The 144,179-nt window shown below is 36.8% G+C and overlaps 4 protein-coding genes and 1 long non-coding RNA gene across 8 annotated transcripts; 3 read left to right on the top strand and 2 right to left on the bottom strand.

Moving 5' to 3' along the window:
• Window positions 1-5,580: 5,580 nt before the first annotated feature.
• On the top strand, window positions 5,581-11,078 carry ARF2 (auxin response factor 2). Its single transcript, XM_039022744.2, has 14 exons — window positions 5,581-6,542; window positions 6,628-6,740; window positions 7,046-7,141; window positions 7,309-7,365; window positions 7,468-7,623; window positions 7,723-7,807; window positions 8,119-8,209; window positions 8,299-8,463; window positions 8,557-8,676; window positions 8,823-8,898; window positions 8,997-10,088; window positions 10,187-10,377; window positions 10,469-10,665; window positions 10,789-11,078. Exons 1-13 carry the CDS (start codon window positions 6,392-6,394, stop codon window positions 10,641-10,643), a joined length of 2,568 nt encoding a protein of 855 aa, XP_038878672.2. The 5' UTR covers window positions 5,581-6,391; the 3' UTR covers window positions 10,644-10,665; window positions 10,789-11,078.
• A 48,292-nt stretch (window positions 11,079-59,370) lies between these two features.
• CLPC1 (CLPC homolog 1) lies at window positions 59,371-69,776 on the top strand. Its single transcript, XM_039023681.2, has 10 exons — window positions 59,371-59,667; window positions 60,157-60,736; window positions 61,358-61,473; window positions 61,566-61,688; window positions 61,789-61,974; window positions 63,244-63,459; window positions 66,666-66,883; window positions 68,098-68,173; window positions 68,256-68,345; window positions 68,495-69,776. Exons 2-10 carry the CDS (start codon window positions 60,169-60,171, stop codon window positions 69,671-69,673), a joined length of 2,772 nt encoding a protein of 923 aa, XP_038879609.1. The 5' UTR covers window positions 59,371-59,667; window positions 60,157-60,168; the 3' UTR covers window positions 69,674-69,776.
• Window positions 69,777-70,743: 967 nt separating this feature from the next.
• PHS1 (dual specificity protein phosphatase family protein) lies at window positions 70,744-91,619 on the bottom strand. 2 transcript variants are annotated; one of them, XR_016527661.1, is made up of 12 exons: window positions 91,474-91,619; window positions 91,310-91,387; window positions 91,062-91,204; window positions 90,667-90,871; window positions 90,033-90,209; window positions 89,349-89,509; window positions 77,466-78,537; window positions 76,897-77,043; window positions 76,575-76,802; window positions 73,411-73,613; window positions 71,580-71,737; window positions 70,744-71,455 (listed from the first exon to the last, which is right to left on the bottom strand). XR_016527661.1 is itself a non-coding variant. In XM_039023169.2 (11 exons), exons 1-11 carry the CDS (start codon window positions 91,501-91,503, stop codon window positions 71,095-71,097), a joined length of 2,760 nt encoding a protein of 919 aa, XP_038879097.1. In that variant the 5' UTR covers window positions 91,504-91,619; the 3' UTR covers window positions 70,744-71,094. The 2 variants fall into 2 exon arrangements, 1 of the variants encoding a protein (XP_038879097.1); XM_039023169.2 differs by lacking the exon at window positions 73,411-73,613.
• A 438-nt stretch (window positions 91,620-92,057) lies between these two features.
• On the top strand, window positions 92,058-119,007 carry LOC120071111 (cytoplasmic dynein 2 light intermediate chain). Of its 2 annotated transcripts, none has more exons than XM_039023170.2 (5): window positions 92,058-92,196; window positions 112,059-112,231; window positions 112,629-113,054; window positions 115,697-115,885; window positions 118,511-119,007. In XM_039023170.2, the coding sequence occupies exons 3-5, from the start codon at window positions 112,803-112,805 to the stop codon at window positions 118,598-118,600; spliced, it is 531 nt and encodes a 176-aa protein (XP_038879098.1). In that variant the 5' UTR covers window positions 92,058-92,196; window positions 112,059-112,231; window positions 112,629-112,802; the 3' UTR covers window positions 118,601-119,007. The 2 variants fall into 2 exon arrangements, with proteins under 2 accessions (XP_038879098.1, XP_038879099.1); XM_039023171.2 differs by lacking the exon at window positions 92,058-92,196 and adding an exon at window positions 93,597-94,373.
• Window positions 119,008-120,850: 1,843 nt separating this feature from the next.
• On the bottom strand, window positions 120,851-124,705 carry LOC150037662 (uncharacterized). 2 transcript variants are annotated; one of them, XR_016527660.1, is made up of 3 exons: window positions 124,077-124,705; window positions 121,467-123,957; window positions 120,851-121,308 (listed from the first exon to the last, which is right to left on the bottom strand). It is a non-coding gene; the product is annotated as an uncharacterized LOC150037662 (long non-coding RNA). The 2 variants fall into 2 exon arrangements; XR_016527659.1 differs by having other exon boundaries at window positions 120,851-121,249; window positions 124,077-124,702.
• Window positions 124,706-144,179: the final 19,474 nt, after the last annotated feature.

Raw genomic sequence — 144,179 nt, 5'->3', positions numbered from 1 at the left:
ATCTGCCCCAATTTTACTGGTTTCGCTCCCGTGGTTCTCGCTCTCTCCAACTTTCTCGCTGGTTTTTCTCTTCACGCTCTCGCTAACGAAGTAACCTCTAACGCATCGCACGACTCCATTGTTCGGTCTCAACGCTCTCGTTCATAGTGGTCTCACTGATCTTGCTCTCGCTCTCAGTCGATCTCGCTGAATTCACCCTCCACGCTCTCGCTCTCAGTGCTCTCGCTAATCTCGCCCTCACCCACTTTCTCGCTCAAAATCTCGCTCTCTCCACTCTCGCTCTCTCCCACTTTCTCGCTCAAAATGTTTGCTCTCTCCGATCTCACTCTCTCCTATTCTCTCGCTCAAACTGCTCTCTCCAATCACGCTCTCTCCCATTTTCTCGCTCAAATTGCTCTCTCTAATCTCGCTCTCTCCCATTCTCTCGCTCAACTGCTCTCTCCAATCTCGCTCTCTCATTTATCTTGGTTTTTCCGCATCTAAATTCTTCATAATTTAATTATATTTCTTGTTTTTAATATCTTATTTCCTCATACCTTCCAAATTAGAGGTTAGGTATTACAGTTTTGCCCTAGTAAGTAGGAATTTTAGCTAAGTGTTGAAGACAAGGATAGCCTTGCGATGAAGCTTGTAAAGCATGGGCGCATGGAGCTTGTAGTGTGCGGCAAGGAAAGGGTTTGTAAGCATTGGGTTGTCGAGGTGTCGAGTGCATGACATGGGCAAGGCAGCCTAAGTGTTGAGGCTGGGCGTATGCGCTAACCAGTGTGCAGTAGGGAGTTTATGCATTGGGCACAGGCCTATGCAAGGAAAGAAGTTGTGCTGGAGGTCGCGTTGTGTGTTGAGTGGCAAGCGGGTGCAGCATGAAGGCCCTATGCATTGAAAGAGCGAGCATGTGCTTGAGTTATGCACCAAGGCAAGAATGTGTGCATTGGCTGGTGGTGATGCGCAGCAATAGGAGCATGCGATGGCCAATGTGCATGCCTAGTTGGTGATATGATAGGAACAAGCTATACGTTGGCTAAGGCTAGATGATGTATTATCTGAATGGGGCATGCAGCTAAGGGGTAGCAAATGTTGGCTTATAGCATGGAGTATAAGCCTCCCATTGATGGCCAAGGAAAGGTGATCAGCTTAACCACTGTTTAAATGGCCAGCTGTCATAATCAGATCACTTAATTTTAATTAGTGGGATAAGGTGTCAGCTTGAAAATAAAGGGAAAACATGCAGTCTGTGGTATAAAAGAGGATTGCCAGCTTCAAAAGGCTGGTTTGAATGATTCACTGGTGCTATCAGAGAGATTGTAGAGCCATTTGAAAGCTTAATGAGTCTAGTTGATGATCTAAGCCTGCCGGAAGGAAACTTCATAAGAGTCAAGCTAGAATTCAAAAAGTTTTCAAGGAGGTCGAGCTTTCAAGTGACTTTGGGCCAATTTGGAAGATTTGAAGATTCTGGCCAAACCACGAGGATTCATAAGATGAAAATTTAGGGTAATTAAGACAATTTTGAAAAAGCTTGTAGAAGAAAAATTTCTAAGAAAAGGCTTGGAAAATGAGTTATTTAAATTATAAATTGATTTTGGGAATCTTGAACAAGCAAGCAGCTGCTTGGGTTGAACAAATAGGTAGCTCAAGGGGCGCTAGCACACACGCGAGTGACCAAGCTAAGCGATGAGTTGTACGGGGAGTGCACGATGCGTTGAATAGGCATGCGTTGAAAGCTTGGACATGTTGAAGACAGTGCATGTGCAAGGACTAATTGACGCAAAGGTCAACAATTGAACTCTTCTTGCCATAGATATATTTCTATGTCCATTGGATATAACCAATCATTAGTACGATGACCCTTCACATATTCTCGTAATTACAGCAGGTCAATTTACTGTTTTGTCCTTGTAATTACATCTTCCTCTTTAAGTACCACTGATCCCTCTAATGAACAATACAATGTATGAACTAGGGGTGTACATAGTCTGGGTTGGAAGATTTTTGTGGACCAACCCAAAAATTCAGGTTGGCTAATAATGAACCCTATTAGTTCTTTTTTTTTTTTTTAATTTGACTATCTTTTATATATATATATAGACCCGACCCGACCCTGAAATGGGGTAACTCAAGACCCAACCCGAATTTAATATTTTTTAACATTTTTAACCCAACCCAACCCAAAATAAAATCTAACCCAACCCAACCCAACCCTGCAGTTTGGGTTGGGTAGTCTAGGTTGGTGGAGTTACCGAATTTTTTGAACACCCCTAGTGTGAACACCTCTTGGGCCATGAGACGGTGCATGGCGCCACATCGTTCAACCCCCGGGATCAGCCCTTAAGAGAGTAATCTATCTACTTACCCCTACTTTGGGGAAGGAGTGAAATTCATCTTGTGAAGATGAGTTCCCAGCTTCTAAATCAGACGAATCCCCAAAATGGTAGGTTTGAGTCAACGCTCTGGCCACTCACATCCATACAAATCAAAGGACTGCCCTCAATGACAGGAGTTCCTAACTCACTCAGGATTAAGGCCATGTTACCTATGGTCATCCTAGTGAAGTGAAGTCTCAGTCATGAACGAAGTTATATGACAAGACATTAACACGCTGAGGTCAGGTCTTATACAAATTCTTTGTACAGGACACCCTCGCTCGCATGTCCACTACACGAATGATTAAGATCTGACCATCTGTGACAAGTCATAACATTTGTAACAATTCCACAAAGCGGGCCACGTCCGTCTATTTTGATTGTCACTTAAGCCTGATCCACTTCTATGTCACTACATACATGCTTAAGTTACATAAAGACAACTAGGGATATTAAATTTATTGGTTTGTGATAAAATAAAAAACATCTAAATGTGCAAAGTCAAGAAGTGAAGTAAATATCATATATATTATACATCACAAGTATTTTTATAAAGTTGTTTACAAACTACAGGACACGAGACTTTAAGGCACAAACCCCAACAATAGGGACTAGGCTAGTATGTCGGGACTCACCGATTTTGTGTTGTATATATGTTATGTTCGTTTTAAGATGTATGAAACCATGTTACTGTTACTGAATGGAAAGTGCTAGTTGAACTATTTTGTATATACTATTATACGTTTGTTTGCTAGGGTTTCCAGGCAAGTAAAGTAAAATCGGTTAGACAATAAGTGCTGCTATTTGGGTGGTAATTGCTGCAGTTACTTTCCCTTACAGGTTCAAAGGATAGTCTGAGAGGGAGTGTGACATGTACAAAGATTGTTTAATTGGAAAAAAAAATTAACTTAATTTATTATTAGTTAATTAATTAATATTTTTTAAATACTAATTAATAACTTTAATATATAATTTATGATGTTAATATATATTACCACTAAAAAGGAATTTAAGCAAATATAATTATGGTTATTCATTTTTTTTTAAAAAAAAAGATTATGATTTTTCATATTAATTCATAATAATAGAATAAATTATTATATTAGCATTATTATTAATAAAATTAATTAAATATGTCAATTATAAACTTAATTTAAACATATTCATAAAAATTAAATAAATTATCCAATACCAACAAAGAAGAAAAACAAATAAGATGAAAAGATAAAAAGTAAGAGAGAGAGAAAAACCATTGAAAATGGAGAAAACTCATCTATTTGGGTGATTATAAAAAACCTCAATGGATTTTATAAAATGTCTTGGAATAAGATATTCTCATTCCCAATGTTAAAAACTTGTACCAAACATGATGATAAAACATGGTTTCCCATTCCCACCTTTTATTCTCATGAACGAAATGGGCCATTAGGATTATTTAATCCATATTTCATTTAGTTTAGTTTCAAAGTTTTATGGATTTTTTCTTTTAGTTAAAGATAGAGATTTGAGGTGGGGAAGGGATTCACGATTCATTTGGTCTTGGTTGGAGTACGTAATTGTAGAGTATCAACCAAAGTCGTAGTGTGTTCTCTACCCCTATATAAACAAATGGGCAATAGAGAAAAAGAAGGGCAATGAAATCCATACTCTTTTTTAACACACAAACAAAAAACAATTAAAAAATATTTTTTTTTTGAAAAAAAGGCAAAAACTATTAAATAATTTTTTTGAAAATAGGATAAAAATTATGGTAATTTTTTGTTTGATAGCTTTGTAGATTACATGGTCAGAGAGCACCTACGTATTTATTATTATTTTTTTAAAAAAAGAATGTAATAGTGAATTAAAAAGTTCCGCAGTTGAGTAGGCTCCAAAAGATAAATAGGATGGGGTGAGTGGGTAAACGTGTTGGTGGTCTATTGGCTGGTGTTTAAAGAATCCTTTTTGGAATAAAGTTGATAAACTGAATTGAATTTTGGTTTGAAGTCCGCAAATTTCGCCACACCAATCAACCGCATTCCAGTAGGCCCCATTGAAGCCTTATCGTCTGCAATGTCTGAAATATAATATCTAATATAAAATAGAAGAAAGCAAAGCAAGAGAGGCGAGTAGAGGGTTGTGGAATTGCGACTTGTGAGTGGTTTGGGAGTCAAAAGAGAACTGTTAAGGAGAGAGGAGGCAGAGGCCCACCTAATTGCGTTATATTCGTTGTCATTGGGAGTCTCACAGCTCACACTAATTGGATTTTTACAACTCCGATAACTAACTAAGGTTGTTAAGAATATGCGTAAGTGTTTTTCTACTACCTACGACCGTTTCTTTTGCATGAGTCATGGCGTTGGTGTTGGTGTTGGTGTTGGGATTTTTTACTACAAAATTTAAAAGGTTATAATTAGAATGAAGTGAAATGTACGCATATTAATTAAGCTTAGGTTTGGGAATGTGATGTGTGTGTAAAATATTAACACTGATGGCCATGGGTGAGGTGGACCCCACCCAAGGTATGATGACGATGATGGTCATCCTCAATTGAGCAGCAGTCCGTACGCTTGCTTTGTTGTGTTCAGCTCGTGACCCCTTCCCTTCTCTTCCCTTCCTCAATTCCAAGGCCAAGGGCCCCCCCCCCCCCCCCCCCCCCTCCTATGCTTCTACCTTTACGTGCACATCCACAGACTCGCAGCCCCCCTCACTTTCTTTAATCCCCAACATCCTCTATCCTCCATTCCATTCAATTTAAACTAAATTACATCTACCTTTTTTCTTGTGTATTACAAATTTAATTAACCTTGTTTTTATGAATTACCATTACACAGAAACAGATGGTTGGCGTAAAAGAGGATATAAATTATTATTATTACTACTACTATTATTATTTATTAAAATAAATAAAGAAAGAATAAGTGAAGGGGGAACAAAGATTCCAACTCTATATCGTTGCTTCAGGCCATAATCACAGCACACCGGCTCTTACATTACCCAACACACCTGGGTCCCACTCTCCAGATTAACACGTGACCCTCAAGCATTTCACTATCTTCTCTATCTCTGCTACAAGTGCGGGCCGGGGGGGGAGTTTTACTTTTACCCTTCCAATTATTGTTTATTTGCGAGTTTAATGATGAATTAGTCATCACATCACATCAGATTGCTCCTTAACCCATTTTTATCTTTACTAAAGAAAACCTTCTTTTTATCTTTTTGATAATACCAGATTATATTCATTATATGATATCCACACGCGCGCTCTCTCTCTGTAAATATATAAATACAGATTTATTTTTTAGTTCCAAAATGATGTTTTAAAGAGAGAGGCAGCCCCCATTCGTATTCCTTGACTAATTAATGCCTTTGTCCCCAAAAAAGAAAAAAGAAAAAAAAGAAGAGAGAAGAGAGAGAGAGAGAGAGAAATGGGGGTTTTAGTTAAGTAAGGTGAGCGTGAAAAGGGGCGGGGGTGGTTGAGAAGTGAGGGAGTGACACATGTTAAGCATCCAATCCAACGCTGCCCGTAGATACCACGACAACCCCACTCCCACGTTTCTATTCTATCGTAATTACTATTCTCTCTTACAACGCCGTTACCCAATCACACGCCGACACCTCCTAACGCCGTCTCTCCTTCCTTCAGTCTATTGTCTTCCCTTCTCTCTCCTCTCTTCCTTCACCCATTTCCGATTCACCCCACTCTTCTCCTCTCAATTCACCCTCTTCCCAGGAAAAAAAAAAAAAAATATATTCCATCCCACTACTGTTTCAGACAAAAAAATATATTCCATCCCACTACTGTTTCAGACAGTTGTAGAAAGAAAACCAAAACAAACCAAATCCTAAGTTCAGGCTCCTCTTCAACGTTACACAGATGCAGATGGCCGTATCCCCACCCGCAACCTAGAGTTTCATTCCATCCGATTACCCTTAAAACTATCTCAAGTCTCAATTCCCTTTCCCCTCCTCCATCTCCATGGGGATTTTCTCCTCCTCTTTCCTTGTTACTACCTAGGGTTTTCCAACTTCCTTCTCTTCTTTCCCGCTTTTGTATGACACTTACCAATTCCCTACCTACCTCCGAGATCTGTCATCGAATGGCCTCCTCCGAGGTTTCCATCAACCCCAATTCCGCCTCCTTTAACGACCATGCGGATTCTACCAAAGACACCTCCGATCCACCCAAACCTCTCTCTTCCAGGGGTATTCCTATCTCCTTCCTACCTTATTTCTTCTCCTCATTCTTTCTTTCTCTTACTCATTTCTCTTCTGTTTCCCCCCCCTACAGATGCTGATATCGCCCTCTACACCGAGCTCTGGAATGCTTGTGCTGGTCCTCTCGTTTCTGTTCCTCGCGAAAACGAGCGCGTTTTCTACTTCCCTCAGGGCCACATCGAACAGGTTTTGCCTTCCCTTCTAATCTAATTTTATCAGAATAATACAAACCCTCTTTCCTAATTCTCTTTCTCTCTTGCTAATATCTAACACTCTGTCATGTGCTTGCGTTCCATTATTTTTTTTTCTCCTCTTTCCCTAACTTGGAAGTTTCTTTTATGATAAGCCTCAGCTCTTTTTTCACCTCAGATTGCTGTGGTTCATGGGATCCCTCTTTTTGTTTTTGTTAAACCGTCCAGCTTCCTGGTTTCTAATATTGTTTTCTATTCAATTTTACTGATAATTAACATCTGTTTGGTTCCTGGATCAAGGTGGAAGCATCAACTAGTCAAGTGGCGGACCAACAGATGCCTGTTTATAACCTCCCATCCAAGATCCTCTGCCGCGTTATTAATGTGCACTTAAAGGTACCGCTGCTCTAATTCTTGGACGTTACTACCAAACTGAGGCTTTCCGTTTCTATATATTCTTCACTTTCAACTAAAACATCTGTGAAGGTCCCAGGCTGGGAGATTTCTACCAGGTAGTTTTCCTTTGTTATTGATGTGTGAAATCCCATGTCTGTCAATTGCAGGCCGAGCCGGACACCGATGAGGTATTTGCGCAAATAACTTTGCTTCCAGAGGCTAATGTAAGTTCCCTTCTTCATCTTGCAGTTTACAATGTTATATTGTGTTGAAAGCTTCTCATATGTTTAATGATCTGGACGACCTGATGTGTTTGTTAATTACAGCAAGATGAGCATGCTGTGGACAAGGAACCCCCACCTCCTCCCCCGCGGAGATTTCATGTGCATTCTTTTTGCAAGACTCTGACTGCCTCTGACACCAGTACTCATGGGGGGTTTTCAGTCTTGAGACGCCATGCTGATGAATGTCTTCCACCACTGGTTGGTACTTTTGTATTTTTTGGTTCTTATTAGATCATATAAGTTTATGAGATATTTCTTAACTACCAAAACTGAATGTCATAGAGTTGATTTTGCTAGGACATGTCACGACAGCCTCCTACCCAGGAGTTGGTTGCAAAGGATTTGCATGGAAATGAATGGCGTTTTCGTCATATATTTCGAGGTAACGACTTGTTTAATTTGAATTACTCTTTGTGGTTCCCAGATCTCAACTGGGGGGTTGTGGTTACAATACAGTTCATTTTATTAATAAAACAGGCTCACGTACACAGCCTCTTGCTCCAATATATAATACACAAGTCTAGCTTCTTGTGCTACCAACCTGGGAACAGTATTCCAAATCTAAAGCTTTCATGCCAAATGCCCTGATTAGATGACAGAGATTATACTTTTGGCAGTCACCATGTTCGGTTGATTTTCTTGATTTGATTCAGTCTTCTTTTTGCTAACATTTAAGCTTTTTTGGAATATCAGGGCAACCACGAAGGCATTTGCTTCAGAGTGGTTGGAGTGTTTTTGTGAGCTCAAAAAGACTGGTTGCAGGAGATGCTTTTATATTTTTGAGGTCATCATTAAAGACTTTTTCTTCGTGTCAATTATTTTATTTGATTATCTTTTGGTCTAATTGGAACCAACATATTTGCTGTCAAATAGGGGTGAGAATGGAGAACTGCGCGTTGGTGTTAGGCGTGCCATGAGACAACATGGCAATGTTCCATCGTCGGTCATATCTAGCCATAGCATGCATCTTGGTGTGCTTGCAACTGCTTGGCATGCTATTTCCACAGGCACGATGTTCACTGTCTACTATAAGCCTAGGTAATGCTTATGAAGCATTTCTGTGTAATGTATGTTTAGTTTGGTAATTACAACTTTTAAAACAAAGCCTAATTGTTCCAAATGTGTGTTCAGGACTAGCCCTTCTGAATTCATTGTTCCATATGACCAATATATGGAGTCTATTAAGAAGAGCTACACCATAGGAATGCGGTTTAAAATGAGATTTGAAGGTGAAGAGGCTCCTGAGCAGAGGTATGTGACTATATAATTGGTATTGACAGGAGTATACCTTCTAAATATCTACTAGTCTGTACTTTCTTTTTTTTTCCTGGTTCTCTCTTTCTTGATTAGTGTCTCTATGGAAACTTATTTGGATGATCCTAACTGTGATGCTCTAGATTCACCGGTACTATCATTGGATGTGAAGATGCTGATCCCAAAAGGTGGAAAGATTCCAAGTGGAGATGCCTGAAGGTAGTATGACGTTTTGTAAGACATGTATAACCCTTTTTTTTTTTTTAATAAATAATTTTTGGGGGAATTTTAAAGCAGCCATTTTTACTTTTCTCTAGGTGAGATGGGATGAAACTTCTACTATTTCTCGTCCGGAGAAGGTCTCACCATGGAAAATTGAGCCTGCCCTTGCTCCTCCTGCACTGAATCCCCTTCCTATGACTAGACCTAAACGGCCTCGATCAAACATGGTATCTACATCCCCCGATTCCTCTGTTCTTACACGAGAAGGCTCATCAAGAGTGACTGTAGACCCTTCACCAGCCAGTGCATTTACAAGGGTCTTGCAAGGTCAAGAATTCTCGACCTTGAGAGGCAATTTTATTGATGGCAATGATCTGGATGCTGCCGAAAAATCTGTTATGTGGCCTCCTTCACTAGATGATGAGAAAATTGATGTGGTTTCTACGTCTAAGAAACATGGAGCAGATAGCTGGATACCTCCAGGAAGGAGTGAGCCAACCTATGCAGATCTTCTGTCAGGTTTTGGAACTAATATTGATTCATCTCATGGTGTTCGAGCTGGCATGGGAGATCCAGCGGTAGTCACTGCTAATTCAATCAGAAAGCATGCCATGGATCAAGATGGAAAGTTTAACTTCCTTGGTGGTAGCTCATGGTCTGTCTTGCCTTCTGGTCTCTCGCTCAACCTGGTCGACTCTTGTCAGAAGGGTCATATTCAGGCTGGTGACTTATCTTATCAAGTGAGAGGAAATGCTACCTTCAATGGTTTTGGTGATCATTCCATGGCCCATTGTCATAGAACAGAACAGCCTCACGGAAACTGGTTGATGCCTCCACCTTCATCTCATTTTGACTATTCAGTTCATTCAACTGAACTGATGTCAAAACCTATGTTATTTCAGAATCAAGATATACTGAAACCCAAAGATGGGAATTGTAAGCTTTTTGGCATTTCTCTCATTAAAAATCCCGCTATTCCAGACCCTGTAGGATTGAATAGAAATACGATGAACGAGGCAGATGTTATGCATCCTAATGTACATCAAATCCATCCAAACGAGTCTGGCCTGAAGTCTGAACTATCTGGGGGTTCAAAGTTTGCTGATAAATCTCTTGCCATCAATGAGGCCGATAAGTTGCAGCAAACATGCAAATCACAGTGTACTTCAGCGAGGAGTTGTACAAAGGTTGCTAGCTTTTATAAACAAAAAAACACACTCCTTTAACTTGTTTATTAGTTTGAGGATGAATCTGAATTGGCATAATAATGTTCTGTTGATTCCAGGTTCACAAGCAGGGGATTGCACTAGGAAGGTCAGTTGATCTTAGCAGGTTCAACAAATACGATGAATTGGTTGCTGAATTGGACCAACTGTTTGAATTTGGTGGTGAGCTGCTGGCTCCCAAAAAGAACTGGCTTATTGTATATACGGATGATGAAGGTGATATGATGCTTGTTGGAGACGATCCCTGGCAGTAAGGACTAATCATACATGATCATATGTTATCTCTTATTTGTCTCTGTGGAATCAAAATTTTGAATAACTCGTGGGTTGGCTCTAATCAGGGAGTTTTGTGGTATGGTTCGGAAGATTTTTATCTATACAAGAGAAGAAGTCCAGAAGATGAATCCAGGATCCCTAAATTTAAAAGGCGATGAGAATCCATCCGTTGAAGGGGAAGAAGCTAAAGAGATCAAAAGCCAGGCGGTACCTTCGATGTCAGCACCCGAGAGTTCTTAGGTTTTTGCTTTGTGGGGTATAGGTGAGATTCGAAATATTGATGTGCAAATTAGTAGAACTTTGTAATATTAGTTCTCATCCTTTGCCTATACTATTACTATGTCTGCATGGCCGGAATTGAAAGAACAATCTTGTTTTGTGCCAGGTTTTTGGTGCGGTACGGAAGGAGTTGAGCAGAGTAATGCAGCGAGGCCGGAAGGTTGCGGCCTTATGTAAAAGGTAGATGGTAGAAATGATGTATTGGAATTTTGAACATGTGCAAGTTAGTATTGTGGAGTGTAGTCCACTGTTATACGTAAAAATATGTATATGCCCGCGTGTCTACGGATGATGGCTGGGCTGGCTTGAGTTTCCAAACCATAATTCCACCTTGTATATAGGCTCTTGTTGTAACTCAAGAAATGTAGTGAATCTAAATTCAGTTGGGTGCGTTTACTAGTTGGGTTGGTCAGGCGGACTCTGCAATAAAACGCCGCCACGAGATGAATGATCGATTTACATCTAGAAATGTTTGCTGCCTTTTATGTGATGCCCAAGGGCAAGGCAGAAGAAGAGAACACGCTCACACCAGTGGAAATGTGTTTCAAAGAGGGCTGAGACCAAAATGGGATTGCAATTAAAACTTGAGGTCGTGTAGTGGCCACGACAGCAATGAACATGAAGCTACTACTGCTTCTGGATTCCGCTTCAATAATCCAAACCAAACTATTTCCCTACTTGAAAGCGAAGAGATCAATTGCATGCAAATGTCACAAATAACTTGCTTTTAAAATCAAAGTATATCCGGTGTGTTTGCGTGGAAGTCTATGACGATATATTTTTCACTTGTCCTTTTTTTCCCTCACCCCTCAAAATTCAAATAATTAGACGCTTATTGCTATGATGAGGGTGGTCCAGGAGGCCAGGATTCCTTTGTGTAGAAGGCCACGTTTTTCGACTTTTATTAAAAGGAAACGGAAGAAAATTTGTGTCGTTCACGTTTTATGCTTTGTTGTTTGCTTACGACCGGGTAGACGAGAATGATGTTTCCAATGTTCTTATCATATTTATTCTTCTTCTAAATTACTACGGAGTCACAACTCACAAGTATTTCAGAATATAAGCAATTATAACTCACAAGTATAAACTAAAATAACTTTTGGGGTGAGACTTTAAATTGCAAACCTCTTAGTTGTTAATGCATATTTATACCTATTGAGACCTACTGAGGTAATCCTATTTAGAAAATATATATATATTTTTAGAGAGTAGTTGCCAATATGACCATTTAACTCGAAATAACAAATCTAATTAAAGTTAAATATTTGCAAATCAAGTCAAATCTTAAGATAAAAGTGTGAAAAAAAAAAAAGTTTACATCAAAATGTTTCAATATCTGTGGATGATAAATTTCTATCAATATCTGGGATCTATGACTATGATTGATAATCTTATAATTGAATTTGATTTACTAGTATTAGATCAATCATTAATCGATACCTATTAATAATAAGTGTATTATGAATTGTTTGCATAATTGTCTATTATGAATTGTTTGCATACTCATTTGTTTTATGTTTATTACTCTTACACCATAACAACATAATATAAAGGATTATTTGAGTGATATTTGACTTCCTATGCGTTGAGGTTTGAGATTTTTCTATTCATTAAATTTCAATTTTTAAGTTTTTTAAATTTATTGTTATATTTAATTTTTGGTTTGATGTCTATATTAGATCAGAGATTTAAGTTGTTTGTTACTTTTAAACTTTAATGTTTTATGAGTTTCTCTTTTTAATATTATTTTAAATTTCAAGTTAGTGGTATTAATTAGGTTCGTATCCTTGTCCTATATAAGGGCGAGCTACCATGTATTGAGAGTATCACAATTTTGTGTACTACATTTTGTGTATCATAATTTTGTGTACCACATTTTAAGTATTACAATTTTGTTTACTACATTTTGAGTATCACATTTTGTATATCACTATTCTATGTATCACAATTTTATGTACCACATTTTAAGTATCATATTTTGTGTATCACAATTTTGGTATCACATTTGTTGTATCGTATTTCTTACACCTCATTTCGTGTATCATCGATTTTTTTCTTACTTAAATCAAAAGTTTGAATTTTGCTCTCATTTTATTTTTTCTTCTATTTATTTAATAAATATTAAAAAATTGATTTGCTTTCGCTACATTTATTTTTTTTCATTAACTTTATTTTCTCAACAATAGTATCAAAGCTACTTTTGATTTTTCAACGATATATATAAGTGTGATTGTTTGCACATTCATTTTCTTTCGGTTTATTATTGATAATACTATCAATAAAATAAAATAGTATTATATAACCGATGTTCACTTTTGTCGTCTATTCATTCTTATTTGAATTCTCATATGCTATGAAATATATTACTATTTATCCTATCAATAGATTAAAAAAGGTAGATATTTTGTAATTGATTTCCGTTTTCTATCCGCCAGTGTTTGGACTGGACACTCATTAATTATTAGGTCTACTACGACATATTCTGGCAATTAAAAAAAAAAAAGTGATTTTATTTTAAATGAAAAAACTGCATAAACTATTTTCAGTTGTAGCAAAATGTCTTAAAAAATATGTATATCTTATTTAATAGTTTAAGGTATGTTGTTAATATTTCATTTGGTTTTCTACAAATAGTTCTTTATTCGCTTATTTGCTATTATATCTATTATTCATGCACCTCGGCAATAAATAAAAAAATGTATAATTTTAAAGAAATAAAACAATAGTTTAAGTTTCAATTTAGAAAAACACAATTCTGGCCATAAATATATTTTTTTTAAAAATAACCATTTCAAACAACACCTATAGTTTTTTTATTTAATAAGATGATATTATTAAGTGACAATTGCAAATATAGATATTAGACCCAAAATATCAACAGATATAACATAATGTAAAAAAAAAATTGCAAATATGACTAAATTTAAATAGTTAGTGATAAACCATATTATTAGTAGGAGTTTATCAGTGATAGACTATATCACTAGTAAGAGTCTATCAACTAGAGAAGTCAGATTTGTCTATATTTATAATTTTTTAAAATGATGTTATACAGTTGGTTATTATTCCTAAAAATGTTACCAATTGTAATTTTTCCATTATTAATTTATTTGTAACAAACGGATACAAATATCACATTTGGGCAGAAAAAAAGTTATTCACGCAAATGTGTACAAAAAAAAAAAGCCAAAAATCAAACATAAAACCAAAGCTGCTGACTCCATTATCGTTCTTGTAAAGATGGCCTAAGGGATAAAAAAAAGGTTAACTTTTTACTTATGAATATCAATATTGATATCGATATAGATTATTGATATGAATATGAGTATAAATCAAGAAAAGTAAAAAAATGCTAACTTTTTAATAATGATATCATATAGATCATTGATGTAGATTTCCAATACTAATATTAATACTGATTAATAATATGAGTATGGGTATGAATCTAGAGAGAAAAGGTAAAGGATAGAAAGTTAAAAAAATTATGTCAGATCCTAAAAAAATAATCAACAAAAATCTAAATAAAGACCTGTTTCAATTTCAACAACCAACCTACTAAATAATTTTTTAAAAAAATTAAAGTTTTATTCACAAAAATATTATTTTATCCAAAAATAATTGACAAAAAATTATTTTTCACATTCCAACACTAAAAATTCCTCTACCAAATTTAATTTGTTTACAACCCCACAAAAAGTTATCTACACCAAATTATTTCTAGAAAGATATTTTATATAAAAAAAAATGAAAAAACAATTAGACGATCGTATAGCAATGTGAAGAAAAGTTAACGAATATTCACCAAAGCTGAGCGATTATTGGGACTGGGTATGGGGAGGGCACCCGGTAAGGAGGGGGCGTGCAAAGAGGGGCAGGTATTGGGACTAAACGATCGCACCATCGCCTAGTACTAATCACTTAGCTATGATCAATGGGAACTAAACGATACGTTGGATTTTCTAAACGATGGCACTACACAATCGCGTTAAGCGATGCGATGAAGTGCTACGTGATAGAACTGAGTGATCGTTTAGATGTAAACCTAAGCGATCGTGGCGTGGGAACTAAACAATACGTTGGATTTTCTAAACGATGACACTACATGATCGCTTAGCTACGATGCGTGCTAAGCGATGCGATGAAGTGCTACGTGTAGAACTGAGCGATTGTTTAGGCGTAGACTTAAGCGATCGTAGGGTGGAAACTAAACGATACGTTGGATTTTCTAAACGATGGAGCTAAACAACTGGTTTTCTCAAGGTGCAATCCGATTCAGCCCCTTATTAAATGCCCACTTCCAATTTCAACCACCCACCTACCAAATTAATTCATATTCCACCTAAAATTAATTTATCCAAAATCTATTTCTAGACTTGTATCTCTTCATCAAATTGTTTCTCTTAATCAAATTATTACTCTTCATCAAATTCTCCACTAGAAGTTCTCTTCATCAAAAGTCCAAAACTTGAATCTCACGAAGCTGTAATTTTGTACACTCCATCATAAGAAGGTATATATTTCATTTTTATATGTATTCTCAATAGTTCACTAATTATTAGGAAAATTGACAATGCCCTTCATTTGATATTTATTTATAAATTTTTTGAGGTTGATTTTTGGAGTTTGAGTTATGGTTGCTTTGTTAATTGTATGTTTTTTTTTTGTTAATAATGTCTTGCATTTGATATTTATTTTAAAAAAAATCAATTTATAAAAAAAAATAAAAAATATATTATTTTTTGATACCCGGTCGGACTTCACCGGGTAAGAAGCAAAAGTTAGATTCCTGGCTGTGCTTCCTTGGGTTACCCGACCGGGCGCACACAAAGTCCATGCTTCTGTTTTTTGGCCCGATGGTGGACCTGGTCGGTGGACCACCGGGCTAAAAAACAAAATCCTGTTTTTTTTTATTGCATTATATTAATACATTTTCTATATAAAATGTAGGAGAATGCTTCGTGTTTGGATTTGTTTCGGTGGCATTTGGAATGAAAGGGAAAAGAATTACGATGGAGGAGAGTTGCGGGGGTTTGACATTGAGTTGGGCACGACCTATAATGAATTCCTGACCGAAGTTTATAGGATAAGTGGTATAATGTCGGATGAGTATGATCTTGTTATAAGATGTATACTTCAATTGAGATCCAAAGCCCCTGCATTTATAATTCGTAATGATGAAGATCTACACACATTTCTTACATGGGAAGAGGTCTTAGTAATACCTCTTTACATATCCACGCTTCCAAAGTGTTCAACAAATCAAGGATTTCATCCAAATAATTCATATGTCCGACGAACTGAAGAAATCTCTTCAACATCTAGGCCAGTACTGTGGAAGATGGAGTCGGATAGTCAATTTTCTCCCACATATTTTAACCCATCACTTACTTCATCACCTAGTAATTTGACAACTCATAACTTAGGGGATGATGCAGACCAAGGTCAATATTTCAATGATTGGTCTTGGAGGGAGAATGACGATGAAGAGGAACCCAAGATTAACACCCACCAAACATATCATGCAAAAGAACGAACAATCGAAGACTACGGAGGCTCGTCACATTCAATGGGTCGTGACTTGTCACATCCTTCTAGTAGCACAATCACCATACCATGTCAGTCTTATTCTTCTGAAGATGTGCATGTTGGTGACATATTTATATCTAAGAAGGATTTAAAGATGCGGTTATTGGTGCGTTATTTTATGCGGTGAATTTATGAAAGGAATTGCGGTGATGGAAATGCGTTGTGCAACAAGTTTTCTCAGCAGAATCCAAGTATAAACCCTACTCCTGGTAAGTCCAGGGTCGAACTCAGGGACTAATGAAAATAATATGCGGTAATAATTTTTAAGATCACTTTGCGGTAATAAATAAATTAATGATTGGTTGGTTTGTTGTTTGCGGTGTAAAAAGTATGTGGCGGATTTGAGAAAAGATTGATTATGCAACAAATACACTGAGTATGCGGAGGAACGGGTTGAGAAGGTCTTTAGCTAGCATTTCCCGAGAATGCGTTTAAACTATGTGATCATGCTACACTCATGCGATAACAAATCATTTTCCAATGCAAATGCGGTAACTCCTAATTCTATGACACATGCGATGAATGTGATAATGTCCATAGAGCTTATTTCTAAGTCTCTACTTCTTGCCTATGCGATGATGCAAGATGCATACAAAGACAAGGTGACCGCATACAATCATAACCTATCTCTTGGATACATGCGATGCATTAATAGCAAACAATGTTTATTCCTAAACTCCTATCTCTTGATTATGCGTTTCTAATCTGACTCTCCCGAGCCTAGATTCTAACCTTATTTCCAAGCCTAGATTATATCCTTAGACTACTCTCCCGAGTATCTCTAATGGATGAATGATGGATACATAATACAAGATAATCACATATAATGAAGTTTCCTAGTTATGCTAGCTAAGTACTTCTCAACCCATTCGACAAATTTAGCTACTCATGTGCAATAAACAGAGAGTGAACAGATATAAAGAAGTAAATTCCATGTCTATAGATAACTTCAAAGTACAAAATGACAATGGAAGATAAGGATAGAGAGCCTAGTAGTAATCCCTTGCTTCCCAAGGCTTTTACACTGTTAACTCTATTATGTTCAAAAGATGTTCCTACTTCCGCAGAAGTTGGCCCTCCCTCTGATCTCGACGCTTCCGACACTCTTTCAAGTTTACCGGAACGATCTCTCGGTACAATCTCACTTCCCTCACTTCCGCCTTCTAAATAAAAGAAAAACTAAGAACAAGAATACTTCTAACTATGGAGAAAATTATCTAATTGTCGAACTCAACGAACCCCCTCACTGAAGGTTATCTTCGGTATTTATAGAGCTTCAAGGTGAAAGGGTTCTTCTCTCTTATGATTGCACTGATAGGATGGCATTAATTCTCTGTCTGATACGTCGAATATTTGTCACCGAAAAGTTGAGTGTACTTGCTACAGTAGTTCATTAGCGGTTTGTCAACTTAATTCGGAATCGATCATCATTAACTTTCTGTCCCATCGTGATTTATGACGCTTTTCACCCGGATGTGCCTACCAAGTTGCGTCGGCTCTATGCTGCAACCTTTTTGAGAAGATATTTGCGAGCGCAAATCACCACATAGCCTTGCGGTAACGCAATCTTTTGCTGCGCTCAGCCGTTGATTTCTTTGGATCGCATTTTCCGCCTTGCGTCAACACATATTCTACACAAAAATACACAAGTTAACTGTTTTAATGCGATGGACGCATGCGACCGCAATGTTGTGAACTTAATGCTTTTTTTATGCAATTTTATATATTTTATCAACGCAACCCTGCATTGTTTAATAACTTAGCAATGTAATAACGTGCATTTCTGCCCATTATCAGTTATCTATGTTAGCAATTAAAGGTAACTTTTCGTTTAAGGTGAAGAAGTCGACCACAACATTATACAAAGTTATATGTTTAGTTGAAGAATGCAAATGGAGACTTTGAGCCGTTAAATTGAAAAATTGTGAAATTATTTAAGATCTTTATGTAGAAATGAAATATTGACTAACGATCATAGACAAGCTTCTAGTTGGGTTCTCGGACATCTAATTTTGTCGAAGTTTGAAGACGTTAGACGTTCATATAGACCGAAAGACATTGTCAAGGATATAAAACAAGAGTATGGTGTGAGTTTAAGTTATGACAAGGCATAGAGGGCAAGGGAAAAAGCGCTAGTGCTTGTTTGGGGGTCACCGGAAGAATCGTACAAAAAGTTACCTAAATTTGGTGAAGCCTTACAAATTGAAAATCCTAGTTCAGCCTTTAAATATGATCTGCAAGAAGATAAATATATCAAGCACGTCTTTATGGCTCTTGATGCTTCCATAAGGGGGTTTCTGAACTGCATTCGCCTTGTTTTAATTGAAGATGGAACACATTTAAGGGGTAAATACAATGGTAAACTCCTGCTTGCGACTGGGGTCGATGAAAATAATCAAATATACCCAGTCACATTCGGTATATCTGGTGGAGAAACTAATGAATCTTGTGTGTGGTTCCTTCAGCAATTAAGATGTCAATTGGGCAAGTTCATGATTTTGTTATAGTATCAGATAGACACCCTAGCATAAAAAAGGCAATTATCACGGTCTTCCCAGAAGCATTTCATGGTGTCTGCATCTATCATTTGAAAGCTAATTTATTAGTGAATTTTAAGAATAAAGATATTTTCGATATTTTCGATAAAGCAGCAAAGGCAAGTTGTGAGTCTGTGTTCAAGTACCATTGGAGTCAATTTGCAGGGTATCCATGTGCATGCAAATACTTAGAGGATATCGGTCTTGAGCGATGGGCTAGGGTGTACCAATGTAATAGAAGATACAATCAGATGACAACAAATCTCGTCGAGTACATAAATGGAGTGTTAAAAGATGCACAACAGTTACCAATCACTTCATTTCGTTGGTTACAGGATTTGTATTACAGACGTCGAACGGAAGCATCAAATAGTACATCAAGACTATCGGACTATGCGATGACAATAATTCGTGATGCAGCGGACAAAGCGAGCAAATATGAAGTTCGGTTAATTGACCAACATGAATTCGAGGTGATAGATGGAGGATTGGGAGGCCGTGTCAATATTCACGCAAGAACATGCACTTGTCGCAAGTTTGATTATTATGAAATCCCTTGTTCACACGCCATTGCTGTATGCAGAGTTTGGAATATTGATCCTACCTCTCTCTGTTCACGGGTATACTCTATTGATGCAGTATTGGCTGCATATGCTGAACCTGTAAGACCACTTGGACACTTTTCGGAGTGGAAACAATCGTCAGCTTTCGTTGATGTTGAAACATTGCCTCTAAAAAGAGTTCCAAGAGTAGGTCGCCCACGAACAACAAGATTTCCTTCTATAGGTGAATTTCATCAAGTCCACGGGTGTTCTAGATGTGGTCAACGGGGTCACAATAAAACGACATGCAATCAACCTCTTAATACTACCGAGTGAAGTATGGATTTTTTTTTGTGAACTTGGATGGTATTTTTGTGAATTTAGATGATATTCTTGTGAACTTAAATGATATTTTTGTGAATTTGGATGAGATTCTTGTGAACTTGAATGATATTTTTGTGAATTTGGCTGAGATTATTGTTTTTTTTTTCTTGCATGCACCTGGCCGGGAATTGGCGCCAACTTCCATGCACCCGACTGGGAATTTGTAAAAAAATTTCATTTTTACATGCGTCCGGCCGGAAATTGGCGCCAATTTACATGCGCCTGGCTGGGAATTTGTAAATTTTTTTCATTTTTTCATTATTACTAGCAAACCACTCCCAACTATAAACTTTAAGTATAAATTTTCATTCATCACTTCAACTATTAATTACAAAAAAAGTTTACAAAGTTCTAAAACAACGCTCTATTTGCCCATATCTGAATGGCATATTGTTTACGAAAATATTGAATTCTATCTTGTGTTAAGGTGTCCATTTTAGACCTTGTTACATCATATTCAAAAAATTTACATGTGAACATACCACAGTCACCACTCTCATGTTGTTGAGGCACGAAAAGTTCTCGATGTAGAGTCCGACGATTAATAAAAAGATTATGAGACTCCATTATCGCACCAGCAATAAGTAGACCAGAAAAATTTTCGCACACTGATCTCATTTCACGTTCCAAGTCTATGTTCGAATGTAATGCGATCAATGAATCAAACACGATTAATTCTCTGACTTGGAAGTTCGCACAAAGAAGCACCCAGTGCATCCCATAGAGGTTGAAAGGCATGTAAACAACATCGACGTTGCTCCAAGCTACATCGTAGTCAGTGTGTTTACCATGAACGTACTTTAAGACATTTGTCGCCTTACTCCAATCGATAGTATGGCGATCGCGTCTTAGGAAGTTCTAAAGGAACGATAAAATCAGACAATGTCAGAAAATTGCCTAATATATAGCATAACTACAATGTCAGATAACATACCGTAACTACAATGTCAGCTATAGCAAATTTTCGACGACACAAGCTTGGTTGGGCTTGCATTTTCGTTTTTATGAATATAAAAAAATATGTCTATTACCTACACGATAAGGGTGTTCAAGTAAATAGGGACACATATACACACGCGAGAATCTAAATTAAGGTTATATACCTCGTCATTCATCCATTGGGATGGTATTAACAGACTATTAAACCAATTTTTATCCATTTGAGCATATGCATTCCTCCGGATCATCACAACAGGGTCTACATTGTCCATCCACTTTTGAAATTTAATGTTAAGATCCTCAGGTATGTCAACGAGGGGATCATACTTCTGAAGCATTTTTTGGCTCTTCCCATACTTACTTGTGTCCTTCCACGATGTAGTTAATTTCCAAGAAATTTTTCTCATTCGGCCACCACGACCTTCTATTACATTTACATTTTTCGTGCCTTGTGAACTTATATCGACAACCTACACAATAAAATTTGTAGTGAACTTATAAGAATAGTTCTGTTCGATCAACCTACACAATGATGGTTACACTTCTATATCAATTATAGGGTTACTCAATCAAATAAAAAAATAAAATAATTATTACAACAATAGGAGGTCATACTATGATCATGACGAAATATCCTAACTTCCAAATTTCATACTAAATAGGAAGACATAGACGATAAGAACAGACAATAAGGATCATGACAAAATATCCTAAATTCTGAATGACAATATTGCATCAACAGTTTTGGTCATTAACTTCTCAACGAGGTCATACCTCGTCCTTCTGTCCATCAGTGGGGGACCCTTCATCTACAACATCGTCACTTGGAACCACCACAGGTACAATATCACCAACTACAACACCTATAGCTCCAAGAGAATGACCATCCCTATCACCATTGTTGGCCACAGCATGATCACTCGTACCTCCATGGTCCCCACCTCTAGTGCAGTCAACGTCTTTTCCCTGCATGCATAGTTAGTAATGCTTTTTAGGTATCGCATAGTTAGTAATGCTTTTTAGATATATCCCTGTATGCTTAGATATAAAGATGACATACAAGAAGCATCATAATGGTATATCCTTACTTTTGATAATCGTTGCAAGTACTTTTTAATGCTTTTTAGGACACGTTCCACACTTTCCACGCGACGATCAAGACTTTCCACGTGACAATCAAGACGTTTGACTAGCTTACCCAATTTGCGGTACTTCTTCCGTTTCTTATGTGACTTCTCATCATGTCTTTGTTGATTGTCACTGTCATCGACCTCCTTAGTGTTTGAAGGTCTAGCAACATCACCATCATTTGTGGGTTTTCGTTGTACAAGTGGTGCAATTGGTGCAAGTGGAGGGATGGGTGGCCCCATAACACGATTCATAAACTAGATCTCTTCCTCAGAAGGAACGAGTTCCAATGTAATTCTCAACTACAAAAAATTGTAATCATGAATAAATAAACTAAGAAACTATAAGTATCAAGATAATTTTAACCCAAAAAATTAAGAAGAAACATATTGCATCTGACCCAAAGACTTCGTCTCTAATCACTCTATATGGAGGGAAATGTGAGCACGACCATCTCAAAATACGTGGTATCGCATTGTCATTCAATCTATTTGCAATGCTTCTGGATAATGATGAAACCGTTTCATATGCCCATACCTATATGAAACGTAAATGTATATCAGTTGTGTACTTTTATGAATATTCAAACAAATGTAAGTGTAATTCAAACAAATTAAGTTACCTGAAAAGCATGGGGAAATCCGTAAAGATTGTACGTTTGTTGTTTTCCATTTTCATTGCCTTTATAAGCCTGTACTTTATCTTTCAATCCTTGTTTGATCATTTAATTGTATTGGCAAAAATTTTCTTACTCCAATCCTCATTACAAAATCTATTCCAATCGTCTATGATCGCTAAATTTTCAAAATTCATTTCCTTTTTTCTCTCTCTACCCATCATTGCAAACTAAATAAAATAAAACAATGCAATTTTCATTGCATCAAAATCATTTTCAAACTCAAGAGTTGGAAAAATAGAGTTCAACTCGTATGCCTTCATGCCCTCATTGTCGTTTCTAGTTTAATGTTTTAGTCTTGTGATAAGGTTAAACTCTGCTTGGCTGAAGGATACTTTATTCCCCATAAGATTAAAGCTAATCACATCTCTCCTAGGTTCCTCTACCTCCCGAAGAAAAATATAATGAATTAGTGGTCCATTGAATATGATGTTTGTGTCAAGGAGAGGACCAAAACATGTTTGTCTAAACATGACTAATTATGTTGGAAATAGTTTTTTCTTAATTTTAGGGATAGCCTTTCCTATGTGGGAACAATATGAAAGGGCCGCAAGAAAATGGTCATTAGGATGTACCTTCATATCTAGTTACATTATAACCTACATTTTTCATGAAATAGATAAATAGAAGACAATACATTATGATCATCAATGCATACTTAAAAAAAATAAAAAATAAAAATTATATATAAATATAAATAAAATGGCTCGGTCCATACCCGTCCAGGTACAAGGCCGGGCAAAAATACAGAATACCCTACCCGGTCCAATACCCGGCTGAGCCAGGTTGGGCCAAATTCCAGAAGCACCCCCCACGACCTGTCTCCCTTTACCCAGTCCAATACCCAGCTGAGCGATCGTGTAGTGTCATCGTTTAGAAAATTCAACGTATCATTTAGTTCGCACGCCACGATCGTTTAGGTCTACATCTAAACGATCGCTCAGTTCTATCGCATAGTACTTCATCGCATCGCTTAGGGCACGTCATAGCTAAGCGATCGTGTAGTGTCATCGTTTAGAAAATCCAATGTATCGTTTAGTTTTCACGCCACGATCGCTTAGATCTACATCTAAACGATCGCTCAGTTTTCTTGCGTAACACTTCATCGCATCGCTTAGCGCGATCGTGTAGTGCCATCATTTAGAAAATCTAACGTATCGTTTAGTTCCCATCGATCATAGCTAAGCGATCGTTTAATACTAGGCGATGGTACTAAGCGATCTTTTAGTCCCAATACCCGCCCCCTCTCTACCCGGTGCCCTCTCGTTCCCATCGATCATAACTGATCGTTTAATACTACTAAGCGATCATTTAGTCTTATACCCGCCCCCTCTTTGCACGCTCCCTCTCTACCCGGTGCCCTTCCGTTCCCATCGATCATAGCTAAGTGATCGTTTAGTACTATTAAGCGATCGTTTAGTCCCATACCCGCCCACTCTCTGTGCACCCCCTCTCTACTCGGTGCCCTCCCGTGCCTATCGATCATAGCTAAGCGATCATTTAGTCTCATACTCGCCCTCTCTCTGCGTGCCCCTTCTTTATCTGGTGCCCTTCCCCCACCCAGTCCAATACCCAGTCGGGCCAAGACCGGGCACCACCTACTCCTACCTGGTTTTGCCCCTTTTTCCCTCGTCCTTTCCTATCTTTCCCGCCCATACCAGGTCGAAATCACTTATGGCCCCCCCAGTCTATCACCGGGTACAATCCCTCTTCCCCAAATCTATCCTCAAACAACCTCAAACTTGCCCGCTCGGTCACATACCCAGTCACAATGTTATGAAGCCCGATCCGGTAAGACCGATTTTCGGAAACGCATTTTAAGCTCAAACTTATTCAGAAAATGCCGAACATGATGTTTTTAAGAAAAAAACATTCAACATAGATTTCAAATATTCACACAAGAACATCTAACATAAACTAACACATTGAGTGAAACAAAATGAAAATCCATACCTTAGTTGAAAAATCCCAATGATCTTTAATGAAAAGGAGAATGACAAGGAAATGTGGAATGGGAAGAGTGAAATGGAGTGAGATTGAGCTTTTGAAATGGAGAAGAGTGAAAATGGAAAAGAAAAGTGAGGGTTTGGAGGGTTTGAATGAGTTTTGAAATGTGAAGGGTATTAGGGTAATTTTCATTCATTTCCAAAATTGTGGAGGTCAAAAAACATATTTTTTAAAAATTATCCAAAAATCAAAATCAAACTTGAAAAAGGTCATTTTTGTCAATTGTCCTCATATTTTGTGTATCACAATTTTGGTATCACATTTGTTGTATCATATTTCTTATACCCATTTCGTGTATCATCGATTTTTTCTTACTTAAATCAAAAGTTTGAATTTTGCTCTCATTTGATTTTTTCTTCTATTTATTTAATAAACATTAAAAAATTGATTTGCTTTCGCAACATTTATTTTTTTCATTAACTTTATTTTCTCAACAATAGTATCAGAGATACTTTGATTTTTCAACGATATATATACTTTGATTTTTCAACGATATATATAAGTGTGATTGTTTACACATTCATTTTTTTAGGTTTATTATTGATAATATTATCGATAAAATAAAATAGTATTATATTAGCGATGTTCACTCTTGTCGTCTGTTCATTCTTATTTGAATTCTCATATACTATGAAATATATTACTATTTATCCTATCAATAGATTAAAAAAGGTAAATATTTTGTAATTGATTTCTGTTTTCTATCCACCAGTGTTTGGACTGGACACTCGTTCATTATTAGGTCCCATAAAAAAAAAAGTGATTTTATTTTAAATGAAAAAACTGCATAAACTATTTTCAGTTGTGGCAAAATCTCTTAAAAAAATATGTATATCTTATTTAATAATTTAAGGTCTGTTGTTAATATTTCATTTGGTTTTCTACAAATAGTTTTTTTATTCGTTTATTTGCTATTATATCTATTATTCATACACCTCGTCAATAAAAAAAATTGTATAATTTTAAAGAAATAAAACAATAGTTTAAATTTCAATTTAGAAAAACACAATTCTGGCTATAAATATATTTTTTTGAAAAATAACCATTTCAAACAAAACCTATAGTTTTTTTATTTAATAAGATGATATTATTAATTTATTTTTAAATTACATTTTTGTAACAAACTGATACAAATATCGCATATGGAAGGAAAAAAAAGTTATTCACGCAAATGTGTAAAAAAAAAATTAAATTAAATTAAAAAAAGGCCAAAAATCACACATAAAACCAAAGTTGCTGACTTCTAGAAAATATGGCCTAACAAAAGTAAGGGATAAAAAAAGGTTAACCTTTTACTTATGAATATCAATATTGATATCGATATAGATTATTGATATGAATATGAGTATAAATCTACAAATCGTGAGGATAAAAATAAAAAATGCTAACTTTTAATAATGATATCATATAGATCATTGATGTAGATTTCCAATACTAACACTAATATTGATTAATAATACGAGTATGGGTATGAATCTAGAGAGGAAAGGTAAATGATGGAAAGTTAGTTTAAAAAAATGGTGTTGATCCTAACAAAATAAACAACGGAAATCTAAATGAAGACCTATTTTTGGTAGAATAAGATTATTAGTGACATATCCATAAATTTTATATGAGGGTATAACTTCATATAAGGTTAAATTACAAATTTAGTCCATGACTTTTAGATTTATATTTATATGTTCTTGAATTTTTTTAAAAAATAATATTATTTTAATATTTATTGACAAAAATAGGGTTGGTTTGAAACTATTGACAAAAATAGGATTAATCGTGGACGGGATCCACTAGTTTTGAGTCAGAACATAAATCATGTACCCGTCTACGATTTAAAGCCAACCACGAATTAAGGCTAAATCTTTTTTTTCACATTTTCTTTCAACTTCTGTCATCTTCTTATATTTTTTTTTTTGCCTTTTTGCATATTCGGAGAATATTTTACTGTGAAGTTCAAATTTTTAAATGTACTTTAAAATAAAAATTGAATCAAATTTCTAGTCACGATTAAATCTATTTTTTTTTTACATTTCTCCCAACTTCTGTCTTCTTCCTTTATTTTTTTAGTGTTTTTTTTTTGTATTTTCGGAGAATGTGAAATTCAAATTTTTAAAGGTCTACAATAAAATAAAAATTGAATCGAATTTCTAGCCATGAATTAATTCTAAATCTATTTTTATTCACATTTTATTTTTTTTTTGTTTTTTGTTTTTTTTATTTTTGGAGAATCTTTTAATGTGAAATTCAAATTCTCTTAAAGGCCTACGGTAAAATAAAAATTGAATCAAATTTCTAACCACGAATTAAGGCTAAATCTATTTTTTCACATTTTCCCAACTTCTGTCTTCTTCTTTTATTTTTTTTAATTTTTTTTTTGTATTTTTGGAGAACTTTTTACTTTGAAATTCAAATTTTTAAAGGTCTATGATAAAATAAAAATGGAATCAAATTTCTAGCCACGAATAAAGGCTAAATCTATTTTTTTCACATAGATTTGTTTTAACGTTGATTTTTTTTCACATAAATTTGTTTTACCGTAAAATTCAAATAGATTTGTTCCTTTTGTATCCAATTAAATCAAAAAATAATAAAAATATGGAACTCGTGGATTCCGCCACGAGTTTGTTAGCTGACATAAAAAATAAAAATAATGTACCGGTACACAATTTTGTTATTGTCAATACTTTTTCCCTCCACCTTACTTTTGTAATTTCTTTCCTATATATCCTATACATTATTCTTGAACTTACCCCTATATTCCTTGAACTGTAAAATTGTTAAATAGATATATAATTTTTCAATTTTGCATCTAATAAATCAAATGTATGTCTATTGTAATCTTAAATTTTTTTTTCATTATGTATAAGACCTATTGAATACACATCTGAAGTACTTTTTTCTTTTTTTTTTTTTCCTTTTATTTTTGAAGAAAAATATGTAACTGAAAATTGATGATATATTAACATTGTTAAAGCCCAATAATTTTCTAGAGATAAAATTGTATATAAATTTATTATACACTTTTTAAAGTTTAGAGAACTCATTAAAAACAAAATTTAAACTTTAAGGAAACCTAAAATTTAACTTTTGTATTAATAAAATTTGTGTAGGATTGGCATGGCAACGAGTGGAGTGAATTTTTTTCTAATGTGAGCCCAATTAAACAAATTAACAAACTTTTTGTTAACAAATAATTTAAGCAATAAATTCATGCAAATAAATTGAAGTCAAAATAGTCAAGTAATTAAAACTAACACTTCATCCAATTTAATTTGATAACAAGATTGATAATGGATATAAAAATTCAAGAACAGACAATCAAAATAATCCAATACGAGCAATTAATTTCAAGAATAAAAATTGCAATAAATTTCAAACAATAAAATATAATAACAAATTAATTACAAAATTAAATAGGAGAGTATAGAGAAATTGACACCGAGAATTTCATAGTGATTCGACACAATCGACCTCCATCCATTTCCCAAGCTCCTCTTGGGTATGTCACTACGAACTTGATTCTTTCCACGGTTAGATGAATTGTTACAACGTTCTTGATTCTTTCTACGGTTGAGGATCAAACTGTTACAACAGCTTTTTTTCCGACATCAAGAGCAACCTTGATAATAGTTTGGAAAAAAAAAATAAAGAGCACACTTGAAAAACTCTCTATAATCGTGGATTTACAAATTTTAGCTCACAACTAATCCATTCTTACGACATAAAATAACTCTCTCAAGATGAAGATGAAAAGAAGAAAATTGAAGCTTGGAGAGAGAGCAACAATAATGGATTAATGAGTTATAGATGATTGAAAATAATAAAATTGTTGTCATGATTTGGAGAAGAATATAAATTCAATAGAGAGAAAAAAAAATTGTTGAGAATTGCCATTCTCTTGGACCATTGGATCTTAGAACAGCAAAATCAATGGTGAAGATTTTAAACTCAATTAGCAGTTAAACATAAACAAAAAAAAATAATATAATATATAATTTTTAAATCATTTCTTTTAAAATCCAACAAAAGGCAAATGTTCATCATGTGTCCAAATTTATTTGCTTTTTAAATTCATTGAAAAAAACAATCCAACTCAAAAGTCTACTATGTGTCAGAGTCACTCCTCCATTGCTCCAAGTGCACATTTCAATTTGTTCACTTTGATTATAAATGTTCTGCCACGTCATCAGTTCGGGATTTTTCGTTAAGCTTGTTTCGGTCGTATTCTTCGTTTGAGGTCTAATTTAGGTGATTCAAATTTACATTGAAACCGTTGTTCCGAGCTCTACGTAATGGATACTTCAAAAATTAATAAATAAAAATATGTTTGTTATCATCAAAATATTAATTAACTAAATAATTAAAATTAATTAATTTGGGATTAAGGGCCAACAAGCCAACAATCTTCCTTTTTTTATGATGACAAACAACTTAAAAAAAATAAAATCCAAAGTGGGGTGTGATATAAATATGTTCTTGAAGCATAATTAATACATATATAATTTCAATTCACTTGAACCAAGAAATATATTCAATATCAACATACTTTCATTTTTCTTATTACCTTTCCCCTTTTAGAATCAATAAAAAAATGAACAATTAAAAAAATTAAGATACATGAAAGGTTCTAAAATTATGAGCAAATACTATTTTGCATATTTCTTTTCCTATAATATGCCTTCAAAAAATAAGCAACAACATTGTAGATTTAAAAGACATCATAAAGATTCAACTAATTTAACAAATTTCTCCTCCTTTTGAAATCAATGGAAACACTCCCCTTAATAAAGGACAATAAGGCATTTAGCACATAATCAACTTGATGGTAGAAATAACAATAAAATTTTACTTTAAAGATAAATACTTTCCTAAAAGGATAAATAATATGTATAAGAAGGGTACATAACAATAAAAGAATATGAGAATCAATTTTATTTATATATAAAAACATAATTCCCCCTAAAAACAACCATCTCCTTCTAATAAGAAATTAAAAAAAAACATGGAGATAAAAGCTCAAGCAAAATTCAAACAATTGAAATATCAAAATGTCAAATATTATAAAATAAATACTAATTGTTGGAAAAATAAATATTGATACCAAATAATAGCAAATCAGTTTTAGCCAATCAATATAAGTATGGTGTCAACAAAAATGAACTTTTACCAATCTTGAACAAAATGCTATCGAAATTCAAGAAAGTATTAATTTTAAAAATATTGTCATATAGAAAAGAGTTTAACAACTCTTCAAAATAACATACTCATGGGACAAATAAGATGCTCCAAATAATTTTCATTCAATAAAGAAGTCAAAATAAAATACAACTCATGTTCAAAAAAAATATCTAATGAAAATCTACTCAATTTCCACCAAGGATAAACAACATATTTCAAACTCAATGTCCTTTGATCCAAACTTTCCAAGAAAACACACAAGCAAAAAACAAATATCTAATTGACCAAAAAGCTAAAATATAAACAATATAGATAAATTCCAAATAGATAGATATTCAATCATTTTTCATGGCCATTGAATTCTATATACAATATAATTCAAGAAAACAAAATTAAACTTTCCAAAACCCTTCAAGAGATATAATTTCCATAAAGATACCAAAAGCATAATTATCTCAAGAATAAAAAAATAAATGTTACCAAATATGCAATTTTCTTTGTTAAATTCAAGCAAGTTTTTTAATTGCTCCAATTTGAATTAATTCCCTAATTTTGAAGTCCAAACAACCATTTACTTCTTGAACTATACCTACAAAGAAAGTTCAACCAAAAGATTTTGCTATCCATTTTTTGAGTCCTTCATTGTTAGTGAGCAAAGATTTTGGAATCCATTTAAAATTAGTTTCAATCTTACTAGGATTGATTCTTTCTTGGCAAATAATAAGTATTAACTTGATAATCAACTTTGCCACAAGAGTAACAAGTCACATTAAGCAAAAGTTCATTTTTAGCCAATTGATTTTACACCTTTTGTTGATTTAAGAAATTTTTGTTGAGAGCATTTTTTAATTTAAAAACAGGTTGGTCTAATTTGACCTTTAACTTCACAAAAATGAGGCACAAATTTTGATCTCACATACACAAATTTAGTATTTATATGTTTAGGCACAAAATTAGCACTATGCGTACATTTTGATTTTTCATGGACACATACACAAACTATGATTTTTCATGCATATATTTACCTTTTTCAAACTTAGGCATACATAATCTTTACATTATGAGCACAAATTGATTTAGCATGAAATTATCTATGCACACATTTTGATTTTTCATGGATATATCTAACTTTTTTATGCTGTGGCACAAATTTAACTTTAACAAAATTAGGCATATTAGATAAAATATCATTAGACATATAAGGGGTTCCTTTAACAAAAGTAGTTTTAGAACTAGATGGTGAATTTTTATTCACACACTCTAATCTCCTTTTGTTATTAAAAGGTACACCTAAGTCAATAATTTTATCCAATTTTTGTTCACCTACACACAATTTTTTATAGGCTATTTTGCAACTTCAAGCTCTTTATTACCAAGCAATTATTTCTCTTTAAGCATATGCAGAAGATTATTTTTCTCATCAACATCAAATTTAAGAAATTTAATCTTATCCATAAAAGAAACTTTTTCTTTTTCTAATGTTATGTTGCTAGTTTCCAAATCGATAATTTTATTTTTCAAACTAATAATTTCATCTTTTAATTCTAAAGAATAAGATTCAATTTTTTCATTTTATCCCTCAAATCATTCATTTCACGTGATAAAAATTTGAGTTCATTATTCTCATTTTCAAGCAACTTAATTCTATCATTCAAAACATTTTTCTCATCACAACAATCAATTTTATTATGCAACATCACATTATTAATGTGAACCCCAAATCCTATTCTCCCTACTTTGATATGTTTATTAATGTGTTTGTTTGATAAATGGGTTAACTTATGAGTTAATGTCAAATTGTAGGGAAATGGGTGAGGAATAAGGAAGTAAAGAAGAAAAAGCTAGGTATTGAAGCATGACTCTCGGAATAAGTTTAAGTTAGCCTAGCAAGGAAAAATTTTGGCTAAGTCTTGCCATGGAGTTTCCTTATGCGTTAGCATTATGATGGGCGTGGAGGTGAGATCAAATGTGTTGGTCTTGCTCTTGGAGGTTAGGCGAGCTCTTGTGGAGGCCAAGTGTGGTCGAGTGTGTGGGAGCTAGGCGTTGGAGTTGTATACACCATGATGGTCATGATGGGCGCATGTGACCTATGCATTGACAAGGTGTGTGGCAGTCAAGGGTTTGCGAGGTTAGTGAGCATGCGACAAGAGTGTGCTAGGCGTTGGCAACGGAAGACGCAAGGCAAGGCGATTGTCTAGGCATTGACGTAACGCTAGGTGATGAACCTAGCGTATGTGTTCAAGGGTGAACGATAGTCGTGAGCTTGTGCGTTGAAGGCAGCGCGCGTTGACAAGAAGCCTTGGAGATTAGCATGCGTTATGGGCATGTAGCAAGGCAAAGCCTTGGGCGTTGGCATGATGAGGCACTAATTAGGTGTGGTGCAATGATCAAAGGCTTGACATGTGATGATGAGGGGTTGTGTTGGTTAGCCTTGCAAGGTTAAAAGCTAGATAATGCGATGGTGTTGAAGGCCAAGAAGCCAAGGCGTCAGCCTTAAGCAAAGGTGTTGAGTGAGGCATGAGATGACACATGCGTTAGTCCTAAGACATGCGTTGAGGATGGCATGTGGCATGTGTGTTAGGGTTGTTATGCGTTGAAGCTAGCTGAAGGCAAAACTTGCTTTGATAGCAAGGGAAGATGATCGGCATTAACCACCAATTAAAAGGCCAGCTGTGTTGATTTAGTAGAATAAGCCCACTTAGGGGTGAAGTGACAGTTTATTAAGGATGCATAACTGGCAGATTCAAGTATAAAAGGGAAGGTTGAGTTTAAAAACTTTTTTTGAGCAAATTACTCGAGCAATTGAGGAGATTCTATCTGAAAGCTGAAGGAGTCTAGTTGATGGTGTGGGGCTGCCAGAAGAAGAATCCAATGGGAACTAGCTGAGAATTTAAAGAAATTGCAAGAAGGTTGAGTTCTCGGGTTACCCAGGGCTAGTGCTAAAGTTTTGAAGTTTTCAACTAAACCACGAAGAATTCTAAGCTCAAACTTTAAGGTAAGCATCTTAAGACATTTTTTGAGCAAGTTTTTAGAAGGAAAGTTCTTAAGAAAATATCTGAAAAATGAGTTATTTAACGAGTAAGTTGGATTTGGAATTCTTTGAACAAGCAAGCAACTGCTTAAGTTGAACAAGTTAGTAGCTCAAGGCTGGACCCATGTGTGTGGGCTGAAGCAAGCCTTAGCGTGCATTGGGGCTATGCGTGGGGCTATGTTGCGACCAGAAGTTTCACGAAAGCCCAAGGGAAGTGGAACGCCTATGACAAGGCAAGGCCGAAGGGAGGCATGCGTTGACACCAGTGTTCCCGCCTAGCCAAGCTTGAAATCTAGAATTTTTCTAAGTGTTGAACATCTAAAAGGTACGCGTTTGGAGGTGAATTCTTTTAATAAGAAGATCATGAGTTTATTTATGGAAGTTAGTCTCAAAAGGGAGACCCTTTCTAGTAGCTAAAGTATAATGTTGTGTCCACAGGGTTGACACCAATAGAGGAAACTTATCATTCACTAAGAGTTGCCAAAAGTTGTGTGTGACTAAGTGTTTATGATGTTTTTAGAAATTCATGTTTCAAATGAAAGATTAATCTCATGCTAAGTTATTCTACAAAGAGTTTTCCAAGCAAATGTATGAACTTATTATTACAACACAAGCTAGTTAAAGAAGTCATGAAGTATGTGAAAGAAATCAGATATGAGGATTTTCGTGAGTAACAGAATGATCGTTCCAAATTTCATTTGTATATGAACATTAACAATTACAATCGAGAGACGGAAACATACAGGCTATGCACAAAACGAAATTACAACATGCTTTACTAAGATCAGGGGATAGAATTCACATACCTTTGAAGACTCATCTTTAACACCCTTAATCACGAATGCTCGAACAACCAGCAAGACGACAACACACGAACGCTCGTACACCACGACCGCTACAATGCACGATCACAGTGATCATGAACACAACGATCACCTAGATCACAAACACAGCAAATGGCCTCCACAAAAACCTCGGTTGTGTCGAGTTGAGTACAACACCACCACAATGACTACCTTGGTATTTTCGATGTGAGAATCCAAAAGTATGGGCTCTGTGTGGACTTGGTTAGAGGACGAGATCGGAGGAACAATCGTATAAACGATTGAGCAAGTGGGAGACGACAAGGTCTATCGTATAGACAATGTCCAATCGTTTAGAAGAAGCTCCGCAATCGTTTAGCAAAAGTTGCACGATCATTTAGCTAAAGGCCAGCTGAGTGAACTATCATATAGAATCACTCCACAATCGTCTAGTCTCTCTATCGTATTTACTTGACAGTCACCGTGAGAACTTTCGAGAATAAAAATCTCAAATCATCAACTACTAAATTTAAGTAAACATTTTTCCTTTTTATCTCACGGTTACTATGAAACCACCAATACAATTGGTTCTTAGAGAAAAAGAAATAATTATTCAATAATTAATATTATTATAAATATATATGATAACCAACTTACCATACTATATTTATAACCTATAGTTTTAATATTTCATCTCATGAAACACATAAACCATAGCTCTTTTTCTATTTCATGGTCCTTAATGTAAATTTCATTTACATCAATCCTCCACTCGATGTATTTCATACATCACACCGATCATACCATATATAATCGAATTACCTCTTGTCAATTTGAACATTTCAAATCAATACCAAGAACTGATCATCAACTTGAATCAATTGAGCTACTAAACAGACCTTATGGACCTGTAGCTCGAAGCTCTAACGATACGTGAATAACTGACTAAACTCATTAGTCACGGGATCCACCGACAACTGAATTCTCCTTATATAGATATATTATGTTTCCATATCAACCAATCAACAGTGTGATAACCCTTCACAGATCGCTCGTAAGTACAGCTGGGCTAGTAACTGTTATGCCCCTATAGTTACATCTAACTCCTTAAGTACCACTGATCCCTCTAATGAACATAAATCATAGTCCTACTATGATTGAGTCCTTTCTTCTAAAGAGAAGCTGTGGCCACTATGTTCAAGCCCTGGAATCAGCACTTAAGGGAGCAATCTATCTACTTATCTCTACTTTAAGGAAGGAGTGAATTCCATCTTGTGTAACTGAGTTCCCAGATCCCAAATCAGACAAGTCCCCTAAAAGGTAGGCATGTTGAGTTGGCAATCATGCCACTCTCACCTATACTAATCAAAGGATCGCCCTCAAAGGTAGAAGTTTCTAAAGCACTCAGGATTGAGGTCATGTCACCTATGGTCGTTTAGGTGAGATGTAAGTCTTTAGTGTCAACGGCGTTATATACAGAGACGAGTTATCTTATGGTCCGGTCTTATACAAACTCTTTATATAGAACACCTCTGTTCACATATCTCCACATGAATGGTCAGGATCTACCATCTGTAGTAGTTCACAACACTTGCAAACCTCTACAAAGTGGATCATATCCATAGTGCAACCAGGATTAGGAATCCCTCCTTAATCCTTATACTACAGATCTATTTAGGTTATCACTTAAGGCATGATCCGCTTGTATATCTCATATACATGCTTAAGTTTACATGCAATAACCATGGAGCTTTCTTTATTGAATATGAGTAAATGCTAGATAAAATAACTCTTATTTATTCATAACAATGTATTTATATTACAAACTACGAAATTCCAGAGAATTAAGACACCAATCCCAACAATATGATGTTTTCAAACGCATATCAACTCTTCAAAGTGAAGCTTTATAACATGTTTTGGTTAGAAACTATTTAAAAAACATGAGGCATGCATTGGTAGTTGTGTTTTGAGCTTGAATGTTGAACTTAGCTCATATTATTATGATTTGAGCTTACATGACTCAGTAAAAGAGATTTTGATACATCAAGCTCGATACTGAAGGACTTAGAGAAGGTATTTGAGCAGTAGTATTTAAGATATGATGGTACTTAGTTATAACCACGTGCACGTAGGTAGTTTGACATCGAGGGATCGAGCAAAAGGGTTCTCTCTCGACTAAGGCTAAATGTTAAGGGTTTGAGCAAAAGGGTTCACTCTTAACTAAGAATCAGTTTAAGCTATATGACTAAACATGTTATGATAAAAGTTTTTCATGTTTAGTTGCTTGGAAAGATTTTATATTTCAGTATGTTGTTTTCTAGTACAGTTAGAAGCATGAGAACTATGTTATATTAAGTCACTCACTGGGCTAGTAGCTCACCCCGTTCTACATGTTTCCTTTCCCCAGGTAGTAGCCAACTCCCCAAAAGATAACTTTATTGTTGTTCCGCCACTCAAGAACAAGGACTCTAGTTTCTGAATTGTTTAGGTGTTTGTCTGTAATTATTTGTACACATGTTTTGTGCATATAAGGACTAGGTTGTAAGTTAGGGCCCTTAAGATCTTGTATTATGATCACTTATTTTATGTTATTTATGTATGAGGCCTTGATGGTTATGACTGTTTGTCATTGAGTATTATATACATGTTTGTTGTTATCAGGTTTATCAACACGCTAAGCAGGTTAGTAGGCAGTAAGTGCCAAAGGTAACTGCTACAATCATATCTACTTCCAGGTCAAGAGGGTAGTCTGGGAGGGGTGTGACAAGTTGGTATCAAAGCCCAAGGTTTTGGGAGGAAGAGAGAGAATTCATGCATTAGTTTAGGTCCCTAAAGTGAGTCCCTAACATGTGTACTTATTAATTAGGTAAAATGCCGAGAAGAAATGGCAGGCTGAGCAAGCAGAGAGTAGAGGAGGATTCTGATCTTACCGCTAGAGATTCTGAAGTTAAAAGAGATCCAGACTCTAGTAGAAGAAGAGGTAAAGATCCAGTGATTCCATAAATGACCTCAGAGAATGAGTCGAGTACCCCGTAGGTGAGAGCAGATCCTCATCTAGAGGATAGGGTATTTGATAGGATCGCCTAGAGGTTGGTGGCGAGTGTGGGTTAGGTTCAAGCAGACCTAGAGAAGAAGTATGGCATCGAAAGGCTAAAAGCCTTTGGTGCAACGACGTTTGATGGTGCCACAGATCCAACGGATGTTGAGGTCTAGTTAGATCTGATTGAGAAATGTTTCAGTGTGATGAGATGCCCAGATGACCATAAGGTCAGGTTGGCAATGTTCTTATGACAGAAAGAAACAGAGAAATGATGGAAAGTAGTAGGGGCTAGGAGAAGTAGAGGCTATGTCTTGGCCAGAGTTCAAGAAAGTTTTGGAGGATAAGTATTATCTGAGTTCCTTCAGGGAAGCTACGAGGGACGAGTCCCTCAAGTTGGTTTAAGGATCGATGATGGTCGCTGAGTACGAGCAAAAATTCACTGAGTTATCATAGTATGCACTTTCGATCATAGCAAAAGAAAATAAGCGATGCAAAAGATTTGAGAATGGATTGAAGAAGGAGATCCATACTCCAGTTACTTCTACAGCTAATTGGGTGGATTTCACTCAGTTAGTTGAGACGGCTATCAAGGTCGAGAGAAGTTTAGTTGACATAGACCAGTTATAGAGAGACAAGGATGAGCAGCAAAGGTTCCAATAGAATCGAGAGGTAGAAGTTTTAGACCTCCATTCTCTAGAAAGTCAGCTCTGAGAGATCACGGTGGTGCAAGCCAGCAAGGTTCGAATAAGAAGAGATCGAGACTTGCAGCTGGGACAGCTAGTAGATCAGTGATGGGACGTACTGACGAGTTAGTGGCTAGTACAGGTAAGAAGTTGAAGGAGTCAGATAACATACAACGAAAGAATTCAGAATCAATAAGCACTCTAACTACTCAAAATTTAGGATTTAAACATGCTACTTATAACAAGTTTACAAGAGGGTTTGAGTTACACATTACCTTTGAAGAAACCTCCACGAATTCAGCAGGATATCTACTAATTGGAGCTTGAATCTTCTACGATCTTCTTTACTAATCTCAAGTGAGGATTATGTGGTGGAAACACTCAAATTGAGCTGGATTTAGATGTATTTGAGAGAGGGAAGAGGGTTTCACTTCAGCAAAACTTTGGTTCAAAATCACCGAATACATGCCCATTTCTCAGTCTTAAGCTTCAATTTATAGGGTGTTTGTATGGAGGCCAGCTTATGCTTCACCAATTTCATGAGATCAAAATGGATTTTGGTGATTAACCACTTAAATGAGATAGTGAATTTTTCCAAAAAATGGGAAAAGTCCACTAAATCTCATTTAATCATTTTTAACTAATGTTTAAAAAATGATTTTCTATTTAAATAAACTATTTTATTTAAATATTTAGTTTTATAAAATTAATTCAAATTAATTAATTTAAATAAAACTAATTTTAATTTTAATTAAATTATTAATTTAATATCTTAATATTAAATTAATAAAATACCAATTCACTACTGTGATTCAATTTCATATAATTAATATTTAAATCATAATTTAAATATTGATAGATTCTCCAATTTCGTTTAATTTTGATTAAATTAAACGTTTCAATTGTACCGTATACAATTAATTGAAACCCTAAAATGAATTTGAACATTTCAAATTCATAACCCTAATTTCCAACAAATAATACTCAATTTATTAATCCAATTTACAAGCTAGTAGAGGAACCTAATGAACCTACAGATCATGAGCTCCAACAATTTGTAATTAATTGGTTAAACTCTTAAAACCGAATTAATTACTATTTGTTAACTATCAAGATATACCACTATAGTTCGATAGTTGCACTCTCCTCACTGTAGATGTATTTCTGTCCATTTTAACCATAATCGGTAAGTCGATCATTCACAGGTCGTTCGTATTTACAACTGGGTCAAAAAATACTGTTTTATCCTTGTGAATACATCTTGCTCCTTAAGCTCCCACTGACCCTCTATTGAACAACTGATTCATAATACCACTTATGAATCATATCCCTCTCTACCAAGAAAAGGCGGGACCCTGTTGTTCAAGACCAGGAATCAGCGCATAAGAGAACAATCTATATGCTAACCCTAATATGTGTAGGAGTGAATTCCTTCTTGCAAAGTTATGTCCTCAGCTATCTATCTGGTCTTATCCCCAAAATGGAAGCCTTATTGAGCAATGTTGTTGGACTACCCTCACCTATGCAGATCAAAGGATAATCCCGAATAAAAAGGAATTCATAGTTAACTCAGGATTATGATCGAGTTATCCTAGGTTATTTTAGTTTGAAATAGTTAATTTTAACAGTAAATGATCGTTATAAAGCAAAGTGACTATTTTAAGGTTCAGTCTTATGCAAACGCATTACATAGGATGCCCCCTCATTCACATGTCTCTACATGAATGATTTGTGGATCACATCATTTGTATTAGTATACAAAATGGGCTGCATCCAATAGCGTTACTAGGATGAGATACCCAACTTCATCCACATACTTTATAGACTATTTAGGCTATATACTATAACTTGATCTTGTTTATGTCACCACATAAAGTTAAAGTATTCATACTATAGCCATGAATTTGTTTATTGGATTTTCATAATAGAATGAAATATCAACAACTTTATTGAATAAAATACTTAGTAATATTTTGTTGATAAATAGAATGTTTAATACAAAATTTACAAACTACGAGTTTTAGGACATTCCCAACAGAAGCCACTTTGCGCGAGTTGTGGTAAGCATCACTTTGAGACATGTTACAGCGGAAGAAACGTCTGTTTCCAATGTGGACAAATGGGGCATTTTAAGAGGAATTATCCACAGTTAAGCTGTGAGGCCCAGACAAAGTAGAGAGTAGTCTTCAAGACTGTAGATCAGCCTAGAGCAACAATAGGGTAGAGTTTATACAGTGACCCACCAGGAAGCTGAGAGTCTCTAGACGCCGTGACTGGTATAATAACTTTATGTAACTAGTCTTCTTATGTATTATTTGATCCTAGTGCTACACACTCATTCATATATAGCATGTTTGCATTGCATATGGATAGAGTGCTTGAGAGTATGCTTGAGGATTTGTTTATCTTGTTGGGGTTGATGCCCTAAATTCTCGTGTCCTGTAGTTTGTAAACAGTTTGTACGAACTCTTGTGGTGTATAATAAATAATATTTACTTCACTTCTTGTTTTTGCTCATTTGAATGTTTTAATTTGCTTTACCACAAACCGATAAAGTAAAATCCCTGGTTGTCTTTATGTAACTTAAGCATATATATGGTGATATACAAGTTGATCATGTCTTAAGAGATAACCAAAATGGTCTGTAGTGTATGGATATAGGAGGGAAACCTTATCCTGGTAATGCTACGGATGTGGCCCACTTTGTGGAATAGTTACAAGTGTTGTGACTTGTCACAGATGGTCTGATCCTGATCATTCGCGTAGGGGACATGCGAGCGAGGGCGTCCTATACAAAGAGTTTATATAAGACCTGACCACGAAGTGTTAACGTTTCGTTATATAACACTGTTCATGACAGAGACTTCACTTCACTAGGATGACCATAGGTAACATGACCTCAATCCTGAGTGAGTTGGGAACTCCTAGTAGGGCTAAGTAGATAGATAGCTCCTATAAGGGCTGATTCCAGGGCTTGAACGATGTGGCACCATACATCTTCTTGAAGGATTTCTTACCGAAGAGTTCCATGAGCGCGTTCAAATCGCTCCGATCTCACCGTGACCAAAATACACAATATACATTCAAACGTGCAGTTATGCAAACAAACAATAATTATCGGCATGCTATGAATAAGAAAATAACAAAGGAATGAGTTGTCATACCAGTTGAAGACAGTCTTCAAACTTTGAAACTCAACGCAGCGGAACCCTCCACCTGATCAACAACGCCCAGCAACAACGTTGACTACAACAGCACGAACAATCACACAAACACGAACGTTGTGAGAACGACACCCCCAGAAAAGAGCCCCAGGTATTCTTGGAGTGAGAACCCAAAGCGTGGTCTTTAATGAATTTGGTAGAGGAAGGAGGAAGCACGGATCGTGTAGGCGATAAGCAAGTGGGAGGGAAAAAGGCACTATCGCGTAGCACGATGTTTATCGTTTAGGAGACACTACACGATCGTGTAGGTTTTATTGAACGATCATTTAGAAAATGGTATACGATAGTTTAGCAAACTCGACACACATTACGATCGTTTAGGGAAGCTATCTGATCATGTAGGAACTAGTGTGCAATCATTTAGGCGCGAGGTGGACGATTGTTTAGGCAGAGAGTAACAATCGTATAGGCTCTCGATTTACTTAAGCGATCGTTTAGGATTCACCAGCACTTTCTCTCTCACTTTTTCGGATGACTAAACGACGAACTATTCAAAAATGAAACCAATTTCATTTTAATTCATCAGTTACAATAACCGACGTATTCCCACTAACCTACGTCCGAACGTATTCAATTGGCTTAATTATCATATAATTAACCAACTAAAATATTAATAAATATAATCATATTATATTTTTAACCTATAGTTTGATATCACATATTTACTATAGTATTTTCTCCTCTACTTGATATAAATCATATTTATATCTAATTTCCTCCAAAATAATATATCTCATACATTTAGCCAATTATATCATATATAATAAACTAGTCCAATTATATCATATATAATCGAACTTCCTCTTGTCAATTTGAACATTTCAAATTAACCCAACTCTGTTTCTCGACTTTATCCAAGCTACCCAAGGGATCGAATGGACCTATGGCTCAATGTAATGACCCGACCTACTAAGACTTAAGTTAGGCCGTTACTAAATACATGCATGCATGGAACTCAATACGACATTCGGTTATGGCGAAATAAATGCTAATTAAATAAGGTAAGTTCAAAAGACTTTCATTAAATTCAAATACTAAAACATTAGTAGGGTACCCATAAATCATAAAGGATAGTAAATGAGTCTGAAAAACGATTCTTAAAGTAAGTTTTAAACATCAAAATTAAAAGTTAAGAGAATCATGAAAACAACTCTAAATTTCATGATGCGGAAGCATAAAAACTAGTCTTAGTGGCTCGATCATGAATTCCACTTGTCCATCGTTAGTGCATCTCTACCCTTACCTAAAATAACAACATGATAAAGAATGAGTACAAAATACTCAGTAAGTAACCCCACTACTGGGGTCAGGCTAGGCATCTATGTCTCCTAGATACCCACCTCTGGTGAAATATATACATTGCTCTAGTTCTCATGGGACACATATACAAATGAAACAAGAAGGAGACTAAGTCCTATCCTACTATAGTTAAGTATGTCCACTACCACTAGTGAATCCCGAAGGAGACACAAACTGGTGAATCCCGAAGGAAACAAAAACTGATGAATTCCGAATGAAACACAAACTGGTTAATCCCGGAGGAAACATAAACTGGTGAATCCCAAAGGAAACACAAAATCTAATGGGCATCTAACTAATTAGTAAGGACATTTGCACAATTTCAACATCATAATCATCACTGTACGAATTTATGACATACATATAGACCTCAACATCATGGTTTTACAACATACATGTATACCTCAACATCATCAGATCAAATACAACCATACAGAAGCACATACCATCTCATACTAGCATTCAAGTGTCAATGTGCATAAATAAATAATTCAAATCTTGTACTAGATCATATTATACTATCAGTATATCATGCTAATATTATGCCATAACATACATTTATCATGCTAGCATACATCTAATGCATGACCTGTGGGCAGTTCCAATAGTAAGATTACTTACCTTGATATTAGGTTGAACCAAAAAGCAATTGAATCTTTGTGAAATTCTTGAATCCTTAATCAAGCCTAAACATAAACCAAGCTTTAAAATTAATAGTTAAGGCCAAATTCCAAACACCCAAATATTACAAAATATTTCCAGATAACCTTACCTAAGGTGTGGTCCAATTTGAATTCACCTTCCAAAACCTTCAATTTTAAGCCCAAATAATTAGCAAACCAAACTCTTCTTCATCTTGAATGAAATTCTTGCATCAACCCCTTAATCATAATTTGAAATTAGGCTTACATGATTAAAGTTTGAATCAAATACATACTTCACTACCAATGTCTCAAATAAATTATCCATATGTAGCTTCGTAAAAAAAAAATCACTTCCAAATGACTTTACCAAAATTTCTCAACAACCAAAATTAATCCACAACAGGGTAATCAAAGCATAAAACTTACCAAAACTTGCTAAAACAAACTCCAACTTCATTGAACAACACCTCAATACCTTCACAAACTTGAATCCAAAGTTGAAACATAATGGGTATCAACCAATTGATGCCAAAAGTAAATGAGTATTCAAGAATCAACCGAAAACAAACCCAAACAGCAGAATCTTATCCAAATCGATAGATCCAGTGACGACAAAAGCGAACAATGCTTGAGTGGTGGTGGACAGAGTTCATGAAGAAGAAACTGACATGGCAGCTTTAGGCGGCACTGGACGGGCTCACGAACGTGAGGAAGAAAAGGAGGTGAGGTTGACTTTTTATTTAAAAAAAAAAACATAATAATAATAATAAAACAAAAAAAAAAGAAATAAATATAATTACATTTAATTCCTTTCCATTTTATACTATTAAATTCCTTTTCGTTTCAAAAGAAAATTAATTCCTGCCATTAATTTCCAATTTGAATAATTTCACGCCAACAATTAAATTCCCGCACTTACACTTGAAGTCCAAAATTCCAAAAATGCCCTCCAACTAATACCAATTACTGAAATTACATTATTACTAAAAAAAATGTGTGTGGTGTTACATTCTTCCCTCCTCAAAGAACTTTCGTCCTTGAAAGTTCATTCTTGAAAAAAAAAAAAACTCCGGAAGTGTTACATTCTTCCCTCCTCAAAGAACTTTCGTCTTTGAAAGTTCGTTCCTGAAAAAACTCCGAGTACTGAGCCCTCATCTCATTCTCTCACTCCTAAGTGACCTTCTTGAACTGATGATTCTTCCACAGGACTTTCACAAGTGCAATCTCCCTGCAGCTCAATGTCTTTACCTCTCTGGAGAGAAATTCTACAAGCTTCTCCTCGTAGCTCAAGTTTTCATTCAACTGCAATGGCTCAAAGTCAACTACATGGGACGGATCTGTCACTTACCTTCCTCAAAATACAAATGTGGAAGACATTATGAACTGAAGACAGTGCTGGAGATAATGCCAATCAATAAGCTACAGGGCCAATTCACTCTAAGACCTCGAAAGGCCCAATGAACCTCAAACTCAGCTTCCCTTTCCTGCCAAACCTCATAATATGTACCACCCTTAAGAACACTTTATCACCAATATCAAATTCCAGGTCCTTATGTCTCACATCGACATAGCTTTTCTGTCTGCTCTGAGCTGGTTGCATACGAGCTCTGATCTTCTATATTGCCTCATTCGTGGTCTGCACTAGCTCAAGACCTAGTAACTTTCTCTCACCAACCTCACCCCGGTATACTGAAGACTTGCAACTTTTTCCATATAGGGCCTCAAATGGCAATGTGCTAGTGGCAGTCTGATAGCTATTATTATATGAGAATTCCATTAAATGCAGGTGAGAGTCCCAACTCCCTGAAAACTCTAGTGCACAAGCGCACAACATATCTTCCAGTATCTGGTTCAGACGTTCTATTTAACCATCGGTCTATGGGTGAAAAATTGTACCAAAATCCAATCGAGTACCCAATGCTAATTGGAGACTCTTCAAAAAAAAAAAAAAAAACTAGATGCAAAACGAGGGTCATCGTTTGACATAGTTAAAACTAGTGGCAAAAGAGGTGTAACAACCCTTTCCATAAATAACTATAAAACTTAAGATGTTGAAAATCAGCAACGCTTCTACATGTCCGAGTTGAGAACTGTGAAAATGGTCATGAAGTTAAGAAAGTCTTATATACTAAAAATAAATATATTTAAGCCTACCATGTCATAAGGAAAACTTCATATATGCAGTGAAGGAACTGGTCATACTATATAATGCGTCATCTGAAGATACGTACCATAACAAATCTAGTCAACTGAAAACTACTTCTACTCTAGAAGCGCCAACTGTGATGTCTTTCCCAGGGTCTGCCTGTCTGAGAATAACTCTGTCTAATTAAGTCTCACATTCATGAGAAACTCATCATGAGGCTCTATGCTGACATGAGCTATAAAACTTGCTTGAGCCATCCTCATATTATTCTTTAAGCTTGAAACAATCACATATCATTACTTAGACTCCGCTGTGAATGAGTCCAGAATTCCCCCCGAAAATGAGGTTTTGAAGTCCCTGGATGCTAAAGTATAAGTCAATTGATAACACATTTTCATAACCTCGTAATAACCGTAATTGATCCTTGAAGTCATTTTTTTTACGATAAAACCTTCTTGATTCATAAGTCCTAGCTTAGATTACTCGTACTCCCTAAATCTAGTTAACTCATTGCCCATGCAAGAGAATACATACTATCTTGTAATGCTCCAAACCCACTTTTAGTAACTTCTTACTATCAACTCAACTTTATTGTCGAGTCTATCTCTTATACCAATGGTTATATTGGAAGATCCAACTTACTTATTTTTGTGCATATACTATTATTGTCTACCTTGAGTTGAATTATTTTCTTTTCTCAATCCAATTGATGGTCTTGCTAGTTCATGTTTCCAACACTTGCACACAACGTCAAAATCCCTTAAATCTTACTAATGCCCTCAATGTTTTACGTCTTAACTAATGAAGCTTCAACATACCATATCAATAGTTCTCGAACATCTACTGTTACTAGTAACTCCATTTTAACTAATCCCTTCTCAACCTTCTATTTCGGTAATAGATTCTTGTGTTAAAACAAAGTTCCATACCAATCATCTACATAAGCTATCTTTCCATCTAACATATATTGTCTTGAAATTCCACATGATAATGAGGTATTCTTCTTTTACACCAAAACAAATACCTTGTAACCCCTCTTATCAAGCCTTCAAACCATACTTAACTAGGAATTTCGAACACATTAAATTTCTTTCTCTTTTCAAAAGAGTAAGTTTTCTTGGATACTTTTCTCTCATTCACACTTATCTCTGATAAAACCACTAAATTCAAGACACCTCCCTTTTTTTTCCCACTTTCCATATGGAACATAATCTCTTTACTAAATTATATTTTACTTAACTTCTCCATAAATCTTATCTCTCTCACTAAGAATTTCCATCTTGTAGAATTCCTCTTTGCCAATTTGCATACGTTTAAACTCCAAAAGACTTTTGTTTCTTCAAATCTGTCTAACTTGGATCTCCTTAACACAATAAGGCTCTGGGTATCCTTCAACCTAAACAAATAACACCTTGCTTTAACCCCTTTAAGTCCAAGGTCATGTCCAACTATTTTAGCTTCCTTTAATGACATCCACCTAGCTAGATATTCTAAAAGAATTCTTTATATCATTACACATATTTTACCTAGTTCATCAAGTTGTAGTATTACCCAAATGATTATGACTTATGAATCCTTTCTAAAATTCTTCTCGAAATGTTGGGTTCTTAATACCTCAAAACTTCAATAAATTTATAGACTCTTTTTCTTTTCCTTCTTATTCATAAAACAACTTTTAACCTTATACTTGAGTACTAGTATGTGTATTTATACTACCACCGATTGCACTATCCAACACAAAAACATAACACTAGTCCTTGATCAATTCTTGTCTCGATAATTTTATTCTTTGACTTATTTAAATACCTTCATTCCTAAATTATCATAACTCTACATAGTTTCATCAACCTTTAACATTGTTGAACTGAGGTATATATTTGTTTGTTTCTAACATAATTTCCATGAGACCTCATAATTTACTAGTGCCAAGTAACCTCATAATTTACTCTATTTAATTTTTCTCCTTTTGTAGTGTCGTACCTGATAATCCTCTTATAATAACTTCTAACGAGTCACTGACCTAGCATTAGAACGTAACTGGTGCATTTAAGCTAAACAAATATTTTAATGCACAACTATCATAAAACTTGTAATTTATAAGATGTACCTGGTGATGACGAGGAATCCGTTCATGAGCCACAGGGAAAATCTAGACTTACATAGTAAGTCAGTCTACAGAACCTAAAACATGGGCTCTGATACCAACTGTAACGACCCGAACCCATAGGACTTAAGTTCGGCCGTTACTAAATACATGCATACATGGAACTCAAAACGACACTCGGATATGGTGAAATAAATGCTAATTAAATAAGGTAAGTTCAAAAGACTTTCATTAAATTCAAATACTAAAACAATAGTAAGGTACCCATAAATCATAAAGGATAGTAAAAGTTAAGAGAAACATAAAAAGAACTCTAAATTTCATGATGTGGAAGCGTAAAAACTAGTTCCAGTGGCTCGATCACGAGTTCCGCTTATCCATCGCCAGTGTATCTCTACCCTTACCTGAAACAACAACATGAGAAAGAATGAGTATAAAATACTCAGTAAATAACTCCACTACTGGGGTCAGGCTAGGCATTTATGTCCTCTAGATACCCATTCTAGTGAAACATATATACTGCTCTAGTCCTCATGGGACACATATACACATGAAACAAGGAGACTGAGTCCTATCCAGCTATAGTTAAGTATGTACACTACCTCTGGTGAATCCTGAAGGAGACACAAATTGGTGAATCCCGAAGGAAATACAAACTGGTAAATCCCGAAGGAAACACAAACTGGTGAATCCCGAAGGAAACACAAACTGGTGAATCCCGAAGGAAACACAAAATCTAATGAGTGTCTAACTAATCAGTAAGGACATTTGCACAGTCTCAACATCATAATCATCACTGTACGAATTTATGACATACATATAAACCTCAACATAATGGTTTTACAACATACATGTATACCTCAACATCATCAGATCAAATACAACCATACGGAAGCACATACCATCTTATACTAGCATTCAAGTGTCAATGTGCGTAAATAAATAATTCAGATCTCGTACCAGAACATACTTTGATCATATTATACCATTAGTCTATCATGCTAACATTCTGCCATAACATATATTTATCATGCTAGCATACATCTAATGCCTGGCCCGTGGGCAGTTCCAGTAGTAAGATTACTTACCTTGATATTAAGTCGAACCAAAAAGCAATTGAATCTTTGTGAAATTCTTGAATCCTTAATCAAGCCTAAACATAAACCAAGCTTTAAAATTAATAGTTAAGGTCAAATTCCAAACACCAAAATATTACAACCAGATAATCTTACCTAAGGTGTGGTTCAATTCGAATTCACCTTCCAAACCTCCAATTTTAAGCCCAAATAATTAGCAAACCAAACTCTTCTTTATCTTGAATGAAATTCTTGCATCAACCCCTTAATCATAATTTGAAATTAGGCTTACATGATTAAAGCTTGAATCAAATACATACTTCACTACCAATGTCTCAAATAAATTATCCATATGTAGCTTCGTAAAAAAAAAAAATCATTTCCAAATGACTTTATCAACATTTCTCAACAACCAAAATTAATCCACAACAGGGTAATCAAAGCATAAAACTTACCAAAACTCGCTAAAACAAACTCCAACTTCACTGAACAACACCTCAATATCTTCATAAACTTGAATCCAAAGTTGAAACACAATGGGTATCAACCAATTGATGCCAAAAGTAAATGAATATTCAAGAATTAACCGAAAACAAACCCAAATGGCAGAAATCTTACCCAAATCGATATATCCAGTGATGGCAAAAGCGAACGACGCTTGAGTAGTGGTGGACGGAGGTCATGAAGAAGAAACTGACGCGGCGTCGGACGGGCTCACGAACGTGAGGAAGAAAAGGGGGGTGGGGTTTGACTTTTTATAAAAAAAAAAAAACAATAATAATAATAATAATAAAACAAAAAAGAAAATAAATATAATTACATTTAATTTCTTTCCATTTTATACTACTAAATTCCTTTCCGTTTCAAAAGAAAATTAATTCCTGCCATTAATTTCCAATTTAAATAATTTCATGCTAACAATTAAATTCCCGCACTTACACTTGAAGTCCAAAATTCAAAAAATGTCCTCCAACTAATACCAATGACTGAAATTCCAAATAATAAAGTTACTAAAATTACATTATTACTAAAAAAAATGTGCGGGGTGTTACATTCGAAGCTCCAATGGTCCGTAAATAGCTGACTAAACTCTTTAGCCACGAGATCAACCATCCGTTAACTGTCAGGCATTCCACTATAGACCAACAGCTGAACTCTTCTTACCACAGACATATTTCTGTGTCCATCGAATATAACCAATCATGAGTACGATGAACCTTCACAGATGCTCGTAAGTACAGTTGGGCCAAATTACCGTTTTGCCCATGTAGTTATATCTCACTCCTTAAGTACCATTGATTCCTCTAATGAACAATACAACATAGTTCAACTATGTGTGAACACCTCTCAGGCCAAGAGAAGATGTGTGGCACCACATCGTTCAAGCCTCGGAATCAGCCCTTAAGGGAGCTATCTATCTACTTACCTCTGCCTCGAGGAAGGAGTGAATTTCATCTTGTGTAGCTGAGTTCCCAGCTCCCAAATCAGACGAATTCCCAAAATGGTAGGTTTCAATCGGCAACCTGGCCACTCACACCCATACAAATCAAAGGACCGCCTTCAATGGCAGGAGTTTCCAACTCACTCAGGATTGAGGTCATGTTACCTATGGTCATCCTAGTGAAATGAAGTCTCTGTCATGAATGGTGTTATATAATAAGACGTTAACACTTTGTGGTCAGGTCTTATACAAACTCTTTATATAGGATGCCCCCGCTCGCATGTCTCCAACACGAATGATCAAAATCAGATCATCTGTGACAAGTCACAACACTTGTGAACATTCCACAAAGTAGGCCGCATCCGTAGCGTTACCAGGATAAGGTTTCCGTCCTATATCCATATACTACATACCATTTTGGTTATCACTCAAGACATGATCCACTTGTATGTCACCACATACATGCTTGAGTCACATACAGATAACCAGTGATTTTATGTTTATTGGTCTGTGGTAAAGCAAATAAAATAAGCAACTAAGCAAAATACAAGATGTGAAGTAAATATCATATATTACACAACACAAGTGTTCGTACAAACTGTTTATAAACTATAGAACACGATACTTTAGGGCATCAACCCCAACACTTCTCCTGGCTCGAGAGGTGTTCACACATAGTTGGACTATGTTGTATTGTTCATTAGAGGGGTCGGTGGTACTTAAGGAGTGAGATGTAACTACAGGGGCAAAATGGTAAATTGGTTCAATTGTACTTACGAGTATCTGTGAAGGGTTATCGTACTCATGATTGGTTATATCCGAAGGACACGGAAATAAATCTGTGGTAAGAAGAGTTCAACTGTCAATCTTTAGTTGAATGTCTGGCAATTAACGGATGGTGGATCTTGTGGCTAAAGAGTTTAGTTAGATATTCACGTACCGTTGGAGCTTCGAGCTATAGGTCCATAAGGTCCCCTTGGTAACTTGGATAAAAGTTGAGAATCAGTTTTTGGGTTAGTTTGAGATGTTCAAATTGACAAGAGGGAGTTTGATTATATATGATATAATTGAACTGATTAATTATATATGATATGATTGACTAAATGTATGAGATACATTATTTGGAGGAAATTGGATATAAATATGATTTATATTAAGTAGAGGAGAAAACACTATAGTTGATATATGATATCAAACTATAGGTTAAGAATATAATATGATTATATTAATTAATTAATTAATTAGGCGGTTATGAGATAATTGGCCGAGTTTTTCTCCGAATTCGTGTGAAAGTGGGAAGTTCGATTCAATTCTTGTAATTAAAGATTAAAATGAAAATAGTTTTCATTTTGTAAGAGATCCGAAAATTCGCTCACGGTGTGAAAGCCTTCGATCACTTAGTGTTAAGAGCTTATATGATAGCATCCGCCTTCCTAAATGATTGCACACCCGCATAACTAAACGATCGCCCGTGATTATCTAAACGATCGCTTAGCTATACCTACACGATCGTGTACCCCGATCTAAACAATCAAGCACACCCGACTATATGATAGTCTTCCTTTTTCTCCTACTTGCTTGTTTGTAGTACATGATCACTTTTCCTCCTCACCTCTACCAATTCCATCAAAGTCCACTATTTGGATTCTCAATCTGAGAATACTGAGGGCTTCGAGTGGTGGAGTTGTCCCTGGTTTCTTGTTGTTCGTGCGCTGCTGATCGTGTAGACGACCCTAAACAATAGCTTCCTGGACGAGTAGGAACGAGAGGAGTTCGCTCACGTTGGACTGAGTTCTTGTGAAAAAGTCTTCAACTGGTACATTCTCTCGGTCTTTTGCATTTATCTTTTAAAACATGCAAATAATTAGTGTTTACAATGCATATCTGTATGTTAGAATATATATATATATATGTGGTAATTTTGTCACAATGAAATCGGAAAGATCCGCTTCCGCTCATAGGCACTCTTGTTTAAGAGTTCCTTCAATTGGTATCAGAGCCAGGTTTCTGATATTCAAATTTCATTGATGCAAAGAATTGCATATACATTCTCGATGGGTGTTGCATATCTACTCTTTGTTTAATGGTTAATTCGTTTGTGGATGTGCAGATTAATGGAGTTTTCTAGGATGAAACCTCGGTTTGATTAATTCTTTTACATTTCCAGTTAATTGTAAAGGTCCCTGTGTTTTTGGTGTTATTGAGTCTGTAACTCGAAGTTAGTTTGAGTTTTGAGTTGTTCATGAAGGAATTAAAAGTTCACCTAGAGGAATTGGTAAATAAGGGGTATATGAGACCTAGTATGTCACCCTGGGGAGCGCCGGTCTTATTTGTTGAAAAAAAAGACGGTACTCTCAGACTATGTATAGATTATAGACAGTTGAACAAGGTGACGATCAGAAACAAGTACCCATTACCCCGTATAGATGATCTCTTTGACCAGCTGAAGGGAGCCACGGTGTTCTCTAAGATAAAATTGAGATTAGGCTACCATCAGTTGAAGGTAAAGGAAGCGGATGTTCCAAAAACAGCATTTAGGACCAGGTATGGGCATTACAAGTTTCTAACGATGCCATTTGGGTTAACGAATGCCCTAGCAGTGCGCATGGACCTTATGAATAGGGTATTTCATCCCTACCTAGATTGGTTTGTGATGGTCTTCATTGATGATATTCTAGTGTATTCCAATAGTAGAGAAGAATATGTGGAAAATCTGAGAGTAGTATTGCAGATGTTGTGAGAGAAGAAATTATATGTTAAGTTTGGCCAATGTGATTTCTAGTTAGATCAAGTGGTTTTTCTGGGGTACGTAGTCTCAGCAGCAAGAGTTAATATAGATCCCTAGAAAAAAGAAGCCATAGTTAACTGGGAGCGACCCACTACTGTATCAAAGATACGTAGTTTTCTTGGTTTGGCAAGTTCTTACTATAGGAGTATATTAATATGCAATGGAACCAACAAGGATCAATAACCATTCTAATTCATTAATTCTCGCTATAAATAAAGCATGCTTATAGAATAATAAGAGGGATTCAAGTCATACCTTTGTAAAACCTCTTGAATCTCGATTCTCAGCTGCAAATCTTCTCCAAATCTCGTTGTGAACCACCTCAAGATCTTCTCCACTATCCTTTGGAGCTTTAGATTGAGTTGTGGGAGTTAAGATAAGCTCAAATGAAGGGAACTTGGAGAAGAACTCACTGTACCAACCACTTTGAAGAACAACTTTTTCGACTCAAATTTTTTAGCAAAAACTCAATTGATGCATGCCTCAATTCCACCATCTTCTCTATTTATTACAGGACTTTCATGCAAAGAAGATGGTTGCATGAGATGCAGCTCATGCTTGGAAATTTGAAGCAAAACTTAAGTGGGATTAGTGTGAGCTAGTTGAAGGTGTTAATGGAAAAATCTATAATTCCATTTTATATTTTTCAAACTTTTCCAATTTTACAAAATAATTTAAAAAATCAATTTGATTTCAAAATTGAAAACATTATTAATTTTACAAAATTAATTTTTTAATAAATAATAATAATAATTAATTTAATATCACATATTAAAGTAATTTTACACAAATTCTACCTTCATGAATTTAATATTCAAATCAAATTTAAATATTAATAAATTCTCCAATTTCATTTAATTCCAAAATTAAACGCGTAATTATATCTCATATAATTACTAATTCCCTTATTTCTAATTTGAACATTTCAAATTAACTTATCACGCTACTCTAAAGCTAATCCATTTACGAGTTAGTACGGGGATCTCGTGGACCTACAGATCATGGGCTCCAACAATCTGAGATTAATTGGCTAAACTCTTTACACCAAATTAACATCTATTCGTTAATTAATGGGTCACTCCACTAAAGCTTATAGTTGCACTTCCCTCACTATAGATATTTTATGGCCACTTGATATAATCATGATTAGTAAGTTAACTCTTCACAGGTTGTTCGTAATAACGGCTGGGTCAAATGTCTATTTTACCCCTGAGATTACCTTTTGTTCCTTAAGTCCCACTGATCCTCTAACTCTTTACACAACTCTTATTTAACAGTGTTAGTTCAATAACTCTTTTATTGATATATGCAAGTTTTATGAAATAAACAATACAAGGTGATCTAGAAAAATATTGCAATTTTTGTTGAGAAACCAATTTAAGGCAATAAGAAAGTTTATCACTGGATTTCAAGTTCTATCAAATAGATCTAGAAATCGTTAAACTTGCATTGGTCTCATTAAAGCCATCAGCCATATGGGCCTTAATTTGTCTAAACTTTGTTGACTTGTGAAGGAGATTGTGTCTCTGTTTGAGGCCACCTGTGTTGAATCCTTCGTCTAGTGTCCATGCTCGACGAATAGGGTAGCCCAATGTCTTGCTCATGCAGCGGTATCATGTGGTAAGTTTGAGGTTTGTTTTGCAAATCCTTCTTCTTCCTTTTTTGAAAAAGTTTAATTCTTTTCCAATGCGTGGTTTGTTTTCCTCTGTTATTTGTGAGGAGGCTCATTGTTCGAATCTTGTTTAGTATTTAGTGAATCTTTCTTTCGGAAAAAAAAGGTTTAGCACTCACACTTTAATGGTAAGAAATAAGTCCTCAAACTTATATACGTTTTTTAAATTGAACCCTTGATAACGGGTAGAAATACAAGTTATTACAGCTTAAATAAGTAAAACAATGAGAGAATGCGATGGTAAAAATAAGCAATATCATGTCCAAAAGCGCTAAACTGAAGAAATTGTGATCGCATGTGCCCATCGCATAAAAGCAGTTAATTTACTTATTGTGTGCATGAAAAATGCGATGGTGCAAGTAAAATTGCGATCCAAAGGAATTATGCGTCAGCACACTTAAAGATTGCGATCGCAAGGCATACGATCATATGCGATCGTGAGAAGCTTCTTAAAAAGGTGGCTACATAAAGACTGCGCATCAAGTTGACAGCATAATAAATCATGATGGGACGTAGAGCTGATGATGGTCGAATCTAAATTTAGTTGACAAGTTGTTAAAGCCACACTGTAGCAAGTACACTCAACTTTTGGTGACCATTAATCGGCGCATCAGAGCATGGGATTTAATGATCGCCCATCATTGCAATCATTAGAAAGAAATGCTGCTTCACCTTGAGCTCTATAAATACCGAAGGCCACCATTGTAATAGACATCAATATATAGAAGAAGTTAAAGGGTTGTTAGTCTGTTCACGTAATATTCATACTTATACTTAGAGGATAGAGACGAACAAAGAGACGAGGAAGCCGAAAGATCATTCCCGGATAGATCGAGAGATTGCCAGAAAGCGCTATAAAGGAGAAAGGGCCAACACTTGTGAGAGCAAGAATATACATCTGGAATAGAGTTGGAGTCAAAAGAGAATAGTGTAAAAGGCCACGGGAAGTAAGACATTGCTTACCGGGCTTCTTATCTCTAAAGTCCATTTATTATTTTGTATTCAGTACTTATAGAAAATGGAAATCTCATTTCAATCTATGTTCAATCTCTCCACACTTCGCATGAATAGCTAAATTTTTGAATGGGTTGAGAAGTACTTAGCTAGCATGACTTAAGATTTACATTTTTATGCGATCATCTTGCCTTATGTATGTGTCATTCACCCTTTAGAGATACTTGAGAGAGTAGTCTAAAGATAGAATCTAGACTTGAGAGAGTTATATTAGAATCTAGGCTTGAGAGATTCAGATTAGAACCGCATAAGCAAGAAATAGAAACTTAGACGTAAGTTCTATTGCTATTTACACATCGCATGTACCCTAGAAATAGGATATGATAGTACATGGTCACCTTGTTTTATGTGTGCATCATTCATCATCGCATAGACAAGAATAGAGGCTTAGACATAAGTCCTATCGACTTTTTTGTATACATCGCATGCGTCTTAGAAATAGGAATTATGGCATTCTGCATTGAGAGATGACGTGTTGTTATTTGTGTGTAGCATGATTGCATAATCTGTACATAATCTTAGGAAGTGTTAGCTAAACTCCTTCGTCGCATACTCATTGTAACTCTCGATTTTACTCTTCATTCAAACTTCGTCGCATAGGAAATATTCTTAATCAAAACACCATCTAACTCATTTGTTTTCACCACCACAAGAAAATCAAAGTAAATGTCACATATTTACTCAGTAGTCTCTGTGTTCGACCTTGGACTTACTAGGAAACTTAGTGAGGCTTATACTTGGGTCTTATTAGGAAAACTTGCATGTTCACCGCATAACACACCACCACAAACTCACACCATAATCGCATCACAATTCACACGCATCAACCCTCAAACTTACATAGTTGTCAAAATTAAACCCTCAAACATTTAATGATAGAAGTTGAACCCTCGAACATATTCAATGGTGAAAATATGGGCCCTTAAACTTGCAAACATGTATAAATTTGACTCTTAAATATCTAATTTTAAAAATTAACCTTTTTATTAGGTATACATAATCTAGTTAAGACTTTTGTATCTACACTTTCTATTTCTTTTGTTGAACTAATGATATATTGTTAAGTTAAACTGGTCATTTGAGTTAGCATGCTAATAAAGTCTTAATACTGAGAAGGTTAATGTCACACCACCTCCCAAACTACTCTCTTAGCCTAGGAAAGGACATGATTGCAGTAGTTATCAACCCTTTTATGACACTTACTGCCTACTAACTCTAGCAGAAATAATCTGATACCAACATGCAATCTCAAACACAGTGGCTGCCTCTATGGCCAAAATAAAAATTAACTATTAAACACAAAACATTTACAGAGATTACATTACAAGTCTCATAAGTCTCGACACCTAGACTTAGTCCCTACATGGACAACTATAACATGTGTACAACTATTTACAGTAACCATCTAGCCAACGGGTTACAATAACTCGTCTTTTAGTGGCAGAGCAGATGCAGAGCTACCTTCGAAGGATTTGACTGCTACCTGGGGAAAAGAAAAACATTTGATAACGGGGTGAGCTTGCTAGCCCAGTGAGTGACTTGAGAAAGAAAATTGATTATCATTCATAAGTCTCAATAAAGAAATCATACTGTAATATAAATCTTTACAGTAACCTTGTACTGAAATATAAATATTTTCCAAGCATAAAACATGTAAAGTTGTTTTCATCATAAAACATTAAATCGTTCCTTAGTTGAGAATAACCCTACTGTGGTTAAATCCCAACGTCAACTGCCTAGTTAAGAGAAAACCTTTTTGCTCAACCTCTGACTTTAACTACCTATGTGCACGTGATTATAACTAAGTACCATCATACCTTAGGTACTACTGCTCAGATACCTTCTTAATGTCCCTCAGTATCGAGCTGCTCGGATACCTTCTCAATATCCCTCAGTATCGTGCTTAAAGTATACTAGTCATATTATGACTTCCTCTTTAAAGAATGTAAAGAAAAATGCATAGAAACATGTCTTTAAAGGATTTAACGCATACTTTGTGTATTTAAACACATAAATAGTTTTTCAGTAAACTTTCATACATGACATGTGTTTGAAAACATAACTCATAGTTTGTTTGGAAAACTAATTTGTAAAACTAGCTAGCATGAGAATAATCTTTCTTAAAAACATGGTTTCTTTAAAAACATTGTAAATATTTAGTCACTCACAACTTTTAGGACTACTCCTCAAAGGTTGATATGCTTCTAACACTGGTATCAATCTTGTGGACATAAAAGCATATATTTAGCTACTAGCATTGGTCACCCTTTTGAGACTAACTCTGAAATAAGCCTTGCGTTTAGCCTTCACCTAGAAAATCTTCACTCAAATGCATACCTTGCTGTAGGTCTAGTACTTAGAAATTTCCTTGAGACTTTGGCTCTTGCTATGCGTCCAACCACACCTCACAAACGCATCTCACTTGTGTAACCAACACTTGCTCTAAGTGTTCCTTCTGCTGCATATGGTCATCCACAAAGACTGCTATGCATCCAAGACTTCAAGGCAAGCCTTCCTCAACCCACAATGCAGGTCTAATGCATAGGAGTGCTCAACCCTTAGTTTGTCCGAGTGTCCACTTTGAGATGTCAACTTACTCAACCCAAGCAGCTGCCTGCTTGTTCATAAAATTTCATATTCTTCTTACTGTATTAATAACTCAAATTCTAGAGTTCATCTCAAGAAATTTCCTTCTACAAACTTGTTTAGAGTCGTATTAGAAAGCTTACCATAAAATTTCAGCTTCAAACTATTTGTGGTTCGTCCTGGAGCCTCAATTCTTCATCGACGGCCCGGATTCACCCGTGAATTGAACCTCTGGTCACTTTTTCCCTTCTTCGGCCTTATTCCGGTGATACCTTCTTCTGGTAGCATCACCTCTAAAACTAGACTCTCAAAGCTTTCCAACGGCACCAATATCTCTCAATTTGCACAGAGGAATTGTTAAAATTGAGCTTTGAAGTTCAACCTCCCTTTTATACTACTTCCCACCGTTTACCATTAAAGCCTAGCATGACACCTCCAACTTAAAGGAGTTAAATCTGGTGCTTAGGATAGCCGTTGCCCCTTAATCGGTGGTTAAGACTGATACTTCACTTACTAACAACACATGCTTATAACCAGGTTCAACGCACACCTTAGTTATTCACGCAAACCTTTTCCAACGCATGTGTTGTATGCCTTAGCCTCCTCTCGGCCTCAATAAATGCACATTCAACCCTTTTAGCTTTGTAAAGCCTGGCCCATGCAAGCTCTACTTATCGCATGATAAGCTTGACCAACGCACAGCCAGCCTTACTCCATCGCACAACTCTAACGCACACTGAGTAGCCAGCGCTCAATGTCCAGACTGGTCCGCTTACATGCAAGCCTCAATCGTTTAGCTCAGCGCCTATCGCATAGATCTCGCTGTCGCTCATCGTGTATCTCTCATTGTCGCTCATCATATAACGCTGACCCTATCGTCTAATGCATCATGCCCATTGTCTAGCGCCATCGTCTAGTGCATCACCTAGCGCTTATGCTTATCTTGTAGTGCTATCGCATATAATGTAGTGCCATCACCTATCATGTAGCGCTATCGTCTAGCGCATCCCTTAATGTCGCATGTAGCTACACGATCGTTTGCACGAACAACACTCCACCGCCCAGCGCCCATGCTCGCGCACACCTGATTTTACCGTATGCATGCTAACCTCTAAAACTTGATTGCTGCATGCCTTGTCCAACGCATGGCTTTTCTTCATTCGACCACACTTGACTTCCTTAAATGCCCAACTAACCTCTCAAATAGGTAAGACCAATGCCTAGCACAAGGCCAACACATGGGCAAACACTTAACTAATTTCTAGCTTTCAACGTATGGGTTACACTTAGCCAATTTTCTAGTTTCACCCAAGAGTTAAGCTTTCAAACTTAAACATTTCTTCTAACTTTTACCCTTTTCCCTACAACTAAACATTAATTCTCACATTAACCTTCTCAACATACTGGTCTTAGTAGGGAATATACACAAGTAGAGAAATTAGGGTTTAAGGTTTACATTTAAGATAGAAGTATGAAAATTTCTAGTTTCGTTTCAAAAAAAAAAAAAAAAAAGTGAAACTTATGTAAGAATATGAGACTAAAGCCTAGATATAGGTTGTCATGCGTCCTTGACATAAGATACACCAAATAAGCGATTGCATTAGCTATAGAGATATAAAACTAATTACTTAGTCTCTTAAAAGAACTTGTAAAACAAGATTACATAGGAGTTGATGATGCAATTGCGATACATCTGCATAGCCAAGACAGGTTACCTATGAGTTGAAACCCGACATTTAATCTTTGTTTTCATATACCGTTTAATTTTACTATTAGCAATCAAATGCCAAATTCACTTCTTCATTGGCTACCACTTGATTTGCATTGAAAGATTTGTTTTAAAAAGATTTGAGTTGTTTACAAGTTTGATGAGAAATAATATTTGGAATATTCCGAATTTTACTAGTTTCACTGGAAAATCATATTTAAAATACTCTTAGTTTACTACTTCATGATCGTGTATGCTTACACTAACATTGATGATAAAACCCATTAAAGGGCAAACATCAATATTTGAATACCACATCATCATAACTTGAGAGAGATAAATATAGCAACGAGCCAATACTAAATAGGTTCCCAAAAAAAAAAAAAAACCAAATCGGCGAGCGTGATATTTTTAAAATTTAATATTGAAATTAAAAAGAACGAAATTAATAGGTATAAAAATATAGAAGAGATATTTGTAATATTTGGAAAAATAGGAGTGGAGTGTTGAAAAATGACTCGTAATATTTGTGGTCACGAGACTGGCACACCACATCTTTGTATTTTATATATGTTAAGAGCGGAAGCCGACTTATCAAATAAACTCATCATCCATCATCAATATCATCATAATCATAACAATAGAAGAGGAGAGGCTCTTTCTCTCAGTCTCATCTTCTCCGCCTTTCCCTTCTCTTCCCTTCTCACCGAACGCCTTATCAGTATCAACTATCAAGTCTCAAGTTCAAGGTCTCTCTCTCTCTCTCTTTCTCTCTGCCTGTGCTCTATCTTTCATTTTACTTCTGATTCTTAACTTTTATCTTTTTCCCTCACCATCTTCCTTTATTTTAATTATGTTGTTCTTCGCTTCTTCCCGAATGAATTCACCTCTTCTTATCTGTTTTTGGCAACCGGATTTCCCCCTGCTTGCGTCCATCTTGGTAGATTCATAAGAGGATATGCCCGCTCCTATATCTTATTACAACAACCTTTGGAAGCCCTAATTCAGAAAACTCTACTCACTTTTATATAGTCTTTAAGATTCTGTCCGTGTCCACACATTATCTCCAATTTCTTTAATATTTTGGATTTTGCAGACTCCCTTTAATGTTAAAATCAGTTGTTTTTTTTTTTTTTTTTCCCAAAGAAATTTAATCTAATGGATTATCTTCAGGCTAGCAGCACTAGCAACACCTCCTTCGAGATCCTCCATTAACATTTTTTCTTTAAACGATGCAGTCGGTGGAAATCATGGCTAGAGTTCTGGTTCAGTCGACAAATATTCCTGGTTTGGTCGGTGGAAGAAAGAATGGCCTATCGTCAAGGGGGTCAGCAAATGTAAAACGGGTTGTTAAAATGATGGCCACCGTACATGCACCTGGTTTGACAATAAGAAGTTTCTCTGGACTCAGAGGATTTAATTCTTTGGATAACATGTTGAGAACTGGACGAGATTTTCATTCCAAGATGGCCATTACAATCTCTTCTAGGCGACGAAAGGCTAGCAGATGTGTTCCAAGAGCTATGTTTGAGCGGTTCACAGAAAAGGCAATTAAAGTCATCATGCTTGCCCAGGAGGAAGCAAGGCGGCTTGGTCACAATTTTGTTGGCACAGAGCAGATACTTTTAGGTCTTATTGGCGAAGGCACTGGCATCGCTGCTAAGGTTCTTAAGTCTATGGGAATTAATCTTAAAGACGCGCGCGTGGAGGTGGAGAAGATAATTGGTAGGGGCAGTGGCTTTGTTGCTGTAGAAATTCCATTCACTCCTCGTGCAAAGCGTGTTTTGGAACTTTCTCTCGAGGAAGCTCGCCAACTTGGTAACCTCTCTTTCCCATATCCTCCTGGGGAAAAGAAAAGAAAGAAAAAGAACAAAACTGGACAGAATGTTGATTTAATTTCTCTCTGAATAGTTGTCAATTTCAATTTAATTATTTAATTATTTATTTCATTTTATTATTATCATGCATGTCTGTATTTTGGTTCTTCATTTAACATGACTTCACCCCCCATGGGCAGCTTTGTGGTAAGTAAGGGCTTGAGGCTTTGATGGGAGTTTGACTCAAGATCTGGGTTCAAGTCGGAATGCTTAATAAGAGAGTTATTGTTGTCTCCTGGAGCTAATGTGGAGCGCACATAATCTCTCCGTGTAATAATAGTGTGTGTGTAAAACTTCATTTGAGCCATGCTATTGATATTGAACTTGGCTAGCATTTCATTGAAGTAGTTTTTCTTTCAACTTGAAAAGTTTAAACATTTTACTCTTCTATTTTTGTTTTGCACTGGAAGATCTTCTTTGGCTCATAGCCAATAGTTTAGGGATGTGTCTATAGATATGTAGGTCTATGTTTCATTAGTTGGATCCTGTCTTATATATGCTGACTTCTTATCATTGTATTGACTATTGAACTTGTGTGGAACTTATTTTTCTGCATTTCCAGGCCACAATTATATTGGGTCAGAGCACTTGCTTCTGGGACTACTCCGTGAAGGTGAGGGTGTTGCAGCTCGTGTTCTCGAAAACCTAGGTGCTGATCCTAGTAACATTCGCACCCAGGCAAGAATTTCATCCTGACACTATAATTTAGTTTATTTACTCTAGATAAACATTTATTTTTTTAACTTAATGTTCTTTAATTGAGTGAACAGGTTATTCGAATGGTTGGTGAGAGCACTGAGGCTGTTGGTGCTGGAGTTGGAGGAGGAAGCAGTGGGAACAAGATGCCAACCCTGGAAGAGTATGGCACAAATTTAACTAAGCTGGCTGAAGAGGTGCTCCGAAAATACATTTCACTGTGACTTATGATGTGGAATTGTTTGTCGAATGGAAACATGGGTTCTAAATCTTCATGTCAATTTTTTGCCTCTCCAGGGTAAACTAGATCCTGTTGTTGGAAGGCAGCAGCAAATAGAACGTGTAACCCAGATTTTGGGTCGGCGGACAAAAAATAATCCTTGCCTCATTGGCGAGCCTGGTGTTGGGAAAACTGCTATTGCAGAAGGTCTGGCACAAAGGATTGCTAATGGGGATGTCCCTGAAACAATAGAAGGAAAGAAGGTTAGAATTCTTTTTCCACCATAACAGGATCCTTTCTTAAGAATTCAAGAAAATACTTCCTTCTTGTGCATAAAACAGTTAAGTACTGGTATCCTCATTAATAAAGCAGTAAGTTTTTTTGGTTTCCAACCGTGTGTGCTTCTCTTGGAAGGAAATGAACTATAAAATTGATAGTAGGGTTAGAGAATGGGTGAGGTGTGTGATATGATTCATTCTGTGAGCTCTTCCATTGGCATATTACCCCTTCTCCCGTGGTTTTTTTCTCTCTTACTTTCTTCTTATGTGCTCAGTAGATTTAGAACCTATCTGGATCGTCTTTGAATGAGCTCCTTCAGCTTCCCTCCGTTTTGTACTTAACTCACCTTTTTAACTGAAAGTATCTTTTCATCTCCTAAAAAACACGGGAGATGAACTTGAATTTGTGTAATTTCACGCCATGTACTTTCTTGTTTGATTTTTTCATCGAACTATTTTAAGATTGTGGTTTTAACTTTTGTTTAGGGATGCTGAGATGGTATAATGTTATAATTGCCCGGGCTTATAAATAAAAGAAAAGAAAAGGGAAAATATATATACACCCAACACATATTTAGGAAACTAACTTGATTCCAACAAACAGTAGAGATCCTTTGGTGATCTGTAAACACTATATTTATTCTGGATTTGATAAACTGGAGAACTTGTTCTTGACCTCCATTTATTTGTATGATTGGAACATGGACATCTAGCCCCTCCTTTTGAAGCTTTTGTTCTGCTCTTGTACTCGTTTTGAGGCTTCTTGTAGAAGTCCTGATGTCATTGGAAAATGCTATATTTATTATATTACTATTCATATTCTACCTTTGCCGCCAAGATATAAAAGTTACATTTTTAATGGTAATTTTTTTTTGACAATATATTAACCTGTATTGTAATATTTCTGGAATGATTTTTTCCCCAGAATAATATATTTCTTTTATGCGTTCATTACTGGTAAATCATGATCTGGCTTACGCATTTTCAGTAGATTGCACTATCTTTCAACCTTTCAAGAAATTATGCTAGATTTATGTAATTATCGTGCAAATACCGTAATTGTAGTTAAGCATTACACTGCTTTTTGTTATGTTTGCTAGTACCAGAGGTTCTATAGGCCATCTTTGTGGCCTAACTTGAATTAAAAATTGTCTTTTGATCTGTAAGTTGGCAAGCTCTGATAAATGTTCTCTTGATACGATCAAGGGATTGCTTGACGGATTGTAGTATTTGTTAAAAATTTCTGTTGTGTAGGTTATAACCCTGGATATGGGCCTTCTTGTCGCTGGCACAAAATATCGTGGAGAGTTTGAGGAAAGATTAAAGAAACTGATGGAGGAAATTAAACAAAGTGATGAGATTATCCTTTTTATTGATGAGGTGCACACATTAATTGGAGCAGGGGCTGCAGAAGGAGCTATTGATGCAGCAAATATATTGAAACCTGCCCTCGCAAGAGGTGAACTGCAGGTAATTCTGGGCTTCTCGTTAAGATAATATAGTTTAATCTCTCTTCTCTTTAATTTTGTGATAAGAAATCTTATAATGGAGGCCTCGGTAGAGGAAGTTCCCACTAAAGAAAGCTTATTGCATGAACACTTTCCATTGTAGGTTAATATTTGTTGAAAAGATCAAAGTAGTTCTGATATCACTGTTGAACAAATTAAAGTAGTTTTGATACCATTGTTGAATGCATTTTCAATCATTTTGACCCTTGTAATCTTCTGCTCCTTGGGGGTCATAAATGACACAAACTTGATCTTTGAAAAACATATAAACTTTATTATGCAACAAATGAGCAATACTAAGCAAGTTTTGAGATAACTTTGGAACACATAAAACATTGGATAATTTATGTTCACCTTGCTTAGTATGCATGACAACAGTACCTTTGCCTTCAACTAGTACTATCTCGCCATGTCCGCGAACCACCTTAGACTGTATAGATCTATCAATCTAGCTAAAAGGATTTACATCTTTAGCGATATGCGAAGTGCATCCACTGTCAATAAGCCACGAGGTTGTTGCTTTGTCATCAAAATGAGATGCCATAAACAAAAACAATTTGCTTCTTTATTGTTATTTATGAAATTTGCTAGTTGTTGGGAATTTTGGATTTGGTTTTGTTTACTATAACAAAACTTCTCTATATGACCATCTTTGTTGCAATAATCACAATGGTAGACTTGCTTGTTTTTTAACCAACAATTTTTTTTAGCATAGTTAGTCTTTTCACAAAAACAACGAGGAGGAAATTTATCTTTTCCCGATGCTCCTTTTTCCATACTCACTTGATTTTTAATTGCATGTTTATCATCTTCTCCAACAAGTTTCTTGTCTTTAGACTTTGCACGAGATGCATCCTCAACTTGCTCCTCATCACACATTGTACCCTTTGTTCATGGGCTTGTAATTTGCTAATTAATTCAGCTATAGAGAGAGTTGTTAGATCAGAAGACTCTATGGCCAAGATTATTGACTCAAATTTATCAAAAACACTAACCATTTTTTTCCAGAACTCTTTGATCTGGAAAATTTTCACCAATTAGTCTTATTTGGTTTACAATGATCATCACTTTTGTTGTGTAGTCCCTCACAGAATCTGAATCCTTCATTTTTAGCATCTCAAACTCTCTCTTGAGAGTCTAACAATTTGATAGCTCTCCCACCCTTACACTTCCTTTAAATTCCTCGTGTAATTTATCCTAAGCTTCTTTTATCGTTTTACAATCAATAATCCTAGAGAATATAGGATTTGATAAAGTGGCATGAATCATAGATAGAGCTTTGGGCTTCTTTAATTTCTCCTCTTCATCTGATTCTACGTTGGATTTTCCCTTAATGGTTGAGGATCAACATCAGTTGAAACAGATTCCCAAAGGCCAAGTGTCTTGAGATATGATTGCATTTTAACAACCCAAAACTGGTAGCTTTCACCATTAAGATGTGGAGGAAAGGAAACACCAAAATTGGAAGACATTTTTTCAAATACAAAAATGAAAATAAATCACTTTAAAACAAAATAACAGGCTTTTAAATCGAAGGCTCTGATACCACTGTTGAAAAAAATCAAAGTAGTTTTGATATCACTGTTGAGAAAATGGAACCGATGAAAAATAAATAAATGCTGCGGAAACAAATCAATATCTCAATCTTTGTTAAACAAAGAGAAACAAAGAGAATAAAAAACGAAAATAAGAGTAATATTCAAACTTTTTATTGAAGTAGGAAAAAAATTGATAATACACAAAATGTTGTATGTGAAATGTGATACTAAAATTGTGATACAGAAAATGTGATACTCAAAATGTGGTACATAAAATTGTGATACATATTTCACATGAGACATCACCCTTTTATAAGAACAAGGAGTAAACTTAATATCTTACGAAGTAAAGCATATTAAAAGCATAAACTTAATAACTTCAAATTAAAAACTTGAAAACCAAAAACTGAAAAATAAATCAAACAATACAGTAAATAACTTAACATTAAATTTGAAGAAGAAAAAACTCATAATTCAACAATATTGTTTAATTATCAAACAGTTGCTTGTGAAGGACACCCCAAAATGAGGTATATGAACAATATCACAACAAATGTATATGGATTTCTCTTTATCGTAAAAAAGTTTCAGGTTTCATTACAACCATATGAACCACAAGAAAAGCTCCAGGCCACACTTCTAAGGATCTCTAGGGTTTTCTTTCAACCACCATGGGATAGGGTTTCAAATAACCCCAATCTTCAATGTGATCCGTGAAGCAGAAGTGGACATCAACGGAACTCAATATAACAAACCAACTGGTAGAGGTAAAACGACAGTGTATGAAATGATGATCAGGCTTTCTCCATCAGGAAAGGAAAAACAGTAACCCTGAGGGGAGGAGCCCAACTTCGAGGGAGTCTTTTTTTTTTTTTTTTTTTTTTGGAACAAGGGATAAAACTTTTCATTTAGACTAATTAATGCTCAAGAAAAACAAACTCTGCAAGGGAGTCTATCTATAGTGTTTAAACTTCTGTATGCATGGGACCACAGGAAAGACTCAACTTGGAGAATGAAAACTGTAACCTTAGGGGAGAAACGCCCAACTTCAATTTTCTTCCAGGTCTAGTATTTAAACTTTTCAGTGGAAGGGACCATTGAAAAAACTCTACCTCGAAAGGTAAATCAATAACCTGAAAGGAGAAGGCTAACTTCAACTTTTCTTTGGGAGTGTTAACTTGAGTATTTCAGCTTCTATATATAACAAGGGACCCCTGAAAAAACTCAACGTGTATAGCAAAAATAGTGGAGAAGAGCCTGACTTTGATTTTTCTTTGGAAGTTGGTTAATGGATATGAGATTTAAGCTTCTGTATGCAAGGGACCACTGAAAAACTCCACTTCCCGTATCTCAGTGAGACCAAACACTATTGACATTGTTCTTGTCTCTACTCTTATCCGCTCAATTTTATTTTGGGAAGATTCTAGGATTTTGTTTAATGGAGAGATATCCATTATGACATGAAGTACTATAGTTGCTAAATATAGGATTATAAATGCTTATGTATTTGAGTTTTCTAAGAATAGTTGGGTAGTTTTCAATCAATGCAAGTCCTAAAATGTTTCATTTGGAGTTGGACCTATTAATTCTTGTCTCCCGGTGCTGATTATCTGGTTCTCTATTTTGACAGTGCATTGGAGCCACGACATTGGATGAATACAGGAAACACATTGAGAAAGACCCAGCCTTAGAAAGGAGATTTCAGCCAGTCAAAGTGCCGGAACCATCTGTGGATGAAACCATACAGATTTTGAAAGGCCTTAGGGAGCGGTATGAAATCCACCATAAACTTCGTTACACAGATGAAGCATTAGTAGCTGCTGCGCAGCTGTCATACCAGTACATCAGGTATGTTATCATTGAGTGATTCGTCTTGAAGTATATCTGTTGCAAAAACTGATGAAGTATCAAAATGAAAATGTTCTAGATTGTCTGCCATACTTCTTATTTTCTTGACCAACAACTTCAGTAATGGGGTTCATTCTTTTTCATGTGAAAAGAAGAAACACCACACATCCTGTTTGAATATCTATTCTGGAATCAAGGATCAAACTTTTAATTTTAATTTTTTTTCCCAATTCCTTGAGTGGCTGTGCAGTTAATGTCTGAGGTTAGCTATTTATAGGGTTCTCATGGAGCTATGCCTTCCCATATTTGTTAGTTTGGGGGGCTTATATGGAAGCATCATGGGACCCTGGAACATGCGAGGTCAGTGTGACTGATGATATCAGCATGGTGCTGAGGCACCTGTTGTAATTTTTTAACCTCTCACTCTTCTTTCTTCTCTCTTGAACCCCATTTGGGGGACTTAGAACAAAAAGAGGGAAAACAGTTCGTCCGTGTATGCTAGTCTTGGTTCAAATTTAAATGTTTGTTAAGTTTCAGTTTTGGGATTATAAATTGAGTCTCCATTGAGGAAAATGAAAGAATAAGAAAGTCAGAAAAAAAATTCAACAAAAAGGGAGACCAAGAACTTACTACAGGACTTGTGGACTCCAATCCAACAAAATGGAACCAATATCACAATGTTGTCATTGAGTTCTAATTTCATCAGGGTAGCATATTTTGAATTATGAAGGTTTTCTATAATTGTGCACCTCACCTCGTTAATGTATTGAGTACTAATTTCATCAGGGTAGCATATTTTAAGTTATGAAGGTTTTCTATATTGTGCACATCACCTCGTTATGGCTCATTTCTTTGACCATCAGCTTTATAGAACTATTGTACCCAGTTCTTCTCGCCCTTTAAAAGAAAATGCCTTGAAAATCACGTTCTGATGTTTTAACGCTGACTTGTTCTACCTCCTAACTATTGACTAATGTTTTGGTAGGATAAAGATTTTATAATATTCAAGTTCACATATTTTAGTAGATTATAAAGTAAGATGAATGTGTGTGAAATTATTGCCTTCACATGTCCTTGCATTATGATAATATTGACTTTTTTAGTTGATGGGTTGCTTTTTCATATCTCTATTGTCTGATATTAGTTTAGATTCTAGTTGCTTTTCCTAATCGGTTTGTGGAAAGTTTGGTTTGATGGATAACTGTAAATTTCAGTGATCGATTCTTGCCTGATAAGGCAATCGACTTAGTTGATGAAGCAGGTTCTCGGGTTCGCCTTCGTCATGCTCAAGTATGTTTTCATCATCCTTGCAACTTCTCCAGTCCTCTTGTTCTTCTTCCTAATTATGCTACCCTTTTAATGTTATTTACAGCTGCCTGAGGAAGCCAGGGAGCTTGAGAAAGAGCTGAGGCAGATCACAAAGGAGAAGAATGAGGCTGTTCGAAGTCAAGACTTTGAGAAGGTAAATTTCTTCTCTTTCATTTTTCTGGTAACTTTCCACCATTTGGGTTAGTTTTCTGGAACTGCATGATAGTTAAATTTTTAGTCTTGCCATGCCATTTCTTTAGTTAATACAGTTCTAGCAAATGAAACTTAGTGAATTTAAAACAGGCTGGAGAATTGCGTGATAGAGAAATGGAACTCAAGACTAAGATCTCTGCTCTAGTAGATAAGGGCAAGGAGATGAGCAAGGCTGAAAGCGAGGCAGGAGATGTAGGCCCTGTTGTGACTGAGGTTGATATTCAGCATATTGTCTCCTCCTGGACTGGCATTCCTGTCGAGAAAGTCTCTACTGATGAATCTGATCGCCTCCTCAAAATGGAAGAGACCCTCCATAAGAGGGTCATTGGTCAAGATGAGGCAGTTAAAGCCATCAGCCGTGCCATACGACGAGCTCGTGTTGGTCTGAAGAATCCCAATCGTCCAATTGCAAGCTTTATATTTTCTGGTCCAACTGGTGTTGGTAAATCTGAGTTAGCGAAAGCATTGGCTGCATACTATTTTGGGTCTGAAGAAGCAATGATTCGCCTTGACATGAGTGAATTTATGGAAAGGCATACTGTTTCCAAGCTCATTGGTTCGCCCCCTGGTTATGTTGGTTACACAGAGGGTGGTCAATTAACCGAGGCTGTTCGTCGTCGTCCATACACAGTGGTGCTCTTTGATGAGATTGAGAAGGCTCATCCTGATGTGTTCAACATGATGCTTCAAATTTTAGAGGATGGAAGGTTGACAGATAGTAAGGGTAGGACTGTAGACTTCAAAAATACACTTTTGATAATGACATCAAATGTGGGAAGCAGTGTTATAGAGAAGGGAGGTCGCAGAATAGGGTTTGACCTTGATTATGACGAGAAGGATAGTAGTTATAACCGGATCAAGAGCTTGGTGACAGAGGAACTGAAACAATACTTCAGGCCTGAGTTTTTGAATAGGTTGGACGAGATGATTGTCTTCCGTCAGCTCACAAAACTGGAGGTGAAGGAGATTGCGGATATAATGCTGAAGGAGGTATTTGATAGGTTAAAAGCAAAAGAAATAGACCTTCAAGTGACAGAGAGATTTAGAGACAGGGTGGTGGAGGAAGGATATAACCCAAGCTACGGTGCGAGACCATTGAGAAGGGCAATAATGAGACTTTTGGAAGACAGCATGGCGGAGAAGATGCTGGCAAGGGAGATCAAGGAGGGTGACTCGGTAATAGTTGATGTCGATTCAGACGGAAATGTCACAGTGCTCAATGGCAGCAGCGGTGCTCCCGAGTCATTGCCGGATGCCATCCCCGTGTAAACTGCTCCATTTCATTAGAGACAATAACTTTACCAGCTCCTATAAAATGTATTTCCAAACTCTCATATTTAATTTAGTGGATTGTATACTCGGAGAAGAAAAATCCTCTTTTCTGTTTTTTTTTTCCTTTCTGGTCGTCGTTTGCTTCTAGATCGATGCTTACCCAATTGTGGATTCTGGATTTATTGCTTCTGTTCTCTCAAGTTGGAATATTCAAAAGAACACAGAAAAATCTCCAATGAAAAATTCATTTGAACTTCTTTTTAATTTTAGTATCTATACGTTTAAGACACAAGGGACTGTATGTCGGATTGTATGTATACACAAGGGACTGTATGTCGGATTGTATGTATGTCTTTTCATTTTCTTCCCTTGAGTGGATTTTTCAAAAATAGAAAAATAAAGAAAAATATTTACACATTTCTCTCATCTTCGATCTGATCTCCATCTCTCTCTCTTAACGTTCACTAGTCATTACACTCATACTTAATCAATGGTTCAATAGTCATTGCATTCATGCTTCTGTCGTTTGAGTCTACATCACAGATTTGGTTGGTTGATGTTGTAGTTGGTGAATCATTTTTTCTCTCTACCCAATTCACTCTCTCTTCCTTTAACTCTTAAATTCATATAGTCCAATCATCGAATTTTTTATCGTTAGGGGTAAAATTTTTGACGTTTTGGATTTAGTTTGGTTCTTGAACACATTAAATTTTGGTGTTAAAATTGATTTACTCATGAAAATGGATGCTAGATTTAAATTTTGTTGCTTTTAGATAATTGTGATAAACATTATTATCAATGTTTATCACGACTGTTTATCAATGTTTATCACGACACTAATGGATTCTATCAGTACTATCAGTGATAGAAACTGATACAAATTTGTCATTGATACTATCGTTGACAAAAACTGATACAAATCTATCATTAATAAATACTGATAGAAATCTATCAATGCCTATCCGTGATAAAAACTGATAGAAATCTATCACTGATAGAGGTTGATAAAAGTCCATTAGTACCTATCATTAATAGGGACGGATAAAAATCTATCATTGATATTATAGTGATAAAAACTGATACAAATCTATTACTGATAGATGTTGATAAAAGACCATCAGTATTTTTTTCCAATTCCTGTAAATGGTGGAAATAATTTGACATTTTTTTTATCGGTGAATAATGAATATTTCTCTAAAAAATTTCATACAATAAATTTAGTCATAACTTTGTATTAAAAGTTTCTACCGCGTAATCTTGCAATAGAGAGAGACTAAAATAGTCATCGCCTTTTAGTAGTATAGATTAAGGGAAACGGTAGGTGCTCAAGTGATGAGTCAAATCGTTCCTATACCTCTTTGGCGTGATCGCCTGGCAGGGGAATGAATCCAAAAGAGACTCCAAAGTTCCATATTTGCCTATTCATCCAAGATGAGAAGAGATTGTCTCTGGGTTGGGCTCACGCTTCCTCCGCGACTGATTCTCAGAGCTGTCAATGCTTTCTGTATTTCCATGGTCATTGCGCTGTCTACACTCCCAGATGATAGCTTCTTGTGTGATTTTTGCAAATGAAGTTTCAGTGAGCTACTGCTCAGTCCAGCATTTTTCCCACAAATTGGGCAAACTTTCATGGTTGGTTTTCGTGATTGCCACTCCATGGATACCTTTCCATGTATTTTTCGATCCAACTCTAATAATGTTTTAGCAAACCCATCATTAGGCTGAGCTCGACGGTGAACCCGTTTCAAGGCATTCCATGCTTTTAACAGTGTGTATCTCCTGCAACCGTGGCATCATAATATATATCGTCAGTACGAGTACCCAAGCCTTGGAAGTCGGTAATGGGGTGGGACGGTGGTGATAAACTAATGTAGCAATATACAAATCGCAATTGAACATTTACTTTCTGAGCATCAAGTAAGCAAGAACTAATGTGGCACTTCTGCTTTTCCCTTCAAAACAATGAACCAGGATCTTCCCACCCTTTCTTTCAACGTCATCAACAAAATCAGAAGCTTCTTCAAAGATGCTGCTGATGTTTGAGTCTTCATCATCACTTATCTGTTTAAGGCAACATAGCTTTATCAGACATCTGACAGATAAAATGATTTTCTCATAAATGGGGAAAAAAAAAACTTTATTCTTTTTTAGAACTTAACTCCTTTTCCTCCTCTGAAAAGGAAACTTGACAGTAGAATGTATGTATTGATGATATTAAATGTACATTGACAGTCACTTTATTGCAACCAACAAGCATATATGGACAATGACAACAATTTCTATTATTATGCATCTAAAATTTTACACGATGTGAGTTATGAAAATTGAAAGATATAAATAACATGGATCAGCACAAGGCTAACCCATGCTAAACAAATAGACAGATTGCTGATCTGTCTTCATTAGAATGAGAAATAAAGATGGTAGTGGTTCGAGACAAAGAAGGAATTAGTAACTTCTCTATGGCCGCCCCACTCTTTTTCAGGTCCATTGGACCCTCACTTTAGTCTTGCTGACAAATGGCAGATATTCCCAGAGTCCGTGGTCAATGCTTTGCACGTCCTTTCTGATGAGCAAAATGTCAAGTCACGATCTTGCAAACGACAAAGCTCATTTTGAAATTTCCCATCAAGAGACTGACCATCTTTCAGGAATTGAAGACGGGTTAGATGAATTTGAAAAGGCAGGCCAAAAATGCTCAGAGAGAAGAGGGAATGTGGTTGATTAAAAAAACTGGATCTTTCAATCAAATTGCTCGCCTAGACACTTTAGGGGAACAAGCTAAGAAGCAAGAATACGATACGTGACACAAATATGACACTGACACGGCGATGCGTCATTTTTTAAACATTTAGGACACGGACACGGCAAGGATACATTTTTTAAACTATATATCATTTTTAAACACGATGGAAATTCAAAGTTAATGAATTCTATTCATTTCTATGCTTCAAAATCAGTTTAATGTAGTTCGCTCTCAAAATTTATTATTTTTGTCATATATCTGTTGACTTAGTATATGCAAGAATTGTTTGATGCATGTCTATTAAATGTTAGTCTTATTTTCACTTTGTACAACTAGTGTCTAACATATCTATTGCACTAACAAGTGTCCGATACGTGTCAGAGTGTCTGTCATGTGCTGGACACGGACACGGACACGTTAACCAAACTAAAGTGTTCGTGCTTCTTAGAGAACAAGGCATTATTTCTCAGCGGCAGCTAGATGACAGAAGCAGGTCGAAGGATTCCTTTCCTTGCCTAAAGTTGCTATCAGTGAGCATCGAGTCATGAATAAGAAATGTAAAATCAAGTGGCTAAAAGAAGGCAATGAGAATAATTCCCTTTTTCATAGATGGGGCCTCATCCAAGAAGAATAAAAGCTTCATCTCCACCCTTGAGAATGACCATGGCACTTGCTTACTGTTGATCAAGGAATTGAAGATGAGATTGTGGTTTTCAAAATCTTCACACAACACGATGCACTTTCTACAGTAGATGGAGTTAGCTGGAATCCCCTTGATAGACAAAGTAGTTCTGAGTAGGAATACCCCTCCCATGAGGAGGAGATTTGTATGGCAAATCAGAACATGGGTAACCTTAATCTAAGGGGCTAGACGGAATGACAAGTGAGTTTTATAAAAACTATTGCAACATCTTTAAGCTTGATTAGGTGTTCCTAAGAGTTTTTTTTTCCAAAATGGTATTATTAATAATGCACTAATGAAACTTACATATGCTTGATTCCTGAGAAAAAAGATGCTCCTGAAGTCGGTGACTTCTGATCCATCAGGTTCGTTGTATAATATTATGGCAGAAGCCCTAGCAGAAAGTTTGAAAAAGGTACACCTTTTAGTGATTGCTAGGCAGCCTTTGTCCAAGGAAGCAGATTTTGGACGTCATTCTCCCGCCTTTTGAAGCGGTTGAAGATTGAAAACTGCCGAAACAAAGGAGCTATTTGTTAAATTAATGATTGACCCAAAAACTTAAGCTGATGGGTGAAAGTAAATTTAATATTATATCATCTAATATTATTTATTAAAGTTGATCATGAAAAGCTTACGATAAGGTGGATTTGAGGTTTCTTGACGTTATTATCGAGCTTAAAGGATTTAGTAGACTTTGGAGAAAGTGGATCACTGGTTGTATTAGAACAACCAACTTCTCGATTCTTATAAATGGAAGACCAAGAGAAAAATTTGAGGCCCAAAGAGGTCTGAGGCAGGAGATTCCCTCTCACCTTTCCTATTTACCATTATAGGGAAAGTGTTAAGTCGTATAGTGCATTTTTGTCTTCAAAAGAGGATTTTGAGGGGCCTCACTGTTGGGAAAGACTTGGTGGAGGTTTCACATCTTAAGTATGCTGATGACACCATTGTGTTCTGCCCCAAAATGTTGTGGCTCCAAAGAAGTGATGGGACATCAGACTTCATTGATTGGGATTAACGTGGATAAGGAGGAACTTGATAATTGGGCCCTTATTTAAGTATTAGGGGGAGATCACGGGAGGGAGCAGCTAATTGAGAAATTAAAAGCTAAATTGGATGTTTGGAGATCCATCCTTGATCCTTCTCTCTAAAGGTGGCAGGGTGACTCTAGCCCAATCCATCCTTAACAACTTTCCTCTATATTACTTCTCGCTTCTAAAGGCTTCAAAGAACATCATGGTTTCTATTAAAAAGTGTTCAAATATTGATATAATATTATATTTACCTTCACCCATAAGCTTAAGCTTTTGGGTCAATTGGTTATTTAACATGGTATCAAAGCTCATGAGGCCCAAATGGGGCATTCAGTCCAAAAACAAAAATTGGGATCCGATCCAAAAATGGTGAACCAAAGAGGTACCATGTTGAGGATCCCACATTGGAAAAATCAAGAAGCCTCCCACTCTTTATAACATATGGGCAACTCCTCTCATGGCCAATTGATTTTGAGATGGAACCTCGTTATAACTAATATGTAGATTTGTGTAGTCATTTATATATTTTAATTATTTTTTAGATGTCCTTTTTATACTGAATTCCTTAGATAGAATTTCTCACGTGTTATATTTACTCATTATTGGGTCTTTCCCAAAAATAAGAGAAAATACAGTATTCCTCCAAATATAACATGGTACCAAAGAAGTAAAACCCTACTTTTTGAAAAGAAAAACCCTAGCCGACGCCTGCCCATCTCTCGCAAAATCTTCAAGTAACCTCCAGTGCCGTCTCACTCCGGTAATCCTTTTCGTCATCATCTTTAGCGTCATCACATAGTAGTAGTAGTAGTTTTTTTTTCCTTTTTTTTGATTGGAAACAAAACTTTTCATTGATATAATGAAAAGAGAATAATGCTTGAGTTACAATGAGAAAAAGAAACCGTAGAGTTCTAAATGAAATAATAATAATGGCCAATAACCTATAGCCTAAGGGTCAAATCTCGTCATCATCTTCAGCGTCGTCGCATAGTAGTACATCCATGGGTTTCAAATCTTGCATCGTGGGTTGTTACTTTGCGTGGGTTTCGTCCCCATCTCTAATCGTTCTGCCATCGGTGAATAGGTCTTTCTCTCTCCCTCACCTCCTCACTCTCGGTTTTCATTTGCTGCCACTTCATCTCTGTCATCTTCTCCCACGAGAATCTAGCGAATATATATATATATATATATATATATATATATATAAATAAATAAATATATTCTCTCTCCTCCCGTGGTACAATAGCCTCTGCACTCCGTGGGTTTCTTGTCAGCCATCAGCCATGTTATCTATAATTTATTTGATTGTTGGGACAATGACAGCCAGGTTTGAGACCTTGGTCTTAGTAGAGGGATTTTTTTACCGTGAGCACAGCTGGTTGGCCCTGTGGAAAAGCTTAATGGAGCCTTAATGCTATTCGGATAGGTGTGGGCAAGGATCATATTCCTTGGTCCCTTGAAGCCCCTCTATCGTGTACTCTACCAAATCAACTTTTAAACACTTTGCCACTACCGTCGTTAATACAACTCTAAGTTTCTAACCAAAGTAAGATTTGGAGGTACAATTACCCAGAAAAAATTGAAGTTTTAGAAGTCTAAATATCGATGACGAACTTTAAAGAAAGTCTAGAAGGTGGTCCCTCTCGCCTCCGAACTGTATATTATGTTTGAACATGGAGGAACCACTTGATTGGCTCTTTCTACATTGTGACTTTGCCTCGAGATCGTGGATTTACTTGGCTGGAAACTTAGGCTTGTCTTTTTGTCTCCCTGAGAACGTGAGCGATTGGCTTATGGAGCGCATTCACATGGGGAATTTGAAAGGAAAAGCCAAGATTTTTGGAAGTTGCGCTTTTAGAGCTCTCTGGCACATTTGGAAAGAAAGAAATATCCACTCTTTAGAAGATAAGTCCTCTAGCTTTGGCTTTTTTTGATCTTGTACATAATACGACATCTTGGTGGATAAGAAGAAATTGAGACATTTATTTTCCTGTTTTCATTTTCCTTCCCTTCCCTAATGTAAGACTAGTCACTGGCATTCTCTATCAGAAAAAAAGAATATAAAAGAAACGGTGAAGGCATGATAATCAACAGGCTAGATATGTTCCCACAAAATTCATAATGCACACAGTGCTGTTCTTATAGTGTTTGACCCAAGAAAATCAAATGTTAAAATATGAGCCAACATTAGGACAAACGCAACCCTAATGAAAAGGTAGATAGACAGTTCCTATAATCTCTCCACTAAAATTAGAAATAAAGAGGAGCTTTTAGAATATAGTGACTCTCAAAGGAGAGAATATAAAGAAACTGAAACACTTATTTTTCTTTTTCCTATTTTTACCCTTACCTAATGTAAGACTAAATGGCCAGAGAGAGAGAGAGAGAGAGAGAAATTGGAAACGGAATTAGTTATGGCAGGAAAAAAGCACTTACTGAAAAATTTTTGTATTCAAATAGATCAGGAAACTGAGAATCTGACTGCCCAATTTCATTTGAGCAGAGACATAAAATATGAGTAACTCCCAGATGCTGAAGGGTGTAAACAGATCTTGCAGCCAAGGCACCGCCTATAAACAAGGCAGGTGTAACTGAAGAAGGCCTTTCTGTATTTGCAGCCTCGGATATCAGTGCAATCCTTTCAAGAATGTGCTCAAGTCTCACCTGAAATATATATCAATCAAAGGATGGAGGTATTTGGCCGATTGGCTTCCTGGATACAAATTAGATATTAAAATGAGTGGAGTGGATATTTTACCTTCAATTCATAAGCATCCACAACTCCATGACTATCGCTGCCCTCAAAAAACCCAGTATTAAATTTATTCTCCTGGCAGAGTTTAACAGCTTCATTCTTTAGCACTTCATTCCACATATCCAATTCTTTATTTGATTCAGCATCAACCTATGCAGAGAGAACGTGAGAAGTCACATTTATGATGGTGATGGTCACTGAATGGCCGCACATTTGCACATAATCAACAGAGTTCTCTAGTGATTTAATGACTCACCATGTTTGTAGTCATGTGCACTGAATACATTACAAAAAAACGATTAACCTCGGAATGAACCGACATGACTTTTAAATTCCTCACAACTCACAAGGTACAGTATAAAAGCTAGAGAAAGTAGAAACCATACATGCAAGTATAAGTACCATTCATTAGAAAAAACATAAGAGTCCCAGTTGATTGATTTTATATATTTTTCATGAAAGAAAACATTTCATGAAGCAATTGCTTTTCTAAGTTGATCATAGATAAATGACATGGGAAAGTTTTGACAATAATTAAGAGAGAGAACGATCAAAAGATTTAAAAAGTTTACCTTGGCAAATTTATGAAAGTCTCGGAGCTTTGCAGTTAAACGAAGGCTATGAATGGGCTCTGCACTTCCCTTGTATAACTTTCCTTGTGAGCTATCTCGTGACAAGGGAGAAGATAAGTCTGAGCTTTCTTTATTACCTGATGATGATGATCTTGGAGCTGACTCAGTAACATCCATATTACCATCACTAGAGGCTCGTTCCTTACCACGTGGAGATATACAATGAATATTTGTAGAACCCTGCAAATGGGACTCAGGAACCCCTGCATCCTCTTTGTCAGATTCCCCCATGGGAAACTTATTTATGATATTCATGAACGCTCGTAATGAGTTGTCTAACTTTTGGTGAAGGGTAAGCAAAAATATGTGAAATCCTTGCAAATCTCTAAGAGCAGCACGAAACCCATATCGAAATTCATGGACAATAGAACTCATATCCATAAGCTGAATGCCACAAGTTGAGTTGGCATCCGGTGATGAAGGGAACCCTAATTTCCCTCCTGTAATGTCATGTAACAGATTAGAGGAGAACTCAGAACTATTAAGTAGTAACTCAACTAATTTTGGGTAAATTGATTGGTCATTAGCACGTTTTCCAGCAGGAGGTCGACGAGGAACACCAGAGTCAATAGCCACAATATTAAAATCACATGCCATTGCTTCATCTGATATTTGACTTTTTATACTTAGGTTACTAGATTTTGGGGATTCAACAATATCACAAAGTTCAGAGACCTCTGAAACCAACCCTGAATTAGAACTTGATCTATTATCCACTGAAGTTGTCCTTCTTTCTTTCTGAAGCGTTGTAATGACTTTTGGTTTGTATCGCTTAATAGCAGAATCAAAGGCTTCCTCAAGTGCATTCATATTTGCAGATGTCATTCTATCAGCCAAGAGCAAATTTGCCGAATTTCCACGCCAACGAAGAAGACGACAAGGGAGCCTATCTTCATTTCTGATGACAAGGTCCAACAATAAGATCCTTCCAATAGCAGCAGCTAATTTTTCAGCCATTTCCCGTGATTCAAATGCACTTGAGCTTTCCAACAATGGAGATCCATGCACATAGCTGCACGAATAGAGAAACAGGCTTTTGTGAAGAAGGAAAATAGAATTTCTTATTGAAAAGCAACACATATCATTTAACATCATGCTTCCTGCAGAAATTTCTATCCATGAAACATAGAAGCATAGTTTTAGTGCTGATTATATATTTATATCCAATAAAATGTTGAAATACAGATATTAGACCCTACGTAAGAGTTATCCTTTTTTACACGAATATTTAGGAGTTATCCTAAATATTTGACCCTTAAATATTTGCGGCAAATAGAAAATATCCTTATCAAATAATTTCCAATATTGTTATTTTTTATATTAAAAGTAGGTACTCTCATTGAAATTATGAAAAATACATCCAAAGTCTATTATCTCACTTGAGGCCAGGGTTCATGAAAATGGCAACCCAAATTTTTTATACAATAGAAGAATAATTACAAAAAGTATTAGATAAGAAACACATAAGCATATTAGACGTGGAGCTCAGCTAAACCAGAGACCTTCTAACCTTGTCACTGCAAATTTGAGTATTCCTTTATAACCATAATTAAGCCAATGAAATTGCTCTGACTGCATTTTTTTTTTAAATTTGATACGACAAGATAAAACTTAGGATCAGCAGGTGCACTAGGACATCTCAACTAGGTTGACATCCCCTTAGCACCATCATCATCTCCCAGGATAAAATGAGGGCATAATTAGAATGTTTCAGTACAATACAATATAAAACAGCCCAGAAAAATGTGAACTTAATCTAAAGGCAAACCTGCCCAAAAAAATTAAGACTTGAGACAAGTTCATAGGTCACAACTATAATTATAATTATAAACTACAAAGCAATCAACCAAAGAAAAATAAACTACACAGCCTGCAACAGTAATATTATGGCTCCAGGGAGGAAGGCGCGCCAGTTCAAGCTAATTTCTTGGCTGGAATGATCCGCAAAAGCCTTAGAGAGAGAGCTCCACATGGATGCATTTAGCCGAGCAGCCTCAAATCTGGTAAACCAAGAAGTTTCCTTGTCAGGAAGACTCTTTGGTTTCTTTCAAACCACAAATCTGCCAGCACCACCTTAATTGCATTAGTCCACAGAATTTATTGATTTTTCTTGGTCCTACTAACATCTGCAGTACATTGTCCCTGAAAACTCCTCCGAAAATCCAGCTGATTGTTGAACAATTTGAGTAATGAAAACCAGCAGTTTTGAGCATAACTGCAATAAAAAAGGAGATGTTGTAGGTCTTCCCAATTTCCTTTACACAATGCACATCTATTTGGAGATAAATAATGGGAGGACAGCTTCTTTTGCAAAACATTAGAGCAGTTAAGAGTTCCAAATAACATTATGCATAAGACAATATTTACTCACCGGGGGCTTTTGGATCTCCATAACGTCTTTCCTAAAGTTTTGTCAATTGGGGAAGCCTTGCATAAATGAGTGACTAGTGATTTGACGGTGAAAAAAACCACTTGTTTCCAATGACCATGACTGTTTATCATTGCAATCCTTCACTTTTCAAGTTGCAACAATACTTAACAAGTCTTGAAATTCTAAGATCTCATCTTTCAAGAGTCTTCTAAAAGAGATGGACCAAGAGGAAGTAATATTGTCCCAATGGTCCAACACTGAACCAATGGTGTATCTTCTCCATTTGTCCAGTTTACCTTGTATTTTATCAATAACCGGCTGCCAAAATTTCACCTTCTTTGGGTACCCTCCCAAAGGTAGACCAAGGTACTTAAAAAGGGCGATGTTCAACTTTGCAATTGAGTCTTGCAGCCACTAAAATCAGCTTGTCATCTTTTTACATTTATGCTGCAAAGAACTGATTTATCCCAATCAATTTTTTGGCCTGAGCACCATTCAAAGAGATCAAGAGTATACCATATATTATCTAGCATTTCATCTTCATATTTACAAAATATTAAAGTGTCATCCGCAAATTGTAGGATGGAGACATGGATTTTATCTTTTCCAACCATAAAACCTTCATTTTCCCCTTTTCATGCAGTCGTGTGATTAAAACTTTAAGCACTTCACTTACTAAAAGGAATAAGAAGGGAGAAAGAGGATCCCCTTGCCTAATTCCTCTAGTAGCTTTAATTCTTCCTCTTGCTCTTCCATTTATGAAAATGGAGAACTTTGGATTAGAGATGCATCCCATTATCTAGGAGATCCATTTAATATCAAAGTTTTTTTCCATGAAGCACCTTCTCAAGGAAGTCCCAATCCACTCCATCAAATGCTTTTTCTACGTCCAGCTATCCATCCTTTTTTCTTTTTAGACCTATAGTCTTCTATGGTTTCATTGGCTATGAGTATGGGGTCAAGAATTTGCTCCCCTCACTTTGAGTTGGAGCTATAATGCTTGACATGATCCCTTTGAATCTTTTAACTAGCCCTTTTGCAATTATTTTATACATAAGAGTGGTAAGACTGATAGGCCTAAAGTCTTTTACCAAAACTGCATCTTCCTTCTTTTGAATGAGACATATGAAATTCTCTTTAACACAAGAGTTTAACTTTTCATTACTGTAAATTTCATCGAACAGCCTAGAGAAGTTATCCTTTAGTTGATTCCAAAATTTAAGAACAAATTCTGGTGTAAATCCATCCGGACCAGGGGCCTTGTTCCTTCCCAACTCTTTCACTGCCTTTCTGATTTCTGTAGGGGTGAATCTTGCCACAAGCTGCTCATTTTGGTTTCTTGTTACTCTTGGCCATTCAATGTTGTATGGTATTGATCAAATTCCTTCACATTTGAAATAAAGAGAGGAATAAAACCCCAAAATAAGATCTACAATTTCTCGGTAGGATCTAGTTGGGATTCCATGGTCATTGATCAATTCTGCTATCAAATGCTCTGACTACATTTAATCATAGAGGCATTTCCTTTCAAACTGAGACCACCTAGCATGTATCATATTGTCATTAGTCGATTTATCCCAGAACAAGAGATATTAAAGCTGCGGAAGAGAGAAAGCCAACAGTTAATACTATAGGAACACCAAAACAGCAAGTGTGATTTGGTTTCTCCTGCCTCTCAGCAAACAACACACAACCTAGGCGTGAATCTTAAGCATCAGCATTTCTTTGTGCCCTTTCTACTTTATATTTAGAGCTTCATTACACACTGTGTAACAAAATAATTTGATGTTATTGGCCCTTTACTTTATAAATCGACACTCCAGTGTTTCAGGTTTCTGTCAGCATAGACTTGATGTTGGCAGAGAGAAAAGAGACCATTCAAAAAATCTCTAAACAGTTTCAATATCTCAAAGCTTCTATATTTCCACTTGTTCGATAACTTGTCCAACAAAGACTTCCAACTCCCTCAGGCCATCCTACAAATGTTTGTCTCCTTGAATTCTCTCCAAGATTGAGTTCCTTCATCCCATAATTCTTTAATAAAAATATCTCATTGTCCTTTTTAGAACTAAGGGTACTATTGTTCAACAAATATAACAGATTTTGTTCAAGTGAGGTCGTAAAACATCTCATTGTCCCACAACAACAAAATTAGAGAATTTCTCTTTGGTAGTTGGTTATCTAGCCGTCCTTGCAAAACAAAGTTTATTCCTGTTTCCAACATTGAAATAAGAACATTCCTAAAAAAAGCTGCCTTGAAACTTCAACCCTATCTTTAAATCTCTCACTTGAAGACTGAAGTTCAAATTCTTTTACTCTTCCTGGAGCCACGATGATGCCACTAGAGGCCACTAATTTCTCCCAAAATAAAAAAGATCTCATGTCAGTATAGAGAATTTTTATCATCACAAAGTAAGATTGTGTAGTCTACAGATTGTAGGTAGAAAAGAACTTCAGTCAACCCAGCCTTAAAGCCCCTCTCTCCAAAAAACCACTTCGACACCGTGATCAAGCAATTTGCTTAATATATCTCCAGAGAGAAAAGACAATAAAGAGAAAAGGAGAAAGAGAGTTTTCTTGGTTAAAAATTTCAAATTTCTAGTAACTAAGATTCTACCTCTGGATTTTCCATAAAAGATAAAGGAAACCTTGTGCTGAAATATAACTTCTAATTATGTTCAACCAGCTCAAATCAGATCCCTTTCGCTAAAAATTTTACCACTATTTTTTAAGTATATGCCTTTCCTTTACAGCCTCATTTGCTAATAAGGATTAAACCATCTTTGTACAGAGAATAGAAGCCATTTGGTATAAACTTTAGAGAGACCATCAAACTGAAAGCTTTCTTCAACCTCGTGCTTAGAACCTTAGAGATCACATTATATACCGTTGACCAAGCTGATTAGTTTGTGCTCCTGGGCTCTTTCGTTTTCCCTCTCTTTTCTTTTCATATGAAAAATGGCTTTCTCTCTAAGACAAAAGTTGAAATGACCTTTAAAAGTAACAGGCCACCCTATAAAATTCCAAATTGACTTTTATCAGAAAGCAGAATAATTACAAAGGGAGAATACTAGCGAAAAGAAAGGGAAGGAAAACAAGGACAAAGAAACTTAATATACCAAACACTTCTTACCAATCCCTATCATTTTTTTCTAATAAGAAACAACAAACAAAAGATAAATTCCAAAAAATGGAAAGTTCTAAAAAAAAGCTCTCTCCTCTCTCCTCTCCCATCTCCCCCCTCCCCCCTCCCCCCTCCCATCCTCCTCCCTCTCTGATTTTGACCTTCCTCCCCAGCCGTATCTTCTCCAACCACGCCCGTGGCACTCGTCTAACGGTCAGCCCCAGATCTCATGGAGGTGAAGAGTTGAAAAATAGGTGTTCATTTCTTTTGTATGTGGAAAGTGAGCAACGGTTTTTTCATAGAAGACATGAAAAAAGGACAAAAAGTTCTTTTCTCGTCACCAATGGCGCAATGGTTAGATGGTAGCATGAAGAGATTGTTGTACAGTCCATCATTTGAATTTTTCCTTCTTAAGGAAAGAGTTGATCAGTGTGTCATTCGCCTATCAAAATTCCGGGACAGCAGAGGATGGTTTGTGGAATGTGCGGTCTGGCCCTCAACGGGTGGAAAGAAAAACAACCATATCCCTTTTGGTGATGGCACTTCCGGCTGGCAAGAGTTCAATGATATGGTCAGCGGCTGCCTCAAGGATTCCTCGTCCAATGCGCTTCCTTCTAAGAATAACCTCCCCCCTTCAAAAGTTGACAAGTCACCATTGAGCACCTCTCATCAGCCACAGAGTTCCTCAAGGAACCCGAGATCCCCTGTTTCCCCTGTTTCGTTGGTCAAAAAACAGAATAGGCATCACCAATGGGTTATCAAGCATTCTGATGTGCTCCAACCTGACTTTTCCAACCTATGGATTGTCTCACGCCTCTTTGAGTTCGATAATTGGCTTGATATTAGTAAAACACTAAAATACCACTTCCAATCTAATGTTATTATCAATCCTTTATTTGCAGAAAATGCTCTGGTGACAATGGAACAAGACTCCTTGGATGAGCTGATTAAAAACTCAGGCAAGTGGCAGAAATTCGGCTCCTTCCACCTGAAGTTCGAAAGATGGAACAATTCCATCCACGGCAGACCAGCTTAAGCCAGAGGATATGGTGGTTGGATTTCTATTAAGAACTTACCCCTTGACTACTGGTGTAAGCAAACCTTTGAGGCGATCGGGAAATACTTTGGTGGGTTAGAAAGCATAACAATGGATACACTTAATTTGATCAATGTCTCAGAGGCCAATTAAAATAAAGGAGAATCTTTGCGGTTTTGTCCCAGCAACAATAGAAGTTTCAAATGAAAAAGAGTTCCATCTACTTGAATTTCGGTAATATTTCGTCATCCAACCCTCCAAGCAAGGTCAGGGGTGAATTATTTGAGTCTGACTTTACAAATCCCATTGATTTAATTCACCTGAATGAAGTTAAGTGCGATGAAGGCATTTTATGTGATCCATTAAATTCAAATTTCAACTTTCTCCTTCCCTCCAACTGTAATATTAAATTCTCCAAAAGCCCATGAGTTTTTGTTGATAAAAAAGAAAATAGGAAGAGAGAGAATAAGTTCAAGGCCAAAAAGTCAAGAGGCCGTTCGTCTTCTGAGCCGCGCACCCCGTTCCTGCCTCAGCCCTCTGTCGGTTGATCTTCCCAAGTTGCCCTCTTCAGATCCGCCTTTAGAGAAAAAAGCTTTTAATATTGAAAAGAAGCCTGAGAGTCGTGACTCTTCAACTTCTCCTCAAAAAGGCGCCAAAAGTGGTTTGCAAAAAATCAGAAATGCCGGTCGGCTTTTTCTTTTCAGGAAGTCGTTTCATCTCCAAACAATATTGAGGAGTTTGGTGGCCAAGATACTCTCACGAAGAAGTTGGAGGCCTCGGTCACTAATCCAATCTCCCACATACGGCTCCAAAAGGTGAAAAGGAATAAGTCATCTAAGTCTTTCACTACAGCAAAAAGGAAGTCGTATGGGCTGCAGCCTTTTCCCAGACATTTCATCAGAAAACACACGTCCTTTCAAAACCCTTGGTCAGCCATCTCCAACCCGGATATTCTTGAAGTAAGTTGTGCTAACCTCCAAGCAAATCCTCAAACCTCGGGCCTAGGTAGGGAGAGTTCTATGATCCTACCTTCTCTACACTGCATCCGAAGTGGCAAATCCTCTTCAGAAGGTCAAGTTCTCAGTTGTAACAAGTTTATTTCTCCTTCTCCATTCTCACAAGACTCAGAAGATGATTTGTTGGCTAGTGTGAATAGTGAGGAGCTGGATATTATAGATGTTGAAGACAACAAAGACCTCGAAGATTGCCAAGTGGGCGTTGATTTCTCCCTGAGTCAGCTTTTCCTTCCTCCCGACGATCCTGCACAAGTTAGTGCAAACAATTTCCCCATCCCCCCTCTAAAATTGTCAGATGTCCCCCAATCCTCACACTCCATCATAAAAGAGTGTGACTTCGTCTTGGCCTGATCAAAGGGGGAAGAATTAAAGAATCCTCGGTGGTCCAAAATGAAGATTGTTACTTGGAACACAAGAGGCTTAGGGGATTCTTCAAAAAGACTACTTCTGAAAAGATTGCTTCTGAAAGAGGAAAGTTTACTAAATGAACTTCAAAGAAAAGACACACTGACAGTGGATGTTTTTCACAGATCAGGGTTGATGATGCATCCTATTCCTTGAAAGCAGACCTACTGGCGTTATACCAACTAGAAGAAAGAAGTCTAATTCAAAAATGCAAGTTAAAATGGTTAAAAGAAGGGGACAAGAACACCTCTTTCTTCCACAGATTCCTTTTTGCTAAAAAAAGAAAAAATTTGATTGCAGAATTACTCAATGACCAAGACCTTCCAACCAGATCCACCCGGGACATTGAAGATATCATTTTGGGCTTTTACTCCTCATTGTACTCAAAAAGTGATGGTCCTCGGGCCATTCCCCTTAACCTTGACTGGTCTAGAGTCTCAAGAAGCCAAAATGAGCGGCTGGTAGTAAGTTTTTCTATTTTAGAAATCAAGTTGGCAGTGAAAGAGTTGGGAAGAAACAAGGCACCAAGGCCGGATGGCTTCATACCAGAATTCTTCATCCATTTTTGGTCTCATCTGAAAGACAACCTTATAAAAATGTTTGATCATAGCAATGGTAAACTCAATTCGTGTATTAAAGAGAACTTTATTTGCCTAATTCCAAAAAAGTCCGATGCAGTGAAGGTCAAAGATTTCAGACCAATCAGTCTCACAACCCTCTTGTACAAAATAGTTGCAAAGGTTTTAGCTGAGAGGCTAAAAAGAATCATGCCAAGCATATTAGCTCCTACTCAAAGTGTCTTTATTGAGGGAAGACAGATCCTAGACCCCATCCTAATTGCAAATGAAGCAGTTGAGGACTATAGATCAAAAGGGAAGAAAGGTTGGATTCTAAAGCTTGATTTGGAGAAAACCTTTGATAGAGTGGACTGGTCCTTCCTTGAAAAAGTCCTACTTGGTAAGAATTTCAGCTCAAAATGGATCTTGGGCTGCATCATCAATCCAAAGTTCTCCATCTTTATCAATGGAAGGCCTTGTGGAAGGATAGTGGCAACTAGAGGAATCAAGCAAGGAGATCCTCTTTCTCCTTTCCTTTTCATCCTGGTGGGAGAAGTGTTAAATGCCTTAATCAACCAGTTACATGAGAAAGAATGCTTTGAAGGCTTTTTGGTAGGGAAGGATAAAGTCCATATCTCAATTTTGCAATTTGCCGATGACACCCTTATCTTTTGCAAATATGATGATGCTATGCTAAAGTCTCTTCGAGCCACACTTGACCTTTTTGAATGGTTTTCTGGTTAGAAAATTAATTGGGAGAAATCATCTCTTTGTGGTATAAATATAGGCCTTGACATGCTGAATAAGTGGGCAGCCAAGTTCAATTATAAAGCAGAGCAGCTTCCCCTTCTCTATTTAGGCCTTCCATTGGGAGGTTATCCAAAAAAGACAGTTTTTTGGCAGCCTGTTATTGTTAAACTTCAAGGCACTCTTGACAAATGGAGAAGATACAACATTTCAAGAGGAGGAAGAGCAACTCTTTGTAAGTTAGTTCTTTCGAACCTCCCTACTTACTATATGTCTTCCTTCTTGATACCAAAAAAAGTGCTATCCATCTTAGAAAAAATATTGAGGAATTTCTTTTGGGAAGGCCACAAAGGGGGTAAACTAAATCATTTAGCCAAATGGGAGCATGTGGCTAAATCTCATGAAGAAGGTGGCCTTGGTTTGGGAGGCTTGAAAGAGAAAAATCTGGCTCTTTTAGCAAAATGGGGCTGGAGATTCCAGCATGAAAGCTCTTCCCTTTGGTGCAGAGTGGTCAAAAGTATACATGGCAGTAACAATTTTGGGAGACACACATTTGGTAAGATAGTGAGCAGCCTTAGAAGCCCATGGGTCAACATTTCAAGGGCTTGGTTGAAAGTGGAAAACTTGTCGGTTTTTGTTTTAGGCAATGGACTTAAAATTGCTTTCTGGTTAGATGCTTGGCTTGGCAATCCCCCCCTATTGTCCAGATTCTCTAGATTATTCAGATTGTCCACTCAACCAAACGGTTCTGTGAGGGAGCATTGGGATCATAACACTAAATCTTGGAGCATCTCTTTTAGAAGACATTTAAAAGATGAAGAGATTATTGAATTTCAAGATTTGTTAAGCCTCATTTCTAACCTAAAGGTGCAAGATCACCCTGACTCAAAGGTTTGGTCTTTGGAATCCAATGGAGTTTTCTCGGTGAAATCCTTAACCAATTATCTTTGCAAAGCCCCTCGAAATAATCCTCTCCTAAATGAAGCTCTTTGGAAATCAAAAAGCCCAAGGAGAATAAATAGTCCTTTGGATAATGGTTTTTGAAGCCTTAAACTGCTCAAGTGTGCTGCAAAAGAAGCTTGTCTCCCACTACATCTCCCTCAATATATGTACTTTGTGTAAAAAGAATGGGGAAGACCTCCAACACCTTTTTTTCGACTGCTTTTATGCACAAAGCTGCTGGTTTTCGCTCTTCAATGTCTTTTAACTTGTGCTGGACCTTCGGAGCAGATTTTAGCCTAAATGTGCAGCAGCTGCTGATAGGGCCTGTTCTCAAGAAAACTCATCAAATTTTGTGGTCAATGCTGTAAAGGCTGTGTTAGCTGAATTGTGGTTTGAGCGGAATCAAAGAGTTTCCAAGACAAGGAAACCCCATGGTTCTCAAGATATGAAGCAGCAAAGCTAAAGGCCTCTCTTTGGTGCTCCCTCTCAAGCTCCTTCACAGCATACTCTAGTCAGGAAATCAGTCTAAATTGGCATTCATTCCTTTCTCCAGCTTTTTGAAGTTCACATTTCTTCGATTTTTTAGTTCTCTTTGCTGTGATTGTTCCTGTTCCCTTAATTTTCCAGCCGGTTCTTTCTTTCTCGAATTTAGAATTGTATCCCTTTGTATTGCTTTAATTTAGAGGATTTTCTAGTGTTTGGATGTGATGAGAGGTGCTAAGGAGGTGTCAACCTAGTTGAGATGCCCGGGTACACCTACTGATCCTTATGACTTCCTTGTAAATTGAGCATTAGTCTCCTTCATTTTCTTAATGAATAAAGAGACTTGTTTCCTTTTTTTAAAAAAAAAAAGATAAATTCCAAAAAAATGCAATGGCCTAGGGGCAGGGTTAAGGCAACCCCACAAAGAGAGCTATACCAGGAGGGCCTTCCAATCTTGTTCTATCAAGCTCAAAGTTCGGGGTTCTTCCCTTATCAACACTCGGTTTGTTGTGGCAGCTGTTTTCTTTTTCTTTGGGTTTGATTTTTCGTCAATCATGCTTAGTGGGCTCTTCGTTATTCTCAAGTTCAACCTTTGCAAGATATCACGGTGGAAGCTTTTCTTCTATTTGTTTCGAGCTTGTTCGAGTTTAAGTCTTCTCGAATATGGTTTTCTCTTGAGTTATGAGTTTAATTGGATTGTTTTACTTTTTCTCTAGAGTTTTAGTCTTTATGATGCATTTTGGTTCTAGCCTTGTATTGGCATGTTTGAAGTTTTAACTTTTTTTTCCTCTTACGTACTTTGAGCATTAGACACTTTCATTATATCAATGAATAGTCTTGTTTCCGTTTTTTAAAAAAATGACATGTTAACCTCCACAACACTCTAAATAGAAAGGTAGCACCCTATACCTAACAAACCCAAATAAGAGTAACCCATATCCATAGGCATGTTAGGTAATTCATCCAGCGAACCAAACTCACTGCAAATCAGAATAGAATGAAGTGACGTACATCAAGTACAATCTAGAAATTCTCAAAAACTGCTAAATCTTATAAAGGAAAATGTACACAGACACAGTATCTTAGCCCCTATTTCCATTATGCTGAACTATAGACCGAAGCTGAAAAGAACAAAATTGTACCTCATCAGAAAAAGGCATCTGCTAAATTCAAGTGCTTCCAACAGTTCAGAACATGTCATTTCACCAACCTCATCACCCTCCAAACAGGCAATATCTCGTGCTTTCTCTGCAGCTTCTTTTATCTGGATCCATTCTGTGCTGGAATTATGAATAACTCTGGCCTGCAGTTCCCAAAAGGATATGTGATTAGATAAAGAATATTTGACAGGAAAATACAGAAAGGTTTTTTCTTTTTTTAATAACCAAAATTTTATTGAGAAAAATGTAAAAAATATATATTTAAGGATATACAAAAAAGAAACAATTTAAAGAAAGGGCCTCTAATCAAGAACTATAAGACCTTATGGACAGTTACAAAATAGCTTAGCCACCAAAGGCCGCAGAGACACATCTAACAAAGAGCCCAAACCTCACTCTAAAGACCTCTCAAGCCCCTAAAGACACTCTAATTTCTCTCCCCTAAAGACTTCACAGAAAAGCACACACCCCAACATGTCACAAAAACCATTCTCTCTCACGAAAAGGAAGGTGGAAGCAACTCCTCGATCATCTCTATGCAACCCCTATGTTTAGCTAGGTTCAAGTCAAAACTCCGTGAGGAAGCAACTCCAAACAGCATGGGTTAAATCACAGAATAAGATAGTATTAACAAAAGATAGAAAAATCACGAACAACAAAGAGAACCTGCGGAGTTTGAACCCCGAGCCACCTAGCAAATTCATAACCAAGGCGCTCAGATTGTGTGGCCATTCTGGAAGATGATATCTTTATCACAGCAGCTGCTTCCTTTGGGAGATTATCATCATATCCAAGCTGATTGAAGAGTGCAAAGAAAACGACTCCACCAGAATTTACAGTGACCTATATGCAGATAATTTTTTTAGGCAGCATATCGCAATATATATATATATATAAGAAATAACTATGTTATGAATGAAATATACAAAGCTTGTATCAGATTTTGAGGCAGGAAATATATCAGGACAGACATTTTGAATATATTTAATATGTAGAGATGAGTGTAAGGAAGAAAGAGAAGTTAATATCAAAATCTTATAAATGTTGCAAACATCAAGAAGCGAATGTTATATCCGTCTAATTTAAATAACCTTGTAACTGAAATTAACATATGTCGGTATAGAGAACATATGTGCAAAAACTACATTACAGAAATACATAAATGGTCAATTCTCACTTCGTTAATTGCCTAAAAGGGGGAAAAAAAAAAAGAAAGAAAAGCATACAATTTGTACGGAAAACTATTTTAAAAACAATGTTTAAGAATTGTCATAAAATAGTTAGTAAAAAAATTAAACACCTCAAGGGCTTTATTCATCTCATCTTCCGAATGTTCAGTGCTACTACTGTGTTCGGTGCGGTGAAGAGACAAAAGCCTATCCCACGAAAAAGAGCTCGACTCGATATCCAACATTGAAGCTTTAGCCAGTCTATCCCACAAATTCGTTTCAGTTGATTGCTCAGGAGCTGGAAGAGATATTGATTCATTGACAAGTTCCTCAGCACTGAATGGTAAACACCAAAGATTTGAATGAAAAGGAGAAGAGGAGACAGCAAATTAAGGCAGAGCATTCAAAGGTAAGTATGTAATGGAAATCATGTCCACTGGAACGGGGTGAAATAGTAGATAAGCGGTAATTGATAGATGAATAAGAAAAAGAGTGGAGGGGGGGAATAGCATATAATTGGGCAAACCCGAAAGGCATATCGAAAGGTGGATGAGGGCGGTTGTGGAAGCCAGAAGCGCGATGTTTGCCACTACGTTTGCGGACGAGTTCAAGCCATTGGGAAAACCTGTAAGCGGGACCTGCTGCGATGTCTCCCAACATGTGCAGTACCTGGATTTGAGGGGGCATTAAGCAAGTTAGAGAGGGAAATAGTATGTAGATGTAGATGGAAGAGAGAGTGTATGGAAATGCGAAAGAGAGAAAGAAAGAGAGTACCCGGGAAGTAACGGTGGGGGGGAGAGGGGCAAGGTCAGGGTCGTCGGGTCCGAGATCCAAGTCGAGGTCCTTGCTATCCTGGTATTCCGGCATAACATAAAAGAGAAGGGATGAGATCAGAGGAAGAGAATGAATGGAGTTGAGAGAGGGAAGAAAAGGGGCACCTGATGTTGAAGGGGATGGTGTTTTTCCATAACAGAAGGAAAGGTTGAGTGGAAATGAATGGTAGTACTGTAGTCCGTACAGTGTCTTCAAAAGCAAAGCAAAGCAAAGCGAAGCGTATGTATATGGTATCAGACCTCGCTTTCTCTCCCTGTTGGAAAAGGGAAAAGTAAACAAATTAGCAAAAGCAAATAAAGTTGGCGGTAGGTGATGCCATTGCCAATTGCCATGCCTTGCCCATCATGAGAAGAAGAAAAAGAAGAAGAAGAAGAAGAGGAAGGTGCGGCAGAGCAGGCAGTACCTTTTCGCTTTCTGTTTCTGGAGCGGTTGATTTGGATTAGCAACTGCACCTTGGAGGGAGGTGTGGACTGTAGATTATTGTTATTATTATTATTAACTACCTTCGTTATTTTTGCAATTTGTCATAATATATATGATATAACAAAGCCTTAGAATCTCTCTTCCAAACTTCCAATCCCAGCCGCTGAAGTCTCACGGGTCACGCGTCTCTCCTCACTCTGTCTCTCGGCCTCACGTTTCTCTTCCAAGCCCAGCGCCGTCGGCCTCACTCTTTTTCGTCCAAGCTCAGCGCCCCGCCGGTCGCCGTCATCGTCAACTATAGGTAGTTCTCTGTTGGTCGCCGTCGTTGTCAGCTACAGGTTGTTGTCGTCGTCGGCGTCCGGCCGGCTTCCAAGCTTGGCGTCGGCCGCCGTCGTCAGCTACAGGTACGTCCGGATCTTCTTTTTTCCTTCTCATTTCTTCACTTTAGGGCAATGTATGTTCATTTTCCATCAAGGCAGTGTTGGTGATTTCATTGTTTCTTTAGCTTAATGCCTATAGGTGTTGCTTGTGAGTAAAAGTAATGTTGTGAAACTTGTTAATTGAAATTAAATGCTTATTTTTCTCTGCCTTTTTCTTCTTATTTCTACACAATAATTGGATTGCTTGTCGCTCCTATCTGTGTGTGTATATATATATACATATATATATATTAAAATGATCAATATATGTACAAAAATATTTAATTGAAATCAAATAAAAAAATGGTTAAAAAACAAAGTTGGAAATTTTTTCCATGGGGAATCCCCCTCTATTCCCTGCTGGAAAATTTGTAGGGACGGTGAATGAAATAGAGGCAGGCCTTCCCCGTTCCCATATCTCTACCAAAATTAACACACACATTACTTCCTTTTTAAATACTACTTTTATGAATTCCTTTTTTAAAAAATCTACTATATGAATAATATTAAATTTTAGTAATATTTTTAATTATAAATTATTTATTAAAATTTAAAGATTAAATTGTTATAGAAATTAAATCATTATAAACTAAAGTTCAAATATTAGATTATTATTTCCATAAAAGTTTAGGGATTAAAAATATTTTTTAACCTAATAATGCGGTGTTTTTAAAACGATAAAATAAAAGAAAGTTTTGCTCAATTGAAAGAAGCCCATGGTAGTGAAATACCAAAAAAATCCCCAGCCCACACAAAAACCGTGCCCATCCACGTGACCCGCCCACGATTAGTCAGTGCCCAATCCACATGACCCGCCCACGATTAGTCAGTTTCCAATCCACATGACCCACCCACAATTAATCGGCTTACCCATCCAACCCGCCCAACACCCACGCTCACGACCCACGCTTTCCCATGTCTTCTTCCAACAGCAATGACTTCTTCTTCTTCATTAAACTGTATATGGTCACCATCTATCGCATTCTATCTCTTCGATCACTGACTTCTTCTTTCGTTGCTTCATCTTCTTCTTCCGTTGGTGCTACTTCTTCTTCTTCTTCTTCTTCCTCTGTCGTCGCTGCTGTTGATGCTTGTTAATTCTTGCAATCCATTGAACTGAAGTTACAATCTATCATCAACTAAGCTCTTCAAGGTTATAATCCTTCTATTTTCTTTTCATTTCATTAACTCCTTCATTTAATCAAACTTATTAAACCTTATTAAACCTATTTTTATGTATCTAGATGATAAACAAAAAAACAAAAAGTGGTCAAAGCTGAATCATCAACAAGCAAAGGAAATGTACGATTGAATAGTTTTGGAACATCGCTCTAGGCGAGCACAAAGGAAACTCTGGGCCGAGCAACTTAGCAACATGGAGGATGTGGATACTGGTGAAAGGAGATCGTACGACTAATTCTTCCAAATGTTGAGAATCATCTCTGTATCGCAACCTCGCGTCAAGCCTCTCGCCCATTACGTATCCATTGTTTGTTCAGCCTCAACAAGCTATCTACTACCATCTAATTCTCTCATTCTAGGCTGTTGGCTCCTTGGATTTGAATTCTCTCTTCGCCATTCTCCCACTTATCCAAACAGAAGGAAGGTAGCTACGACGTTGTTTCCCTTTTCAATAGAGACCCAATAGCTCCGCCGAAACTCTTCGTGGTTCAACCTCGTCTTCGTCCTAATGCATTTCTGCAAGCAAAGTTAAATGAGGCTTTGTGTCTTGCAAATTCTCTAGAAGAACAACGAGATGGGTATTTTCATATTGATTTCTTCGACAAGGACATACCCTCTCACGTCGTAGTTCAAAATCCTTCTGCAAGAGTGGCCCACGCTGATACATATTTTGGACCAGGGACTGTGGATACCATCAAATGCCATTTGAATGCGGCAGAGTCGAAAGTGAAGTTGATGCTATTTTTGTGATGCCATTCTTTCTGGTATTCAGCAAAGGAATCTGAAGCGGGCATGGGATAAACCTGTATTGGATCGCGTGGGTCTCATAATAGAGATATTCAATGCTCATGCCTACACGAAGGAGGCCAAGTTACAGGCTGAACTGGTTGCATCAACAAGCAAAGGAAAAGGAAAGAAAATAATGAAAGTTGAATCATAAAGCAAAAGAAAACAAAATAAAATCCGAAGAGAAGAAGAAGGTAAAACCAAAGTAGTTGTGATAGAGAGTGATAGTGTTATATCACTGTCTATCACAAATAGATAGTGATAGAACCACTAAACATTGTTAATAAAACCATCAAAGATAGACACAAATACTTGTCTAAGACTATCATTGTCTATTAATAGATAGATACAAATAGACATTTATCTGTGTCTACCAAAGTGATAGAAGTTCACCCACTATGTGCTTCTAATTTTTTAATTGTGTTGATTATTGATTGTTGTTGGTAGATAGCATTAATGGTTTGCACTCTATATTTTTTTTTGGATAGAAAGTGATAGAACCACTAAACAATGCTAATAGAACCATCTAACATTGATAGAACCATCAAAGATAGACACAAACACTATCTGACTCTATCTATTGATAGACAGTATAATAGTATAGTGTTCTATCACCGTCTATAAGTAGATAGACACTGTTAGATATCTATCTATGTTTATCAAAGTAATTATTGATTGTTGTTGGTAGATAGTGATTTTGTTAATGCTTTGCACTCTATGTTAGTGATAGTATTTTATTATTTTCAATTTTTGAAAGTGTGAATTTATCTGGGAGAGACATTAATAGTGGTAATTGCTGAAGTATACTTGTTCTATAATGTTATTGTTATTGTTGGACTATTTTTCTAGTTTTTGGTACTTAATTATTGTGATGGTTTCTGAAATATACTTGTTATATAATATTATTGTTATTGCTTTACTCTTTTTCTAGTATTTGGTACTTGTACTCTAACTTTTTTTTCACTATGCTGGCTGAATATAAGTAATATATAGCATTATATCAATGTTTATCAGCGATACACAGTGATAGACTACCATTGCTGTCAATATGGGATAAACAGTTATAGTGTTTTATCACTGTCTATTGTGCGATAGACAGTAGACTTCTATCACTGTCTATCTGTGGTAGACAACTATCACTGTCTATCAATAGATAATAGATAATAGATAATAGATAATAGATAATGAGTTTGTTGATAGTTATGTTTCTAGTTGTTGGTGTTATTCAAATTTTAGTTTCTGACATATTGTTAAATATATCATTTCAATAGGTGAAACATGAATTGATTATGGAAAATGAGAACATAAACTTAAGAGTTACTATCTACTTCAGTATAGAGGTGGAACAAAATTAGATGAAACAATTTTTCTTCAAGTTTTAAATGTCCCATTTGGACACTTAATATTAAAATGGCCAAAATTCCCAACCAATTCCTCAACTACTTAGTAAAAAGACAATGCTATACAAAGAAGCCGACTAGCATTCGACTTTAATGGCCATATAGTAGAATTTGGGTTGAAGGAATTTTGTTTAATAACTGGATTGAAAAACCAATAATTCCCTCAATTAGATTTAGGAGAGAGAAAAATATCTGAACTTAGAAATGCTTTTTTTTGCTCATGATGATCATATAACTTAGAGGGATATAGAGAGAACTTTTGAAGCACTATGCAATGAGGAAGACTCATTGAAAGTTAAATTAGCCAATCTCTACATCCTAGAAGCTGTTTGAATCCCCAAGCAACAACACAACCATGTCAATTTCAAACATCTCGACATTTTTTTACGATGAACAAGTCTTCAAAGACTATCCTTGTGGAGGATTGTCTTACACCCTAACCTATCAATTCTTTAAGAGAGCATCATATACTGAGAAGGTCTACAATACTTCCACCCCTTGATTGATGCTCCAAAAGCCATGAAGCAAAACTTGAAATGACTACTATCACCCATTTCTAAAGTAGTGTAGGTACCTTATTGATTTTATGGATTTAAGTTATTGATTTTCCATTATTTTACGTGAATGGCTTGCCTTTGCGCATGCTCATAAGGATTTGTTTGGAAACTAGAATTGTACCATGGATAAATGTTAGCGTGTCTCGAGCACGTCTAACGGGATTATGTCAACATGTGCACATTCGGTGGGCTATATTGGGTACTGGGATTGTTTCTTCACACTTTTGTCTTAGATTGGACTAGACAACTTGAAAAACACATGATCATGCCAGTATTATCTCAGCTTCCAGGCTGGGATGGTTATGTCTTATTTCTTAACATTGTTTATGATTGTTGCTTGTGAAATTATTTCAAAACAAATTACTAAAAGAAAAACTTAGTTTCCTAAAAGCCTTACCACTCACTGAGTTTCTAGCTCACGTTTTCCAATGTTTTGTTTTTCCCTCCCAAGTAGAGTGAGAGGATGTTCAGGAAGTGCCACTTGAGATTAGGATCTGTCACTCTAGCAGAGCAAAACCCTGGATCTATAATAGAACATCATTAGGCTTCAGAAAGAATCTCAAATATGTTTGTAAACCTACTTAGTATAGATAGTTGTAATCAATCATATTAACTTTGAACTAGACACATCTATGTTATAAGAATTATCTAGTATACAGGAGTGAGTGGATAGTAGATATCATAAAATGGTGGTATCTGTCATCTTCACATCTCCTTCCAGGCTTAAGATATACGCACGGGAGGGGGTGTGACACTATGTTTGGCTCGTCTTTTTAATTAAGAACTCACTCTGTGTTGATGTGTCTGGAATAGAGGACAATGAGATTTTCCTCCCACTATTCGCTGAGCTAGAGGTGTACATGGGTTGAGTTGGGTTGGGTTGAGGGGTATTTTTTGGACTTGGGTTGGCAACCCAAAAAACCAAAATAAAGTTTTCAACCCAACCCAACCCCTTATATTTTGGGTTGGGTAATTCAAGTTGTTTGAGTTGTCGAGTCATTTAAATATAGAGCTTGAGCTATGTTCCTCAATTGTGGGAGACTTAGAAACTTCTTTGTTCAGTTGCAGAACTTTTGTAACATTGATCAAAGGACTAGCCTCCCTTTTCTCCATAAAATCCTTGAGCATTCCCACAAAATAACACCAACCTTGCTTTGAAGCTCCCAAAGGAACGTGAATATAGGAACAACCTTGATAGAATATCAATTTGGAAATGAAGTTTTATTGAATTCAACACCTATTACAATGACAAAACAGAGGAAAAGGAAAATTACTATGATTCTCCCCCACTAGTCGAGAGAAGAACCTTGCCCAACCTCTTTCTTCCTAACCAAAATTCCCCCCTAAAACAGCCCCTCTTACTCCCTTCTTATACGTCTTCTCCTTTCTCTAACTAACTAAGATGGTCCCCTCACAGAAGTGGTCCCCTCTTTCTCAACGAAAACATTGCCATCCTTTCCTTCCTTACCATTTTTACCCCTACCCTTTCTTCTTTGATATTGAATTAGTATTGGTGGCCTATCAAAACTTCTGTCGCTGCCTAAACAACACATCTCAAAATCCAACTGGATGAACTTCTAAATTTCGAAAGTCTTGTTGCACCGCAATTATCTCGATTATTTTTCAAGAAAAAGCTATTAACTAAAGCTTGAAGTAGTTTTGAAATTGAATCTATGAACCAACTTAGGTGAGAATCGGATAAAACGAAAGTTTTGAAATTCCAGATCTTCCACATAAAAACAACCCAGAATCAAACTAGATGCAAAAGAAATAACCATCAATTTTACAACTTTCTATTTCCATGACAAAAAACTGGAGCGGGAGTTGAATTGTTGAGTGGGGGAAGATAGAAGAATGAGATATCTCTGATAATTTGAGGTGGTTGGAAGGATGGACAGATAAAAAATGACGGTAGAGGGCAAAGGATAGCTGGGAAGAGGGAGGCGGAAGAAATAACGGCAGAGGACAAAGCTTAGGTGGGGAAGAGGGAAGGGAAAACAGGGGTTGGCGAGTGAGAATGATTGGAAGAAAATGGATGATCGGACGAAGGAAAGAAAATGGATGGTAATTGGAGACGATAAAGGGTACTGTCAGATGGAAACCGATGGATGCTAAAAGGGTTGACTGCGACGTTTGAAGAGATAGGCTCCAGTGGCTGGAAAAGTTCGAAGATGCTTGGAGTTTGAATGAAACAGGCAGAGGTGGATGGCTAGGATTTCAGGGAGGGAGAAGCCTAAGGGAACCGGCGGCCGGAACCGACAATAAGGACCGAGGGAGTGAGATCGGTGGCCGGATGCAGGCGAACAAGTCCACGGTCGACCGAATGTGGTAAAGGGATATGGAGGTTAGATCTTGATAAAAAATTTACCATTAGATTACTGGAGTAGGCAAACGTTTGAAGCTATTGGGGCCTACTTTGGAGGATTAGAAGCTATTGGAATTGAAACCTTGAATTTTATAAATGTTACGGAAGCTAAAATTCAAGTTAAAAGAAATCTATGTGGTTTTGTGCCATCTACTATAGAAGTTGCAGAAGAGAATAGAGGTAACATATTCTTGAATTTTGGAGACATAGAGCCACTAGAACACCCCAATAAGGTCAAAGGAGCACTGTATGTTAAAGATTTTGCTAACCCAATCGACTTAGTTCGATTGAATCGAGTTATGAAGGACGAAGAAATAGCTGTAGATGAGTTGAATCAAGGCTGGGCATTCCTAGCAGATCCCTGTAACCCCTATAACTTCTCAAGGAATCCTTTTGCACCATGTTCGAAGAAAAATCAAAAGATTGAGTTGAAATAGAGCTCGTTGAAGAAGCCGCCAGAGTTTAGTCTCAAGAATCCTCTGCAATCATTTCCCACTCGCAAATGGAAGTTCTTCCCATCAGAAGCCCAATCTGGTTAAGTGTGAACAAAGATACTGTATTAATGCGGAAAGTGAATTCGAAGGTGCCTCAAATTTCAAAAGAAAGCCCAAGGGTCGTTACTGGTATTAGTGTGAACAGGCCTTTTCAAATTTTACCCGTTGACCGCTCTGCGAAGGAAGTCCAAAAGGCCAAAATTCATGAAAACACAGCTGTACCTGACACCCTTCATTCCCCAATCATTGAATCCATATCAAAAGTTGCCTCGAAGCCAACACAAAATGGCATTTCTAATTCCAAATCTGAAGCCGCCATCTCCTACATTAAGAAGGTGGAAGTTAATACTCTCAATTCCGTCTTCTCTCAAGGTCATCAAGAAGCTGATACTCTCCAACTGAAGAAAAGTCCCTCCCCAATGAAGTTAAAAATGAAAGGCTTCGCGAACAATCTAACCTTAGGCTCCAAAAAACAAGCACATTGGCCGAAGCCATTTCCCAAACACTTTGCTAAGAAGAAGACCTCCTTCTTTAACTCATGGATAACAATCACAAACTTCGATCGCCTCGAAGAATGTTGTTCTAAAGTTCACATCCCCGACATGTTCACAAATAGGTTAGAAAACTCCAATTTGCAATAATGTTCCTTTACTCTTTTAGACCTTAAAATATTAGGCTCAAATTTATCTTTCGTGCGAGGTTTTCCAAGCCGTTCTTCACCCAAGTCAAGTCAGAAATAGCAAGATTATGATACAGATTCTATTGTAAGTGCAAGCAATGAAGAGTTTGAGAACTTGGAGGTAGAAGAAACACAAGAGAATTCCAACGATTTGGATGAATATGGCAAGGAATTGGTTCAACTATTCAATTTAGAGGCAGCACCCACGATGATTAATTCTGAACTCTTCTCATTCCGTCCCCTCAATAAAAAAGACATACCCCAGATTCTGCATTCCTTATTGGAAAATTGTGAAATCATACTTGGATGATCAAGTTCGTGTTGGAAAGACAGTGGCTTAGGATTTTCTACCAAGCTAGCAGCGCGGCCTCGATGAAGATAGCTTCATGGAATATAAGAGGACTAGGAGACAAGATAAAAAGAGTGACCATTAGAAGTTTTTTGAAGAAATTAAATCCGGATCTAGTGTTAATTTAAGAAACAAGGAGAGCTACATTTGATAGGGCATTCATCAAAAGTATATGGAGTTCAAAGGAGGTAGGATGGTTTCACATAGAAGCAATAGGCAGATCAGGAGGTATCTTAACCATGTGGGACGAGGGGAAGATCTCAGTGTTAGAGGTCATTAAAGGGGAAATGTCCTTATCAGTCAAATGCTTGTCTATTTGCAAAAAGGTGTACTAGATAACAAATATTTACGGCCCTACGGATTATAGAGAAAGAAATAGGTTTCTGGCAAAATTATCTTCATTAGCTAGTCACTATGTAGAGCCATGGTGCATTTGAGGAGACTTTAACATGACCCACCGAATTCAAGAACGATTCCCTATTGGAAGAATGACTAGAGGAATGAGAAAATTCAACAAATTCATCAAAGATACAAATTTGCTGAAAATTCCCCTTTCTAATGGAAGATTCACTTGGTCAAGAGAAGGTATGTTAGTTTCACGATCCCTTATTGATCGATTCTTCATATCAAACAATTGGGAGGAGGTCTTCGACAATTCAAGAGTGGTTAGACAAGCTAGAATTCTATCTGATAACTTTCCCCTACTATTTGAAGCAGGAACATTCGAATGGGGTCTAGCCCCATTTCGATTTTGCAATAATTGGTTAAATGTAAAAGAATGTTGCCCGTTTGATTGAAAGAAATTTAGAGGCAAACAGTCAGCAAGGTTGGGCTGGCTATGCTATTTTGGATAAGTTAAGAAAATTGAAAAGCGCTTTGAAAAAATGGCATTCAGATTCAGATACAAAAAGGAAAAGCAAGGAAGAGTTTTTGTTGAAAGAAATTGAAAGACGAGAAATTGTAGGGGGAAACACAAATATTGATGAGCAGGAACAAAGCATCAGATTGGCACTAAAAGCAGATTTAATACATCTTTACCAAGTGGAAGAAAGAAACCTCCTACAAAAAAGCAAGCTGAATTGGTTAAGCTTGGGTGACAAAAATACTTCATTCTTTCATAGGTTTCTAGCAGCAAAAAAAGGAAAAGTTTGATCTCAAAATTGATCAACGACCAGGGCATCCCAGCCAAATCATTTAGAGAAATTGAAGACCTGATTGTAGGCTTCTATACATCCCTTTATTCCAAGGCTGATGGAGTAAGGTCAATCCCTACCAACCTGCAATGGGCAAAAGTATCAAGAGAGCAGAACTGTCAACTTGTAGCCAGATTTACACAACCAGAAATTAGAAAAGCAGTAATGTCTTTGGGAATGAATAAAGCCCCCGGTCCAGATGGTTACACTTCAGAATTCATCCTTAAATTTTGGGAATTATTAAAAGATAGTTTCACGAAGCTTTTTAAAGAATTTTATGGTAATGGAAAGCTTAATTCTTGTGTTAAGGAGAATTTTATTTGTTTAATTAAAAAAAAGTGGATATAGTGATGGTTAAAGACTTTAGGCTCATTAGCTTAACCACACTTACAAGATAGTAGCAAAAGTCCTCACCGAAAGAATCAAAGTAACCATGCCAAGCATAATAGCTTCTACACAAAGTGCATTTGTTAAAGGAAGACAAATCCTTGACCCTATTCTCATTGCCAACGAACCCGTAGAAGAGTATAGAGCCAAGAAGAGAAAAGGCTAGGTTTTAAAACTTGATCTAGAAAAGGCATTTGATGGAGTAGAATGGGCCTTTTGGAGAAAGTTCTACAAGGAAAAAATTTTGATCCTCGTTGGATTTCTTGGATGAGGGGTTGTGTTTCTAACCCAAAATTCTCTATTTTTATTAGTGGAAGGCCTAGAGGTAGAATTAAGACTACAAGAGGCATTAGACAAGGAGATCCATTTTCTCCTTTTCTATTCCTATTAGTCAGCGAGGTTCTAAGTGGGCTGATTGCAAGGCTGCACGAAAAAGGGAAATATGAAGGCTTTCTTGTGGGGAAAGATAAGGTGCATATATCCATTATTCAGTTCGTTGGCGACACCTTGTTATTTTGCAAATATGGTGATGAAATGATTGAAAATTTAAGAACTATCGAGATCTTTGAATGGTGTTCCAGCCAAAAGGTGAATTGGGAAAAATCTGCAATTTGTGGGATCAATATAGAGGAGAACAAGATGCTTTCAGTAGCGGCACAACTTAATTGTAAAGTGAAGCATTTACCGTTGATGTATCTTGGTTTACCATTGGGAGGATATCCCAAAAATGTGTCATTTTGGCAACCGGTAATTGACAAGCTGCAAGGAAAGCTAGATAAATGGAGAAGATTTAACTTATCTAGAGGAGGGAAGGCCACTCTATGTAAGTCCGTTCATTCAAACTTACCTACCTACTACTTATCCTTGTTTTTGTTGCCAGAAAAAGTGCTCGGTATTATGGAAAGAACCATGAAGAATTTTTTCTGGGAAGGTCACAAAGGAGGGAAGATCAATCACTTAGTAAAATGGGAGCTTGTCACTAAGGCACAAGAGGATGGAGGGCTTGGCCTTGGTGGACTAAGAGCAAGAAATCTGGCTTTCCTAGCCAAATGGGGATGGCGGCTATTACACAATGAAAATACTCTTTGGAGTAAAGTAGTAAAGAGTATCCATAGAAGAGACATGTTCGATTGGCATACCTCTGGAAAAGTAAGTCTCAACCTTCGCAGCTCATGGATAAGTATTTCAAGATCTTGGCTAAAGGTAGAAGCTTTGGCAGTTTATAAACTTGGAAATGGGAGCAGAATTGCATTCGGGTCTGATCCTTGGTCAGATAATACTCCATTATAGGTAATTTTCCCGAAACTATATAGAATAGCATTTCTTCCCAATGGCTCGGTCATGGAGCATTGGGATCCCTCCACCTCCTCTTGGTCCATTAATTTCCGAAGATCTCTAAAAGAGGAAGAGTTCATGGACTTTCAAAACTTGTTGGGGCATCATTTATAAGATATCAGTGAGGGAAATCCTTGACAAGCGCTCTTGGTTGCTTGAATCTAACGGATCTTTCTCGGTTAAATCCCCTGTTACACACTTATCATTGGCCTCCCCTCTAGAGAAATATTTGATGAAAGCTATAAGGAAAACCAAAAGCCCACGAAGGGTTAATATCAGGATTTGGATCATGTTGTTCGGGCTCCTTAATTGTTCCTCAGTCTTGCAAAAGAAATTGCCTACTCATTGTCTTTCCCCTAATAGGTGTGCCCTTTGTAAAGTCGATTGGGAGGATTCATAGCACCTCTTCTTCGACTGCAAGTATGCTAGAAACTGCTGGTAGAAGGTTTTTGATTATTTTAATACCAGCTCGGTGTTTGGAAAAGTTTTTAAAGAAAATGTGTTACAAGTGCTAGTGGGGCCTAAGCTGAAGCCGACACCAAAACTCCTTTGGACTAATGCTGCGAAGGCCTTGCTTACAGACTTATGGTTTGAAAGAAACCAAAGAATTTTTCACAATAAAGTGACTCCTTGGTTTTCTTGTTTCGAGACAACTAAACTGAATGCATCCTCATGGTGTTCCCAGGTAAAGACCTTTAAAGACTATTTAACTCAAAATATATGCATTAATTGAAAAGTCCTTCATAAACCCGGATTTCTAAGCTGCTGCCCTTGTCTACTCGCCACTCTTCCACCCGAGATTATCAGACTTGTTTAATGTTTGCAGGCTCATCATGGTTAGATTGACTCGGCTCGTTTTACTCCATCATCACCGGGCTCTTCTTACATTCCCCAGAAGTTTTCTACATTCAAGACTTCAACCTTAGTTAGATCGCATTTGTTTTGTCTTTATCTTTCCATCTTCATTTTACGTAGTTGGATGCGTCTAGAATTTATGCTGTTTGTATTCAGATTTTATTTTTGGGCTAATCTTCAATTTTCATTGTAATCCTCTGGTTTAGTTTGGGTCCTAAGTCGTTTTTAGGATTTTGTTATTGGTTTGTTCCCTTTTGGATGTGATGAGAGTGCTAAAAGGGTGTCAACCTAGTTGAGATGTCTGGATGCACTCACTGATCCGTGTGTTTTGCTTTGTTTTGACTTGTATCTTCATGTTGTTCCTCTCTTGTTGTAATGTCTATTCATTTTCTTAATGAAGAGACTTGTTTCTTTTTTCTTTTAAAAAAAAAAAGAAAGAAAGAAATTATTATCACCAACTTTAAAGAACACCCCTGAATCATTCCAACACAAATTCAGAGGTTGAAACATTTTCAAAAAAACATAAATATTGAAATAAAAAAATCTATCAAGAGGATTTTCAAAAGAGAATGAATGAAATTCGGGTTCTTTTTGGAAAAATTCAAGAAAAGCATAATTATTCACAAAGCATGACCACCTAAACATTAAGGTTTTCAAGAATCACATATGGTCTCAAGATGATCAAGAACTCATCCAAATGGGCTCTGAAATAGTGCAAAAAATGAAGGGAGGAGAAGAAAAGAAAAAATCAATTGAAGATGAGTTGAATAAGAAAGGTAGAAAGATCGAAGAGGAGCTTAAGTTGGAAGAAGAAAAAATCGATGGGACTAACACGGAAGTTGTTCAATTCGAACTAGATATGAGGAATTATTGATGGATGAAATCAACGATGGAGGTGTTGAAGAAGATGAAGCCACTACAAAGAATATGTCCATTTGGTCAAATCAATTAATTGAGCCACACAACCAACCATAATTACCTCCACTGCAAGAGAATAGAGCATGCTAAAAAACCATTATTCTTTTCTCTTATTAATCTTGGGAGGAAAGGGTTTCTTAAATAGAAGAAATACCCAATTACAAATAAGGAAAGAATAAAATAATTACAAATAAGGAAAGAATAAAATATAGCAAATATAATACAATAAGTACAATATAAAATTTCACAATAAAGGAAATAATCAACACTCCCCCTCAAGCTGGTTGGAAGTTATCATTCATAGCCAGCTTGTCAATCAACTTGTTGAATTGCCACTTTGGAAGACCTTTGGTTAACACATTTGCAATTTGCTCTATTGTCGGGAGAAAGGGAATGCATATTATTCCTGTATTAATCTTTTCCTTTATGAAGTGTTTATCAACTTCAATATGTTTGGTCCTATCATGAAGGACTGGATTGTAGGCAATAGAAATTGCTGACTTGTTATCACAATAGATGCGTATCGGCATTGTCTGAGAGAAATTCAATTCTTCCAATAGTCTTCTTATCCACATGCCCTCACAAATACCATGGGCTAATGCCCTAAATTCTGCTTCAGCACTACTTCTTGCAACCACACTTTGTTTTTTACTTCGCCAAGTAACCAGATTTCCTCCAACATAAGAGCAATACCCCGAAGTAGATCTTCTATTAGTCGTGCTTCCTGCCCAATTAGCATCAGTGTAAACCTAAATGCTTAGGTGGTCATGCTTCGTGAATAATATACCTTTTCTTGGAGTACCTTTCAAATATCTCAAAATTCTATAAACTGCTTCAAAGTGAGTTGACCCGGGAGCATGCATGAACTGACTTACTACACTAACTGCGAAAGCAATGCCAGGACGTGTGTGAGAGAGGTATATGAGTCTCCCTACAAGCCTCTCTGGTACTTTTCCTTTTCCTTTACTTCTTTTTCAGTTGCAGCAACCAATTTTAAATTTTGCTCAATAGGAGTTTCTGCTATCTTGCAACCAAGTAAACCTGTCTCATTCAGTAGGTCAAGCATATACTTCCTCTGGTTGACAAGAATGCCATTTTTAGATCTGGCAAACTCCATTCCTAGGAAATACTTTAAGGTTCCTAGGTCCTTGATTTGAAAATCATTAGCAAGGTTTTTCTTCAAGATATTTAGTCATGTCTCATCATTACCTATAAGAATGATATCATCAACATACACTATCAAAACGACCAACTTACCATTTCCAGTATGTTTATAGAACATAGTATGATCAACTTAACTTTGACTAAATCCATAGCTTGTGACTGCCTTTCCAATCCATTCAAACCATGCTCTGGGAGATTGTTTAAGCCCATATAATGATTTCTTTAACTTGCACACTTTGTTAATCCTGAGATCCACCTCAAAACCAGGTGGCAAGTCCATAAAAACCTCTTCTTCAAGATCCCCATTGAGAAAGACATTCTTCACATCAAGTTGATAAAGAGGCCAATCAAAATTAACTGCCACAGATAACAAGATTCTATTAGAATTAATTTTAGCTACTGGAGCAAATGTTTCTTGATAATCAATGCCATAGGTCTGAGTGAACCCCTTGACAACCAATCGTACCTTTCAATACTACCATCAGCTTTACATTTTACAGTGAACACCCATTTGTATCCCGCCGTCTTCTTATCTTTTGGTAGTTCGATTATGTCCCATTTGCAATTTTGTTTCAATGCATTGAACTCTTCCATCACTGCTAATTTTCAATTCAAATCATTTAGGGCTTTCTGTATATTCCTTGGAACAAATAGGTTGGTTATTTTGGATGTGAAGGCTTTATGACAGTCGGACAATCTATGATAAGAAAGATAGTTTTCAATGGGATATTTGGTGCATTTACGAGTACCTTTCCTATGGACAATTGGAATATCAAGATCAGAGACATCAGGTAAAGGATTAGAAGGAGATGAAGAACTAGGAGAAATAGGAGTAGAGTGTCTAATACCTGGATCTTCAGGATCATTCATCGGAGTATTTGATTGGTCCTGTGATAAGTCAATTGTCTGATCTCGGACTCTTTGAGTCAAGTTTCTTCTAGTATAAACCTGAAGTTTAGGATTTCGACTTGTAGAGTCATTTTGTAGTGTTTCTCCCTCTGAAGAAGAACTCTCCATACTTGGTATCGAAGGACTAGAGCTCATAATGGCAGGACCACTGATGTTTGGGAGAGATAAAGTATCCCAAAAATTATCTTCAAGGTTAGATATCTCATATCTCCCCTTGAAGAAAATTTGGGCAAAAAAAAGATTGATTTTCCAAAAAAAACACATCCATACTCTCAAAATACTTGTGGGTCAAAGGATCAAAACATTTGTAAGCTTTCTTATGAGAAACATAGCCTACAAAAATGCATTTAGTGGTTCGAGGATCAAGCTTAGTTCGAGAAAGAGGAGAAGTGTGGACATAAGCAGTACACCCAAACAATTTAATTGGTAAATTAGAAGACAGCCGGTTATTAGGAAAAAAATTCATTGAAGTGATTAAGAGGAGTTTTAAAATTCAAAACCTTAGACGGCATTCGATTGATCAGATATGCAACTGTAAGAACGACATCACCCCACAAATATTTTGGAACATTCATATAGAACATAAGGGCACGAGCAACTTCAAGTAAGTGTCTATTCTTTCGCTCAACGATGCCATTCTGCTGATGCGTGTCACGATACGTAGCTTGATGAAAAATGCCCTTTTCTGGCAAAAAATTGGTTAATTGTTCATTGAAATAATTTGTGCCGTTATTAGAGTGAAGAATTCAAACTTTAGTTTGAAATTGAGTCTCTATCATATTGTAAAACCGAACAAAAACCTCTTTTACCTCTGAATTTTTTGTTAACAAATAAAGCCAAGTTAAAGAGTGTGGTCATCTATAAAGGTAACAAACCAACGCTTACCACTATGAGTTAAGACTTTAGATAGACCCAAACTTCAGTCTGAATTAAGGAAAAAGGTGATGAAGCCTTGTACGGTTTAGGCAAATAGTTGGATCGATGATGTTTGGCAAAAATGCAACTTTCACATTGAAAAATTGAACAATCAAATCCTTTAAATAAATCGGGAAATAGATACTTTAAATAAAAGAAATTTGGATGCCCTAATCTACGATGCCAAAGCATGATAGTTTCTTTAACAGAAAGAGAACAAACACTACTCAAGCCTTTAACTTTTTTATGACTAGCAGAAACTTCATCAAAGTAATAGAGACCATCAATCATCCTAGCATGTCCAATCGTCCCCCCCAATTCCTGATCCTGAAAGATATAATGAGTTTCACAAAAGATAACACGACAGTTAGCATCCTTAGAGAGTTTACTAACAGACAACAAGTTACAGGCTAATTTTGGAACATGAAGGACAAAACGTAATATAAGTTTTGTAGTCAAAGGAATAGTTCTTTTTCCTGCAATAGAGGTGAAGCTGCCATCGGCAATGCAAATTTTTTCATTGCAATATACAGGAGAATATGATTTAAATAAGCAAGAGGAACTGGTCATATGATCAGAAGCTCCAGAGTCTATAATCCATGGAGATGAATTAAGGCAAGAGAAAGCTTGAAGACAAGTACCTGATTGTGCCAAGGAAACACTAGGATTACCAGATGATGAATTGGTCTGTAGCAGCTTCAAAATTTGATCAATTTGTTCTTTGTTAAACGGGTTGGAGTCAACAACATTAGCATTAGAGGGTTTTTTTTCTAGGGTTTCAAAAAGAAAAGAAAATAGGGTTAAACGAACCAGCAACAACATTAGCATTAGCATTAGCAACAAAAACAACACAAAGGCTTAAACGAACCAGCAACTAGGAAAATTATAGCTGACGGACAGCGGCAACCGGTCGGCAGAAGATTGGGTTTTTTCTAGGGTTTCAAAAAGAAAAAAATAGGGTTTTTTTTGGGGGGTATTTAAGGTTTCAAATATTTTGTTGCTCTGATACCATGCTAAAAATCCATTATTCTTTTCTCTTATTAATCTTAGGAGGAAAGAGTTTCTTAAATAGAAGAAATACCCAATTACAAATAAGGAAAGAATAAAATATAGCAAATATAATACAATAAGTACAATATAAAATTTCACAATAAAGGAAATAATCAACAGAGCAGAAACTAGCTTTGGCCACAAAGAAAGACAACAAGAGAATCAACAACACCTATGACATGCTAAAGATGTCCAAGATTTATCAAGAATCATTCAAGAACAACCAAGATCAAGGTTATATGAGAGGAAATATTGGGAGGATGTGAATTCTTTAAGTGTAGAAGAAAAAGATACTCATGGGCAACCTAATTCGAAGAAAATTGAAAATCTTTTTCCTTAATTCCTTGAGGAGTCTGCATATATTTTAACAACAAAGGATTCTTTAAACAACTTAATTCTTGGGTTCATTGATGATAGTATTAATGAAATAATTTTCCCTTTCAAGAATCAAATATTTGATATATTGTCATGACTCGTGAAAATTGGTTGTTATTGGTGCCCAATGTTCAGAGATGTGTCCATTTGAGTGGCTTACTTTTTTATTTTTATCTTCATTTTCGTTTTAAAACTCGAAGACGAGTTGTTTTTGGGAGGGATAAGAATGATGTAGTAGGATTAGGATAAGTTAGGGTGTTATGGTCAAATCCTTAATTGATTAGGATTGGGATTAGTTTCCATGATTGATTAGAATTAGGATTAGTTTCCTTGGGTTATTAGGATTAGGATTAGTTTCTTTGACTAATTAGGAGTAGGATTAGTTTCTTTGATTAATTAGAATTAGGACTAGTTTGCTTTCCAATTCTCTATAAATAGAGAGATTGTCTTCTTGTATTAACAACTTTTTGATTCATAATAAAGATTTTGATTTTATTATTGGAGATTTTCACCTTTTCATTTTAGTTTCTTTGTCGGTGAACCATGAAGGAAAAAATAAATTATAGACTAGAGGATTAATAATTAAGTGAGTCCATATTTTTCAATACAACTATTAACACTAATGCAGAAAACAAAATAATTTGAAACCATATCACTTACATAATTCATCAGAAACAAATTAATATAAATGATTTTTAAGAAACTATCAAATCCTAAAGAAACGTCTTTTGATGTCTCGTGCCAGAATACCAAACTTGACTTCTTTCATAATTGTCAATTGATCCTTCATTTGAAATATTTTGGAAAAGCAAAACCAAGTACAAAAATGCTCAATAAACAATTCTCACATCAACCTTTGAAGTTCATTTCTTTCAAAACGTTTATAAACAAAGAAACAGATCCTTGTAAAACTTTCCTTTAAACTTTGTTACAAATAGTGCTTTCAAAGCCAAAATCTATCAATAAAAACATTCAAAACTAAAATCTTTCCATCAAATAGACCTTCAATGAAAACAAAACTTTCAAATAAACTTTCAATGGAACAAAATATTCAAATAGACTTCCATTGAAACAAAACTTTCAATACTTTTTATACTTTCAATCAATACTTTCGTTAACAGAGCGGGAAAAATGCATAATTGCTAGAGTGGGATGACCAATGTGGTACTTAAGTGGCTTGGCTCTCCCATCCCAATAACTAGCTTTTGAGACGGGTGCTTAAGTAACTAACAATGGTATCAGAGCTGGTTGTTGACATTTCGAAGGGAAACTGGCAGAGAGTTCTAACTAGGTGTGGCCGAGTGAAGTACTGCCAGATAGCCGTCGGGACGTTAGCTTTCCGGGGATGGGTTGTAACGACCCAACTTTCTAGAATGAGAATCGGACCGTTGCTATATGCATGCAAAAATCTCAAAACAATATTTTCACAAAGTTTGACTAAATTCAAAAGAATGAAATAATTTTTTATTATAAAACCTAATAATAAAAAAATAAAGTCTCTATTTGGGGTACCCTTAACCTTAATTTAAAATAAATTAAAAAACACCGAAGGAAATATTCAAAGAATTTAAAGGTTTAATTACAAAGTTAAAATTTGCAAACATAAGAAAAACATATGTGGAAACATTGTCAAGTCCCAAAGCCCGATCACAACATTCGCCGTTTTGTCCTTTCCTTTACCTAAAAAAAATATAGATAAAAGAGTGAGTATAAAAAAATACCCAGTAAATGAACCACTATTGGGCCCACTAGGTGTACAGTTTAGTATCTCTATCAAAACAAAGGTGTGCATCCCGACATAGGCATAGGTATAGGCATAAGAGGCAAACCCGAAGGCACACTTTCATAAGAAGTGACTCCGAAGAGACACAATAACATAATCGTACGTGGTGATCCCATAAGGACGCCGAAACATACTCAAGGGATGAACACAGTCCATAGGGGTGCTAACAACCACCATCAGTCTACATACAACATACATCATCCAAGTTCATATCAAGCCACAACATAATATAAAAATCATAGTAACATATCTCATGAGTTTCCAGAATAGTCTCAATAGTTCATTCATCAATCAAAGATAGCAAAACCTTCACATAAAATCATATTTTTCGTAACATAAACACAGGTTTCCAGAACACCTTCAACAGTCCAACAATAGCAAGTTATAGCAATTCAACCCATCAAAATAGAATCACACTTTCAGCACAATCACAATCTTAACACCAACTCAGGTTCAAGGGCAAAGCGGTAGTAAATCACTTACCTCAAATTAAGCTCAAAATTGTTATCACAGCAACAATCACCCTTAGCCTAGAAGAAATCTTTAATCAAATCCTAAATCATGAGCCACAATGAATAACTTCAACCTTTAGGGTCTTATTTCAAAATATAACTTCATTTTAAGGACTCCAACAACTTACCCAATGAGTGGCTTGCTACGAAATTGCTTCCAAACTTAGCACGGTGATACCAATCTACACATAACCCATAATTAAGAAATTAGAATCTAATTCCAGCATTAATCTATTCCAAAAAGGGTTCCAAGGTCTAAATACTCACCTAAAGCATGCCAAGACACTCTTGAGCTTGCTGGACAACTGATGTAATAGAATAGGAATATTTTGGTAAAATCAACTTAATCTTGATTAATCCTTGATTAATTACATTTTAATTGCCAAGTTAGTTTTAATCTCTTTTAGTCATCCTTTTGGGACTCTTGTAATTTTCTATAAATAGAGAGACCCTCCTTGTATTAGGTCACATTCTCATTAATAAAAAGACTCTTGATTTGATTCTTGGAGATTTCTCTCCCTTTAGCATTTAGACTACATCAAATTGGTATCATAGCGTTCAAATCCTAAATCATAATGATCAGAATGGGCAAACTAATCCTAATTTCAGCTGATTTCATCGACTCCTTGTCTGTGTTAGGTACACACCTGTTGCCGGCCTTAGCATGCGGCTGCACAAATTCGATTACGAGAACGTTGGTAGGGTATAACAATTACCAATTCACCAGACAGAGATCCACACCACGCCTTCCCGTTATCAATTGTAAGCAAGATTACTGGATTTCTAAAGGCAAATCTCGATTGCTGAGCAAGGTTTGTAACTTCCACACTAATAGTTTAGTGAATGCTTGATAATATGGTTTGTTATCATTATGCTGGATTGGGGTGGTGGAAATACTTAAAAATATGTCCTTAATTTCAAATCTTAAAATTGTGGAGCATTTTCTTTTAGAGTACATTCTGGATAAGGTGACAGGTTTTTCTGTTTCCGACAGTGTCCTAACAGAATTCTGATCTGAATTAAAGAAAAAACAAAAACAGAGAGTAGAATTCTGATCTGAAGGATGATTCAAAGCTGTTTTTTGAATTTGAGAGATTTATATGTCAATTTTAATTTAAAAGATGAAAAAAATAATTTTCCTTATTTGCTCAAGCTTGTAGTTGTTATACAAGAACAAAATGACTTACATGAATCTTTTTGGATTTCAAGAAACAAGCGGATCATTCTCATTTCACCAACTTCAACTGTGAGGGCACCAACAAATTTACAGACCATACAAGATTACAAATACAATACATTTGTGGTCTACTTGAGAAACTCTCATTTGGGAATTGAAGCGATTTGCTAAGAGAGAAATAAAAAGAGAAATAGATTCCAATAGGCATGACAGGATTTGGGCATGGACTACGTGTACTTCGGAGACAGATGCATCTCCTTCAGCAACGTGAAGGTCCATCAGAGGTTCTAAAGGGAAAGATCACAGAGTTGGAGAAATTTAGGAAGAGGAAGAAAAGTACGAAGAAGGATCAGTTCATTGTGGACGTTCCTGAATCAAAATCTTTCCTTGACACTGCCTCTATGCCTATGATTCTCACTGCTGTTGGAGTTGCTCTCTTTGCTAAACTCCTTATGATGGTATGCGCTACTCCTCAACTTGGTTCTGTTTCCTCCATTTCTCTTATTTGATTATTTTATTGAGTATACTGAAATATCATGACTTTTGTGTGTAGTAGTTTAGGACATGTATAGAAATCTCAGTGATAATACTTTTTTTTCCCTCCCTTGGTTGAGATTCTCCAACCCAGTGGAATCATTGAACTCTAGCGTAGGTGTGGGGACAGAGTTGGATATATCATATATGATGTGCAATTAATTCGTGGATTTCAAGATGTTTTCTATTTTTATTTTTTAAAATATTATTTTGTTTTAAATTTATAAAAATCAGTAATGGCCCTTAAACTTAGTAGATTATATCGATTTTAACCTTGAACTTCCAATTTCATCAAAGTAGACCCAAGCTTACATAAGTGTTGCAATGTAAACCTTTTGTTATTCATTGTTTGAACTACCATTAAAATCACGTGATTAACCCTTTTTTTCTTCATTATACATTTGTACATGGGTTGAGTTTGCAGGAAAGGAAAGAAACTTGTTGGAGAAGTGGGTTTTTATTTATTTTTTTTAAATTCTATTTTTTCAATCTCTCCCAAACCGAGACACTATGATTTTAAAAATGGAAGATCTGGAGCGAGAAAAATGCAATCAACTATAATCGAACTTTGTGATTTTGAGTTTCATTTCGCCTGTTTTCTGTGGTGAAAGAAGCAGATTTCTGTGAGAAAATGATTCTTGGAGGGGAAAACCTGGATAAAAAATTTCTAGCACTGACTGTTTATTTTCTAGATGGATATTTCAGTCTCTATTCTTTCTGTTCTGATTGTCTTCATCTGAAATTTCAGTTCGACCTAGGTCTGATTTGTTTTGACTCTTAGGGGATGTTTGGGGCAAGGACTATCCTAAGACTATAATAACCATCTCTTGCTATAATAAATACTATTTTGTAGTCCCTAATTAGCTACAGCCAACATTATTTCAAAACCTTAATTTGCTATAGTATTTTCTATTTGCTACAATTTTTACTATTTTGCATTCATCATTTTTTTTGTTATTTGCTACAGCGTTTACTATTTCCTTCCCAAACTAAAATAATTTACACCTCAAACACATACTATTATAACCCAAACTAAAATAATCTACACCTTACACAAAAATTATAACCCAACAAAAATAATCTATGACTATAATAACCAACTTCTTACCTCAAATGCCCCCTTAAAGTTTGATAATTTGCTTTCTAAATTTGAAATTTTAAGTTGCTGCTTCCATGGGAGGATCTTCTATTTCTCACTGTGAGGCATTGGAACTCTGGATCCCCCCTTTCAACCACTAAATGTTTCCATGGGAAGTCTTTCTTCCTTCTTTGGGTTCCTCACATGTTCAAGATTTTTCCTCAACTCTTCTCTTAATTTCAGGCGGCAATTTCTTAACCCAACCCCTATGTTGTTTCTTTGCCTTCCCATTACTTCTCTTCAAAAACCCAAACTGCATTCGGCTTTTCAACTTTCATTGATCATCAATTTCATTTTCGGATAATTCAACCATGTTCAAGAGAACCCTTGGTTTGGTCTCAGATTGGTTTGATCATTGATGTTCATCTTCTTGAGCAAGACTTTTGTAGTGTCAATGTTGAAAACACCACCAAGCTTGAAATTTCCAAAGACTTTGTTTTTCAGAGTATTGAGAATAGAGAAAAGGGCAAACAAGTAAAAAGAAAAAAAAAAAGTGATTAACAAGTAGGGATCCGATTCGTGTGCAATGTGAATTAGAAAAAAATGAGAAAATTATACATCACGTGATTAAATAGGTGATTCAAACGAAAAGTTAACAAAGGGTCTACATTTTAACACCTATGTAGTTTGGGGTTCAATTTGAAGAAACTGAAAGTTTAGGGTTAAAATGGACACAACTTTCTAAGTTTAGGATAAAATTAACAGCTTGTGCGCACCTTAACTATTCTTACGAGACAGCCGCCTAAGTCTACATTGGTTATCAAGGAAGCTAAGGCTTGAATCCATTTCTTCTGGGCCCTTTAATACTTCTTGGCTCTTATTGTCCACTAGGTCAAGGTCAACCCATGGTGATTGACTTCAATCTTTTCCTATGTCCAATGTACTCCTTGATTGTCTTGGCCGTGTGGCTCATGTCCCTCTGTCTCTCTTTTGACATTGGAATTTTATTTGTTCTTCCTTAGCCTTGAAACATGAAATTGAAATGATTAGTGTTTAGATTTTAGTGTGATGAGTAGTTGTCTTTCCTCATTTTGTCACTGATATGGAGGTTAAGTGTTAACGTATGCCGCCTGCAAACAATTATTTATATAGCCAATGGGGAAGTTGAGAATCTCAAAATAAAAGAACCAATTAAAAGGATATTTTAGTGGATGTGGTCGGTTGGCTTTATTTTCTAGTTTATTAATGCCACCGGTTTGCCTGCGCTCGTAAGAATCTTGTAGGACATATCCTGTCTCATTCAATTAATGTGGCAATGTTTTTAGGAAATTTGTCAGCCCTTTTAATGAAATTATGATCTTATTTTATCATGTACTGGATGTATTAAGTTCAGTCCCCATTGGGGGTTAGGTTTATTTCTAGCAAATCTTATTTATCCCTTTTAATGTGTTCTTATCCAAAAAATGTGTACCTGTGCTTTTTTTTCAGTATGATGAGTCAAGATCTGAAGAGCTGATAGAGCGCAAAATAAAGAATGCTCCCCCAGGTCAAGGAACTGTGAGGATGCTTAGTCGTGAGGAGTGGGAGGAAATTCGAGATGTTCGACCAAGAACTCCATTTGAATCCAAGCTTGCTCGTCCAAATGCAAGAATTAGAACTGGAGAACCTTTACACATGGTAAGGCTATTGTATCACTGATCTGATATGGAAATTGATGTGAAAGCGTACATATTTCTCATCTTTTATTCCATCCTAAGTGATGGTAATGTGCTTCCCGTTCCCATCCTAGTTACTGATTTGCTTGATCTACGTCGTTGAAACTTCCTAGTTTCTATCAAATATGTGGGTACATTTTCAAATACTGCAGTTGCTATTCAAAATTTTAAGAGGGTGTTTGGCTCACCAACATGAGTTGAGTTGAGTTGGTATAATATACCAACTCATTATTTGGTCCATCAACTTTAAATGTTGGCGGAGTTGAGTTGGTATATTTTACCAACTCACCCAACTCACCCCAACTCTCTCTTCTTCCCATGTTTTCAATGGCTCCACCCATAGCCACTGTCACATTCCGAGAACTAACTCCGGACTCTGACAACTACCTTCGATGACAACTCCGACGACCAACTCCGGGCTTTGACGATCAACTCCGGGCTTTGACGATCAACTCGGGCTCCGACAACCACCTCTGATGACAATTTCGACAACGAAATTCGAACTCCGACAACCACCTCCAATGATAGCTCTGGCAACCAACTTTGAGCTCCAACAACCTTCGCGCGACCAACTCTAACAACCAATTCTAGCCTTCGACAACCACCTCTGGTGACCTAACTCCGACGACCACCTTCACGCTACCGATTCCGACAAACAATTGGTTTCGACAACAAACTCCAACGACCAACTCCGATAACCACCTTCATAGGCTTTGACAACCACTTCCGACTACAAACTCCGATAAAAATCACCTTTGATGATCACGTTTGAGCGAGCAACTCCGACGTTCAACTCGAGGCTTCGACAACCACCTTTGACGACAACCTCTGACAACCAACTCTAATACCACCTTCATGCGACTAACTTCGGCTCCGACAATCACCTCCGACTACAATTTTCAGTGAAAATCATCTTCGATGATCAACTTCATGACCATTTTTGCCCGACCAACTCCGGAATTCAAAAACCACCTCCAATGACAGACTTCGACAACCAACTCCAATACACCTTCATATGACCAACTTAAGGATCCGACAACCACCTCTGACTACAAACTCCAACAAAAATCATCTTCGATGATCAACTTTGATAACCACTTTCGACTACTATAAGACTGATGACTATTAAAATATGTTGTAGGGTTGTTGATTATATAAAAAATATTATTTTGTCTACATTAACTGCAATATTTGTACGTAATGAATTCGCATATCAAATGAGTGTTAAGAATATTTAGACGAAAAGTATGTATGTAGTTGAAAAGTATGTAACATATAACAAAAAAAAAACCATAAAATGAAAAAAAGTTTCCTAGAACATTTTCCAGCAAGAATTAGTGAAAAATAGAGATTTGTTCTCTGATGATCCTCCAAATTTAAAGGAAATGAAAGTGAAACTGTTGAAGAAATGTGGTGACATTCCATTGGTTGTTACGATAATGGGGGAGATTTAATTAAAAAATCCATGTCATAGTAAAAATATAAAGCAACAATAGGAAGAAAAAGAAAAAGAAGAAGATGATAATGAAATTCATGGAGAAAAATTAGCTAGAATCAAAGTTTTTATTTCGCTTTAGTTTCTCATTTTATTTAACCATATTTCTACAAGAAATGTAATGGGTTAATTGTTGTTCATTGCCCACAAAAGAAAGAAAGAAAGAAATGTTTCAAAAATTAAAAGAAAAAAATTGCAATCCATATTTTATTCAAATAAGGATGAGTAGAATTATTGAATAAAAATGTTTCAAAACAAAAATAGTAATCATTATGAGTTCAAAAAACTATCAGATACTCATGCATATAAACTCAACTCTGCACCCCAAACACAACATGAACTCAGACCAAATAACTCTACACCCCAAACACAGATATATAAACTCGCCAGACATATGAACTCCAGACATCCTATCTCAACTCAACGCCTCAAACAACCCTTTAGTGTTTTATTGTTTATCATAAGAAGATATGAAGGACAAAACTATCCTACCTAACCTTATAGACCCGTGGAAGTTTGTCCGTATGTGGCTTGGGGGCAGGTTGACCACGTAACGATAATGTAAGGAAACTTTCTCAGTGTATTGATATGACAATAGTATTGCGATTGTTATGATAATAGTTTGCCTTGAGGGAATAAAATCGTACTCCTCCCACTCTCGAGTAGAAGTCATACTAAACAAAGTAATAACATAAAAATGATAAAAAGGAAAAGGCAATGGTTGGGTGTAGTCTAGGTTGTACCTAATCACAAACTTCTCTTTTCTTACATGGTAAAAATAAAATTTTAAATTTTAATTTATTTTTAAAAAAATTGTCATATGACACACTTTGATTGAGTGCTTCTGGACAAAAGATGAGGGAACTCCTTTGTTTTTTCAAAAGGAAATAACAACTCTACTAATACTCTTCAGAACACTATTAATGGTCCCCGCACCAAACATTCTCAATGAACTCCCTCACTCCAACGTAACTAATTACTTGCTTTTCCAGTCATGACCTTTATACCCCTCTTGTATTGATATATAATCGGAGGCGGCGGCCTAACAGATAACTTTTTATAAGTACTTGCTTTGGTAATCGTTTCATGCAGGAAGATTTAAAGGATTGGACAATTGATGTACTGTCAGATGCACTTACTCGGGCTGAAGAAAGTGTAAGGCATGGTTCCACTTCCAAGTGACTTCAGAGACTGAAGAGTCTCCATAAGGTTTGGAGAATTTCAGGCTCACCTCAACTGGTGTTTGGGGCTGTGCTTTGAAGGATGGTTAGGAAGACATTTAGAAATTATCTTGTTTTTATGTCTGATATGATATTGATCATGTAGGTCTCCTGTTTGATATTTTATGTAGAGGATTATCAGGTAGCGATGAGTCAGGATAGAGAAAGTAGGTAATAAATTGTGACTGAATTGCGAATTGGTGGTGGAAAAGCCTGGATGGTGGTGGATAGTTTATGCAATTCCATAAACAAGGGGTTTGGCGGCAGAAACCAGTTGTGATCGTCCTATTATAATATCTATCTCTGGGTAAACCTCGAAGTCATTCAAATTTATTTATTTAGTTGAACCTCGAAGGAGAAATTTGAATTCTTTGACCTCCTGATTGGAGATTTTGATAAATAAATTGCCAAACCCAACATCGCAAAGTCATTCGGTTGAGCGATTTTGGGTTTGGCAATTTTGATTTTGATTTATTATTATTATTATTTGTTCCTACTTTAATTGTTTGGTTCTCTCGGAAAAAATTTACATCGTTTGGCTGCTAATTTTTATTATTATTATTCACAGCAGCTGGGTTTATAAAAACTGTGTTCAATTTCATAATTTTAGGCCATAAAAATTTGGGTAATTACCTACTAAATCTCTTTTCAAAACTTATTTTCATAAATGTCTAAATCTATTATTATTTGCAAATATAAGATTTTATGAGATTTTCGGTTACCCTTTTCGATGCCATATATTTATGAGAGATAAGTAACTAGTTGAGATTTTAAAATCGTTTGCTATTGGCGAGAGAAAGTCTATTTAATGAAAATTATCTATTTTCGTTGATATTGTTGAGAATTTTCAAAGCATTAATTTGTTAAGATTTTAAACTCATTTGCAATTGGAGAGAATATTTTTAATGAAATTTTATTCTTATATGTTGGTTCCACGTTTTTTATTAAAAAATTGACTCAATATTAACATAAATTACAATATATATCATAAACTTCATCTATATCACTATATATCATACCTTTCATAATTTGTTTTTCCATTTTCATGTTTGAATTTGTTAAGATTCTAAACCAAATTGCAATTCGAGAGAGAAAATATATTTAATTAAATTTTATTTCTATATGTGCATTCCACGTTTTTTGGTTTCACATTTTATTCTTTTTTTTTTCTCATTAAATTGTTTGAAAATATTATGTCAAGTGTTTAAAATATACCACAGTATAGAAATAAAAAATTTACCCAATATTTAACATAAATCACAGTCTATATCATAAACTTCATTGATATAATAGTATATATCATACATTTCATAATTTATTTTTTCAATTTCACGTATGAAGCATTTTTGTATTCTTCTAATCGATTGTTATTTTTAAACATTGTGTTAGGTGTTTGAATATGAATAACCAATATATGGAGTACTTTAAGACTTTTTAGTATGTTTGAAATGTACTATTCGAAAGTTTTGATATAATTGTACAACGGTAAAATAGTTGTGATCCATGTTATATTTAAATATACCTTTTAACATTGTACTAATTTTTGCAAATGTTCTAACCAATATATGAAATATATTGGTAAATATATTTGATGTGTATTCAAATATAACTGTTTTACGATACTCAATGTTCACTATAAATCATAGTATATATCATAAGTTCCATTTATATCATAGTATATATCATACATAAACTCAAAATAGTCTAATACTAACATAAATATATACCACAACATATAAATAAAAAATTGACTCAATTTTTAGAATAAATCCTAGTATATATCATAAAATTTTCAACATACATCACAGTATATCCTATATCATAATATATATCCTACTTGGGGATTTATATAGGTTAAACAAAATAAAAGAGGTTCCTTGGTTTGCTTGCCCAAGAATCTTCCCAGATCCATCTTTGTTGTCGTTCAATTGTCTATCGTGCCCATTCGTTGTTGTTTGATCGTCCACCACATATCCATTTTCGTCTGTGTCGCGTCGTTCTCCGCCATCAAGCCCAATCGCTCAACATTCGCCATTCGTCCATCATTTGCATCGCGTTGTCATATGTTGTACAGTCGAGCCCGTCATTTCGCTCCAAGTTTGTCGTTCCGTTCATCTTCTAGTGTGGTCGCTAGTGTTGAAGGTGGAAAGAGGGTCAGAGAGAGGGAGGGATAGAGAGAATGTAGGATAGAGAGAGAAAGAGAGTTAGAGAGAAAGAGGGTTGGAGAGAACGTGAGATAGAGAGAGAATATAACAACCCAAATTTCTAGTAGGTTTCTAGGATATTGGTCTATGCATGTATAAGTTTGGCAATATATTTCTCAAAGAATAATTAAATAAAAAAGATAAAAAAAAATTATTTCATTAAATAAAGCTCAAATAAAAAGGAAAAGAATTCCTGAAAATACCGTTCGAGGTACCCCTAGCCCAAGTTTAAAATAAATAATAATTAAATAAATCAATAAATGAAATCAAAGGAACATTTATAGGTTTTTAAAAAACGCCTAACTCTTAAACCTGACACTAGTACATGAAATCTAAGTGTAGAAACAATAACTCGTCCAAATGGTCAGGTCGTCGGTCTTTCTTGTCATTCGTTGGTCTACCTTTACCTGAAAAAAAACATGAAAGGAAAACCTCTTGTCATTCGTTGGTCTATCTCTACCTTTACCTGAAAAAACATGAAAGGAAAAGGACGAGTATGATGGAACACGAGACATACGCAGCGGAATAAGGATCTAATTACACTATAATTGCCTTTAATTAAAAGGAAATTAGCATGCAAATATAAAAAAAAAAAATAGTAAACTAAAAGAGATAGTGTACAACCTTTGTAGCTCTCGAAAAATGCTTTTTCTCGCTGAATCTCGACCCGAACTCTACTGGACCACCATTAGAGTTTCCTTTTTCTCTAGACTCATAACCGGATTGTGGAACCCAATGAATGAAGGAATGAAAAGAGAAAAAATGGAGGTTCAAGGTTAATGTGAGAAAAAGGGAGTTTTGGTGAGAATTTGGAAACCAAAAAAAATATAGAAAATTCAGCTTGCTAAAAGAAAAAGAAATTTATTTAAAAAGAAAACTTCCTTTTATAAAACAATTACATGCATCTAATGCATATAAAAACTCACCAAAAATCAACACCTCACAAAGCACTAAACCAAAGTGCGTTATGTGTCATTCTATAATGTTTACACATAGTCCACTTAAGTTGGTGGGATTATCCAACAAAAATGTTGGATAATTCCACTAACTCTAGTCAAGAGCAAAATGGTCTTTTTTTCATTTGGTCAAAGTCAAACTTTGACTTTCCCTAGCGAAAAAGTCGACCCTTTGACTTTTTACAGTTTTGACCCTCTTGACTAATTTTGACCTCCCGAACATGAATCCACATTCATATTTTCAAAATTCAAATCACATTTGAATATAGAGCGCCATACAAAAAATTGATAGCGATATCGCATATATTTGTCAGTTTTAATCCCTTTTCCTAATTCGAACAATTCGAATTAATCCAACATACTGTTCTAAGTTTAATCCATATGAGCTAGCAGGAGGACCTAATCGACCTATAGATCATGGGCTCCAACAATCCGAGATTAACCGGTAAAATTCTTTAACCTAATTAATCAACATTTGTTAACAAACGGGTCATTCCACTAAAGTCTCGTAGTTGCACTCCCCTCACTGTAGATATATTTCTGTCTATCTAATATAACCATAACCCGTAAGTCAATCTTTCACAGATTGTTCGTGGTCTTGGCTGGGTCAAAATACCGTTTTACTCTCGAGAACACTTCTTGTTCCTTCAGTCCCACTGAACCTCTAAAGAACAATTGATTTGTAGTCCAACCAACAAATCAAGTCCCTTTCAGCCTAGTGAGAGGGTGGGGCCCCTTGTTCTAATTCTGAAGTTAGCACTTAAGGGAACAACCTATCTACTACCACTAGAGATGGGTAGGAGTAAAGTCCATCTTGCACCCTATGTCCCTAGCTGTTTACCCAGTCTTACCCCTGAAATGGAGGCTTATTGAGCCAGTGCTGTTGAGCTGCTCTCACCCATGCAGATCTAAGGATAATCCCAAATAAACAGGAGTTCATAGTTAGCTCAGGATTGAGATCGAGTTATCTAGGTCATCAGATTGGAAATAGTCAGTTTTATACAGTAAACGGTGTTATAAAGCAAAAGTGACTAAGTCGTGGTCCAGTCTTATACAAACTCATTGCATAGGATGCCCCCACTCATATATCTCTATATGAACGATTCAGGATCACATCGTTTGTACTAACTACAAAGTAGGCCGCATCCATAGTGTCCTCAGAACAAAGCGGCCAACCTCATCTCTATACTATGGACCATTTTAGGCTATATACTCGAACTTGATCCATGTTTTATGTCATCACATAAAGTTCAAGTCTACATTAAATAGCCTCAAGACCTTAGTTTATTGGATTCAAAATTACAATTTCAATAACAATTTTATCGAAAAACAAAACAGAATATGTTTATCAATTTACAAACTACGAGTTTTAGGACGTAAAATCCAACAGAATATATAGGTATACTCAGTAAGCGACTCACTACTGGGTCTACTTAGTGATCTGTTAGCCTTCCCATCGGGACACAAGTGCACAATGGCATCGTAGGTGTAGACATAAATATAAGGGGCGAACCGAAGGCACACTTTCATAAGTAATGACCCCGAAGGGCACAATCATAAACATAAGTGGTGTTCCTAAGGAAACACCGTACATAGGCATAAGGTGTGAAGGCTCACAACATGTGATGTGCGTAGCCCAATGGAAATGCTAATAGTCACTGCAATTTCATATAGTCATAAGCATACAATCGAGGTCTTAAATCATATTAAGATCACATAACAGTTCACAACTATCAAGATATCTCATACTAACCAATACGTAATGCATGCTTGGGTTCGAGGACGAACCGGTAGTAAATCACTTACCTCAAATTAAACCAGTATAAGCAATTTAATTTCTTCTTTTAGTTTTGAGAGACCCTAAATCAACCACCATACCTGAACCAAAAAAATCAATTGAACCCATTAGGCTTAAATCCATACTTAAAATTATCTTAAATTTCCTCAAGTCATCTACCCTAAAATGTAAAACGGATCCCAAAAACCACCAAATGCCAAATAGACCTATCCTTAAGTGATATTTAATTCCAAGGATTAAAGACCCCAATTCCATCAAACAACCTCGTTACCAAGGGGCTTCCAGATTACTATTCACCAAAACTCCTCTAAAGTAACCATCAACTACTGGACAGCAAGCCCACGATCTCCACAACTCGAATCTAATAACACAATACCAAGAATCAGGCTGAGAATTTAATGGGTAACAACTAAACAACCAGAGACAGACCCCAAATGTTCCAAATCTGACCCTAAACAGTAGAATCTGACGAAAACTAACCAGGATTTGGCGACAGACGAGGCTATCCATATCAGAACAGTGAATGGGCACTTGGGCTAGGTTGGCGGCGGGGCGAAAACGTAGGGACGAGGGAGCGACGGCACGCCGACTGACAAACTCGACAAAGAACGCGCGGCGTTGGGCGGCGGCTGGGCGAGTGATTGCCTAGGATGCGACAAGGGGGCGGCAGCGTGGCTAACGTGAAGAGGCAGCGGCGCTCGGACGGCTGGCGGATTGTAGAACCACGTGCGGCTGGGGCTAAAGAAAAGAAGTGGAGGGGTGGTCTCGCGTGCGCTGGGAGGAAGAAAAAGGGAACTAATTTTTTTTTTCTTTACTGCATGCTTCCCGAGACCATTAATTACCCTTTTAAAACAAAAAAAAAACTTAATTAATTATATAATAATAATAATAATAATAATAACAACAACAATAATTTAACTCCTTTAATCCTAATTCCTCAAATCCCTCAACCGAATAACTCCAAACAAATTCATTATTTCCCCAAAATTCAATAAAATTCTAAAGGAAATTAAATCTCAACCACAAAAATCTAATTCCTCACTTATTTGTTCCAATAAAAAGGATCTTAATTAAATTATTAAAATCCAACCTCAATTAAAATAAAACCCCAAATAATTTAACAAAGCTTTACCTGAAAAAATTTGGAGCGTTACATTCTTCCCCCTTTAAGAAACTTTCATCCTTGAAAGTTCTAATCTTGAAAAAGCTCTGGGTACTGTGCTCTCGTCTCATCTTCTCGCTCCCAGGTTGTTTTCTTAAACAGATGATTCTGCCACAGCACCTTTACTAGTGGCACCTCTCTGTTGCACAAAACTTTCACTTCCCTTGCAACAATCTATGCAGGCTTCTTTTCATAACTTAAGTTTTCATTCAGCTACAAGGGCTCAAAGTCCACCACATGAGACAGGTCCATTAAGTACTTCCTCAACATGGAGACATGAAAGACATTACGGACCGCAGAGAGACGGTGGCAAGGCCAAACGATAAGTCACAGGACCCACTTGTTCTAAGAACTCGAATGACCCAACGAAATGCGGACTTAGCTTTCTCTTCTTCTCAAACCTCAGAACAGCTTTCATAGGTGCTACTTTCAAGAAAATTTTATCACCTGCCTCGAACTTAAGATCTTTATGCCTAACATCAGCGTAGCTTTCCTATCTACTCTGCACTGCTAGCATTCAAGCTCTGATCTTTTGCATGGCTTCATTTGTCATCTCCACTAGCTCAGTTCCCACCAGTTTTCTCTTACCAACCTTATCCCTGCAAAAAGGAGACCTGCAACCTTTACCATATAGAGCTTCAAATGGCGACATGCCAATGGTAGCCTGATAGCTATTATATAAGAAAACTCTGCCAAATGTAAGTGGGAGTCCCAACTCCCTGAAAACTTCAACGCACAAGCGCGCAACATATCCTCCAACATCTGATTCAAGCGTTCTGTTTGCCCATCCATCTGAGGATGGAAGGCTATACTGAAATTTAACCAGGTTCCCAAGGCTTCCTGGAGACTCTTTAAAAAACTAGAGTCAAAACGAAGGTCCTTGTCAGACACAATTGACACCGGCACACTATGCAACCTTACTATCTCCTTCATGTATAGTTGAGCCCACTTACTCACCGCGTATGTGGGCTTCCCTGGAATAAAATGCGCTGCCTTAGTGAGCCTGTCTATCACAATCTAAATCACTAAGAAGCCTTTCGATGTCCTGGGCAAACCCATAATGAAACCCATAGATACGCCTCTTATTTCCATTCTAGCATATCAAATGGTTGTAGTAAGCCTGTTGACTTCTGCCTAGGGGCCTTCACCTATTGACAGATTAAAAATTTGTTGACATAGTCAGCTATCTCCCTTTTTATATCGAACCACCAGTAATACTACTTCAAATCTTGGTACATTTTGGTACTACCTGGATGTATCGAGAATGGGGAGTTGTGAGCTTCTGCCAACAATTCCTTCTTTAGGCCATCATCTACAGGTATACACAACCGTCCCTGATACAAAAGGCCCTAGTCCATGGATACAGAAAATTCACCGACTTGGCCTGACCCTACCTAACAAAATTTTTGAACAAGGTCTGAATCACCCTGCTGCGCATCAATGATCCTCCGCCTCAAGGTCGGTTATACCGTCAACTAGGCTAGCTACAAGGTGACTTCCCCCTACTACCGTTGCAATCTCTATCTGCTCCAGGTCATTACGCAACTGAATCTACTTAGTGATCAAGGCAGCCGAATGAGCAGCCTTTCTGCTGAGGGCATCGACTACCACATTTGCCTTACCTGGGTTGTAGAGAATCTCGCAGTCGTAATCCTTTACTAATTCGAGCCACCTACGTTGCCTCATGTTTAACTCCTTCTGGGTGAAAAGGTATTTTAGACTCTTATGGTCAGTGAAAATCCAGATCGTTTCCTCATACTAATGGTGCCTTCAGATGTTCAGGCAAAAACCACCGCTACTAGTTTCAAGTCATGAGAAGGATAGTTTCGCTCATGGTTTTCAACTGACAGGAGGCATTGGCAACCACTCTACTGTGTTGCATAAGCACACAACCCAAACCCTTCTTAGAAGCATCACTGTAGATCACAAAACTCCCGAAGCCATCAGGTACTATAAGAACCAGTACTGAAACCAACTTCTGCTTGAGGTTCTGAAAACTGTGCTCACAAGCTTTGCTCCAAACAAACGAAGCTCCCTTCCTTGTTAACTGGGTCAACTGTTTGTCCATGCTAGAGAAATTCTCTACAAACTTACGGTAATACCCAACCAAGCCAGGAAACTGCACACTTCGTTGACCGTTGTGAGGTGGGGCCAATTCGTAATGGCCTTAATCTTTGTTGGATCCACCGAAACCCCGCCTTTCGACACCACGTGCCTAAGAAAGGACACCTTACATAGCCAAAAGTCACAATTTGAAAATTTTGCATACAGTTTGTTCTCCCTCAGTGTTTCTAGGACTTTCTAAAGATGTTCCTCGTGTTCTGCCTCTGTCTTGGAATAGACCAAGATGTCATTAATGAAAACAATTACAAAGGTGTCAAGAAAATCCCCGAACACCCTGTTAATCAAGTCCATGAACACCGCTGGAGCATTGGTCAAACCAAACGACATTACAATGAACTCGTAATGTCCATATCTAGATCGGAATGTCGTATTCGAGATATCATTGTCCCTTATCCTTAGTTGGTGGTAACCTGACTGTAGGTCAATCTTGGAAAATATAGTAGCTCCCTGTAACTGGTCAAACAGATCATCGATACAGGGAAATGGATACTTATTCTTGATGGTTACTTTATTCAACTCTTTGTAGTCTATGCATAAGTATAACGATCTATCCTTTTTCTTTACGAATAATACTGGTGCACCCCAAGGAGATACACTGGGTGTATGAACCCTTTATCAAGCAGTTCCTGCAACTGGACCTTCTGTTCTTTCAATTCAGTCGGAGTCATTCTGTATGGAGCTTTAGATGTGGGAATAGTGTCTGACTCCAACTCAATCGCAAAATCAATCTCCCTGGGTGGAGGCAAACCTGAAAGTTCTTCTAGAAACACATCAGGGTGTTCTCTCACAACTGGTTCTGAGGTTAAAGCAATCTTGGTTTCCTTAGTGTCAACTACACTAGCCAAGATACTCTAAGTACCTTGGTTAATCAACCTCTTGGCCTTCACAGCTGAAATCATCTTGGGCAAGACTATAGTCCGAACCCCCTTGAACTTAAAACTGGCTTCCCTAAAAGTGGTTAAAAATCACCTCCTTACGAGAACAATCTATGCTGGCATGATTGGCAGCCAACCAATCCATGCCTAAAATTACATCAAAGCATCGCATACCCAACACTATCAGAGTCACATCAAGGGAGCGATGCACTATTTCTAACTATCATGCTTTTATCTTTTTTCTTGCTATCATAATTTCTCCTGACAGAGTAGACATTGACAAAACATAACCCAAGGGCTCTAAAACTAGCATAGCATGCTTTACAAACAACGATGAAATGAAAGAGTGAGATGATCTAGAGTCAAATAACACCAAAGTATCGTGCCTCAAGATTGGGAGTGTATCTGTCATTATTGTTCCAGAATGCTCAGCTTCTCAATGTTGGTGGCATAGACCAGACCATGTTGATGCTGTCGATTTGAACTACCTTGATACAAACTCGAGGGCTGATCCTCTACACTTCTAGAACCACTACTAGGGCATTGGTCTGCCGTATGCCCTACCTACCTACATCTGAAGCAAATCCCTATGCTAATCAGACAACATCCCTAATGACGCTTCCCACATGACTTGCATACCGGTATATCCCTTTAGACTTCTTCTGAACCAGTAGCTTGCCACTGGATGTGTCCTGGCGATCTGTCTGTGCTCTGAACCTTCTGTAGAGGCCCCAGTGCTTTCTACTAAGCTTTCTTCTTCTGGCCTAGGGTAGGTTTTTCCATCAAGGACTTCAGAAACTCTATCCCTGAGGGACAGCCCACACATATTGCCGCTCAAAATGATGTTGCATAGGTGGGAGGCTCGAGAGCTTGTATAATACTTCGCACCCTGTCCTGAAGTCCCTGCACAAATCTTTCAGCCCTCTTTACTTCAGTAGACACCAAATCAGGGGCAAAGCAAGACCGTCTGTCAAACTTCTCCTTGTACTCCTCTACTGTCATGGTCCCCTGTTTCAGATTAAAAAACTCAGCTTGCTTGTTGTACCTCACATGAGCAAAGAAGTACTTCTCATAAAATCGCTTTTTGAATTGGTCCCACATTGCTTTTCCCCCATTAGCTTCTATCATTCTTTCGGCTGAGCGCCACCAACACTTGGCATTATTGACGAGAACAAAGGCAGCACACTGCAACTTTTGCTCTTCTAGGCATTTCATGTACTAAAAAATCTCTTCCATAGTGGATAACCACAACTCTGCTTTAGTGGGATCTCTCAGGGACCCGTTAAACATCAGAGGGTCATACTTTTTAAAGTCTCGTAGATATCTGGCCTCCAAGGAAGGGCCTACCATAGTTTGATTCGGTACCTTAACTTGATTCTGAACTTGTGGTGTTGGGGCTGGCAGGAATGGCACCTGTTGAGACTGTGCGTTGAGTTATCTACTCGGCCACAATAACCCTTAGTTGCCCTACCACATCCTTTGTGATGACATTCCCAATAGCTACAGCCATAGCAGTGTACTCTACTGGAATCTTTGAAGATGACGGTTTTGGTAGGGGCACGGTCGAAGTTCGAGGCTCGCTTCTTGGTCTAACCCCTTTTCAGGTTGACCCATAAGGATCAAGAGGCGGTGGGTCCCACACTTCTTGGCTTTGTACCTCAGGGTCTTATACGTCAAGGTCCTATTCCCCAACAACATTTTTACCTCGGTTGTCCCTCCTCTAGTTTGTGGTGCCATACTTGATAACCAAACGGAACGCTTTAATAAAATGCTAGTAGGGAAACCCGTAAAAAACGACTGTACAACAGGTAAAATTTCACACATAATTCCCTAGAGAACTTAAGAGGCATATCTGGCGATGATGAGAGATCCGTTTGTGGCCATAAGGAACATTTTGGACTCATGATGTAAGTCAATCTATAAAACCTAAAACTTAGGCTCTGATACCAACTATAACAACCCAAATTTCTAATAGGTTTCTAGGACGCTACTCTATGCATGCATAGGCTTGGCAATATATTTCTCGAAGAATAATTAAATAAAAGAGATTAAAAAAATTATTTCATTAAATAAAGCTCAAATAACAAGTAAGAGAATTCCTAAAAAATACCGTTCGGGGTACCCTTGACCCAATTTTAAAATAAATAACAATTAAATAAATTAATAAATGAAATCAAAGGAATATTCATAGGTTTTAAAAACACCTAACTCCTAAACTAGATACTAGTATATGAAACCTAAGTGTTGAAGTAATAACTCGTCCAAATGGCCAGGTCACGAGTCCCTCTTGCATTCGCTGGTCTATTCTACCTTTACCTGAAAAAATATGAAAGGAAAAGGATGAGTATATAGGTATACTCAATAAGCGACCAACTATTGGGCCCACTCAGTGACTTGTTAGCCTTCCCATCGGGACACAAGTGCACAATGGCATCGTAGTCGTAGGCATAGGCATAGACATAAGCATAAGGGGCAAACCCGAAGGCATGCTTTCATAAGTAATGACCTCGGAGGGCATAATCATAAACATAAGTGGTGTTCCATAGGCATAAGATGTGGGCCCGAAGGCTCATAGCATGTAATGTGCATAGTCCAATGAAAGTGCTAACAGTCACTGCAATCTCATGTAGTCATAAGCATACAATCGAGGTCTTAAATCATACTAAGATCACATAACAGTTCACAATTTATTCATCCATCAAACACTTTTACAACACATAACACCAACATTCCATGGCATAAGCGTTAACTTCCAAAATTTCCAACTTACCAACAGGCATATCAAGATATCTCATACTAATGTAGGAACAAATACGTAACTCATGCTTGGGTTCGTGGGCGAACTGGTAGTAAATCACTTACCTCAAATTAAACCCGCATAAGCAATTTAATTTCTCCTTTTAGTTTTGAGAGACCCTAAATCAACCATTACTACTTGAACCAAAAAAATCAATTGAACCCATTAGGCTTAAATCCATACTTAAAATTATCTTAAATTTTCTCAAGTCATCTACCCAAAACGTAAAGCGGCTCCCAAAAACCACCAAATGCCAAAATAGACCTATCCTTAAGTTATATTTAATTCCAAGGATTAAAGACCTCAATTCCATATGTTGGGGATGGTGCTCTAAACTCTCGTGTTCTATAATTTGTAAACACGGTTTTGAAGAAACGTTTGTGATGTACAATATATGATATTTTCTTCACTTCTTGTCTTTGAATATTGGATATTTTATTTGCTTTACCACAAACCAATAAACTAAAATCCCCAGTTGTCATTATGTAACTTAAGCATGTATGTGGTGACATACAAGTGGATCATGTCTTAATTGATAACCAAAATGGTCTGTAGTATATGGATATAGGAGGGAAACCTTATTCTGGTAACACTACGGATGCGGCTCACTTTGTAGAATAGTTATATGTGTTGTGACTTGCTACATATGGTCTAATTCTGATCATTCGTGTTGAGACATGCGAGGGGGGCATCTTATACAAAAAGTTTGTATAATACCTGACCACGAAGTGTTAACATCTCATTATCTAACGTCATTCATGACAGAGATTTCACTTCACTAGGATGGCCATAGGTAACATGACCTCAATCCTGAGTGAGTTGGGAACTCCTGTCTTTGAGGGTGGTCTTTTGATTTGCATGGATTCGAGTGGTCAGGTCACCTACTCAAACCTACCACTTTGGGGATTCGTCTGATTTAGGACCTAGGAACTCAACTACACAAGATGGAATTTCTCTTTTCCCGAAACAGGGGTAAGTAGATAGATTGCTCCTTAAGGGTTGATCCTGAGGCTTGAACGATGTGGTGCCACACACCTTCTCATGGCCCAGAGGTGTCCACACATAGTAGGACTATATTGTATTGTTCATTAGAGGTATCAATGGTATTTAAGGAGTTAGATGTAACTACAGGAGCAAAATGGTAAATTGGTCCAGCTGTACTTACGAGCATCTGTGAAGGGTTATCGTACTGTAAATTGGTTATATTCGATGGACACAGAAATATATCTGTGGTAAGAATAGTTTAGCTATCAGTCTTTAGTGGAATGCCTGGCAATTAACGAATTGTGGATCTCGTGGCTAAAGAGTTTAGTTAGTTATTTATGTACCATTGGAGCTTCAAGCCATAGGTCCATAAGGTCCCTTTGGTAACTCAATGGATTCAAGTTGAGAATTAGCTTTTGGGTCAGTTTGAATTGTTTAAAGTGACAAGAGGGAGTTCAATTATATATGATATCATTGAACTGGTTAATTATATATGATATGATTGACTTTATGTATGAGATACATTAATCAGAGGAAATTGGATATAAATATGATTTATATGTGGTGGAAGAGAAAACATTATGGTTTATATGTGATATTAAACTATAGGTAAATGAATATAATATGATTATATTTATTATTTTAATTTGACACTTATAGGATAATTATGCCCGCCATTTTCTCCGTAGTCGTGTGTTAGTGGGAAGTTTCATTCAGTTTTCGTAACTGAAGAATAAAATGAAAATCGTTTTCATTTTTAAAAAAGATCACGTAATTTGCTCATGAAGTGTATATTTCCCATTGCTTAGCTAACCGAGAGACTATACGATAGCTCAAAATTGCTTCACTACCATATACACACGCGCCATCTTCGAAATGATCACATACGTTTTTCTAAATGATCGTCTAGTGCCCGAGCGATTACTAAATGATCGTATAGACGATCGTAACTTATTTACTACACGATCGTGTACTTCTTCTAAACGATCAAGCACAGTCTATACGATAGACCCTGCCCTTCTCCCACTTGCTTGATCATTGTATACGATCTTCATATCCTTCTTCTCTCTACCAAATTCCAATAAAGCCCACTCTTTGGATTCTCTCCCCGAGAATTGAGGGTTCCAAGTGGTGGTGTCATCCCCATTTATTCTGTTTGTGTGGAGGTCGTTTGTGAGTAGACGACCGGTGGTGTTGGTGAACGATTGCTTGGATGTTTCAACAAGAACGAAAGCAGTCCCTTGGAGAGAACGAGATTTGCTGTGGAGAAAGGTTCTTCAACTGATGAATTTTCTTGTTCTCTTGTTATGTAATTTCAAAGCATGTCGGTAATTTATAGTTAAATGCATATCTGTTTTGTTTGATGTAAATGTGGAGATTTTGTCACAATGTATTTGGAACGATTCGCTTCCGCTCAAAGGTACTCTTGTATAAGAGTTCCTTCAATTTGTATCAGAGCCAAGTTTTGATATTCCAAATTCATTGATGCAAAGGATTGCATTTACTTTCTCGGTGGGTGAAGCATGTCTACTTTCTGTTTATGCGTTAAAATCGTTTGTGGATGCGTGGATTAATGGAGTTTCTGGGATGAAGCCTCTGGATTGTTTAAATTCTTTTACATTTGAAGTTAATTGTAAGGGCCCCTATGTTTTTGGGCATATTAACTGCTATCGAGTTTGTAATTTCAAAGAGTTTGAGTCTTTGATTCGTTCGTGAAGAAGTTTCGTAGCAAGGGTTGCTATTCTTCAAGGATGAAGATGAGCAAGCGTTGGTCGGGTCGTGTAAACGATGGGGTAAACAATTGTTGAGTATCGGATACTCGAGAGTTGGTTTACGCATACGCACTAGACGATCGTGTAGCTCAGCAAAATTCATCACTTAGTTACTGACTACACGATCGTCGAGTAAATCATTTACCAATAGCGTGTTAAGTGATCGTCTAGATAATCGAGCTTTGCAGCTTCGTTGTTGTCTAAACGATCATTTAGAATTCACGTGTTTTAGTCTTGTGCGCTACACGATCGTTTACCTGGCCATATTTACTAAACGATGGGGGGCTTCGCCTGACGGTTCAATACCCAACTCGCCTGTGAACCGGTTTGCTCGATGGAAAAATGTAATAGATAAAGTTTTTCTTTCCAATTTTGAGGTGGTTCATCCCGGTCCATTAATCTGTGTTAATATACATAGGATGTATGTTTTATGTATATGTTATATGGTATGCCATATAGAAAAATCCCACCTTAGGTTATGCATTGGTCATGCATCATCTCTTTATCATAAGCGTTATGATTTAGAGAAGCATGATTTAAATTACGTAAGAGCATACTCATGCATCATTTATATAAGAGTTATATTTATGCATGCATAAAGCATTAACATGCATCATCTTTATATTATAAGTGTTATAGTATAAGGGTGTATGGAGCATGTGTGCTTGGTTCATTACTTGTATATAAAAGTTATGTATAGTAATAAACGGACATTGCATGAAGCATGAACATAGGTTAAATTTATAAGTGTTATAAATACCTAGTTGTGTAGCAATGTATGGTTTTAGTTATTTATTTTATAATGGTTATAAAGAAATTAGAACTAAAATCTATAAGAAAGACATGCATGCCAACTTAGGTTTAAATCATGGTTTTAAAAATGTTTTAAGACTTGGATCGGATAGACTTAAGATCACGATTCTAATATGATTAGCAACCTTAGGCTTTAATCTTTTAATCAGTTCAATAGGATTAAATTGAATAATAAAAGGTTAAAGTGTAGTAAATCTATCTATAAGGGATCTTTTGTCTAAGGCGGGTTCTGTCTAGGCTGGGGTTTTTAGGGTGACGGAAATGGAACCTACCTATAAAGGTGAGTTAGATAGATTTGATGCATGCATGCAAGGTTAAGGACAGTCCATTAAAGAGTTTAATGTGACTACTTGAACTTGTTTTATTTCAAAGACAAAAGTTTCTTTGAGTGAATTAAAATGACTTAAACTAAAATTAGTAGTCGGATTGTCTAGGTTAATGAACCCTTAGGTAAAGCATTCAGTGGGAGGTACTTGAGGCATCTGATGTTTCATTTAAACCTCTCGTGTTTCTCCCTTATTGTCCACACCGTGAGATCTATCCTCGGCCTTGTGGCACCTTGGGAGTGTCCTCTAAAGGATGGTGTTTGGGTAGGTCAATATCAAGGTGGATGGAAAGAATGTTCATAGTAAGGGGGAGCAGGAAGTGCGACAACATATCCCACGGTCTCTCTCGTTAGGTTGAATAAAGTTTCTGTGCATCGCCTCAAGGCACCTTGGGAGTGTCCCCCTGTAGGATGGCAGTTTTGCGCATTTCTTTATTTGATCTCCTATATAGGATAAGGTTACTTAGTCTCTTGTCCTAATCTGCTTCTTTCCTATGGTGGACGCATTAGGGCGAGACTCTGGGGCCAAAAACGAGGAGTCGTACTTATGCAAAATTGTTAAAGGTTAACAGTTCTGGATTGAACAAATGGTGGCTATTAGGTTTGGTTCCAAGAGTTGGTTTTGCCTAATGATTGAGAATGTCTCATCCGAGTGAAGGGGCATCTGATCACCCCACCGGTGACGTTTGTCCTGCCTCGTTGGGGCATCATTGCAAAAATAGAAGTCTTATCACTTAGGGTACTTGGTAACCATTTTACTAAAACTAATTGGTGTTAAAATATGGTTTAGCAAAAGACTTATAAAAGTTTGTTTGTTTTTCAGCAACGGTTTTAAAATGGCTACAACCACAATTGCTTTGCTAAGCATCGAAAAGTTAATTGCTGACAATTACTCAAGTTGGAAACATATGCTCATGAAAATACTGATCATCGAGGATCTTATGTTCGTCCTTATGGAGGAGCATCCTCCTATTCCAGTTCCAAACGCCGCTCAAAATGTTCGGGAGGCGTATGAGCGACGGACACGGGCGAACAACAAGGCCCAAGCCTATATCTTGGTCAGTCTTAGTGACGTGTTGGCAAAGAAGCATGAGCCCACGGTCTCAGCGCGTGAGATCATGGAGTCCGTGCGGGGGATGTTCGGACAATCATCTGGGCAGCTCAAGCACGATGCTCTTAAATACATCTTTAACTCCAAAATAGAGGAAGGCACCTCTGTTCGTGAATGTAGTAGAGATGAATAGGTCTAGAATTGATGAGGGCAGTCAGGTTAGCATAACCTTGCATTCATTGTCGGAAAGCTTCCTCCACTTTGTTAGCAATGCGATTTTTAACAATGTGGAATATACCCTTACAACTCTCCTCAACGAATTGCAGACATATCAATCCTTGCTAAAAAGTAAAGAGAAGAGAGGAGGTGAGGCAAATGTTGCATCATCTTTAAAGACGTTCCATCGAGGTTCTGTTGGGGTTGATGCCCTAAAGTCTTGTGTCCTATAGTTTGTAAACAGTTTGTATAAATGCTTGTGATGTATAATATATGATATTTACTTCACCTCTTGTTTTTGCTCATTTGAATGTTTTATTTGTTTTACCACAAACCAATAAACTAAAATCCCTAGTTATCTCTATGTAACTTAAGCATGCATGTAGTGACATATAAGTGGATCATATCTTAAGTGATAACCAAAATGGTCTGTAGTATATGGATATAGGAGGGAAACCTTATCCTGGTAACACTACGGATGTGGCCTGCTTTGTGGAATAGTTAAAAGTGTTGTGACTTGTCACAGATGGTCCGATCCTGATCATCTGTGTAGAGGACATGTTAGCAGGGGTGTCCTATACAAAGAGTTTGTATAAGACCAGACCACGAAGTGTTAAGTCTCGTTATATAACATCGTTCATGATAGAGACTTCACTTCACTAGAATGACCATAGGTAACATGACCTCAATCCTGAGTGAGTTGGGAACTCCTGCTATTGAGGACGGTCCTTTGATTTGCATGGGTGCGAGTGGCCAGGCAGCCGACTCAAACCTACCACTTTGGGGATTCGTCTGATTTGGGAGCTGGGAACTCAGCAACATAAGATGGAATTCACTCTTTCCCTGAAGCAGGGGCAAGTAGATAGATAGCTCCCTTAAGGGCTAATTCCAGGGCTTGAACGATGTGGCGCCACACACCTTCTCATGGCCCGAGAGGTATTCACACATAGTTGGACTATGTTGTATTGTTCATTAGAAGGATAACTGGTACTTAAGGAGTGAGATGTAACTATAGAGGCAAAACGGTAAATTGGCTCAGTTGTACTTACGAGCATTTGTGAAGGGTTATCGTACTTATCATTGGTTATATCCGATGGACACAGAAATATATCTGTGGTAAGAAGAGTTTAGTTGTCAGTCTTTAATGGAATGCCTGGCAGCAGTTGGTGAATCTCGTGGTTAAAGAGATTAGTCAGTTATTCACGTACCATTGGAGCTTCGAGCCATAGGTTCATAAGGTCCCCTTGATAGCTTGGATAAAAGTTGAGAATCAGTTTTTGGGTCAGTTTGAAATGTTCAAATTGACAAGAGGGAGTTCGATTATATATGATATAATTGAACTGGTTAATTATATAAATGTGATTGACTAAATGTATGAGATACATTTTTTGGAGGAAATTGGATATAAATATGATTCATATCAAGTAAAGGAGGAAACACTATAGTTGATATATGATATCAAACTATAGGTTATGAATATAATATGATTATATTTATTAATTTAATAATTGGGCGGTTATGAGATAATTGGTCGAAGTTTTCTCCGAATTCGTGCGATAGTGGGAAGTTCAATTCAGTTTTAGTAACTGAAGAATAAAATGAAAATAGTTTTCATTTTGCTAGAGAGACGCATAATCGCTCACGGTGTGATAAGTATTGTATCGCTTAGTGTTGAGAGCTTATACGATAGCGTTTGCTTACTAAACGATTGCACACTTGCGCTTTTCTAAACGATCGCCCCCGATTTCCTAAACGATCACTTACCTCTTCCTAGACGATCGCTTAGTGCCTGAGTGTATCTAAACAATCGCTTACCTTTTCATAGACGATCGCTTAGCCTTTACTACACGATCGTGTAACCCACTCTAAACGATTAAGCACCCGACTATATGATAGTCTTTCCTTTCTCCCACTTGCTTGTCCGTAGTACACGATAGCCTTTCCTCCTCCCCTCTACCAATTCCATCAAAGCCTACCCTTTGGATTCTCACTTCGAGAATGTTGAGGGCTTCGAATAGTGGTGTCGTCCCTGTTGCCTGTTGTTCGTGTGCTGCTGTTCATGTAGACGATCGTGGTGTTGCTGGGCGATCACTTGCTAGACGAGAAAGAGCGAGAGGAGTTCTTTCACGGAGATACCGAGTTTTTATTGAAGAAAGTCTTCAATCGGTACGCTCTCTCGGTCTTTTGTTTTTACCTTTTAAAGCATGCCAGTAATTTAGCGTTAGCAATGCATATCTGTTTGTTTGAATGTATATGTGTAAATTCTGTCATAATGAATTGGAAAGATTCGCTTCCGCTCATAGGTACTCTTGTATAAAAGTTCCTCCAGGTTTGACCTTTAGGGATGAAGTTTGCACCTTCTACTTCTAACACTGCAAAGTGGAAGAAGAAGAATGGTGGTAAGGGGAAGGGGAAAGCGCCTGTTTACTAACCACCTGTCGCCCAACAGAATAGGCATCCGATGCCGGTTGACAAGGGAAAATGTTTCCATTGCAACCAAGACGGACACTAGAAGAGGAATTATCCTCACTATCTGAAGGAAAGGAAGGCAGACAAGGCTAAGGGTCAAGGCGAACAAAGGTAAATATGATTTACTAGTGTTAGAAACTTGTTTAGTAGAGAATGATGATTCTGCCTGGATAATTGATTCGGGCACCACTAATCATGTTTGTTCTTCTTTTTAGGAGATTTGATCCTGGCAGTAGCTGGAGGCTAGTGAGATGACGATGCAAGTAGGCACCGGGCACATTATCTCAGCTGTGGCAGTGGGAGGAATCCAGTTAACTTTACATAGATTCCTTGTTTTAAAAGATGTATTTGTAGTTCCTGAGTTGAAAAGGAACTTAATTTCTGTAAAGTGCTTGCTACAATATAAATATACTCTTAATTTCAATGTGGATAAAGTGTTTATTCATAAAGATGGAGTTGAGATTTGTACAACTAAACTGGAAAATAACTTATATGTACTAAGACCGTTAGCATTAAGTTCCCTCCATAATATAGAGATGTTTAAGACTGTCGTAACTCAATCTAAACGTCAACGGGGTTCTTCAAAAGAAAATGTCTAACTTTGGCACCTTCGATTAAGGCACATCAATCTCAATAGGATTGAGAGGTTGGTAACGAATGGCCTTCTAAGTGAGTTAGAAGAAAATTCTTTACCGGTGTGTGAATCTTGCCTTGAGGGTAAGATGACTAAAAGACCTTTTACTGGAAAAGGTTATCGAACCAAAGAGCCTCTAGAGTTAGTACATTCTGACCTCTATGGTCCAATGAATGTGCGAGCCAAGGGAGGTTACAAGTATTTTATCAGTTTTTTTTATGATTACTTTAGGTATGGGTATGTTTATCTAATGCAATGAAAGTCTAAATCATTTGAAAAGTTCAGAGAGTTCAAGGCTGAAATTGAAAATGCATTAGATAGACGAATTAAAACACTTTGATCGGATCGAGGTGGAGAGTTTTTGGATTTGGGGTTCTGGGACTATTCGATAGAACATGGAATCATTTCCTAACTCTCAGAACCGGGTACACCTCAATAGAATGGTATAGCAGAGAGGAGAAATAGGACCTTGTTGGATATGGTTCACTCGATGATGAGTTACGCTTCCTAACCGAACTCGTTTTGGGGTTTTGCAGTGGAGACTGCGGTATACATACTCAACTGTGTTCCCTCTAAGAGTGTTGCGAGAACACCTCTGGAGTTGTAGAACGGGCGTAAAGCTAGTTTATGTCATTTCCGCATTTGAGGTTGCCCTACACATGTGCTTGAGGCTAGTCTCAAGAAGTTGGAACCACGGTCGAAGTTATGCCTCTTTATAGGCTACCCTAAAGGTACACAAGGGGGTTATTTTTATGATCCGATGGAAAACAAGGTGTTTGTTTCAACAAATGCTACTTTCCTGGAGGAGGATAATATCAGGGAGCACAGTCCACGTAGTAAAGTCGTGATACGTGAGCTTTCTAACGAAACTACTAAAATTTCAACAAAAGTTGTTGAATGGCCTACTTCATCAGCAAGAGTTGTTGATGATAGTTCATCTGGTAGGTCGGTTCCACCCATTCGCTATCTGGGTTTCATGGAAATCCTGGTTATGGTAGTTGATGGCGACGTTGAGGATCCTTGTCTTATCAAAAGGCAATAGAGGATGTTGATCGGGATGAATGGGTCAAAGCCATAGATCTCAAGATGGAGTCAATGTACTTCAACTTAGTATGGGATCTTGTAGATCAGCCTGATGGGGTATGACCTATAGGTTGTAAATGGATCTACGAGAGGAAACGGGGTGCTGATGGGAAGGTGCAAATCTTCAAGGCTTGACTTGTGGCAAAGGGTTATACCTAGGTGGAAAGAGTCGACTATGAGGAGACTTTTTCACCTGTTGCCATGTTGAAGTCAATATGCATCCTCTTATCCATTGCCGCTTATTATGATTATGAGATTTGGCAAATGGACGTCAAAACGACCTTTTTTAATGGCAATCTTGAGGAGACCATTTACATGATGCAGTCCAAGATCAAGAGCAAAAAGTTTGCAAACTGAATCAGTCCATTTATGGGCTGAAATAGGCGTCTTGATCTTGGAACATTTGGTTTGATATTGCGATCAAATCGTACCGCTTTGATCAAAATGTTTATGAGCATTGTGTTCTATAAGAAGATCGTCAACAGTTCAGTAGTTTTTTAGTGTTGTATGTAGACGATATCCTACTCATTGGGAATGATGTAGGTCTTCTGACTGCAGTTAAGAACTGGCTAGCGACCCAATTCAAAATGAAAGATTTGGAAGAGACTCAGTTTATTCTGGGTATACAAATCTTTTGGGGTCATAAGAACAAAGTGCTCGCACTGTCTCAAGCATCGTACATTGATAAGATGTTGCTCAAGTACTCGATGCAAGACTCAAAAGGCACCTACTGCCATTCAAGTATGGAGTTACACTGTCTAAGGAAATGTGTCTTAAGATGCCTCAAGAGGTTGAGGAGATGAGACGAGTCTCATATGCATCTGTCGTTGACAGATTGATGTATGCGATGCTCTATAGTAGGCCAGATATCTGCTTTGCTGTGGGGATAGTCAGTAGGTATCAGTCTAACCCAGGGCAGGGTCACTAGACTGCAGTTAAGAACATCCTCAAGTATCTTCGGAGAACGAGGGACTACATGCTCGTGTATGAATCTAGGAATTTGATCCTTATTGGATACACAGATTCTGACTTTCAGACTAATAAGGACTCTCGAAAGTCCACTTCAGGGTCAATTTTTACTCTTAACGAAGGAGCTGTAGTGTGGCGAAGCACTAAGCAAGGGTGCATCGCCAACTCCATGATGGAGGTCGAGTACGTGGCGGCTTGCGAAGCTGCTAAGGAGGCCGTTTGGCTCAGGAAGTTCCTGATAGAGCTAGAAGTTGTTCTAAACATGTATAAGCCCATCACCCTCTATTTTAACAAGAATGGTACTGTAGCAAACTCCAAGGAGCCCAATAGTCATAGGTGCAACAAACATATAGAGCAGAAGTATCATCTGATCCATGAGATAGTGCATGGAGGGGACATGATCATCACGAAAATCACTTTGGAGCACAACATTGCTGACCCGTTTACGAAGGCTCTTATGGCTACAATGTTTGAGGGACCTTCAGAGCATGGGTCTACAGGACCGCCCGCGACTAGACTAAGGCAGGTGGGAGATTTTATTGTATTGGGCCTTAGTGCCCTAGTTTATTGTTTTGTACTATTTTTATATACACCCCATTCGCTTTACGACAAGTGGAAGATTGTTGGGGATGATGCCCTAAACTCTCGTTTCCTGTAGTTTGTAAACACAGTTTTGAACAAACGCTTGTGATGTATAATATATGATATTTTCTTCACTTCTTGTCTTTGAACATTGGATGTTTTATTTTATTTTTACCACAAACCAATAAACTAAAATCCATGGTTGTCATTATGTAACTTAAGCATGTATGTGGTGACATACAAGTGGATCATGTCTTAAGTGATAACCAAAATGGTCTGTAGTATATGGATATAGGAGGGAAACCTTATCCTTGTAACGCTATAGATGTGGCTCGCTTTGTAGAATAGTTACAAGTGTTATGACTTGCTACAGATGGTCTGATCCTGATCATTCATGTGGGGACATGCGAGTGGAGCGTCCTATAAGAGTTTGTAGAAGACCTGACCACGAAGTGTTAACATCTTGTTATATAACGTTGTTCATGACAGAGACTTCACTTCACTAGGATGACCATAGGTAACATGACCTCAATCCTGAGTGAGTTGGGATCTCCTATCTTTGAGGGCGTTCCTTTAATTTGCATAGGTGCGAGTGGCCAAGTCGCCGACTCAAACCTACCACTTTGGGGATTCGTCTGATTTGGGAGCTAGGAACTTAGTTACATAAGATGTAATTCATTCATTCCTCAAAGCAGGGGTAAGTAGATAGATTGCTCCCTTGAGGGTTGATCCCGGGGCTTGAACGATGTAGCGCCACACACCTTTTCATGGCCCCAGAGGTCTCCACATATAGTAGGACTATATTGTATTGTTCATTAGAAGGATCAGTGGTACTTAAGGAGTTAGATGTAACTATAAGAGAAAAACGGTAAATTGGCTCAACTGTACTTACGAGCATCTGTGAAGGGTTATCGCACTGTTGATTGGTTATATCCGATTGATAACTGGTAGAAATGCAAGTTATTATAGCCTTTTATTTAGAATTATGAGGGCTAACAAGTAGAATATGCGGTGATTATACTAAGAATTCATGTGAAAAGTGAGCTTGCGTCGATCAACATCGAACATCTCGGCTAACCCAATCTTATGCATTATTCTACGTCAAAATGTCTATCTTTTATAGCTATCGCAGGAATTGATCGCATACGGAGAATCCCGCCATCGTAAAGGCGATTGCGTACGTTCGTCACATGGATGTTGCGACCATTAACCACATGCGTCCATCGCATAGAGGTTGCGACTACAAAGTAATAACCATAATAGAGGGATGAACGCAAGGGTGGTGGAATGCGATGGTACTTCGAAAACCAAGCATGAACACATACCTTGGGAGTATCAAAAGATGATGTTGACATTTCACCTACCATGCCGTTAGTAGCAGAAATTTAGAGCAGGTCCATCATGCCGTTAGTAGCATAAATTTAGAGCAGGACCATAATGTTGTGGGCGATTGAGCTCTATAAATAGAGCCTTAGAGCCCAACTTCAAATCATCCGAGCTTCTGCCTTGAGGCAGATTCTTGTGATCATAGATGAAAGCATGAGAAGACATTCTTTGAGAGTTTTTCATTCCTTCAACCATTCCGAGTGACGACCGGAGCTTCGCCAAAGATAGATCTCGAGAGAGACTACTTCACCGCCCATCCGCCACTGGCAACCTTGACACACATTTGATGGAAGCAAGATATTGCCTACATCTGGCCCTCTATCTCTCTTCCATCTCTGTATTGTATTACATTTTGTAATCAATGCATCTTTTTGTTTCCTTCGTTTCCATCTTCATTTACCTTTTCTTTATCATCCGTTACTTTCATTGCAACGACTAAGTAAGATTGCTAGAGTATCACATACTTAATCATGCGACATAGACATATGAAGCATGTAGCAAACCACCGAGAGGTGTGCATTGCGCAAGTATAGTGAGTAAATCCTCTTTGCTTCGTCTGAGGCTGTAGCAACGCTTGTCTATGAGCTGTCGCAATGCTTGTCTATGAGCTTATCAGCGTCGACTAACTGCCCAAGAGGGTAAGTAGTGGAACTCACTGAGCAAAGTAAGCAATGTTCCTAGAGATAGGAATAATCTTATATCAACCATGCTTTATATGATCATCTTGTCTTATGAGTGCATCATTCCTCATTTGGACATACTTGAGAGAGTAGTATAAAAACTAAATCTAGGCTTGAGAAAGTCAGATTGGATCGCATGAGCAAGAGTAGAGACTTGGGAATAAGTTCTATTTGCTATTACACAACACATGCGCCCTAAAACAATGATATGGTGGTATGCGGTCACCTTGTCTTGTGTGTTAGCTCATATAAGCAAGAATAGAGACTTAGACATAAGTCCTATCGACATTATCGCATATGCATTGCATGCATCCCAAACAATTGTGTATAGTATGATCGCATAACTTGTGCTGGCTGGGGTTACTCTTGCGATCAAGCTTAGTGATGCGGTGAAGTCATCCCCGCCACCATTTTATCTATTTTTCCTTGCATCTTATTATGCGTTAACAGCTGTCGTGTCTCTACCAACTCTCATAGTCATACTTCCATAGCTTAGTTTGTTTAGTTAGGAGTAGGAGTAGCGCATAGTCCTTAAACTTCATTATTCTTTTATTCTTCGCCGCAAACACATCACTTCGCAACATTTAGCTACAAGTCCTTGAGTTCGACCTCGGATCACCTCGAGAAACTTGTGATCTTGTTATACTTGGCGAGAGAGCAA

Source organism: Benincasa hispida, chromosome 2, assembly GCF_027475165.1.
Source record: "Benincasa hispida cultivar pf3 chromosome 2, pf3_genome.v1.1, whole genome shotgun sequence".
Lineage (NCBI taxonomy): Eukaryota > Viridiplantae > Streptophyta > Magnoliopsida > Cucurbitales > Cucurbitaceae > Benincasa > Benincasa hispida.
The sequence above is the reverse complement of the archived record's forward strand: the minus strand, read 5'-3'. Positions and strand labels throughout refer to the sequence as shown.

Coding starts and splice junctions, on each gene's coding strand:
- CLPC1 (XM_039023681.2), top strand. CDS start 60,169: ATGGCTAGAGTTCTGGTTCAGTCGACAAATATTCCTGGTTTGGTCGGT. Junction 61,474..61,565: donor CTAGTAACATTCGCACCCAG/GCAAGAATTTCA, acceptor TTGAGTGAACAG/GTTATTCGAATGGTTGGTGA. Junction 61,975..63,243: donor AAACAATAGAAGGAAAGAAG/GTTAGAATTCTT, acceptor TCTGTTGTGTAG/GTTATAACCCTGGATATGGG.
- LOC120071111 (XM_039023170.2), top strand. CDS start 112,803: ATGACAGGATTTGGGCATGGACTACGTGTACTTCGGAGACAGATGCAT. Junction 113,055..115,696: donor TTGCTAAACTCCTTATGATG/GTATGCGCTACT, acceptor CTTTTTTTTCAG/TATGATGAGTCAAGATCTGA. Junction 115,886..118,510: donor CTGGAGAACCTTTACACATG/GTAAGGCTATTG, acceptor CGTTTCATGCAG/GAAGATTTAAAGGATTGGAC.
- PHS1 (XM_039023169.2), bottom strand. CDS start 91,503: ATGGAAAAACACCATCCCCTTCAACATCAG. Junction 90,210..90,666: donor AGATGAATAAAGCCCTTGAG/GTGTTTAATTTT, acceptor ATCTGCATATAG/GTCACTGTAAATTCTGGTGG. Junction 71,738..76,574: donor TTGAATACAAAAATTTTTCA/GTAAGTGCTTTT, acceptor TGCCTTAAACAG/ATAAGTGATGATGAAGACTC.
- ARF2 (XM_039022744.2), top strand. CDS start 6,392: ATGACACTTACCAATTCCCTACCTACCTCCGAGATCTGTCATCGAATG. Junction 7,624..7,722: donor ATGAATGTCTTCCACCACTG/GTTGGTACTTTT, acceptor TGATTTTGCTAG/GACATGTCACGACAGCCTCC. Junction 8,899..8,996: donor CCAAGTGGAGATGCCTGAAG/GTAGTATGACGT, acceptor ACTTTTCTCTAG/GTGAGATGGGATGAAACTTC.